The sequence below is a fragment of the Vanessa cardui genome, chromosome 4 (genome assembly GCF_905220365.1).
Source record: "Vanessa cardui chromosome 4, ilVanCard2.1, whole genome shotgun sequence".
NCBI lineage: Eukaryota > Metazoa > Arthropoda > Insecta > Lepidoptera > Nymphalidae > Vanessa > Vanessa cardui.
Genome location: NC_061126.1, coordinates 9,292,644 through 9,405,479, shown reverse-complemented (window position 1 = coordinate 9,405,479; position 112,836 = coordinate 9,292,644). Strand labels below are relative to the sequence as shown.

Sequence of the window (112,836 nt, the reverse complement as noted above, 5' to 3'; positions counted from 1 at the left end):
CACGAGCACAAAAAGAGATTTTATAGAATTTACTACCCTATCTGTACGTTTTACGTTCGAAGTGTACAATAAAGTCATTGCGTGTGTTGATCACGCTTTCGCGCACCCAAAATCAGAGTTACATGTATTACTGTTATTCAAAAAATGTTTTTTTTTTGTTGTTTTTTATGAGATGGGCGTGTTATTGGGCATTCTGATTATCATCACTACTATAGAAATATATCCACAGAAAAAATCACCATTTCCTAAATCGCCAATGCGCCACCATCCTTGGGAACTTTTTTTCTTATAAATGAAGTGCGTGACTGAAATATCTTCGTCGACGATAAAGCGATTTTTCATTATAAAAGTCACGGTTTTGTTATATTAATAAACTTATTATATGTATTAACATTTTAAAGTAATTTGTATTTAAAATAAATGTTATATATGTTTAATATGAATAGACATTTCAATGCAATATTTAGGGACCCTAGAAGAAACGCAACACGCGTTTTTTGAATATACATATACATATGTATATAGGTATTAACAATTGATATGCTAGCTGCGTACGAGCCAGGATGTACGAGTATATTATGTCACGATACTTTTACTTTACGTGTATTTTTAAAAGTAGTATAAGGTCGGATAGCGTACCAAACTATTTTTGAAATAGAGTTTAACTTGTTTTTATTCACTTTCTTAAAATGTTTAAATTCCAATGTAAGCTACGGTTGTAGTTTGAGAATTAACTAAATAATCAGCTTTGGATTGTGTTTTGACTCGATTACCTTACCTTTTATTTTTATTACCTTAAGTCAGCAAGATAAATACAATTGCTATAATTACAAATGTGTTAGTGTAGATCACAATCTCTTCAAAGGAGCTTTCAATTCGCACAGCTAAAAATGGAAGGTTAAATAAAAAAAATATATACTTTAAAAGTTAAAATATTAAATAGTGTCGTCGGAATTAAGGTAAGTATGTTGTGAATAAAGAGCAAGGTCGTTTTATTTCAGCCGTACAAAACACTATGTTATATACATTTTGTTATATTCACCACTTAAACCCATCGGACCGACCGGGAGCAGTGTTTACACAATAAATTATAGATATTACACAAACATTGGGATATATTTTATTACACTATAAAATCGAAAGACGAAGTACGAATGTGGTATCCGCATCATACCACGAAATAGTCATGAATGCTGTTATTTATTGATTGATTGAGTCGTTCGAGTTTACAGTAGATATTTGTAGAAATAAATTATAGAATGCGGTTGTTTTTTTTTTCACTTTAAATCAAATAAGAGCTGAACATAAACCGAATATCGTGATTTAAATTTCGAACACAACTGATTTGATTAATTGCGCCCAGAATGAAATGAAATCCTACCACATCTACAAAACCGCAGTTGTCAGTATCAGTGGAATAAGATCCAAACATTTTCCTTAATACTATAGGAGACATTTACAGGTCGTTACGTTACCCACATTACAAATTAAGATAAACGTAAATGATACACATATTTAAATAAAATTAATCCTACTAAACGTTACACGGCAGCCAAAACAAACATACTAAAAAACGTCTGTGAATGTGTACGAATAAGAAATATATGATTCAGCTGGTACATAAAGACTTCTTGAATGACTGGATTATCCAGAAATTAGTTCTAAAAAATTGACGCACTGATTTGATCGTTTGAAGTTTCATAACCGATTATTTTATCTGCATTAGTCTTCTTCTTCTTTTTATTTTGTGATTAAAGTATCCTCTAAAATAATTTCGATACAGGACAAACATAACCTGTACATACATTAAAGTATGTTATTGAATCCTATTCTGTGTTTAGTTCAGCCTAGTATAGTTGGTGACGCGTTTCGTTGACTTAATTACAGTCGTAACTTTTAAAGGCTCTACTTTGCCTCAGGGAACACATTAAGCCCTTGTTTCGGGCTAATATCAGTAACACCAGATAGTAATCGTTAACCCTTTTGTCCTAAAAGGTTCATGAAGGTCAAATGGCATGAATGACGTAATAGCTAATAAAACATTTTAAAGTGGACATACAGACAAGACGAATATTAGCGGATTTATATGAAAACATTCAAATAACAAAATGGGCACAATATACAATAAGATTTTGTTCTCTGTATTTTACGTACGTTCTACGATCATAAATCAGTGTATTACTATACAACAAAGCTTATTACTGTATGTCGGTATGCAGAGTAAATAAAACAGGTAATCAAAATGGAACAGTGATATGGATATATTGGATAAAGAGGTTTTGTCCACAGAGGATTTATATTATATTATTAAGAAATTCTACAGGCAAACATTAAATTGAGAACGCATTTTTAATCGAATCTGTTGAAGCCTGAGATATCATTCGATTATGACATTAGAGATATTCTAGGTATTTACTACTATTACACATAATAAATCATATAATCTATAAATGTTATTCTAATAATGTAAAGTATTCGATTCTATAAATGTAACACCGAGAAACATGTTTATATTATTAAGAATTTAGTTATGCCTGAAACTGGTTGCTGAGCAAATATTTTACAATTATAATATAATGTTATAAGCATCGCTTTGTTATGAATATAAAACATGCACCTATTAATTTACTTACGTCACTTACCATGAAGATTAATATATCATTATCATCATTAAATTCCCGGATGTGAATAAATAAAAACAAACATACAAAACGCAAATCATTTAATCAGCACATTTAGCAGTTTTAGATCACAAACATTATTGACAAATATTTAATCTTAATCACAATCAGCAATTCACAAGCACGATGTCTTTTCAAAAATTGAAACAAGGAATAGTGTTATATCTTACTCAGTATAATCAGCTAATGTAACTGATACGGTAATATCAATTATTTCGCAAAGCTAAAAATATAGCTATCTCTTTCTCGCATGAATATAACTGATTTATAAATATGGGACAGCTATGTAGCTTATATCACCTAAGCAGTAGTCTGACCTAAAAATTACGAACGCTACCCCGTCTAACTATTCGTGGATCATGCAAATGGTCGTACACCATATGAGTGTGCGTGATTCCGTAAAATAACTAACGATGTTAGTTAATTTCTAATAAATTATAAAACAATTTTGAAATTAAATCTATTTATCACTTATATTTTCTTTTTGTTAAAGCATTTTTCACAACACAATACGATTTTTTTGTGTTATTTTTGAACGAAAGTATGGTGATGGTGTAAAGTACCGATAGATAGCTTCATACATATGTATGTATAAGATGTAACTGCTTATGACAAAATAAATTACAAGACTTAGTCTGCCGCACAGATATCCTATGCAACAATTATTCTTTATTATTTGGATCCAAGCTACATTCATAATAATTACTCGAAGAATAGAATATCTAAGTTATCATTGTAGTAGTCTCATTATCTTTCGCATTTATTAATACGTATACATTATGTTCTAGGCTTTGGCTTAAAAATATATTAATGGTTTTCAGGTAACGATAACCCATACTACTAAACAATGTAATCAAATCTTTATAGTATCATCAAATAATAATATATCTATAGCATCAAAGACATCGGACAGAAATTCGATATACTCGTTAATTCTAGTTATCTGACATTTTCTGATAAAGCTCTCCTAATGTTGATTTGACACGCGGCTTGCTAAGCTCCGTTAAAGATAGGAACGTTTCGATAACGAAACCTAAGCATTAATAACGACATCTTACTTATGTCGTCCTAAATTTACAGTGGGAATTGGGTTTTCCTAAAGTAATACCTACCATAGATACCAAAATTTACAGAGTTATTATGAAAGAATACAATAGTTAAATAAATTAAATCTCTACTATAATAAGTCACAGTGACATACGGCGCGCTTAATGTCATCCCAAAATATATAACAACAAAACAAATTATTTGGAAGTATTAGTACAATGCTGTACTCAAATTGTAGCTGTCACGGTTTATGAAATTATGTTGTTATTATAAATCACAGCTACCAGCGCGTAATCTCGAAATCTTGTATCATTAAATTTGTAGCAGCTCGTCACAAGAATACTAATTATCTTAATAATACTAAATTTAAATAATTTATTTCTAGCCTGACCTAGATTTTTTATTTCTAATATTCGAATACAACATATTTAGTAAATTTCGTATTTCCGTTGAATATTTTATTTTTAAGCTATTTTACTAAGAATATATTAAATATTATTAAAATAACTGCTAGTTGAAATAGATGAACCATTTATTTTGTAAGAGTTTTGACAGCGAGTAACAAATGTTGTATTCATGTGTGTGCTTCATTGTAAAAAAGCTATCAAACATATTTGCGGCGCAGTTTCCTTTGTAAGTAGTTAATTTATAACTATTACATCAGAGACAGCGATGCATCATCGCCAAATTTGATGCGATTGAAAATTATCGATTTTTTTTTATTATTTGTAAATGAAGCTTTTTACGGTGATAAATTAAATTGTATAGAATTATTTCTATAATTTGCCTAAACATTAAACGGATGATTCGTATATTACGATTTGGACTATAGGCGGCTTCGGTTGACTGGTCACAGGGCTCGTGATGTCTCTAATTACAGCCTCGACGGCCGCTTCCCACTCCAGTTGACGTTTCTCACCGAGGACGTCACGTCCGCTAAATCTGGGCATGGTGACCTAAAACAGATTAAAAAATAAAGTATACAATTGTAACAAACCGTGCCAAGAAAAATAGGTACGGCATTGTCGTGTCAAACGTTACAATTTGTATAGTAACAACTGTTTTAAAATTTATTCCTTCAAGATAATATATAAATGAAAACTTATTTTAATAAATATTATATAAAGTAAATGTAAAATATAATTATTTAAAACCAAACAGAAGCTTAAAAGTAAGCCTGATTTCGTAATACCTTCTATGTATGCGTCGTATAACGCAAAATAGATCACGAAATACCTATGTAGTCCTCCCACATGACATACTTCGACCCTTACCTTTACTCTCGGTTTATTGTCATTTACAGCACGCATTCTAGTAATACAGCCGCATTTAATTGGTCAGTAACGCTTTAATAAAACAACAACATTAGCCTACACTAAAATGGAATCGTTTTGATTGGCTATAATATTACTTCTGCTGTGATATCTTATAATTGTAATCTCACAAAGAACATTTTTCTTTCAAGAGATGATTCTAATAACGCCACTGTCAAAAGTTTGAATTTCGATCAAACAAAAACTACTTCCGTTTTGATAGGAAAGCTGTTACTAAGCAATGTATTCTTAATATGTTACTTTAGTAACTTCAATCTATTATGAACACAAAGAAAAGAACTGGATTCAGTCATGAAAGTATTCTATTTTCTTAGTAATCATTATTTTTAACTTATACTAACTGCATACTCGTAGACTAAACACTGAAAATTAAATTTAACAAGATTTGTAATATCTGACTTTTAAATATTTTTATCATGGCTCTTACTTTATAACATCTATCAGTATTTGTTACGATACATTTTTTTTTCAGATTCTTTAATCCGACACTACGAAATTATATGCTAACATACATTTGTATTTCGAAACCTACATACGATGCAATTCAGCTCTAGATATTTATTAAAGTTATTTTAAAACGTAAAAATAAATAGCTCAAAAGGCTCAAAAGCAATATTCTTTTAACATTGACACGTAATAGAAACGGATACATCTCATCGAAGGTCACAGAAACACTGACGCACTTTTAAAACAGAATTTTATAACCACCAGACCATAACATTCATATTTTAGTTCATAATACTTTCAGAGATTTTCTCGTTGCTCGAATCGGTACGCTATTAATCGTTTTCAATCCGACATACAATCAAGTTTATTCCTTAGAATAAAAAACATTGGTCGTTTCATTTCAGCTATTATAGAACCGTTTGACGTATTTTATGATGTAGTAAAACTAAAAGGGTGGTCATTGCGACATTGAAGCACTCGCCGACCTCGATCTTTACTTATGCAAGCAACACAATACAATCAATGCTGTAAAAATAGACGAAGCTGTCTAATATAAATTCTTATCTTATAAAATGTAGAAGTAATATAAAATATTGAGTATATGGAACAGTCTTTTTGCAACTAACTACTTATAAGCGTGATATTCTATAGACTATAATCGCAGGCGTTTACTTGCAGCTGTCACGTACATACGCATCTCCGGTATTGATCTGAACTCCAATAATCAAAGATAGGAGACCGTTTAGTTGTTTACAAAGTAGACGGATGTCTGTCGGCAGTGCAGTCTGATCAATCGAGCTACGCTTTGAACTCGACAGAATAATAACAAAACACTTATTGAACACTCAATAAATCTTAAAATGTGTCAGTCCTGATGTTTATGGAAATAACAAAGTTTTAATATTAAATATAGCTAAGTAAATAGTATATACACATAATAATCTCAGAATATTATTAATAGAAAATCTTTTGACATCAATCATTTTTACGCTTTCAGTGATCAAATTTTTTATTTTTTTATTTTGTACGAAAATCTAACTCTCTAAATAAGACATAGTAATAATACTTTATGAAAAACAGTAATATATATTTTTGGCAGACATAAGCACTTTAAATTACTGTAAATTTATTGGGTCAAGGCTTAGGCACTAATTCCGTACAAAGCATAAACTGTACTTACGACAGTTAAGACCTTTCTGAGATCGTTATGGAGCGCAGACACGTCGACTCCTCGCCCGGCGTCGCCAAGTCTTCTTAATGTGTCTGCCAAGGGTCCTGAGAGAGCTCGTAGTTGTTGCCAAGACCTAGCGTATTGCCTTCTAACTAACTCGATAATTGTAGACGTAAGTGCCAAGCCTATCAAAATGTATAATGTACATAACAGCATGTACTTCGGTCTTTCTGAAATTTAGACAAAGTTAATGATTTTTACAATTATTTTCAAACTATTCAACTCAAATTTTCATCAAAAATACGTACTTGGAACTAGATCACCAAATCCAATGGTAGTCATAGTTATGAAACAAAAATAAAATCCATCATAGAATGTCCAATCATCTTCCCACATTTTAAAGAGTCCTGCTCCAGCTGATAAGTATACGAATAGGAAGCACACGGCCCAAAACGCGTACAACGATCGTTGACCCGCCGGATTTGTTTCTGATATTCGATTACACCATTCTAGATACAACAAACAATTACTGGAAATAAATATAAGAATATTTCTTTTGCATCATTATCGGAAAATTTATGTGCAGCACGCGTGGCCGCAAGCCGCACATAAATCTTTGCCTAAATAAACTTACTCGGCATTGTAGGCAAGTGTTTAGCTACAATAGACACAACTGTTGCAAATACTCTTCCGAGATCAGCGATCACTGTGAGTGTTAGTGGAATTCCAATGAGCGCGTATGCTATGCAAAACAATCTTCCCCAGAATGTTTCTGGTACTATATTACCATAGCCTGTAATAAAAGGTGAATATAAATAAAAATCGCATTTTTACATTTCTTTCTAGTACTTACTTGTACATCAATTTTAATATTATTTTTGTTTGAAGTTTTTGAATAAAACAAATATTTATCTTGGTCGATGTATTTATCGATTAATAATACATTGAATATATGAAAAATATCCTTTTGAATATAACACATTTATACTGTGTATGCTTACATGGTCGTACACACCTATTGTGGTGAGTACAGTCGATGAAAAGAAAACGGCTTGTAATATACTCCATTTTTCTTCCAGTGGAGGGAAATTTCTTTCTATTTCCAGAGCAATACCACTGCCGGATGCTTCCTCTAATACCTTTTAAAGATTTATACATGTAAAATTAAAAACATTAATATTAAATATACATAAATGAAATTTGATGAAAAATAAATCAAGTAAAGAGTTAGGTTTTTTAAAGTGATAGGTTTCTATTTGTTTTTGGTTTTATTACTACTACTACAAACTATTCATCTACTAGTTCAATTAATATATCCACATTATTTACTGCTTATATTTTAAAATTGCAATTAAATAATGCCTAAATTCATACTAAACTATACATTACAATATCTAGATCAGATTGAATATACACATGCTCAGACGCACACTGATTGAGTGGGTCAAGATCAAAGCCACATTAGATTCGCTGAAAGGGGTAACGAAAAAGCACGTGGCTTATAGACACTGCATGTGCCTTCATATTTGTATTACGTAGTCAAAACATTTATTTTCTAATACCATATATCAAAATTAAACGATGTTATCGCTGCTAGTTTATGTTTTCCGTGGTGAAAGCTACAATTACCTACGTGGCATCATGCCGTGCAATTAATTTTTATACAAACAAGTAAACCTGATTTTTGTTTTATGACTGAATGAAATTGGATATGTATTACCATCCTTTGTTAATTTGCTTCTAGGGTTTCAAAATTTGCTTGTATTTTATACCATTAGCTTGTCCTTATACTTAGGTCAGAGCAATGTGTTTTATAATACAGCAAGAATTGGCACTATTACGTTGCCGTTAGTCTACTTCTACCTTTAGAAACAGTTTTCAGACCCACCTTACTGTTATTACTCTAGTGCTGATAGTATTAGTGAATACGCAACAATTCGTTCGTTCCCCTTTTATTCGTATCGTTTATTCTACTCTTAATAAACTTGGCCGGAACGATATTACTAAGTGCTGTTACTTATGTAAATAATGTTAGTAGATTATAAGTTTTAAGATACAAAGACTGCAAAATTGTTAATAATAATATTTTCAAAGGGCGACATACAAGAGAAAAAATAATTGCTGATGAGTTTCAAGTTTTTCAACTTACTTTCTCGTACACGGCGAGTTGGTCACTTAAAACTTTCTCTAAGCTTATGACTTCAGTCCCATTCATATTGTAATCGGCTACTACTCTAATGAGATTCCATCTTTCCGTTAGGAGACGATCTCTAAGAATTTCTTGCTTCGCCAGTTCGGCTGGATATTCAAGCGCTCGAAACACCTAAATCAAAATAAATGCATGTAATTTATTTTAAATACACGCTTTGCGATGGAAAAAACCTTTCAAAATGCACAATCATCGCATCTCACATATTTACATTATACATGTTTAGAACAAAATGGACAACGTACACATTTGTATATTTATAATATTTTATGACCGCCACCTTTATTCTAAAACAAGTTTATAATAATACCAATAAAATTTGAATTGCACTTGTAACAACGACTTCTTTAATCGTTTATATAATTTATAGGTTGTATGCAGTTTAATCTTTTTTTTTAATCATTGACTTTGCTGGTTCGTTATATCTTTCTTTTTTTAAATATATCATTGAACTCGTATACGTATTTTTGAAACAGAGTGAATGACAAATAATTTATATTTGGAGACCCTCAACATTCAGTCACTTTTCAACTAATTTTATAAGTTAAAGTATGTCCACCTAATAAATTGATGACTTCTACAATAAATTCTGGAAATTAATTTATTCATATAAACAATAACAAGGTAAATAAACTTTCAGTTCCGTCTTAAGTGATCAAGTAAAAATAACCGTTTTGCATTATAAAATATTTCGTAAGTTTTCAATTTTTACACATCTTAGATTATATTTTTTTATATTTTCGTTTTTGTTTTATTATGTTTATATTTTGCGGTAAATCTTGGTACTTATACTTGAGATTTTTAATTGTAATTTAAGATTAATGAATAAGTATATTCTTAATTCAAAGAAAGAAACACGAATTATAACTTTATTTATAATAGAATCTTTTTATAACATTATTGTTATGACAAGTTAAAAGTTTTCGAAATCTTTTTCAAAGAGACATTCTGGTGATTTTTTCAATTTCATTTCTCCCACATCAGGAAAATTACTAGAATCGCCAGGATTCCTACATATAGGCACGAATGGTGGATATACTTTTTGATGTAATATCATAGACCAGTTGTATTCACTGAACCATACATGACTTTTAATATCATATACACCCGCCTTCAACGAACCGTAGCGCTTAGTTGGGTCCACATCCAACAGATGTTTAATTAAAGATTTACATGTAGGTGTCATATAATCTGGGGTCTTGTAAATTCCATTAAGGATTTTTTCATATAGTCTCATTGTATCTGAGTGGTAAAAAGGTGGATAGCCAGCTATCATCTCATAAATAAGAATCCCCAGCGACCACCAATCTACGGTATACGTGTATCCTTTGGATAAGATAATCTCCGGAGCTATATACTCAGGTGTGCCGCATATTGTCCACGTGCGACTTTTTATCGGCTTACCAAAACCGAAATCACCGAGTTTAATGTAACCGGACTCATTTATCATTATATTTTCTGGTTTAATATCCCTATGAATTATACTACAATGATGCAGATATTCTAATGCTAAAACGATTTGCGCTGTATAAAATTGTGCCAATGGTTCAGACAGATTTTTCATCCTTCGTATTAATGTAAATAGTTCACCACCGGCTTCGAATGGCAATATAAGATAAATATACGTGTTATCTTTGCAACAAAAATCTAGTGTTATCAGAAACGGAAATGTGATACTCTGTAAAATTTTCTTTTCTTGATAAAGCTGTTTGATATTTTTCTTTTTTATTACTTGAGCCTTCTCAATAGCTTTCATAGCGTGGTACTCAAAACTAGTTTTATCGCGAACGAGGAATACTGTCCCGTAGGAACCAACGCCAATAATCCTGACAAGGTCGAAATCTTCAGATGATTTTTCGTACTTTATAGTAGAAGCGTATGTTTTCAAATAATCTTGTTTCAAAACGTCTAAATGACGTTTATGGCTGATTTGTGCATCGTATGAATAATGTACAGGTTTCTCGTCTTTTCTATCAAATATCATTTTAACGATAAGATGTTCTTAATTAAAATATCTCTTCAATCCATCCATTCCCAAATAGATTTATGCATATTATGAGAAAAATTCAAAGATTCAAAGCTTTGATATCTCCTTACTATTAAAATATTGGTGACAGTTAAAAAAGTGACAAATAATTTGACAACAACATTCATCCTAACGGACGAGCATAGATATTTAATATATATTTTAAAAAATATGTCCTAATGTTCATTAGCCCTAAAACTGTAAAGGCTAAACTATATTTTATACCTATCAATATGATAATAAATAATATCAATGGTTTTTTTGTACCTATTCCTTGTATCTGAGTTAAAATTTACACAGGCTTGCGTTATTTTTTTTTCTGTAATTCGTATCAAACAAACAAACAAAACAACAAAATAATTCAAGATTAATTGCAACATTGCAATAATGCTTATTTTTGTTCGTATTTTACGAGTACCTAAACATTGACGCATCGCTTATTCGATTAGACTTAAGCTTTTTACACTTGTTTTTGGCTCTTGTTTGAAGGTTTCTGGCAACTCATCGTCAACGTATAAAGGTATGATATGTACATTTTCGAAAAAAAAAAAATGCAGCATTAATCGATGTTTTGCATTCGATACTGATAATAATGATATTCAGGTGATTGATTTAGACGACGGTTGAAATATTCAACGGACGATAGTTAATTGTGCAGGACAAGTGCACTAGTGCACACGCAAACTCAATATTATTGATGAGACGGAAAATCGGAACGGAAAGAGTTAGTCGCAGGAACGATGGGTCTGTGTACTTTATGCGACACGGGAATATATATCAACTCTTACTTTCAGAGCCCGATCTGCTATTGAATTTTTATAAACCGAAAACAAAACATGGTTCTTAGAACTTCAGGATGTGTGATATAGGAGACCAAAAAGGCAAAAATGTAATAATAATATACCATATTTTTCATTTATATTACTTTGCATTCTAAAACACATTTTATTTTAAAATATGTATAATATTTTAAAATCTGATGCAATATTTATATATTGTATATTCATTTATAAATTATATAAAACCATTTTTCTAACAAATATCTAAATATTTATAAATTAATAAACATCGAAAATAGTCACCAATTTTGTAAGTACTTTGACAAATCTGCTTAATAGAAATTGGCTAATCTTCGTCCTGACTCGATGAGATACTAGTATAAATGAATCTACTAAAAGCAGGTACTAGATTTATTATTTTAAAATTCTTCAAACTCTTTTGCGTAGTAGTACTTTGAACTTTTTTTAAGTTTAATCTGTTGTATTTCTGGAAAATTGCTTGTGTCACCTGGCGAAGAACAAATGGGTACAAATGCTGCTTGAACCCGTTGATGCAATATGGATTGCCAGCAAATATCATTAAACCACGAATGAGCTTTAATATCATAGACGCCATTTTTTAAAGATCCAATACGTTTCGTGGGATCTACTTGTAACAAACTCTTTATCAAATTTTTACAATCCGAATTTAAAGTATCTGGACATTTAAAATGACCTTCTAGAATTTTTTCATACAACTTGCTTGGGTCAGAAGCGAAGAAAGGAGGGTAACCCGAACACATTTCAAAAATTAAAACACCAAGTGCCCACCAATCCACCGCAAATGAATAACCTTTTGCCAATATGACTTCAGGTGCTAAATATTCAGGTGTACCACACAAAGTCCATGTCTTTTTCTTTAGTATTTTACAAAATCCAAAATCACATAGTTTTATATATCCACATGTATCGATCAATATATTCTCAGGTTTGATATCTCTGTGTATGATATCACAATAATGTAAATACTCTAAAGCTAACGCTACCTGACAAGCGTAGAATTTCGACATCTCCTCTGAGAAATTACCATATTTTTGTATATACGTAAACAGTTCTCCACCAGCCACATATGGCAATATAAAGTAAAGGTATAAATTATCTTTAAATGCGTCATCGAGAGAAACAACAAATGGAAACTGAACACCCTGAAGAATTTTCTTTTCTAATATTAAGTGTTTTACATGTCTGCGTTCAACGACAATTTCTTTTGCAACGACTTTCATGGCATGGTATGTAAATGTACTTTTATCTCTGACTAAGAATACTTCTCCGTAAGCTCCATTACCAATTGCCTTTATAGTGTCATAATCGCTGGAAGTTTTTTCTGACTGGGTAGGATCATCGTATCTTTTTAAAAATTCAGTTTTCAACATATCCAAGTAGCGTCGATGATCCTGATGATTCTGACGCGTGAATGGAGATCTAGCCATATGTTACTAAAATGTTATTACAGTTACATGATCCCGAAAGCAAGCTAGTAAAATCATTGGTAAATGTAAACATGACCATAAAATAAATTTTATTCTGTTTTATTATGACAACAATGTTTACTATAAATTCTGTCAATCAAATTTTTATTTCTATTAAGTAAATAATTGTTTTGTTTTAAAAAAAAATAAGACTATTTTATCACAAATTAATTAAAATAATTAATATCAAGTAATTGTAAGTTATCAGATTTACATTATTTTTTAATACAAATATATCATATGATGTAAACTTTTTTCTATATCAATGTCTCTGAAACGTCTTTTTATAACGTCAAAAGTGAGGCGAAATATTTTATTTTATAATCGTAAAAAAAATCCCTCAAACTGATTTCACAAAAAGATATCGACGCTATGGCTGATGATGCCAAAAGATATGCTAGCTCACCTTTCGTTGCGGGATATTCTGACGCAAAACAAGAACAATATAACCACTATCTCAAGAAACTACATCGAGATTTTATAGATTCTTGGAATGATAAGCCACAGGACCAAGCAAAGTTGGGTGATTTTGAACAGCAAAAAATATTAGGTACTGGTGCATTTGGTGTAGTTTATTTAACTAAACATTTGATAACTGGAAAATATTATGCTATGAAAATGCTAGAAAAGGAAAAAATTGTAAAATTAAAGCAAATCGAACACAGTTATTATGAAAAAAAGATTCTCTGCGGTCTCAATTTCACATTTTGTGTTTATATGAAATATTTTTTTAAAGATAATGTGTACCTATATTTTGTTCTCCCATACATAGCTGGAGGAGAAATGTTTACGCATCTACGTAAACTAGGAAAATTCGAGGAATCGTCTTCAAAATTTTATGGTGCACAAGTGATCCTGGCACTCGAATATTTGCATACTTGTGAACTGGTTTATCGAGACTTAAAGCCGGAAAATATTTTAATCGAACGAACTGGATACATAAAAATAACTGATTTTGGTTTTTGTAAATTGATTCGTGGTAGAACTTGGACGCTATGTGGTACTCCAGAATATTTAGCACCAGAAATTATTTTAAGTAAGGGATATGGAATGTCAGTGGATTGGTGGTCCCTTGGAATCCTTTTGTTTGAAATGAGTGCTGGTCATCCACCATTTTATGCATCAGATCCTATGAGAATTTATGAAAAAATTGTTGCTGGAAAATACAGGTGCCCTAATCATTTTTCGTTAGAATTAAAGGATTTGATAACACGTATACTTCAGACTGATATAACTAGACGTTTAGGGAACCTCAAGTGCGGGGCGTTAGATTTTAAAAATCATAAATGGTTCCGCGAAATCGATTGGGACAGTCTATTGACCAGTCGCTTTCCAGCACCTTTCATACCAAAAATTCGGTCTCCGGGTGATTCGTCTTATTTTGAAACCTACGATGAAGAGAAAATAAAGGAGAGCCCAATATGTTTATACGAAGACGAATTTTCTGACTTTTAAACGATCTGTTAACAAAATACTTTTTTTTCTTATTTTTTAATGTACCGTGAGTAAGAATATCACAATTTAGTTTAAGCTGGAACGTCGGGTTAATTTTAATTTAGGTTTCGACTTAATAGAATTGTTTCTTGTTGCTATTTAAGTAAATTAATGCATATGGCATATATTTTCTATTTTAATTTAGTTCTTAAATATTAATAAGACATTAAAAATTTTATTAAATTTATCTTTAATCAGAAAGCGTTCAGTTATTATAAAACATTTAAATTAATACTGTTCGAAAAAAAATAAGAAAAGTATAATAAATTGGAAATAAAAAAAACTTACCAATCCACCTCCAGCTGTATATAACATAAGAGCAACGAATAGCCCGATATGCGATAGAGCTGCTCTTGGGATAAAACGCTCCCAATTAGATACAGGCGTCGTAGAGCCCATCAGGGTCTCAGTTTCCCAATTCACATTATTTACTCCCTTACACATTTTGCTTTAACTCGTCTTACTCCCAGAATTGATGTTAAGTCGCTTAGTAAAGGTTTTGTTTTAAATTTTACACTTCATTATTTAATTTGAAATTCATTATTTATATCTGAAAAATAAGCCATATATTATGTCTATATTATGTGACACAAAAAAGTCATGCAATTTATTTGGCATCCGAACAAAATACTTATATTTTTCAACATACGTTGCTGAAACTAAAAGCTACTACCATTTAAAAAGCGCTGCGATATTATGTTTCACGCGAAAGTGGCATGCACTCAGAATTATTTACCTAAAATGACTGAATCTAAAGAAAATGTAAGTTTTCATTGTTTATAAAAATTATGTAACTACATATCTAGCTACATAACGCTCTGCATACACTCAATACATTTAAATGTGTATTATGATAATATTTGACTGTCTTTAATACCCATTAAAATTAAGGTAAAATTGTTCGAAATAGTTGTTTTATTTCAATGGAACTATCAGTTTTTTGTTTTATCCTACAGATCTTTTCAAATTTGTTTTATTAAAGCTACATATATTGTAAACGTGGTCTTTAAAACATTGACGTATCAGACACACGGGGCGCCTACGGAAAGTCGCCAAGCCTCATATACTTAGGGATCTATACGAGATTGCGTTCATAGGAAGTTATGATAAATAATTTTTTTAACTGAATTATTTATTATCTAGCATCAAAGTAATCTACCATACCTATATTAGAATAAATACCTAACAAATAAACTATAATATCATATTCTTTCCTAATACAAAATTTATAATATGATATATGATAATACATTTGTTAAAATAATGAGCTGAATTTGATACAGATGCCCTTGAATACGCAATATTAAGGTTTCTGAACGTTATTATTAATGGCAAGTAAAAAAAGGTTTAATACCACTTATTATAAATAATCGCCAATCCTAATAAAATTCTCATATCTGCAGGCAATTTTGTATCTTAAGTTTTAATTTTAATAGAATAAAGTCTGCAATGCGTAAAGTTACATAAGTCAAACATTTTAAACTTGAAGAGTACTTTAAGGAAAAACATTTGTATTAAGATATAATTACAGAGTATGAACACATCAATATATTCACGTTATAGCCATAAAAAAAAAGAAAAAGGACGTACCGCTCCTCTTTTAATTTATCGAAACTATTGAAGTAAATCTGTTATGCACTAAGGTGAAATTAACGCTGCAATCACAATAAATGTTGGTCACAATGATGAAACAGGGAGTATTTATAATATAGTTCACAATAACGTATTCTCAAGTCGCGAAGTTACGTTCGTAGAAATACTAAAATAAAACAAGATTCGGGAACATCCATTCCCGGCTACGCTTCGGAAACAACTGAATGTACTGAAATTACTTCGCTCTAACCAAGATTATGATAAGCTTTCTGCTGAAAATTTAACGATAAATAGTTCTCTGTTATTTGTTATTAGGGCAAAAAAAGTATGATATAACTAACAATAAATTATTTAGATTTATAAAATAAAACCTTAATAACAATACTAAAAAATAAAAATATTTATGTATATATCATTTGTACATCAGAATTAATAAAAAAACATTTATTCGATCATTTTCGTTCTACATGTTTATGGATTCTATCGTTATCATACACTTAATTGAGTCAAATGACTTGATTAATTTCCTCAACACCATCAATAAATTATTTAAAAAAGCTTTTATGAGAAAGGAGGCGTTGATTTTTTTAAAAAGATTTATAACCTTTTTATCATTTCCTATTACTAAATTGAACATCGATTATATTAAAAATTTGGCGTTTTATCGCAGTAATTTATAAAACAGGTTTGCGGGCTTGCGCCTTGCGGCAAATTCGTTCTGTACACGCGACCGACTGGTATTGAACGCTGATAATGAACGCAACTCATTAACTTCACTCTCCGTTTTGCTCAGGCGCTTTTCTGACTTTTATTATATAACCACTTTATCGATAACAATCGTATTCACGCTATTTAAAGCTTACACGTAATATTTTGTTGTGGTATTTCGGTATAAACATAAATAATTAAGGGAAAATGTAAATATTATAAATCAGAGTTACCCATTTATTTTTATAATAATAGGTATCCAACGAGAATATTTTTGTTGTTCCCATTGTTAAGATAAAGACAAAAACTAATTAGCTTTTAATCATGTTTCTTTTGATGAGTTTTTGCTCTCTTATAAGAGCTGTGTTTTATTTTGTACAAGAGACATAACAAGTTTTTATAGAGAAACTAGCGACCCATCCCGGCTTCGCACGAGGTTATTGCTGATACTAAATATGCGACAGAATTTGTAAATTACGACATCACATTAGTAACTTCTAAACTTATGAGTTTTAGGTTATTATGGTGTCAATATATTATATACAAAAACTTTCCGCTCAAATCATTCTATCTAAAAAAACCGTATCACAATCCGGTACGTAATTTTAAAGATCTAAGCATATATAGAGACGGACAGTGGTAAGCGACTTTGTTTTTTTACTATGTAATGATATATTCGAATTAAGAACTAATCATTACATAACTACAGATTTTTAAAGCGAAAAGAAACTCATATATAAAAATACTTACTCTTTTTTTACTAGTGAACTAGTAATATAATGTCCAAACATTTATTCTTCTGATCATTATTGGAATATATTTTGTAATATCTATTTATTCGCATATAAACAATGTGTTGTTAAAAAAATAGTCATTAAATTAATGGTCAAACTTTGTAATAAGTAATATAACGCTCTTAAAGCAAAACTAAACGAGTTGTTAAATTAATGATCTACAGATAAATCAAATAAAATTACGATATAGAAAAACTAGAAAATCCAGTAGCAACAATGTTAGAAAATTGCAGTGTGATAAACATGTAGTTTTATTTAAATATTTTAATGTAGCTTCTTTAATAATCCAACTAACAATATACTGAAATATAGTCACATGTTTTATATCGTCTCATGTGTTATTTATTTTTTAATCATAGTCATCGTCCCGCCAGGCAGCGCTGAGACAAAGGTGATATAGCGCTTCATTTTGGCCAAGTAATATAATATTTTATGATTGTTAAATTATGAGATGGGACGACAATGCGACACGATTGGACAGTTCAAGTTTATCACTACTTTAAGGGATTTAAAAAATAGGGTTACTTGTAACATAATAAACGTTGGCCTTATTATCACTACATAGTATGAAGCAAAGTCGCTTACCGCTGTCTGTCCATATGTATGCTTGCTTCTTTAAATAAACACTGATCATTTTAGAAGTTTCTATTGTGATGTCGTAAATAAACAAATTCTGCAATATATTTAGTATCAGAATTATTACAAAAAAGGAGTATATAATACAAAATCGGTAAAAAAAAAAACATTTTTTTAAACATTTTTTACTATATAAAGAGGTATTTTTTTAAAGCAAAGAAAAAATATTCTTATCTGCAATCAAAACAACTAAATACCTAATACTTGGTACAGTTGTTTTCCGATTTGAATGTCTAGTGAGCCAGTGCAACTACAGGCACAAGAGATATAACATCTTAATTTCCAAGGTTGGAATAATACTAGTTAACATTTCTAACAGCGCCGATGTCTATGGGTGGTAGTTACAACTTAATTTTAAGTCGCCAATTGGCCTGTCCGCCTATTTATTACATTTAAAAAAATCAGCTATCAATGCAGTCTTACTTTTACCATCAACGATTTCATATGATGATTTATTATTAAGCTAGTTCACATATGGAGTATCCCGTCAAAGACCTTAACGAGGATTTTTTACTGATTACACTTTACTGATTTACACTCCCACTCGGCTTCATCACCGTATTTCATCATTTGATTTATATATCGTGTCTCTTTAATCACATTTAAAGCAACAGAAAAAATGTTTAATTTTGACCTTGAAGCTTTTACCATCGCTTCTAAGCCTCGATTAATGAAATAAAAATATATGTGAAAAAAATACATCTATTATTTCCATGTTATTATTCATGACACAAGTTTATGCGAAGTCTCATCTTCAATATTTTTTTACTGTTACAAAGTTTTTCCTATAGATGTAATGTTTCCCAAGAACGTATCAATCGTATATTTTATCGAGCGATGTTCAATTCGTGGTAAAGATTTACTCACGGTGGCGCACCCGGCGTGCATTAGTATGAGCGATTGACTCTCGTGCTTTCAAGAATTCTTATTGTGTATGAGTAAAAAAAATGATTAGATTTAGAATGCTGCGTGTATATCGACCATGTTTGTAATCATTAACAAAGAGCTCGTATAAAAACAAGAGTTCGTAAAATTATTATTATTATTGATTTCGTATTAACCAAAAAAAAATGACAAAAATAAATTTCGATAATCAAATATCATGAGATTTAGTTGTAAATAATTTTATTAATATGATATCCTAACACTAAATACAGTGTGTACTCTTTATAACGTTATCCTTTATTACGATAAACTCTCTATAAAGTAGAAGTAAGCACGACTTGGTTGGTTTGCATTAAAACCCACATATTGATACACTCTTAATAGCGATACAGCCATTCTCTATTACGAAGAAACAACAAAACAACAAACAACAACATGTAAATTCCCACAGCTGGACTAAAGGCCTCCTCTCCCTTTGAGGAGGTTTGGAACATATTCCACCACGCTGTTCCAATGCGGGTTGGTGGAATACACATGTGGCAGAATTTCTATGAAATTTGTCACATGCAGGTTTCCTCAAGATGTTTTCCTTCACCGCTGAGCACGAGATGAATTATAAAGACAAATTAAGCACATGAATCAGCGGTGCTTGCCTGGGTTTGAACCCGCAATCATCAGTTAAGATGCACGCACCACTGGGCCATCTCGACTCATCACGAAGAAATGTGTTCATAATTTTAGACCATAACTATTTATTATCACCCAATCATATCTAATCTTCCAAGCATACATTTAGCATTTTCGCTGCTAATACAATCAGTATATTTTTAATTAAGATGAAGAAGATCAAGTGGACAAAACCGAATCACCACCAATTATTGCTAAGTTGGTAGAATTTTTTTTTGTCATTCAATCTTTCAATTCATCAATCAAGACGATTCCACCGCATATCTAGATATTAATATAATACATAAAATAATACATAAAAGTACTGGCATGGCAAAAAACGTCCAACACAGTTATCGGGATATATGTGTAAACAATAATTTAGAAGCAAATTTTTCTATTTCGATTACGATTCGATCGATTTGTTTTTTTTTTCACTCCATATAACGATAACTCTCTATAACGACAAAAAATGCTCAGTCCCTTGAGTTTCGTTATAACAAGTTTACATTGTAATTAATAATACTTAATTAATTTTAATGTCTTACGTTTATACAATATTAGCAAAGTATTTAGTTTTTCTACAAGATATTTAATAGCATTTGAAAAGAAGGTAACCGATTACAGAAACCAGTTAAATTGATTTTAATTAAAAATATGTATAATCATTTATAATACGATACGTCAACTAATTATACTTAAGTATTTATTAAACTGCTTAAGATATTCATGAATAAAAATAAATTATTGTAATGATGATACCACAAATAAAGTAACCATTTTTTATTTACGTTTTCAAAGTATAGCTGTTGATACAATGTATCCATGTTCTAATATATAAACTATACTAGCTATGCCTTCGGTTTCACCCCCTATAATATGATGGATACGCACTTGCGTCCATGTTGTCAGATCTCTTAACATTTAATGGTTAATACTCTGCTTAATAGGTTAATACATATATAGAATAACATATATTTCAAAATATTTTTAAACTTTAAATGTTATATCTGGAATAAGCCCGTTCGAGTGACGAATTATTATTATTTTTTAAAATTCGAAAAAATGCTTTTATTGTATACGATATCCTAAATCTATGCACAGAGTATAAATCACAATCTATATTATCCAAAACAGTAAACTTTTCACCTTTTCGCCTTATGGACTTTTTTTCAGTTTTTCATTGTTTATAGTTGCTTATTAAAAAAATCGAGTTTAATTTCTCGCCATAAGTGTATATCGTTTAAAATTTTAAGATAAAAAACGTGTAAAAAAACAAACTCGTACACATCCTTTGTTTGTCCTTAAATAAAAACTTCGAGTATAATAAAATGAACAAATCATAACTTTTAAAGTTACTTATTTTATTTTTATGTCAATCCAAAAATAACTATCATATACCTACGTTTAATAATGTTATTATGATTCACATTACAAAATATTTAATAAAATACCAACATTGAACCTGATCCTATATACCTATAGTATACATTCTACAGTACCTACTGTATTTTATTTTTTATTTTACTACAGATGAACAATGCTCCAAAAAAGACATCGCCATTATTTTAAATGTACAGACAAACCGGTTCGCATTTTAATATATGTTTATGTTCATTAACAGCCAATATTCACGTAAATGGGAAGAATATGTAATAGCAGAAGAGCTAATGGTCGATTTGACTGAGGTTTTATTATAATTAACCAAATAATCTGGCTGTCAATATACTTTACTTAAGAAAAAGCTGCTCGAAAAATACGTTAGTTTTTCGTTGAAATATTCTTGTCAAAGATGAGAACTCATAAATTATTTTGAAGTTATTTACTGGTTCTGAACAATATACATATATATATAATAAATATGTCAGTATTTTGTTTTATTGATGACAGGAAAATTTTAGTCTCACGAGTTTATTAAGTGGGTACCAGCTCTCGGTCAAATGACAACTTTCAAATCAAAATAATATTTATGCTACAAATTAAAAGACAATTTGTAATTAGAGAAGAACATTTGTGCCATATGTTCGCTTCAACATTATCCGACCGTCCCGTATTATGAGACTGGCCAAGGCGTCGTTACATGTAGAGCTCCACAATACAAGCTGTTCTTTTTTTTAGGAAATCAATTTTAGTCCACAGGTACTTTTCCACAATTGCGATTTATAAAGTACAATAAACGTATGATAATTGTCCCAGAAAAAGAACTTTTTATTATATCATATAAAAGAGTCAGAAACGTCTACTTTAACTCCTTGGATAAGGAGAATATATAAGTAATTCCAGTCGCAGAACTATTTAATTGTTATGCGAAAATATTCAATGTCTAAAAGATTACTAAGATCATTGAAGGGTACCGCATGCAACGAACGACTGACGCCTTAGTTGATAATAATATCTTCGTGCCGCTCGTAGTTGAGCACAGAGTTACTGCAAAAACTTTTCTGAAAAGTACTCCCCTCCTTGTACCGTTACTGGTTATTTTTGCCCAGAATAGCAAAATTGCCAGTCTAGGAAAATCATTTTCTTATAAATAAATATTTTGGAATGTTAATACTATACTATATGTGTAATGTTACTTATCTTAATTAGTTTTTTATCTTGTATTGTATTATATCAATCATTTAAACACTTAAAACAGATTTTCGGTAATTAACAATATTATCCCCTAGTTTTTCTAAAGGACTTAATAAATGTTTGAGGTAAATGAACAATGAAGAACTTTATTTACTTATATAAAAACTTTGCCCAATTTATTTTATGACGTCTTATAAAATGTACTTGTATAAATAAGGATTAACATTATAACTAAGAAGCCTATTTCTTTATTTTGTTTGAGACTATAATAAATGGGGATCATATTACTATTTATTATAAAACTAATATTTGTTGAGATTATCATTATGAAAAAATGATTTTAGGTGTTCGTTTAACGTGAGCGCGTCTAAAATAAAAATAGATTGTTCGTACCACAATAGTGTCATAGTCGCCGCTACTCGTCCAAACTTACGCATTCGCTAAAACAGCAAACTTACCTGTATGAGTCTTTATGTTACCCGCTGCGTCGTGTTACCATGGTAAGTTGTTACCACTGTGATAAATAATTTAATCATTTATTAATATCCATGGGTTAGGTTTTTTTTTATGTCATAGGTGGCAAACGAGCAGGATCACCTGATGGAAAGTGACTACCACCGCCCATGGACATCTGCAACACCAGAGGGCTTGCAGGTGCGTTGCCGGCCTTTAAGAAACGAGTACGCTCTTTTCTTGAAGGTTCCCATGTCGTATCGGTTCGGAAAAACCGCTGGCGGAAGCTGGTTAGGTACACACTTGATAACTTTAATATTTTCGACGTAGTTGGCTATCCTCTGTTGAGACAGACTACCCTTGCCCTTTTATGAAGCCAGTTTATAATAACTCCTTATTAAAATTACCGTTGAACACTCACGATAGGCATATAGGAGTTTTGTTCCTATCGTCAACTTCTACTCATTTTAATATTACAAATTAACACGCATTTTTCATTAACTGAAAAAGATTAAGTAATTTAATCAACATGTACTTATATTTGTTTTAATTGGCGGAAACGAGAAATTAAAACAGTTTTGACCTTTACTACACCTATATATATGCAGTCCGTACTAAATATAGATTATTAAAACAAGATAGTTTACCGAAACGGTGATTAAATTAAACACGTGAACATACAAATATTAAAGCACATATACAACCTGAGATGGGAATAAAATGTAATTACATTATTAAAAAATTCTGAAAACTTAAGAAACGTAAATTAATGAGTAGGAATAATATACTAAATATTATTCATACTCATTAATATAAATACTATGTAGGTACTTACATAAATATATTGACAACACTTTTTGTCAAATGTCAATGCCTCTTCGTTTCCACGAGGTTTCTTGGATGACCTGACTTTATATTCATAGTTGAATACTAAAATAAAATTCTATATTAAGGTTAAGTAGCTTTACTTTACGGTAATTTCATCATTCAAGATTATATATACAGTCCGCTGTTGATTATGAACAAACTAATTATACGAGAACAAGTTTTTTTCACTTTTCAGTATTTTAAAATACTATACGTAGATACGTAGAATAAAATACTAAAAAGTTGTACACTTTCCGAAGCTTTCGATAAATTTTAATTTGTGCAAAATATCATTATAAAGTGACATGAAAGTAAGGTAGCTGTGCCGGTAAAAGATCTTTTTATTGTATCACATGAAAGAATAAGAAACTCTGTAAATAAATAAATAAATATGATGACTTTACAATGTAACGCTAGTGGTTACACCGTGGGAAACTTCTATAATAAAAAAATAACATAATAAATGACAATGGATGAAACCGTTTTTAAATAATAAAAATAAAATTGCTTTTTAATTAAAACTGCAGCTTCATCCATGCATTGTAAATACAAATAAAAATTCACTTATCTGAGTTTATGACACTGATCTATACATAATAAAATTGGAGTGTCTGTATGTAACATTAAAATAGCCCTTTTTACTCAATGCATATGTATATATTGTATATATATTTATACACGGTACATATACCAAAATAACATTTTTTACAATTTTTGTCGGTCTGTCTGTCTGTTCCGGCTAATCTCTGGGTCGGCAGGACCGATTTTGACGGGACTTTCACTGGTAGATAACTGATATAATAGGGAGCAACTTAGGCTACAATAATATTTCTTTTTTGTTAAATTCAATTATTTCACCAACCTGCATTGGAACAACGTGGTGGAATATGTTCCAAACCTTCTCCTCAAAGGAAGAGGAGGCCTTTAGCCCAGTGGTGGGAATTTACAGGCTGTTGTTGTTAAATTCAAACGCGTACAAGGTAGTAGTAGTGGTACGTACTGCTAGTTTTTAATAAATCTCGAATCCTAAATTTATTCAGTAATGTTACATTTAATCTTATTAAGATAGTTATTATAATGATGTAGTGTAAAAAAATATGAAATACAATTTTTTTGTTTATCTAAAATTTAGGTTAAAGACTAACTGTATGAATGTAGCTAACAAAAGAATTCTTCGACAACTATACAACGTTCTCTTTGTTTAAAAAGTACACTTCATAAAATATGTTATAACGTTTAATTAATCGATTAAACGAGCCCAAATGGCCCAGTGGTTAGAACGCAGGCAACTTAACTGATTGCGGGGTTCTCACCCAGGCAAGCACCAATGAATACTCATGTGCTAATTTGTGTTTATAATTCATCTCGTGTACGGCGGCAAAGGTAAACATCGTAAGGAAACCTGCATGTGACCAACCAACCAGCATTTCCAAACCAAACCTTCTCCTCAGAGGGAAAGGAGGCCTTAGCCAAGCAGTGGAAATTTACAGACTGTTATTGTTTTGTTGTTATTGTTGTTATTTATTTAATATACATCTAGCTTATTTTGGGTAAACATACAACATTCAGTCTAAGATAATTAATTTCGGTTACATCCCGAATAAAGGGCGTCCTACATTTTACTTTACTTTTGCTTTTATGTTGAAATGAATTTAATTTGTAACGACCGACCGTTTGTTTTCTGTAAATATAAATTATACGAAAACCCGACAAACATTTTAGAAATGATATTAAAATATTGATCGCTTAAATACATACTTTGATTTACGTAATTTTTCTATCCCATAGTTGACAATGTGACGTTGACGTATAGAATACGCACCTATTAATTATTACACAAGTTTTCGGTCTTCTACAAACAACTTAGCCAATCGGTTTGCTATCAGGTACGATACTAGCATAAAAATGATATTCAACTTTTTCACGGCTCGTATATGTAATATCTTGATTCTACATAAGATTTTAAATTCTCGTGAACAAGACATTCGTACATAATGTCGAAATATCGAGCTCCACCGATTAAAATAAAAACATGGTAAATATCCCGAAATTAATAACTTTAGTAATAACTTTAGTAATCTTGATTCTATATGTAAGGGTAGAGGTAATAACTACTAAGCTTAACCAATATAATTGGTAATCGTAAAAAAAAAAACTAAAGGAAAATATATAGAATTAGCTCGTCAATCCTGTCAAGGCACACGGCTTCGAACATCAAGACAATAAATATGAAGCACAATATTCGCCTCCACGCAGTAGCTACTGAGCTCTTCTCAAAACCAGATCAGTTCTTCGCTTCCTGCACAAAAGAACATCACTACAATGAACTATTTATTAACATTAGTGTTTCTTTTTGGTATCTGCTATGTAAGAGCTGAAGATGATTTTTTACGTAAGTTTTAATTACTACTTTTAACCATATGCTTTGTCTAATATCTGTGAAGAGGTGAAAATTATATCAATATAACTTTAACCTCTGTAATTAATAAAATCAATTAATTTATAAAAATTATATTAATTTACTTGATATTAAATTAATTAATGTTTAGTTTTAATTGCTTTGTTTAAATTTTAGTTCACAAACTCTAGAAAACAGAGCAAAAAGTAACAATCGTAACATGAAACTCCAATCATGTATTTATTAAACTTGTGTTTAAGTATAAATAAATTACATGCATACATTACTCCTTTTTGAGCTGAAAAAACACAAAGTTGAATTGAAGGCTTTATAAAGGTATATAGGCGTTTATTTTTATTTATATATATATAGACAAGATCATTAAATGTTTTATTTCTAATAAAAAATCTTACAGTAAAATTAAGCACCTCAGCACGCGGTCATAATTAGTAGCCAGCCAGTAACTGATGTTGACACCGATTTCTTGATTAATATTCTGTTTATGTGTTTATTGAACGTTATACTCCACCTCGGAGGGTTGTGTGATGTTATATGGTTTATAATCTATCAAAACAAAACTGTCTAAAGTAGATAGATTTTTTCAAATATGAAATTTTGAGCAAGAGCAATTTAAACAAACAAGCATAGAAACAAACAAACTCTTCAGCTTTCTACAAAGGGATAGAACAATACTTTAAAGTAAGGCTAGCATAGTATAATTATTATTCATTAAAATCAACATCTATTTGAACACCTAAGATAACTTTTTTTTTAACATTGTTTAATAAGATATTTAAATTACGTTAATAAGTTATAAAATCTGAACTAATTATAATAATTTAATTCAAAGCAAAGAAATAATATAAACTTTACTGAATTTTCTTTTAACAAAAAACTTTACAAACTATTTATATGAAGATTTATATACATTATGTATATAAATCTTCATACTTTCCTTTCTTTGTCTCGATTACTTCAATTTTATTGTATATAGATATTTACTAATATATCGTTATAAATACATTATAAAAAATAATCATAATAACTGACGTTATACTTAAGATTATAGATAATATTTTGGTTCACAATAAATTAATACAATATTCAAAATTATAACAAACCTTTAAATTATAAAACCAACATTGACATGTTAATTATGTTCCACTTTTAAATTCATCAGTCAAGTTCAAGTGTACCAGTTCCACTGGTTTCCGTAATTAAAATCTTCCAATCTTATTGCGAGGTATGTTGACGTATTTTATTTCGAAACGTTTTAAAACCTTAACCATGTACTGGCAACAATGTGATGTTATGGCGCATATTCGATCCTGACCCCTTGGACGATGGACGAGGATGACAATAATTATCGTACGCACTACAACACAAGTTTTGTACTAAACTGAAATGGGGAATAGGAATATTAATAATCCCTCGAAAATGCCAATCTTATCGTCATACAAAACGATGTTTTGTTTATTGTTGATTTATTTAAAGTCTCAAAAAACCAGAATTTCAATTAAGATGGTATATCTACTATATACCTATATTCTAGTTAGGGTGAGATTCACCTATATACATACATTTTTCCGGGCTCTAATAACTAAATGTATTTTTCATCGCACGGCTAAGCTGAGAAAAGAGTGCTTGTACGGATCTAAATCAACAATCTTCAAAAATCAATGTAATCACAAGTAATGAGTAATATTTGTTGAAATTAAAAACAAAACAAAACATATGACAAATTTTGTAAAGTATAATTTAAAAATTAAACACAATAGTTGCTGTTTAACCTTTGTATTTTGAACCAATGTTTTCAAAAAATTATTAAAGACGCTTGAAACAATGAGATGAATAAAAGGCGATTGAACTTGATTGCCCGATTCTTTATCGATTAATATTATTTTCAATTTTAACGTAAATTTTTTACTGTGTTTATTAAAATATGTCTGTAGAGCCGTGAGGGACTTCTACATTAGTGAAGAGCTGTCTTATCTCAACTCTTGAAGTGTAATAGTAGATTTTGTTTTAAAACATTTATCGGAGGCGCTTAAACCGATCTATCAGCAAAAGCACTAAGAATGACAGGTTAAGCTTAACACACACTGTATCCTTAAAAAAATTAAAACGACATTAATTGTATATTCCCCTATAGTTTATTAACTACAGTGAATTATATCGAAAACCGTTTTTGAACCCATTTATCGATGGAAAATGTTATTCTTTAACTCGCACCAAATTTTATATTTTATATGTTACATTTACATAATTATACAATTATTTTTATCTAATTTTCCGATGATGTAACGTGTATCTATCTCATAAAATTAGAATCAATATATTATCTTAAAATATAAACTTGATACGTGTTGAGATTGGCTTGCTTATAAAATTGCACATCGCAAGGCCCTAGGTTCAGACTCTATCTTAGTTAAATATCATAAAAAAAATATTTTTATGTGTTGTTATGTAATATATGTTGTGGTAATAATATTTTTTGTATACTCTACCCTTATCCAATTTTGATGATAAATGGACGCTGATTTGTAATCTTTTTTACATATTATCAAACATGTCTGTAGATACTTTGAAGCAATTTTTTTTCTATTTTTCATGGTTACGTATTATATAATTCATAAATATATTAATTATAGAGCAATTTAACAAATTAATCATCATAAATAATATCTAAAGTTGTAGTTTGTTCAATTACAATTAATTTTCAAACGAGAAAGCAGGTTTTATTGCGTTAATTAATTATAATTTTTAAAATTTATTATTCTATCCCATCATTTATTTTATTTAGTGAGATAAAAATGGCTAATAAAAGATTATTAGCCATTTTTATCTCACTAAATAAAATCTTTTTCTATTCAATTGTGCATTCGTAAGTATTTACGTTGACGTAGTTATATGCCTTTAATAAACGACTATAAACTTTAAGACGTGTCAACTACACAGTGCATTTAAATAGACGTAATCAATTATCTAGATAAACAGTTAAATGGAAAATATCGAGCTAACCACAAAACATTTCGTGTCACGTATTTTTCTTGGAATAAATTTTCCAAGAAGTGTTGATGCAGTTAATGCACAAATGGAAAACCTACTTATTAACGATAAACAATGGTGACTCATTTTCAACTAATCATTTTGTGTATTATATCCATTGAAAATATTTTGTAAAAAATCTGTAACAATTATTCGTCATTAAGCTCTCATTGTATGGAATGATGCTATATATTTATGAAATAATTAATGCTCATGAAACTATAGACTAGAAAACTATATAATCGTTACGATTACTGAATATTGATTATAATTGTGCGAATTAATCTCTTCGAGGCTTAATCTATATTAAAAGGATTTGTCACAATAAGTTTGATGAATGAAAATTATGTTCTTTCGTTTCTTACTTCATTTAAATGGTTATGATATTTTCTTTTTAAGATTGAATTATTGTTAGCACGAACTATTTCCACTAGTATTGGTATTCTTATACTATTTATCCATATTTGTTGATAAAGATAAATTGTAGTACTGATAATTTTTTAACATTTGTTGGTGAAAAAAGACGTTTGTCTGCTTTTTCTGCTATTTTATTTGAATATAATTATGAAATATAACTTTATTGGCCAGTGGTTAAGATTTGTACAAGAAAAATATATTACCTACTCTTTAAAAATGAAAAGGTTTAATTTTTTTTTAAATTAATGTAAGAGAAAACAGATTTGTTTTATTTTAACATGGAAATATCACGTTAGGATAACGCTTATGTGCCACAATATAAGGTCACGGTAACACTACGGGGCTATCTACTTTAAGGCCTTAAATATATGTACACGAATCAAAAATAAATAGCTACTGCGTACATTACCATCGCGTAGAATCATGAAAAAAATGTTAGCAGTATTTTCCGAAGAATCGGAATTCTTACCGGAAATCGGAAGTACATACCTATAGTAGGTATTTTGACACTTTACTTTGCAATCGTGTCTATTTTATTAACTTTATTTTATACTACCTGTGCCCGCGAGCTTGTACGCGTTTAAATTTAACAAAAAAAAATATTGTAGCCTAAGTTACTCCCTGAGTTAAGTGAAAGTCCCGTCAAAATCGGCCCAGCCGTTCCAGAGATTAACAGAAACAAACAGACAGACAGACAGACCGAAAAAATTGTAAAAAAATTTTGTCATTAAGTACAAAAGGGCTATTTTAATATTACAATCAGACACTCCAACTTTATTATATGTATAGAAGAAAAATTTTATGTGTTACCGTAAGTTATTATACACTATAGTATTAAATTACGAAGATGCTTCCACTGGAGACAGTTAGACAGGAAGACCAGTACATATAAAATGAGTATTCTATGAACCAGTCCAAGTATATTTGCAATATTTATAGAATTTTTTATCAAAATAATTTTGAGAAATTCAAAAAAATTCCTTGAATAAGAAACGACCTTTCTCTAACCTATGTTAAATTTTGTATAAATGTTTGAGAAAAGTGTATATAAAAGATAAAGCCAACCATTAAAGTATTAAATTAATATTTTTACTATCCACACCTGTTGGGTGCGTAAAGTGCCAAGTGTATAAAATACTGTTCATTCATAAATCTGATTTATTGAAGTATAAAAGCTCAAATATTAAGACGTATCATATTGAAAATGACGTCACAAGAAAGGAGAACCCCAGCATACTTTTCTTAATATTACAATATATTATACTATATATACTTATCTAAATATCAACGCACAGTCCAAACCACTGGTCATATTGAGCTGAAATTTGCCATGCAGGAAAATGTTGCGACGTAGGCATCCCATAATAAAGGATTTTGATCAATTTTATCAAGAGCCCACGAAAGTTGAACCACAAATGTGGTTTACAGTGAGGTCTGAAATTAACGTAATACGTTAAATTAGCCTGTTAAATTATTTATAACCGATTTCCACGCAAGCAAAGCCGCAGTCAAAAGCTAGTTGTTTAATATAATGTAACGTAATGTATGATTACATTGACGCATTGGAGTATATGAAGGACAACTAAAATCTATATCTTTTGATAATTGCTGTAATCGCTCATGCGATTTTATAACGTACGTAATAAATTTACATATACTATGTATATATATATATACTGTACAAATGAAATGAACAAATTAGATACATATTAACAATTATTTCTGTAAAAAACGTATACGACGACGTCATAATAACAAAATCGATAGCCAATTGTTAATCTATAGGCAAATAATAAACAGTTGAATTTATTAATCATCACCAAATATTTTATCTTCATAATTAATTTGATTTAATAGACGTATTTATAAGCCTCTCTAATTTATTATGTCTGGGATCTAATCTATCTTATATTGTGTACCTACCTATTATTAAGTAAAATTCGTCAGTTATATTTTTATATTATAAATTATATTCTAAGCCAGGTTATCGACCCCGACGGTTAACATTTATGAAATGTAATTTGTACATAAAATAAATTAATTTTTGGTACGATCTTTTTTATCTGACGCCTATTTTGAATAACTAGAAGTGGTATGTTTTATTTAATTCATTTTTTAGCTTTCATACAAAACTGTATATCTTATAGCATACAGTATATTATGCATGTATACGTTTTAGAAGAAAAAGCGTTATAATTACAACGAATCCTTGTCCCCTTTTTATAATTTATACGATATACTTTATGTCATCTTAGTGGAAGTAAAAACGAATACGAATATGAATTTGTCATTATTTATCGTAATCTATTTCATGTCTGCAACAATGTATGAAAATAATTCAAGTGATATCCTATCGATAAAAATGATTGAGTATTTTATGTCCATTGCTTCGTATCGCCTTAACTTTAGTCATATGATTTTTGTGACCCAATATAAGATCATATCTCTATTGTAGGTATCATTTGCATAAATCTTCATTTAATTCTTCAAAAATGATTGTGTGCGTTGATAAATTTCCTATAAGTAGGTATTTTATCTAATTAATGTAACACGTGTACACTTTTTTTCTCTTTGAAATAAAAAAAAATGTCATAGGTATTTTGTATTATAAAAAAATGTCTATTTATACAACTAACTAAAATAAATTCCCCATAACACAAGATTTTCCTAGCATGGGGTCATTAATCTCTTATATTGTGAAATGTTTTTCTAAGTACTCTGTATGTGTCATTTATTTTCTGTACTTCTAATATTGGCAAATAAATATTATTATATGGTTTTGCAGCTGATTATATCCAACCGTGCAACTTGAAGGAAGACGATTTCGCAAAATGTGTAAAACAACAGATAGAAGAAAGTCTGCCAAACTTTTCGAAGGGAATTCCCGAACTCGGAGTCCCTTCAGTTGATCCAGTAAATTTGGACGACATACTCATCGACGGAAATGGTTTAAAATTAAAATTCGAAAAAGCGCAAATGCACGGACTTAGCCATACAAAGCTGACGAAACTGAAGTAAGTAACAATAATGTTTAAATACACAGTCACAGAAAAATTAATACTACAACCTATAAATAGCAGTGGGAACTGCTGATTGAGGCTCCCGTATTTCTCCGTAAATACAGGTGGCAGGCATGCACATGTTGCAGATTTTTGGCGTATACATTTCGATTTCCTCACGATGTTTCCCTTACAGCCGAGCGCAGGATAAATTATAAAGACAATTGAAACACATCAAAATGATATGGTAATTCTTAGAGCATGTTCATGAATCTTTGAATAGTTAAGATACTGTGTATGTATTTGTATGTGTGATAAAAAGGATTGGTATTAAGTCCTTTGTAAATATGATATGAAATGGTACATAAATTGTAAAACAATATAAAAGGTGGTGAGGTGCTTGTGTGTTTCTAATGGAGATGAAACAGCGCTTAGAAAACTCTTAATGATATATTTAACAAAAGCTATAAAAACTATAAAATTTAGTCATAATTGATATGTTCGTGAGCCAATTGATTGACGCAAATCAATGCATAAATATAACAATGAAATAATTATAATTGTTACTCAAATGAATCAAGATTTGCATTGTGAAATAAAAGAGTATTTGTATTGTATGCTAATGATGTTCAATAATTTATATTGAAATATATATTAAGGCATGATTTAAATATTAATATAACATAACAGAGTGGATATCGGGCGAGAAGAAGAAACAATTAATCTTGGAATAATAGCAAACCTAAGCTTAACAGCCAAGTACAACGCAGATGGAAAGATTTTGATACTTCCTATCAAAGGAGATGGAGACGCTGTTATAACGTGCAGTAAGCTTCAATACTATTATAACATAATATATAAAATCAGATCATATAAAATAAAAAGTTAGCTAAGTTAGTCAAAAGCTGCTTAATACAAAAATCAAAAATCACATTTAACCTACATTTAAACAATTAACATGTGAGTATCGCACATTTAGGAAAATCTATATACTAACAATCACTGAAAACTGCTATCAAGTCATAGTAAATTAAACGATTGGAATTTTGTAAAAGGCGACAGACTTATTTCAAAGGCCGAACTATAAAATCGAATCTGAAAATAATAACAGTTAATCGTTTTACATCATAACTTATAAATCAACAGTTAAATTGCCATTTACAGTTATAACATTTTCTTAATTAATATAATCATTTTATTTTTAATCTGAATCAATATATTTGATTTAATACCTAATTTAAATAATTTTCATATAATTTATATAGGTCAAGTCTTAAATATTAATTTAAATTAATATTATTTAGTATTATGTGTGAACTATTAAACCATTTTTGTAATAATTCTGAAGTAGGATCTGAACTTTTTTTTCACAGAAAACATTGAGGTCGAAATCAACAGCAAATTTAGTCACATCAAAAGTAACAAAGGAATGCACTTTAAGCTAGTGACACCGAACTATAAATATGATATTCAATCTACGACATTCGAGTTTGAGAATTTGTTCAACGGCAACAAGCAACTTGGTAAAAAACATTATTATTTATATGAGTTTTTACTAATTAATACACAGACCCAGAGATGAGTTTAAAGAAATGAAATATATAGTATTGAATGTATATGAAATATTGATTCATAAAAACTATTAACCATCGAGGTTTTTAATAGAACCTCCTTAATATGACACAGATACAAAATAATTTAAAAAGTATAAACAATGCATATAAAGGTCCAGTGATAATTTAAATTACATATTTTTTCAGCGGATGCAACTTTGCAGTTTGCAAATGAAAACTGGCGGCAACTTATGGACGATTTGGCTCCTCCAGTTGTGAAGCAGATTGTTAAGACTATTGTTAAAGCCATTAACAAATTCTTCTCTAAAGTCACCATCGATCGCATAGTCAATGGGTACAAGCAAAAATCTTAAAACTCTGATAAAAAATATTATTGTAATTTAATAAAGCATGATTGTGATCTCCTTGAGGAAGTCTGTTATTTTATTAACCGACAAAAAAAACAATTGGTTTATGAATTCCTCCATACACATTTATAGCTTGCCAGCCTCGCCGATGTTTAACTTGTTTGTAAACTCCTTTTTACGCTAAAGGCGCATAGACCAATAGGAGTGGAATATCTTAATTATTTTCCAAATAAATGCAATTATCATTAAATTGTTAATTTCATTCAAAACAATATACGTACATTATTTAATTTCAATAAATATTTTAGGAGATCTAATATAAATATACGACGAGATGTAGGTATATAAACTCTGTAATAATAGATTACTTGATTTTAAAATAATGATAGATTACTTGATTTTACTATTAAATTAGAGTTATCTACATAATAATTATTTACAAAAAAATTATTAGACCCAGTACTTTTCCTAAAGTTGTGAAGGTCTCACGCTGTTAACAGCATGATGTAAATTTATCTTGCTAGAAAAAACGCCTTACGTTCCACGTTATGCTGAGACTAAAAGCCTTCTCAGCTTCTTCGTTTGGCACAATGGAATCGCTTTCTGATGCTACCGTGACGCCGTGACGGTCTATGTCTCTAGGTCATAGGGGGTCCGAGGGCCCTGAGAACCTCCCTAGTCTCTGCGCCGCCTATTAAGGTGGGGGAGAAGGTGTGCGAACGCTTTTCTGCTCTCCAATCTTCTTCAGCGGATCGGATCTGCGGCTCCAAACTCGTAGCAGAATAACTCCTCCCGTCCCGTTAGCGGTGTGTTCCTTAATGTACTTGAACTTTACGACAAATTTTAATATTGTAGGTTAAAATCCGGATAAGCAATGTTACATTTTCATAAACTTATTTTGTTTAATCCTGAGACTTGTAATATTTGCGCATTTGTAAACGAACCGAAACTTTAAATTGCCATATATTTATTAAATATGTAGTTGCCAACCAGTTCTAAAATAAATATATTATCTAATATATTCTGATATGTTTATGCTGCAACCCAATAGTCAGCACCAACTAGCCAGGCGGCCCAAATTTATATTTACTTACAACTGTCTTATAAAGGAGGTAAGTTTTACAACCCATTTTAGTAGAAACCTGAGATATAAAGCAATCGCAATGCATGTTCCTATCGAGAGGATTAAATGTAAAAGAAACAACGTTATGTATCATCTATACTCCCTTATATAATTATCACAATGTTGTCACATCACATGTTGTGCAGCGTGAAATATCACTACCATTCATAATCATTATTGGAAATCAATCAATATTCTCGCGTATCAGTAAATTAATTTAGTATGTATTAAGCCTCCGATAAATATGCATTTTACAAAGAGAATTGCCTCTCGAATAAATTATTTACGTACTTATTTAATGCAACTTTCATTAACATCGAAGGTTAAGAATCCGTATCAAATTTATCAATGACCTTGATCTAATATTAAGGGTATACTCGGATTAGCAATAAGAATACAAAAACCCCTTATCGTATCAACGTACATTAAAGGTGATTGACTTGAAATAAAAATTACGGAATGGTATGTAATTGATGTACTCTTGATAATTTCGCGATATCATCTTTTAATATTGTAAAACAAAGCCCACCGCTGCGTCTGTCTGTCTGAATACGATAAACTCAAAAAATACTCAATAGATTTTCATATAGCTTCACCTATGGACGTGATCATTCTTGAGAATGGTTTACGTGTACAATGTTTTGTATAGATTAGCTAAAGTTAAATATGTCGAATAATAAAATACTGATAATTTTTTTCTCCTGAAAAATGTATCACCTCGAATGTCCCCATATTAAATATTATTTTTAAGTGTTTATTGATAAGTCGATAGTGTAACTTATACAATAATAAAGTAATAATAATCTCGCAAAAATCATCCCTAAGGTAATCTTTACTAGCGCGCGCCACGTTATAACTATGAACATTTTATGTCGGCTCTTTTTCTCCGTTCGAAGCTAGACTTAATAGCTAGTATCATCCTAAAGTACCAACATTTACATTACACTAATTTATATTATAATAAAACATTATTAATATAATTAAATAATTTTATTAAAATCAATGCGATAATCTAAGCAAATAAATATAATTATCATTAACAGATCAATAATTCATCTTAATTCTAACAATCCAAAGCCGCCGCTATTCAAATATTTTTTCGTTCTGGGCGTTGTTGTCCCTTATGTGTTTCACGTAAAATAGTTAAATATGTTATAATAACACATTAAACTGCTCTTTGTAGTAATCTTCTTCAAAAAATTCACGTTACTGCGTATTCTATCTGTGAGTAACTTGAATCTATACAGCATCAATATGCACATTTATTCATAAGTTTTGTAATGTAAATAATTGTTGATCGTAAAATCGATGACGTCAAGGCCTTTTTAATTTCCACTTTCCGATGATGATTTAATTTTCGACCTCTAATTAGTTAAATGGTTCGGTGCTGCTACTACTATGTGTACTGGCTGAAGTAGCACTACGTCTCTGTAGAGAATACTCATCTGGAACTGTTGACTTCCTCGTACAATAGAAATATTGTATCCAGGTTCGTTTGTACGCGATAACACCAATTAAAACTATAACAAGAACCGATAGACCCACAGACATTCCGATAATACTAGCTTGGAATTGATAATTGCGGCGTTGATCTGCAAGAATACAATTACAATACAAAAATATCTTTTAATAGATTTAAAAAAAAAATTAAATACTGGAACACACATAGTTTGCATGATTTGGTATGATCGTAAATATTTGTTTAACATATTATCTTACCATCAATAGATACCAGTATAGTATCTCTTGACTCCAAAATTTCGTTATCAACTACAGCTGCACATGTCCAAGTACCGATATCATCCTCTTCGACTGACAAAATACTTAGCGAGCAATCCCCAAAATTGAGCTCTCTCTCGGGAGTAAAGTAAAACCGATTTAGGATTGCGCTAAAATCAAAATTTCACACGATTCAAATTAATGATTACATTGATCTTAAACAATTTAAATCGAGTTTATTTTATTAATTGCTTAGATAACTTACTTTTCAGGTGTAACAGATGAATCAATGCTCATTCCGACAAATTTTGGCGACAAAAATCGGCAGTATTTTAATGGTCTCCTACCATTCGCCGTATGGCAATACAATGTTGCATTCTCTCCTATTTGTACCCGTACATTTTTCTGATTGGCAGCTAATGGTCCTGTGACTCTTACTTGAACGGTGTCCGTCAATTCTACACCTAAACTCGACCGTGGCCCCATTGAACATAACCATTGACCATCGTCTTCAATCGAAGCATGCGCAAAGGTAATACCACAATGACCTACTACGAGACTTTCACCAGTATACCTAAAATGTACATTATTAACAATTATTTTCATTTACTTTTAACTCTACATTTACATCATAACCAGATGAAAAATAAACTCTGAAAAATGACAAGATAATCACCAAAACAGTTGTTCCTCGCTAACAAGTTGCACGGGAGTATATTGAGTTCCATTAGGGTGTTGAAACCAACAATAAGACAAAGAAGTAGCAGAATTACATGTTATTGTAAATGAAGAATCTTCTTGAACAAATATAGTTCGTGGCCTTTCTTCATTTTCTTCTATTCTATTGGATGTAGCTGTGGATGATGAAAATAAGTTATTTTAATAAGCTTTTGAGGTATTAAGATAACATGTATCCAAAAATACATGTTCGTATATATAATTGTTATAATATAAGCCTTTGACTTACTAGTTAAAGTAGGTGGGACACTTATTAAAGCTTGCATAGGGGTCTGCTGCTGGATCTGAGTGCCTACAAACATTTGCACTCCGACGGAACAACGCCATGTTCCGTAATCTTCAGATGTTGGCTTCTCTATCGTCATTCCACATTGCTTCAAATCAAAACCTTTGCCGTAGTAACTAAGATTTCATTAAATAAAATTCCATGATAATTTTTACCATAATAATCGTAATAAATGTTTCTAGCAAAGATATTTTGTTTCTGTAATACTTATGTATAGAACAATTTTCATTACCTATGACTCCCATCACTGAGTCCGTCGATCACATTGTATCCATAAGAATTAGATGTCTTTTGAAAACGACAAAAAGTTATATTCTTTGTCGTATGCAATATATTACAGTAGAGATGTAATCGATTAGCCGCATCGCGAACATATCCGACATCTAAGTGTTCCGCTGTAATTAAACACAAACGATTTGATAAGAATTTGTATCTTACGAAATTAATATAGCATTTTTCGTATAATTATATATAATTAAACAAAATGCATAAAACCGTCTATAATGAAATGACTTACTTGAAAATAAAGTGCATTATAAATTTTAAACTTACTTTGTACAGTAACGTGTCTTTTTGCTTGGACTTCGGATACAGTACCGGGTAATCCTAAATAAATTTGCCAATTTCCCTGAACAGCTCTAGTTGTTCGATCCAAAGTGACGCTACATTTACCAGGTACTAGCGAACTTTCTGAAAATGGCTTCGCTACTACACAATAAGCATTGTCTAATGATGACAAATTGACTGTTGTTTGCGTTTCTCCATCTTGTAGCGATATTGGCGGTGCTGTGTACGTACTTGTTTTTTCTATAAATAAGACAATATTTGTTAATAACAGACAATGAAATATAGTTAGTAGATTTATTAATCGCGCTCACCTAGTACAGTAACTTCGGTCCAACCTGTTATTGATTTGCTGCCTTCAGATGCGGTCAGGCGCCAGCGCCCTTCGTCTTCGAATGTAATGTTTCGCACTCTGATACTGCAGTCATCGTTCCATTTTTGATACCTTTAAAATAAAACCTTATTAATTATTTATGAATTAGAAGATATTAATTTATTAACGTTTTTTTTTTTATTAAATTGAATTGAGACAAATCAAAATGGTTAAAATTCGTTGTATATTTTTTGTTTTCAAACTACTATTCCATAATTATATAAAGCATATTGCTTGCTTGCATTATTTTTTGGGTTATTTTAATTTACATACTTTTATACCGATTGATAACCTGAAAGTCATAAACACTGTTTTGTTATTTAGGAACTGTTAAATATTTGATACAAAAACTGGATATCGTGTCTTCGGATACAAACATGAAACACGGAATTTCAACGTGCCTAATCGTGTTTATAATAAATCTCAAACTCGGCTCGTCAAACACCATCTGAACTCATGGTCAATCGAATAAATTTTTGCCCCGAGAATATTAACAAAATCCTTAATAGATGTAAAACAAGCAACTTTTGCTCAGAATTAAGAATTTTATGGACTATTTCTTAGCATTTGAAAGCTTAATATTGGAGTGCCTACTCACTTACTACTAGGCGGTGAACTTATATCAAATTTCAACCCTCTCGGATCAGTTACAGTACAAGAGTTTTGATTCTCCAAAGAGAGACGCAATTTCATGAGAACTTCATTTCCTTTTGCCACTTGAATGGCTGACGGCCATCCAAGACCATTTTGAGCAACGAGTTCATTCTCCAGACTTATTGGGAAAACAAGAATCTGGCACTTCACATTCTGTAATAATCCTGTTAGGAACATTATATTAGTTTAAAAATAGTACGCATGAAAACCAATTTGAATGAGCCATACGGTAATCTTACCGAAGAAAAGATAGTATATTAAATATTTTATAGTCATTTCACTTTTTAATTGAGAGTTACTGTAATGAACTGCTCCCGGCAAAGTGACTGCAACCGCAATGATACTTTTATATTGTGATTATCTCCTTTATCGATTCGAATAAGCTTACTGATACGAGGGTTGTTCGATAAGTCGATGATTTTTCCATGAGGAAAGTTTCATAACAATAAAGATGAAACAGATTTCATGATAGATAAATGTCATTGAATTATAATTTATCTAATGCATTCCTGAGATATATATGTATAATATTTTTAATAGGGAAAAAGTTAATTTCATTTAAGCTGAAACCTAATAAATAAAATGAATAGATACATATTAGCTTCTGTAAGCGTATATATTCCGTAAAAGAAAATCACTTCACAGACTACAATAGTCAATTTACGTATGTATGATGTGGTATCTTCACTTGGTAAAGGCGAATATACCCATGGAAAACAACTAACGCACAACACGTGGACAACAAAAGTTGAGGAATAAAATAAAATTAAAAATACCATGAAAAATACATAAAATATAGACAGGTAGGTACTATGGAGTATGTTTGTTCAAAATGCGTTCACTGTTGCATACCTCAAAGACAAGCATCTTTTTGCCTGATCACTGCCGATACCGATGTAATTATGTGATACGGAACTTTAAATAGGTATCTACGCGAGTCTGGTAAAATCTGGTATAAACTTGTTATCAGCAATTGTCAGACTGATAATTACCTAATCAATTTAATTACAAAATAATAATATTATTAATAAAGCGTCCAAGACTTTTAAGTTAATTAAAAGTTTCAAAATTCTATACCCCATATTGTTGTCTTAAAATTTAATTACACATTCGGCAAGTTGATAGAATAAAGTTAAGGTCTAGGAGAGTAGTGCATATCTTTTAAAAACCCCTACTGTTGTTCTTAGTAATATAAAACTATGAACACTTTTTAGACCGGGGAAAAATAACGAGTGTCGAACTCGTTATTTTTCCGACGCGATCGATTAACGCCCACGCGAGTTGACCGCCGGTGCGAGCGCTACGACCATCATTTTCCTTTTTGTCTTTACGTGATAAAACCCCTGAAGAACCGCCATACTGGTACAAATGACCAAATATTTTGTCATTATCATCTCCCGGTCTATTTCTTTTTTACCATATCATGTGTATGACATATGACATGGAAGCATATAGTGTATCCTCAATTCAAAAAATTTGAGGGTTGATTTGTAATAAGTTTACAAGTGAATATTAAATATTTTCTCGATATAAATCCTGTCTCGATTGTAGCAAATTTTTGTATTTCATCAGATATTTCTATGGACAGAAGTCCACATCATACAAGGTAAGCTTATTTTTATAATAATCTATTCATACAGGAGCAGCTAATATAGGAAGGGTATAAAACAAAAAAAAACAACACAGTTTTCACTTAGCACTTTATACATAAAACTATATTGCTTAGACATATTATATAAGTTGAGATCATAAAAAACCACTATCAATTGTTTTCCAAGTTAACAATCAATTTTTCCATTATTTTCTCTTTAACTGGAAGAATAGGTATGACGTCATCTGCTTCTTTCATTTGAGAAGTAGGTATCTTTAAATAAAAAAATATACTTTTCTATTACATGATTTTAGGTTTTTTTATTATGAGCTGAACAATACGAGTATAATAGTAATTATAAAAATAACAATAATTTTTTTCTTTTCTCTAACAGGTATGAAAATTAAGGTATAATAAAGAATACATACATTGATATCCTGCGCTCTTGCTTCTTTAATGGTATACTCTCGTAGAACATAGTCGGAGTTAAGCATATGAAACATCCTGGTCTCGTGAGATCGCACTAACACATCATCGACTCTTAAAAAATATCTCAATAGCACATACCAGTATGATGGCATCACTCTCTGAAAACCAAAAATTTATTTGTAACTCAAATTCATTTGTTTTGTTGTTGTTGTATGCCCCATACATATGTATGTTGTTGTGTATGTAAAAACTATATGACAAGTGACTACTATACCTAACTTGGAGCCAAAAGAAACAGTTGTAAATCAGTGAATCAATATCAAGGCTTGTCTGTATGAGTAAAGACAGCTAATATGGCATTTCTCAAAATTCATGTCCTAAAAGAATGATATATTTTCAATTAAATATAGTACAATATCTAGGGTGTCATTAAAGCACTATCCAATATTAACAGTATTGTGGATAAAAGTTTGTATTATAGTTTATCATTCTTTTAGTTTTATATTTATTATATACACTACTTAAAAAATATAAAGAATATATTGTGACCATCGGCTTCTGTTTATACGACCAATTTTGCAATGTTATCCGATGGGATATATCATCGGCAACATGGCTTGTATTCTATAATTTCATCAGGAAAACACCTAAAAAAATGCATTTAAAAACAGCACTTTACTTAGACCAAATATTTTTGTCACTGAAACATGATATCAAGGTCAACTATTTTATTATATATTTTTCATAACAACATTCTTTAAATATAAGACAATTATAAAATTAAGTTTTGGGTAAAAAGTTTTTAAATAAGTAATTGTAGTAAATGTTTCTAACATTTGATTCAATGAATGTTTTCGTAGAAACATATAAAAAAATAAGTGACTTCTGCATTGTTGAAAGATATATAAATACCACTTACAATTTTCACTGATAATTTTGAAATACCATGGTCGTGAAGCTCATCTTCAAACAGCGTAAGATCATGATAAAAAAGAATTTGGTCTTTACGTTTTAACAGATCAAAATTTATTGTCTCATCCGTGGGCTCTATCGTGATGTTTTCAGATAAAGTACCTTTATAGTCTGTTGAGAAGGTCCAATCAAATGTCTTCTTTGGTTTAGCTGCATCTGGTCTTTATAAAAAAATATATTTGAGTTGAGTTTGACCATTCAATCATTTACAATACTATGTCTGATTGTTCTTTGACTTTCAAATTATTATTTAAATTTATATACTTTTTCAGTTTGTCAAGTTACATTTATTTCAATATGTTTAAATATCTACTGTATATTTATATTTTCTACTATTTATCTGCTTTATCATTGCCTCATTTGCTATTGTTATTTATATATGCATAATGAATTAGTGAATTATTAAGTGAGTAATGAATTAGTATTTGTGTTAAATATATATAATAAGTTTCAATTTATTTTTAATAATAATACAAGCATAAATACCTTGATTCCAGCCAAGCTTCAGCGCAAGCTACTTCAATAGCTTGTACTTTACTTGAAACTTTGCGTAGAGCATCTAATGGGGTGAACTGTATCTTAGTACCACTTTTATGTTCCAATTTCAAAACATTCTTAGGAAATACCATATCAGGAAAATGTGGAAGGCTTAATTCCTTTGAGTATCTGAAATATATTTAAAAAGTAATTTTAAATAAGCTAAACAGTTAGATATTTTTCTTGAATCTATTAACAATGTGTTCATGTTACACAAATTATAAATTTTTATATAAGAAAATAATTAATTAACTTTCATATAAAAAAAAACTATGGATTACAATATTGTTAAATTATAAACAAAAACTGTACTTACATACAAAATTGACAAAACTGATTATCATTTCTTTCACAAACAACTTTAGTAGAACACACGCTAGGCAGTATACAACTAATATCGTACGATATATGCCATGGACCGAATTCGATGGATTGTGAATTTGTAGTATATCGTCCAGAATCGATAGTAGCCTTAAAAAATAAATAAACAAATAATTTATTAGACCTTGAATACATTTAAAAATTGTGACAATTAATTACTTACCTCCGTTACAAACATTCTTGTAGTGTCAGTTTATTCAGAATACCGATAGATTATAACATATAATTATAGACACAAAAATTCGAAAAAGCCCTTATCGATTATATAATGTTAGAAATTAAACATTATTTTGTTCCAATTATAACAATGTATCAACAAAATTATAAAATACACATTACAATCTCATACTCGACTTAAAATCTGACTTAAATAACAGATTTTGAAGTTGACAATTGGAAATGATTGACATTAAAAGACAGATATAACGACAAAAAGTATTTAACCCGACTAAAAATTAGTAAAATTAATAATAAAAATATTTTAATATAGCCATTTATAGATACAAGCAGAAAAAGAATTATATCTATTTTTTTAATCTTGTAAATAGATAATACTCTGAAGAATGTGAGGCTATCTACGTACATATGACGTATCCACAGGAGAATGCTTATATATGTCTCTGCATCTATGTTTAAGACTCTTTTGAAGAAAACTAACTTTTATAAATAATAATGTATGGCTGATAAAAATTTAATGTATGATTGTATACAGTGTATACTTGTCTGGCTAAATTGAATGCTCCTTCCATTCAAGTTTTTAACAACAACAAGCAACAAATATAACAAAAGTAGGCTTTGGTAGACTTATTGAAAAATATAGTTTGTATTAAGTATAAGAGTTTTTGAATTACTCGTAATAAGTTAATTGTAATCGTATGAGCATACATCTGATTGGAGTTAGTAAACGATCTTACAGAATATCGTTCCGTTCTTATTGAATCGCTGTTATTAGTGCTGCCACTGCCACAAGATTTCTCGCATAATAACGCAATTTCAACCTTATAAGGGATTAACTGGAGAAAATTTTACTGTAATGCAAAGCAATGTCCGACCCCAGCCCGTTTGATGTTATTGTGAAGGGGTTGGAATACGTACTATAAATTTACCAGCATGCAGCCCGGATTTTAATCTCATTGAACATGTTTGGGACACAAGCAACGGAATAGCTTGCGCATTCTACCGTGACGCCCCGACGGTTGGCCCATGGGCATTGAAGTTAGAGGGGTTCCCGGGGTACAGAAAACCCTCCTACTCCCGGCGACGTTTACAGCGGGGTGAGAAGGTGCGCATAGCGCTGCTGTCTTCTCCCTGGTCTTCTTCGTCGAAGCGAATTTGTGGAGACACTCTCCTCTCGCGCTCCCTCTGCGACATTACACTTTTACATAAAGACGCCACCTCGTTCCAGCACTTCTCGCTGTCTGGCGGTTATTATGTTCGGCAGCGAAAGACCTCCACCAATTATCACCACCAGGGAATGACTCTGAGGCTTCCAAGCGGCACACTCCATCAGGGTGTAACACTCCGTGTCCATAGACGAACCACACGCGTGGCAGGCGGGTGTCTTTTCCCGCCTCACTATCTTGTGCAGGTACTTACCGAAACATCCATGTCCGGTAAGCACCTGAGTCAGTCTTAATGTGAGTGTGCCGTGACTCCGTTTTATCCATCGACTCAAGTGGGAGCAGATCGGCTCCACTATCGCATGGCCTGCTGTGGGGACCCCAGGTTCTCCACCCATCTGTGAATAAGGGCTCGTCGAGAGTCCGTCGAGAACCGGTACATTTCCGCTACAACTTTCTGTGATCTCCAAAGAAGCGCTCTGTTTCGAGCGGTGAGAGTATCCACCCATATTGGCGCCAGCATGGTAAGTCTGGTCCTTCCACGTTTGGTAGGATGCAGCCCAAAGCGGCAGCGGCATTGATGAGCTTCGGGCCCAGTAGTAAGTATGTATGCTTGAATCTTTAAAATTACGGAACGGATTTTGATGCGGTTTTTTTTTAATAGATAAAGTGATTCGAGAGGAGATTTTTGTTTATAATACATGGACAATACAATTAATAAACGCTGATCATTTAAGATTATGACTTGAATCAACAAATTCTGTAGTAAGTATATTTAGTACCAGTATTACAACCGTGCGAAGCTGGGGCAGGTCCCTAGTGATGTATATTCGGCAAAGTTTAACAACATAACATTTTCATTTATTATCTATTTAATATGATGTGACGTAGGGGGGGTATGTGCACCAGTCGGAAGAAAAATATCTCATGCGAGTAAAATTATCAAAAAAAAAAAATACTAGAAAATATTGTGCATGGAATACATAGTATTAGGCATCTTGTGAAGGAAAGAGACAATAGAAGATATTTCAAGTATAATTTATGATTCTATTGTGTTTTAGCTTTGTGTGCGTGTACCGTGTACGTACAAATAGTACTCACGCCCAAACAGCTTACGATGCAGAGTTCACGTACGCTCTATACGGATTGGAAAAAAGAGTGGTACTTCATGAAGGATTATTCTATCTAGCTTATTCTAAACAAAGATAACAAACCTTGCTAATTCCTTGATCTTTGTTTATTGGTCTTTTATATTGTGCAATCATTTAACTCACATACCCTTTAATTTTATTTTGCAAAGGCCATTTTTCGTGAATAATTAATATTACAGATAATTCAATCACGATCAATGACTTCAAATACTGTTAAATTGTCTTTATCCCTATTGAGGATTTTGATAGATATATAATATACTTATGAGCCGAACCGGCTTCACACGAGTGCTGAAACTAAATATACTACTACTCCTACTACTGATGCTTTTTTGTCATAGGACAATATAAACCGCCATGTCCCTACATTTTAAATCTTAAATATCTTCGAAAATATCATCTAATTATAATTACAATAAATACAATAAAATACAATAAATAGATACTGAAAAGGGCCGTTTTACTTTCAGTCATAAATATTGAACTGTTTTAATAATTGCCAACGATTTTATTCATTTTTAAAATTTTTATTAAGACAAACCTATATTTTCAATGCAAATCGTTAAATTAGAATTCATTATACATTTTTTAATTTATCAATAAGTCTGGGTGTATGTAGTGTGATTACACACATCATAATAATTAATTATGACCTCGATTAGCACGTATAATATTATAGAAAGGCTTTTTTTTTTATGGTAATAATTTCACACAACAGTCTTAATAATATTTCCTCTTCTGGCAGCACTGCACACCTATGTATAGTGAAGTGATAAATATTATCGATACTTAAGAAAATATATGTTTTTAAATTAATATGTGCCCATAATATTGATCAAGGTTTTGACTGAAAATCATAAATCACTGACATAAATTTGAATGATGTAAACAAGATTACAGAGATTGTTTCAATTATTGTAACCTCTCCTTTTTCTGAACTTAAGAGCCTTATAAAAATCAAATTCAATACCTCAATTGAATGGAAAATTAGAAAAAATAATCACTCATAGAAAAATTGCTTTGTTATAGTAAAAAGTGTGAGAAATATGTAGTAAAAGTCTGGAGTTGCAGCTATTCACTGACACTTTCGTTTCTTGTTAATTTTTGTAATGACATAGCCATAGCATAACTCAAAGCCATTAAACTATGAGTTGAATTGAATTGACATAGCCTTTTATTCTCATCTCTTTCTCTCGCACTTATCTCTTTCTATGGTATTGGTGAACACGTTAATTAGGAGGACCGTGAGGTGGAAATTGATTATCAAACTAAAACTGCTGGACAAAACTTATTAGTTCTGAAAAATATAGTAAAGTTTATCGATATTTAATAAATTAAAAAATCAGTTTTCAGTACCTCACTATCGTTCCTTTTGAATCAATATGGCCGACTTTTACCGGTCAGTTTAGTGTTTTGATAATTATTAATTTGAATGAAATAATTATTTTTACCGTAAAGTTGTGCTTTTATCTTGAGATAATTGTGAACCAAATCGTAGTGCTTAAATAATTATGGAAGCACTTATACCAGTTATTAATAAGTTACAAGACGTTTTTAACACCGTCGGAGCTGATGCCATCCAATTACCTCAAATTATTGTATTGGGAACTCAGGTTATAATATTTTTAATCAGATATATTCGCATTTCTCATAAACAAACACGTGTATCGGTTTTTTTCTTTCCATTCAGACAATGGTTATGTAAAGATGTCACTGAAATTCTTTGTCCCCATTCCGTTATATCGACTTGCCTATGAATAATTCTCGTCAACATCTCATTAGTACACATTTGAAATGCATGCATTAATTTTTATTAAAAGTAACGTTATATTTTACAGTTAGGTGCATTTTTTGTACCATGACTTAACGTATTGTAAATTATAATAATTAATCTGACTATTTTGCAGAGTTCTGGCAAGAGTTCCGTTATAGAGAGCCTTGTCGGACGTTCGTTTCTACCTCGAGGACCAGGCATCGTTACTCGTCGTCCACTTGTTCTTCAGCTGGTATACAGCCCTAAAGATAGCAAGGAACATCGCTCAGCTGAAGAAGGTACGCAGACTGATTCATATCTTAATTTGGTTTTCTTAAATTATTTATTACAATTGGCGCATTTTATCTAGCAATTGATAAAAAAATTACTCTAGATTGATAATTATGAATGACATGGCACTATACACTATCTCTTTATATAACTCACTTAACCATGTCAAAAAATAGTTTGTCCTTATTATGTTTTTATTAAATGATACTGTGCATAAAACAAATTCTAAAACAGGAAAATTATAAATATATGTAGGTAAAGCTTTATAAGTAGAATAATTTCCATAAAAACTCCTAATTGTGAAATAGGAAATGAATATTAGAAATAAATCTTTAGTTCTCCTAACAAATGTAAAACATCAATAGAACTTGATACAACAATAACTATTCAAGCATGTAAAGCTATTAAACCCAGATAACCTAGTCCTCATTTCTGAGATAAATGATTCACACTCATTAACAATGTTTACATTTTTTCATTAAATGCAAGTCTTTGTTATGTCGGATTCTCAATGATACAATTCACATAGACTCACTTGCAATAACATTAAATGAAAATCATGATGATGTTATTTGAATAATGAATATAACATGTTATTGTATGTCTTTATGTTTGTGTATATAAAATATTATTAGTCGTTTTATTTCACTATTTCTGAATATTCACAAAGTATATATGTAATATATGTATTTTTGATGATTATTATGTTATTTATTTAGCACATTTTTATAAAACTATAATAAACAGGATGAATATAATACTTTAGTATATAGACACCAGGAGACAGGAAATTTGTCATGGAATCCATTAGTACAACTGTCCCAAACAGTATTTTCAAAAGGTTTGTATTTTAAATGGACATATTTTATGTAATGTGTTATGTTTGTCCATTGATTATTGGGATAGTGTTTATTGCTATGTTAAAACATTTCATTAAACAAAAAGCATTCTCATACCTGAATTCGATTACAAAATACTTGCAGTTAAGCAAAAAAAAATTTAATCCATACCATAAATGGTGTTTATGCTTAATAGTATTTAGTAACTATTATTATTAATACATAATAATATTGACATTACTATTTTTATATTGTTACAGGTACAATAAACTTAGAAGAATGGGGCAAGTTTCTCCACACAAAAGAAAGAATACATGCAAATTTCGACGAAATAAGACAGGAGATAGAAAGAGAAACCGATCGCATGGCCGGTAGCAATAAAGGAATATGTCCAGAACCAATCAACTTAAAGATTTATTCCACCCGAGTTGTCAATTTGACACTCGTAGATTTACCTGGAGTTACCAAGGTATTACGAGCACTATTTATTTTAATTGACAAGTATGAGAGATGACTTTGTTGCAAAAGAGAAATCATTATAATTGTTTTTCTTATCCATGTATTAGGTACCTATTGGAGATCAACCTGAAGACATAGAAAGCCAAATAAGAAATCTTATTATTAAGTATATTTCCAATCCTAACTCTATAATCTTAGCAGTGACTGCTGCCAACACTGATATGGCTACAAGTGAAGCCATAAAAATGGCCAAAGAGGTAGATCCTGATGGTAGGAGAACTTTGGCGGTTGTAACAAAATTAGATCTCATGGATGCAGGTAATTTTTTTTAATATAACAGAATCTTCATGTATATTGACTTCAGTTTAGAAATGCATAATATTGTTTTCTATTCTAGGAACTGATGCCATTGATATTCTATGTGGACGTGTGATTCCCGTGAAACTGGGAATCATTGGTGTTGTTAACAGATCTCAACAAGATATAATAGATAAAAAAACTATTGAGGTATCATAAAACTATTGATTTTATTTATTTAGTTAAGATTTGTAGAGTGAGCTGTGAAAATCTTCATAAAAAATATATTTTAATTTGTATGTGAAGTTGATACTACATTTGTATGTTGTTTCACCTTGTAAAATGATATGCTTTCACAAAGGAAACTTAGATTGCTTACAATAATGAAATGAAATCAAGCTTGAACCAGTATCAATTACATACTGTGTTTCAATGTCAACAATATAAATGACAAATAAAAAAAATTAGCTTATGTATTATATATATTTTATTTTTTTGTTGAATAAATTACTAATTGCTAAAATTTCTCCTTAGGATGCACTCAAGGATGAGGCTACTTATCTTCAAAGAAAGTACCCTACAATTGCAACTCGCAATGGCACTCCCTATTTAGCCAAAACACTGAACAGGCTTTTGATGCACCATATAAGGGACTGCTTACCAGAACTGAAGGTACATTGTATGAACATTTCTTTATATTCCATTCAAAGTTAGTTGCATTAGACATGACCTTAGTGATGCATTTTCAAGGTTATTGTCTATGTTTATTTCTTAGCACAGATTTAAATCCTTATAAGCCCATTTAGATACTGTCTTGTCCACCACAAGATACCTTCTATTTCATTGTATTTAATGAAGACTGACTGCCAGTGTTATTACAGGCATAAGGATCATAAAATTTTAGATCCTATTATTGGCAGAACATTGATAATGATAGACTTATTTATATTTTTCCCAGTTCATGTCTAAGTGGTTGTATTCACTGGAATGGCTATTAAGGTTGTATTATCTGTGTTAAGTTATAAAAGAAGTTTTTTAATAAATAGTAATTGCTAAAATTATAAACATAATTAACCCTGCTTGGATTATTAGGTGCGAGTCAATGTTATGATTTCACAATTCCAATCATTACTCAACTCATATGGGGAAGATGTTTCGGATAAATCCCAAACTCTCCTGCAAATCATCACAAAGTTCGCGAGTGCCTACTGTTCCACCATAGAGGGCACTGCGAGGAACATTGAGACCACAGAGCTGTGTGGTGGCGCTCGGATATGCTATATATTCCATGAGACATTTGGACGTACTTTGGACTCTATACATCCTTTAGTAGGTGAGAATTTTAAACGATATCATTATTAAACACTCTATTACTTTGTTGGTTAATCTCAAATTTCCTATAGAAACCAAGGAAATGTATGTAAATAAAATAAAGATTTTTTTGTTTTTGAATAGCAAATTTCTTCATTTAGCATTAGCTCTTGTATAATTACTTACAGTTTTTCTTATAAAGTGTTTTAAATTATCAATATTTCAGGTTTATCACGTATGGACATATTAACTGCAATACGCAACGCAACGGGTCCCAGGCCGGCGCTATTCGTTCCAGAGGTCTCGTTCGAATTGCTGGTGAAGAGACAGATCAGAAGACTGGAGGATCCGTCTCTACGTTGTGTAGAACTGGTAATTAATTGAACCTCACATCCTCACTTAAATGGTTTTTTAGAATGACCACAGCCTGGAAAAAAATTGTGGTCCATCTTTACAATACCCTTTCTTATCGCAAAACTTTACGCAAGGTTAAATCAAATTATATGTTATGTATAACATTGTGTTATTAACATATTACATTTAACAGGAAATAATCTGTTTAAGAGACTGTACTGAAGATTGTTAATGAATAATGTACTCCACTTTCAGTGACTAATAATAGCCAAATATTCCCTTTCTGGTCATACATCGTCTGGCCCACAGATAGCTTACTAGACATAGGAACACTCATACAATAGTGCTTACCAGTAGTCCCAGTAGAGTAACTCATAACTTTAATTGAAATGCTTACCAGCAGTTATATCGCGTTACTCTTAGTAAATAAATAGTTCCCGGTGACAGCAATAAGTGGAAGGCACCACTTACTTTGCGTACCAAGTATTATGAAGTATAGTACGACACAACTTAGATGTCGCATCGGCAAAATTCGTAAAACCGATCAAATCCGAATTGAGCACGCTATACCAAATTATCAATATTTATTTCTCATGCGAAAATGATCTTTGCACAAACGTAATAACTTGTAATATAATATGACCTAATATATTCGTCAATTTTACGCGTCGATTAACATGCACTTGCTTTCTCTGACGCGTGAATCTACAGCGACCAATAGCGTTGAATAGCGCGATAGGAAGCTATTTCTATTGGTCGGGTAAATCGGCAGTAATCGGTTTTATTTTCATTCCATTGCATTTTCCGATGATACATCTAATTTGTGTCGTACTATAGTTTGCTACAGATTTTCTTCTTTACCTTTATTCCTATATTACTATATTACCTATATTACTTGGTGGTAGGGCTTTGTGCGAGCCCGTCTGGGTAGGTACCACCCACTCATCAGTTATTCTACCGCCAAATAACAGTAGTCAGTATTGTTGTGTTCCGGTTTGAAGGGTGAGTGAGCCAGTGTAACTACAGGCACAAGGGACATAACATCTTAGTTCCCAAGGTTAGTGGCGCAGTGACGATGTAAGGAATAGTTAATATTTCTCACAGCGTCATTGTCTATGGGTGATGGACTTATGGCCCATATGCTCGTCCACCAACCTATACCAAAACAAAAAAAAAAAAAAATTCATTATTATTCGACCACTCGGTCGAACGGACAATGAGAGAGTATGTAACTGTGTGGTCGTCAGGTGCTCGTCCGCCAACCTATACCAAAACAAAAAAAAAAAAAAAAATTCATTATTATTCGACCACTCGGTCGAACGGACAATGAGAGAGAGAGAGAGAGAGTAATCTGTGTGGTCGTCAGGTGCACGAGGAGATGCAGCGCATCGTTCAGCACTGCGGCACGGAGGTCCAGCAGGAGATGCAGCGCTTCCCGCGCCTGCACCAGCGCATCGTGGACGTCGTCACGCAGCTGCTGCGCACGCGCCTGCCCGCTACCAACTCCATGGTGAGGCCAGTGTAGGCTACCTTGAGATACTGAGCCATATAATACCCACCACCAACTCCATGGTGAGGCCTCACAGAGCCGCCCCAGTCGCAAGCAGTGCAATTGTTCGTCACCAGTCTGTACTGTCACCACTGTGCATAGACTTTGTCTATGGTTATATTGGCTCAGAAACACTTGGCAGTAAAACATATGATGACGAAGTTATTGCCCTTTGTTAATATTGTTCAGTGCATAAGTGTGTGGAAAAACGCAACACATTATTCTATTACATTTTTATCTCAATTCAATTCAATTCTTGGTTTAATGGCTTCTAGTTGTGCCGACAGGGCGCAGATTATTTAGCTAATGTCACGTAGGATGGAGAAGACGCCATTTTTATCTCATTAGTGTAGCAAATTCGACTCTAACAGAAAGATTCTACGACATCATATTTTTTGGGTTACTATTAAGAACTAGTCGACGAAAAAAATTATTGTCCTACTTATTGTTAATCCCGGACTCGAATCTAAGATCTTCGGGTTTTTGACTCCATGATTTAACTATTTCAACATAGCACGATAATAGAAATGATCTTATATGATCGAAACTGCCGGCTACTTTTATTTTGATAAACGGCATCTATAGTCAGCCATTGAAACAAAAGAGTATCGTATTCATTTATCACTTATTCTAAACCTATTTTTTAATGCATACAGGTCGAAAATCTAGTGGCCATCGAGCTTGCATACATCAATACCAAGCACCCCGATTTTCACCGCGAAGCTGCCCTAGTCTCTGGTCTACTCAAGAGTACAGATGGACTGGTGGAAGAGCACAGTCCGATGTACAGGCAGAAGACACCTCGGCCGACCTCTACACCGGTATCCACAATTTTCAAAGTATATACACATTTTTTTCTAGCTCATGGTGAGAAATCCACTAACTCTACTAATGAAAATGGCTGAGAAGATGTTATGGATTGGTATTCAAGCCTCATAAAACGTTATAAGTGTACATTGTCCATGCCATGAGTAGATCTGTTAACCAATGTGGTGATAGTCATTGATTTATTGGTTTAAATTATTTTTTCAGTTTTTGTCCTTGAAAATGTATGGGGTATAATTTACTGCCTATTATGGTGCCATGCCATACCTTTTTAGTTCTAACAACGTCAACTTGAAATATTGTTTTTTTTTTTGTGAGATTGGACTGATTAGTGATCTACAAAAAATAAATATGTTAGGTTTGTAAAACGTTAACCTTCGTTATATTAGATGGGGTAAGACTAGGCTTTTAGAACGGTCAAAGCCAAATTAAGCCTTTACATATATAGTAGATTATTTCCGAGGCAATGTCAGAAAAGAAAATCCGTATTTTATGTTTTGAATAAAAAAACCTTAAATTTAAATGTTTTGCTATCCCTAAATGATTGTGTATGAGAAGAGATTTTAGTTTAAAAAATTACTAACATTAAACAAATCATGGATTGCAGCAAAAATATTTATGAATAATATATACTATATTATTCATAACATATCTCAACTTATCTGTAAACATTATGACGTTATAAACACGTCGTATTGACTTAACAAATGAATAACAGAAATATTAATGCCTATTCCTTAGAAACATTACTTTTATAATTGATCCATACATCGTCATCATTATATATCATCATCATCACACCGCATCATCATTATAATCATAAAACTAAAACTCAATATTTGTTTGTTGTATAGAGGTAGATTAAAATTTATGGTACTTTATAAAACAGGTAAGGAAATGCGGACTCATTTTTAAATCATATTTCTCAATCAATAAATTGTGCAATTATTAATTAACTAACAAACAGGGAATTTTGTTTTTAGTATTCAGATTCGAATAATGATAATATTAATTAAATAATGGAATATAATAATTATCAAAAAATATGTAATGAGTTTAAGTAATTATGCGTATTTTTCGTAGCAATTTCTTCGCCAAATGGGTGAAAGAGGGTCCGTCTTGGTATTGTTGGCAAAAATGATGGATACGTACCAGGTAAATGAGTATTGACTACGAGTGCTCCATGTTAAAACTCCATAATTCATCTCAACATACTAAATTATCTTTGATTATTTTCATGGCTTTACACAAAATGGGCTCTCTTTCCAAACTCTAATTTCAATACAAATATAAAAAGAATGAAGATTTTCGTAAACTAACATCAGAATTACATTTAAATAAAACTAGTTATTACGGATTTTAATCGCGTATATTAATTATTTTGGACATCCCGACGTTTCGAACACTTTACAGCGTTCGTGGTCACGGGTAGACTAAGGTGACATTTGTCTATTTGAAGAACAAAGGAAATATTATTAACAACTACCGCCAACGATTTCTCAAACGTCGAACGAATCGTCGGGATGTCCAAAATAATTAATATACGCGATTAAAATCCGTAATAACTAGTTTTATTTAAATGTGTAATAATCGCGAAAATTTAAGACAACATTATCAGAATTACAACTGTGCAGGTAAAAGCGTTTTACTTTATTCAATTCCGAATGTTACATATTTTATATATAGTATATATTACAAAGCAATTTTGATAGCAAACAAGTCATGACATAAATACATGGTATCAATGCATGGGATATTCTTGAAAAGTGCAATCGGGTTTATTATCATGGGATTATAGTTTATCATTTAACATTTCAGCATGTCCCGGCTATCACCGACGGCCACGACAGGTCTCCGCCCAGTAACGAATCTCCTGCCACTCCACAGGTAACATACATACATACATACATCTTCATGTAACATTAGCTCAGTCGATACTTTGATTTGTATTTAATTATGGAATTATAATCAACGACCTCCATGGTCGAGTGGTGTGTACACCGGTTTTCATGGGTACACCACTCTGAGGTCCCGGGTTCGATTCCCGGCCGAGTCAATGTAGATTACCATTAGTTTTCTATGTTTTCTTGGGTCTGGGTGTTTGTGGTACCGTCGTTACTTCTGATTGTCCATATACAAGTGCTTCCGCTACTTACATTAGGTTCAGAGTAATGTATGTGATGTTGTCTCATATTTATATTTATTTATATTACTAATACGAAAGATCAATATAGAGAATTATAGTTATATACCAAATATAAGTTTGCAATTCGTATTAGCTTCATATTATTTATAACTTTAGTTTTGGTAATACAAAAGTCCAGACTTAAATTTGAAATGTTTTAAATAGGTGAATGGTAGTCCAGAAAACAAGGCGATGACTCCACAGAAACCGGTCAATTTGCTGCCTGAAGTCCCTAGTCAAACTTCCAGGAAGCTCTCTGACAGGGAGCAACATGACTGTGATGTAATTGGTAAGAATTTTTTTATATAAAATATTGTCATTAAATTTTTATTTAAAACAAACAAACCAAAAATAAACCCTTAAAAAAATGTTAAATACAGCTAATACTCAATATGAACGATGATTTTAGTAATTTTGTAATTATTCCTTAGACATTTTGGCATTATCTATTTATAATGTTACTATATCTTGTGATAATGCTGAAAAAAGACATTTTTTATAACTGTAAACAAGTAATATAATTGGTCAATGACAAATAAATCAAGTTAAAAATTAATAATTGAATAACACTGTTTTATGAGATAAATTTTAGGCAAGTGTCTCGTATTTCAACCATGAGAGGAGTACACATACATAAATTAACAACTCTGACATGTAACTGGTGCAGATTTCGTGAAAAATATTCTTTTGATGTGATAATCAAAGTGGATATAAGTTAAAGAGTGTTGTAGTATATATCAATTTGTTTATCTTCACTCCTTGGATTTGTATAGGTAGTTCAGTGATTGCTTTTTATTGAGGAGAGTGAATTCTTTCATGAAACATTTATATTATATTTTTTGTCATGATGAGACGTACTGCGTTAGTACTTTGCAGTAAATAAAAATATAATAAACACTACAAAGTATAATAAAAAAAGATTTGTTGTAGATTAAAGCCCTAATAATTTTAAGATTCTGTTTTTAAAATATGTTATGTATTATAACTTGAGTTTGTTTTGTCGATTTCGTGGATGTTATGTTACTTAACGCTTACCTGATGTGTGACGTGTACACGACATATCCTATTTCTAATTCAATGCGTTGTGTTTGTCATCGATTTAACAATTAAAACATTTGAATTCAATGGCTAATAAAATTAGCAAGGTTAAACTAGTAAGCATTGTTTCGTTCCGTTTGCTGATTATTTTATTTTCTATACATTTAAATAACATTCGATAATCATTTTACTCATTAACAGACATATATGTTAATGCCTATATAATTATGTATTCAGACATGTTACGAGTCATACGATATATACATTGATTGGTTATATTCCTGTGATGCTAGGTGGACGGAGCGACCACACGACATACCAAAAATGTAATACAAAGACTGTAGAAGGCATCAGCATGATGCATTTGAACCAAATGGGTGATTTAGTCGGTGAGGACAGATATAATAGTGGCAATGCAAATAATGCTTACTTCATATCTCCACTGATAGGGTTTCCGACCACCTTTCATCGAATTGCTGTTATGCTTGCCGCTTCCTGCTTTGTACAGATTGGACCACTTCTATTTACCCAACTGACTATACATGTACATTTACTACCACTTTGTCTGACAATTCTCTCTAATCCGTACACTCTTTAATTATATTTCAATATAACAAGTAATGTGTAAATAAAAGTGGTAATCTTTGCTATTTATGTTTACTAATCTATCCTTGTTACCCTAATTCTTTGAATCTTATTTATACTTTCATGTTTTCACACACTTCATCATCATCATAATTCACACACAAATAACTGAATGTTGCCTGTTATATGTTATAGCTGTGTATTGTTTAAGTGTTTTAAATAATAGATAATCAAATATTATAAATATAAATGTATATTTACGAATAATTGAATGTACCAATTAGTCAATATGCGTTGCGATTTTAAACTGCAACGCCTTAGAAACATTTATCAATAGAAAGAAGTTACTAGATGTCTTTTATGTTGGATTGTTTTATGTTGTCGACCTCCATGGTCGAGTGGTGTGTACGCCGGTTTTCATGGGTACGCCACTTCGAGGTCCCGGGTTCGATTCCTGGCCGAGTCGATGAAGATTACCATTAGTTTTCTATGTTGACTTGCGTCTGGTTGTTTGTGGTACCGTCGTCACTTCTGATTTTCCATAACACAATTACTTCAGCTACTTACATTGGGATCAGAGTAATGTATGTGATGTTGTCTCATATTTATTTATTTATTGTTAAAATGTGTAAATCTCGTAGTTTGTACAAATGAGAATATATGATAAGAAAACTCACAGATAAAAAGGCAATTGTTACAGAAATAATGGTCTGTATTTCAGAACGGCTGATCAAGTCATACTTCTACATAGTACGCAAATCGATCAAGGATTCCGTGCCGAAGGCGGTGATGCATTTCCTGGTCAACTTCGTGAAAGACAACCTTCAGTCTGAGCTCGTCACGCACCTGTACAAGTCCGACCAGGCTGAGAACATGCTCAACGAGTCTGAACACATCGCTCAGCGACGCAAGGAGGCTGCCGACATGCTCAAGGTCAGCCATTAATATATATATTAATATTTTTTAATAATAATAATAAATCTTTATTCATTAAAAAGAGATTGAACAGAGTGGTTTATAGTTTTATAATTGATTTGTACAATTGTATCTAATACATGAAACGTCATAACTAAAAATGGTTCACTTTTGGATTATGCATATGGGGGTTAAAATTATTGCAAATTGTCACCCCTGTCTCCTCTTAACGCATATACGTCGAGTTACCAATAACCCTGTATATATAGCCGATAAAGCAGGAGACAGTATTTTCATGCAGGATAAGTAATAATTAACTTACAAGGTTTCTTAACTCTTGAGTGAATGCTTACTTAAAAATCTATGTAGCCGACTGTTGCAATAGAGTTGCCACTGTTTCTTGTCAGTTCTTCGGAAGCTTTAAATTGAAAATGTGCTTTATGTTGCTTGGTTTGTAAATGAAAATTCATTTGCAAAAGAAAAAAATTCTGTCACATCAATGATTACTACTTACATGTAGGTTTTAATGTAGGATCATATTGTGTGCTTTTGAATGTTTGTTAAGAGACTTGTTTCTGTGTTTTTTTTTTATATATTTGTTTATGATTACAGGCATTGCAGCGCGCCAGTCAGATTATAAGCGAAATCCGCGAAACTCACATGTGGTGATGCTTGGCCGAGGATGATGACTCTAGTCTGTGAAATAGTGAATTTGAGCTCAGAGCTCTGTACATACTCCTGTAACCTAGGTGAATTGTGTAGGCACTTTACTTATTTAAATGTTCACACACGTTCGCTTTCATATTTACAATCTGCAGCTCTCTCGATACATTAATTTCATGACAATCTGGCATAGTATTATTTAGAAGCGAATTTATATAATAAAACCAAATATCAGAGCCAAAACAGATAATATGAAAGTGAATTTGTGTTAGCTGTAAAGAAATACTTGAATTGAGCTTCATGCTTAAAAACGCGGAAGTAACGAACGGTTTTTTTTTTATTAATGTTTCAATTATTAATAATTTGTATGCGAATTTTCTCATGTCACATACATTATGCAAGACAAATCTAACACTAATAAGCAATATTAAACGCTAAGCGCTCATCATCACTCGCTTGCGCATGCGCGTTTGTCGGTCGGCGGAAAGGGGAAACCAAATAATCAAGAAGTTTGGCAAGTTTTACGACTGACAACATTTCTGATGCTATCCTAGTCTGATTTTATGGTTGAGTCGCTTATGTGCTCCATTGATGATTGAACTTAGCTAAAATTTCCCTTACTGAAGCATGTCGGCGCCCTAAGGGTCGCGCTGGGTAGGCGCCTAGCTAGAACTGTCGGTAGTGTTTCACAATTGCACAAAATTGTTCTGCTTTTTTAGTTACCATTTCGTTATTAATCATGTATTTGCGATTTGAGTAGGGTAGTCTTAAATTTCATTATACTTACTTAGTAATTAATTCGCAGTGATATTAATTATAACTCCTGCAATATTCATGGCATTGAGTGTCCGTGTTTTTTTTACCTAATGTCGGTTCTGTAAAGTGTTGTGTATGTTTCGATTATGTGAATAAATTTATCATTCATACTTTTGTTAGTATACAGGGCTGGTGGTAATTTTAAACATCATAGTTATATAGTTCGCAGCGTTTTAAACGGATCCAGAGTTCCTCGTGCACTAATTGATATTGTTTATGATTTCGCATGCATTCAAGTCGTATTGTATTTATTAAAAATTTTACTATCGCCAATTTAGAGTAGTAAATATTCCAATGTTAGAAAATGTATTTATTGTTATAGTCCGAAGTGTGATGTTCTTTATGTACCGATCGTGAACAATTGAATGTTAACATGTATTTAAGTCTGTTAAAAATTATAGAATATTGTGATGTATGCTTTGTTTTATTTTCCGATACCAGTTAAGCTTACACGGGTCATTAATAAAGCTAATTGTAACAGTTGAATGAAAAAAATGTTACAACTATAATAACGAAAAGCTACTATGGCGAAAATAATACATTTTCAAGAACTTCGAATAATAATAACAAAATGTGGTATAAACACAACACAGACAAACAGCCTACATTTTTACTCCCCTCCACTCACATATAAATATTTGGCGACTACGACGACTAGAATTAACAAATAAGTAACTACCTAGTTCAGCTAGTATCTAACCAGTAACGGTATATATAGTGTTATTTCAGTAGTTCGGGATGGGCATATATTATTATACTATCTATACTGGTTAGATCTATATATAATAATATTATCTCTCTATGTCTTGTTAGAATGCCCCCTATCGTTCAATTGTTTTATAATGACAGCTCAATCATATTTAAAATGCTATGCCATATAAAATAGTATTAATTAAAGTTTTACAAATTATTGATCAATTAGTTATAAAAATAATTCTATATAATAATTCTATATAAATATGAAAAATAATTAATTGCACCTGGGTGTCTAGAAGTTAGAAGTATGGAAATTACCCCTCCCTGCGTGCCTCGGAAAGCACGCAAAACCACCTTTATCTACACTCTTTTCGGTCGGTGTCGGATGTGCCATCCTATGGGATTAAGAGTGAGGCAATAGTTTGCCCAGATGCCCGCCTGTGTTTACGCAAACTCATAGGGTTTCCTGCGAAGTTGCCTGGTTTTCTTGAAATTGACAGCCTTGTCTGCAATCGATCAGGGCGCCATAGTTATGTCTCATCTATTGCAGACGAACAGAGGTGTTTTATCCATGGGCTGTGATACTTCTAGATTGATCAGCATTTTCGACCAATCTTACTCGTGATTGGCATAACCTTTTTTAAAAGATAGAAAAAAAGAAGAAAATACATTTATGAGTTAGTTGTTTATTTGCTAAAATATTCTACGATACAAGATTTACATATGAAAGAAACATTTGTTTTATTTTATAAGAAGTTAAAAAAATGAGCTTAAAACTTGTGAAGGAATTTTAATTTTTCAAGTGACAATTATAAAAACAGATAAATAAGTTAACAATAAAAGGAATTAGTGTCGGACATTTTTGTAACGAAATTATACCAACAGTGGCGATAAAATACATTCCATACACTACAATACACTGCACAGCCAATTTCAAATTGTTTCACTATGGAAGATTTACTTTCAAACACTTCACAACACACATCACATTCACAACATTTACTTAACGTCTATAATGGCTTCATTGTATTATGGCAAGTATTCAAAAATCTAAAATATTTATTGCATAGAGAGCAAAAACTGAGATATTTCCTAATATTTGTTCCGAGATTCTAATTTATTAATTGCTATTTGATATCGACAGATAAAATCTAACGCAAGTGCAGCATATTCAATAAAATACACTCTCATAGTCAAAATTGTATGTATCTATTACGCTAATTTGATAATGAAGATATGTGTTGACAGCCTAAAATATTTTATACGTCATGCACGACAAATTTACCTATAAAAATATTTGCGGCCTTGTAAATTTTTTAAAACTTAAAAATTAGCAATGTATCTAATTGGATGTTAAAATGTATAACGCACTTCAATCGGAATTTGGCATAAAAAAATAACGCATCGAGTATTTTAAGATTAATTTGTACTTGTATCAAGAGTACGTTTTCATCACAATCACACGGATGGATCTCTGCTAATAATAATTGAGTGTTGCTATTGTGCCAATTTAAATCCGTAAATATTAATATCGTAAGTGAGATTAACAATTCTAATACTGGTAACTAATAGAGCAAGCCGTTACTTTTAATATATTCAGATTGTAGTTACAGCTTAATTTTTTTGTTTTAATAATTAGGAAATGCATTGAAATATTATTTGGATTGACACTAGTGGATATTTATAAAAAGAATATTCGAAATTCGGTTATAGTCTTAAAGTAAAATAATATGGCAAAATTAATTTTGTTACATGCAATCGCTAAAATATCTTCCAACATAAAATTTGATTGGTGTTTTTGTTATTGTTTATGTCTTGTTACAAAATCGTTACATCGTGTATACAAGTCACAAAAGTTAGACCGCGGTGACTCGCGGCGCTGACCGCTAAGACTTTTTGTCTGCTTCGAGCAATTTGTCATCAGAGCAAAACTTCTCCAATTGTTTCACGTAGTATGTATTGAAGTTTAATCTGAAAAATTAAATCATTATGAAAAACAAGACAAAATGGAACCGCTAAAGTATAATATTTGAACAAGTTGAATTTGGCCCAGACAAATTCAATAGTCTAGTACCCTAGGCTATTGAGATTTTCATTTAGTTTTTGCATCCACCAATCTGCAATAGCCCGTACATTGGAATAATCTCAAACCTGCTTCTTGGATGTGATGCAGGTACCCAGCGCAGTGGTATATGGTATGTAGCGCATTTATACTTTAACTCACTCTTCCAATGTTTTGAGTATTAATGTTTCAATATTAATGATCACACACAATTCAATATTTCTAAGATTTAGTATATTTGTTTATACATATTCAGTATAGTAATATAAATAATAACTAGCCGTGTAAACATACAAGTCAACAAAATTCAAACAACTCTAGTTACAAATTCTGCCACCCAATGGTGTCGTATGTAATAGAAAACATCTTGTAACTCTCGTAAATATTTTTTAAGTAATTTTATTTATACGATAACAGATGGCGTTGACGACGATATCGATACAAAAATAACAACGTTTTCCTAACATACCTTGCGGAAATATTGAGTAGTTTATTGGTGTTGTTGTCCCGAGCCATCCTTTCAATGTAGGCGAGCACAGAAAGCAGCGCTGCTGTGAATCTCAACCCGTAGCGAGACACTGAACGGGAAAACGAATCCGCTGAGCCGCTGGTTGTCGTGCCACAGTTCGCGCCCTGCATATTATATACATTCGTTATTAAAATACATTACAATACTGTATTCTATTCAGATTTTGTTTTAATCTGATAAAATTAAATACAATACATATCAATGAAATCACTAATAATAAACTTTACATGTTATAGCAAATACATAAATACTCGTACCTATAAAGATTAGATGTTCCTTTTATTAGTAATGATACTTATTTTATACAAAAATGAATGAGACAAAATGATATAGTGCTTTTATTTAATTAAATATGTGACGTGAGATGATTTGTACTGTTAAACACAAATATAAATATGTAATAATCTATTAGTGATATTTATATCATATAATATTTTGTTTTACTGTAAAAAATCATAATTTTATTAAATTAATTACACTATCTTCCATTGAACACTGATAACAAAATTAATTGTTTTAAATATATAGTTTGTTCATCATAAACATAAATCCCTCGACATATTCATAGAACATTGTATTGTGATGTTTTCAGGAATACTATAAATGGGAAGCATTATATGTTTCTATGTATCTATTATCCTTGTTTACTTATATACAATGTCTATGTTCGGCGAAACCGTAGCAAAAGAATAATGTTATCACGTGATGTCATTTGTTATTCACACGAAAATTGTCAAACTAAAATAGAAGGAAAAAAAAACTAGACGTTTTAATTAATATAATAGTTAATATTAGAACATTATTATTCTGTTTTATTTTCATGTCACTTAATCTATTTCAACAACTAGCCCTATTTAATTTAGATTTCGATTATAATACTCGTCATATGTAAATACATATTCAAAAAGATTTTGTACAAATAATAATTCTTTGAATTATAATTGCGGTGTAAGGCATTTTCGAAAATCAGTATAAAATTAAACAAAAAACATTTCAAAAACAAAATCCTTTCGCTTATATTTAAGAGCTAAGAAGCAAAGTCAGATAAAGTAAAATGGACTCACCGTGAAAGTCTAAAACAGAAAAGTCATGAAAAATAAGAGTAAAATCCGTCATGATTTCGTTAACACAAATACTACATGGAAGCATTGTACACGATTATATTTAGTTAATATTGCCATTACTGAGTGATAATAATTCATATGTGAACATGGCTTAATATTAATTTAATTACTACGAATATACTATATCTATCTTTATCGGTAATTAAGATTGAAATCCAAAAAAAATATATCTCCTCAATATTTTTATTCAATATAGAAACTAAGAAAAAAGGGACCTGTTCATAAATAATAATAAATAAATAATAAATATGAGACAACATCACATACATTACTCTGATCCCAATGTAAGTAGCTAAAGCAGTTGTGTTGTGGAAAATCAGAAGTAACGACGGTATTACAAACACCCAGACCCAAGATAACATAGAAAACTAATGGTAATCTACATCGACTCGGCCGGGAATCGAACCCGGGACCTCGGAGTGGCGTACCTATGAAAACCGGTGTACACATCACTCGACCACGGAGGTCGTCAAGACTGTTTATAAGACTGCAAATTTCATTTTTTTTTTAATATAGTTTTCTTTTCAATTCCTTTGTGATGTTTATTTTTCGAGACAAACATGTGTGTACAGGTTAAAATATGTCAAATTATTTGCAGCTTCATTCAAAACTTTTAGTTGACTTAAAGAAATGGATATTTAGGTCTCAAAGACCTAAATAGGTGAAGTATAAATATAAAATCTTGGTATAATTACTTTTAAATATACAAAAATATATATGTTTTCATTTTAGTCAGGCTCATGTTCACAGTAATGATGTTATAGGTACGGTTACATCAGTGATCTAAGTACATAATAAGTGCGCATGTGATGTCTAATATTTGTGGTGTACCTCACTATAGTCAATATTGTCATACGTTGATCCAAGCATACTGTTAAGCTCTGCGTCCACGAAGTACTTGTGCATCTCCTTTTGCCAATTAACGTGTTTTGTTTGCGTTAAACAATACAAAAATAAAATTAATTATTAAATCATATAAATCATATGCAAGCAAGAGATAGAATTACAAATAAAATATTACTATACATTGAAATTTATTTATTATAATTACCTGAGTAAAGGCATCAGTTACTTGTGTATATGCGTGTATATCCTTCTATATAAAAGCGTGGGTTATCTTAAATAAGCGCCGGTAAGATATCACGCTTATTTTCTAAGGTTAATAAGCAAATAGTAAGGCTTTTGATGCTAACATCAATAGTGCTAATTATGTTATACGCAATATTTCAAATATAGACCTAAAATGTTTTTATCTCTTTCTTATATGTGATATAAGAAGATGATGGTAATATTTTTTATACAAATGTTATAAATACGAAAGTAGCTCTGTCTCTGTCGCTCTTAACCGATTGACCACTTAACTGGATTTGATGAATTTTGGTACGAAGTAAACTTGAAATTTTTTTATACCTAGCACTCTTAGATCATTTCTATAAAAAATTAGAACTATCAAATATTCATCCCCTGCCTTACTTAAATAATTTAGACACAATAAAATACTACTATCTCGAACACCTATATGATGTAAATTGCATTGTTGTATACTTAACGCTTAAAACACATTTTAATTTGTTATTTATAAAAAAACTATAAAACATTATCAATTTATTTAAAATTTTGTAATGTATAAGTATTTATATTTCTAATTATACATGTACAGTCAGAGTAAGAAAACCTTCGTCAGTTTTCAAATTCATTCCTATATCGTCAACTCTTAGTACATTTTGAAACTAAAACACTAAACAGACAACTGCATTTAAAATGAAACTTACATAGTACTCTTTGCTAGACGTTTTTTATAATGTCATTGCGACGCAATATGTCATTCTTGATCGGTATGTTCACTTGGTGGTAGGGCTTTGTGCAAGCCCGTCTGGGTAGGTACCACACACTCACCAGTTATTCTACCGCCAAATAACAGTACTCAGTATTGTTGTATTCCGGATTGAAGGGTGAGTGAGCCAGTGTAACTACAGGCACAAGGGACATAACATCTTAGTTCCCAAGGCTGGTGGCACATTGACAATGTAGGGAATAGTTAATATTTCTTACAGCGTCATTGTCTATGGGTGATGGTGACCACTTGCCATCAGGTGGCCCATATGCTCGTCCGCCAACCTATACCATCAAAAAAAGCAGATTATCGTCCATATCTAGCACACAAAAATTGATCTTAAGGTAACCTTTTCTTACCCTGGCTGTACATACATAACGGTGGAATGACACAAGCATCATTTATTGAAAATGACGTACCTGCATGAAGGTACAAAACTGCACGCACACGAGGCACAGCGTGGTGACAGCTTTCAGCAGCTGCGGACTCGTCAGCATACAGTCCCCGAGACAGGACTCGAGGAAATCGTTATGCCTCTCCAGCACCTCGTCTACATTGTTCACCTATAACATAAACAAATAAATCTTAATAATGTTTATATAATTACTTTGGATTCGAGTCTCTATATTGCTCATCTGAGCAATTATCTTTGACCATAATTAAAAATAATATTTGTACTAAATTTGAGCAGTGGTGACGATCTCAAGTAACGCATTTGCCAGTCCTATAACTGCTATAAAAAAAATTTAACGTGGTAATTCTAATTAAGCCCTGTTTAATAATAAATTTCATAAGTTTATTACGAATTTATTTGCCAATTTTTAATTAATGCGAAATTTGTTTGATTGAAATGCTAATAATTGGTTTTGCGAGCATATTATGGTTTTTTTTTATAAATTTATTATAATTGAAAATGCTTTCTATTTTTAAGATATTACTTGGTTTAACCACTGTCATTGGAGCAGCGTGGTGAAATAAGTTCCAAAACTTTTTTTTATTAAGAAGGGGTGGACATAGCCGAGCCGCAGCATTTACAGACTACTGAGAATATACATACATATCATCACTATGTAACTTGTATATATCGTTACTAACGAACAAAAACATTTAGAATTTTGTACTAACATCTAGTTATCTTTGAAGAATGACTAGATAACTAATGGGCTTTTGTACGAGGCATTGCTGACTTAGATTTCGTTCGAAATTTAACCACCCAAATTAAAATATTATTTTGATAAAGAAAACATCCAACCCCTAATAGTTATATCTGTGTAACAATCGGCATTATCTACACAATAACTATGAGTAATGTAACCTTGTGACGTACAATGAGATGAAAAGAAACGCCTACATCGGTCTACAAGGCGCTCCGCCCACTGCAAAAACTTAAGGTGATGGAAAGGTTGAAAAAACTTCCATTGGGACATATAAATAATTATCACAGTTTCAATTACAAAAAAAAAAAACTTTTGTTAGAAAAAGGTTTTAAAAAAAAGTATTTATATTTCACAATGGGTACACTAAACTACAGCTACAGTCATTTTTAAACTTAACAAATGAATAAAACCATTAATCTTCCATAACGAGGCATGGTCAATGGTTAGGTGATTCAATCGGTTTCGAATGCAGTACGATATGGTAGAGCAATATGAGCGGTAATTGAGTTTGCCAGTAGCGCAGGATCAGCAAGTCTCGCCTCCCACTCGGCTGCGCGCGCGCACCGCCTCATTCTAACATCGAGCTCGAGTTGCACGGTTGCGCAGAAGCTATGTAAACCAATAGCAGACAAAGCCAGTGAATAAGTGCCTGTGACTGTGTACATAATTCAGTGATATCATTAATACTTTCCTAATTCAGGTTGGTTTAACATTCTTTACCTAATTCGTTTCGTTAAACGCCATATATCCCATCCCATAAGGGATGTTTGTTATTTATGTTTTGATTCAAGTTAATCGCAATTGCAATCGTGGACATGTGTTTTTTTTTGTAATCAAAATCAAAAGTTCGATTTGATTATAGTTTGATTTTAAATAACACGCAATCGCTTACATCAAAATTGTTCTATTTTTTTTAATATCTCAATTTTTAAATGAATACATATGTGTATACACAAAAGCGTGCAAATCATTACAACTAAACCATCGTTCTAAAATAAGTATCATTTGTCAAAAAAAAAATTTTTACTTATCTTTAATTTTATATCTGTACATTGTATGGACCCTAAATTAACGCGTTTGCATATTGCTGCGTCGAGCGAATATAAGCATAAAAGTTTCACGATTTCGCAAGAAATATAAGGTTTAAAAACAAAGTTTACCAAATTGGGCAATATAACAAACATATGTGGGTGTAAACATTGAACTGGGATATTAACATACGATGACTGAAGCCCTCAAACAAGGTCGACGAGACGAGAGTGACGTCATCATATTTATGATGATGCAGGACATACGGGTCGACGAATAGATCTCGCGGGAAGTGTTATGGTAATTGATAAAGTGGGCTAACTTGTGCACACGATATACTATAATAAACGTTCAACGACATATCCGGCGCTAGTGAAACAAAAAAACGACGCCAAGTTGATATTTACGGATCTTATGTCCGAGAAGCTCAGTTATTAAACTGGTTAGCCTCAGCCTAGGTATGTTAGCTGATTGACTTACAACGAAGGAATGTTGGGTTAGGTTCATTTAATACCTATAGTATTATATAATACTGCTTGTGGCTTTGTGGTGAAAAAAAAAACAATATTTTTTTAAAGAAAATTGTTAAAATAAGTCTTAAGTTTTAATGTAATTGGTATTTCAGACACAACTGTACTTAAATCGTATCGGTAGTATTTTTATTTATTTCTAAAAACGTGACACAGCGGTTAAATTGATAGAGATTAACGTTGATTAGATATTAATAAGATTGTAGAAGCACTACTGAAGGAAACTATTCTTTAACTAGAACATAGTTAATCGTTTATTGTGTCTATATATTGAACCTTTTTGGTTTGGTCTCTTCCCGAAAGAAAATAATATAAAATTGTTTACATACATCGTTACGAGATTGTGAAAAATATCTTAATCTAATTGTTAGTTTCGATTGTAACAATTGTAAAGAATGGCAGACGTTGAACATTTATTATTTTCGTGACAATAATCATACTGACATGAATCATATCAACAATCTTAAATATCATATTGGACAGGTCATATTGCAAAAGCATTTTCAATTAATTTGTGTGTTAAAATAAATGACCTTTAAGCCCTAAAGGTACTGGCGAGATAACGATTCTGACAGGAGCGATTCGATTGATTTTGAAAGTCATCAATCGATTCGAGCGATCATATTCGGACATACGATTTATGAAATAGGTTACTTGTTTCCCACGGCTTTCTTACGCGATCATCAAACCAGCATGTTTGTGCAGTTTCATTTGTAAATTATGTGTGTAACGCGATTAAGTATTCAGTGTGACGAATGAATGGTTTTACTTGTAGCTATTGATTTACAAACGCAACTTTAGCTTCCGTGGTTTTATATCGTTTTATAAACAGTAACAAACATTCGCATTTGTATGAATGTCAAGTTGCTCAAGTTGAAAATGCTCTGCGGTATACAAGACACTAGACAGTGTGAAAGGAACTCGTTTGATTGCAAACCCTTGAGATTTTACTGCAACCCTTTATAATGTAATATTAGTAGTAATTCAAAAACTTACAAAAAAACTAATAATAATAATTTGAATGCTGATTTATTTTTATGAGAAACAACTCAAAATTCAATTAAATTTCTTTCATCAAGATGAAAAATAATTAGTTTTCAAAAGTCGTGGTTTATGTTCGGTACAAATTTAAAGTTTCCATATCTCATATATTATTGTTCATATGTTTTAAGTCTATGAATAAACATTATTAGACATTTTTGCCTTACCGCAAGGTACCTGTGGCATTAATAACATCGATGGAACGATGACAACATTTCGCCCACATCGGCCAACAGACCAAATATGTAGCAGAGTATAATGCATAATACGCTCTCATTTGCTACTTGAATACAATATTAACTTCCGTAACAGAAACCAATAAACTGTTACCCGTGCAACCGAATTTGGCGTCAGAGCTGTTATCACCTCACAGGTCACCAATTCCAATCGAAGGTTATTTCAAATGGCACGGCTTTATTTGGTTGTGTCAACTCCGAACATATTATCATTTGATCAAAAGCTTCAAAAAAGTATGCGTATAAAGATAATAATTTCAAAGAAATATGAGTAATAACTTCTATTTCGGACAGAATAAAAAGTAAAAAAAAATACTCATTATTGCTGGTCCGTAAAGCGATATTTCGAGCAAGTACAGAAACAATATAAAACTAAAACATACGAAGCGAGCAAATTCGTCGGGGGACCCGTCGTGCGTAACGACAGATGGAAAGTGTTTAGAGGCGCTGGTATAAATGAACCAGTGATCTCTGTAAAAACTGTTAATCAGAAAACGGGTGAATCCGCGTCTGTGCCGGTCCAGCGACTCAAAATAGAAACTCAGAACAGCGCAGTTTCAATCGCACTTCAGGATATCGTTAAAGAGCCGTCGTTTAATCGATTTTTATGACCTATTAGGCACTTTTTTATACGGGCATCTGATCGATCCAATGTACTGGTAACGTAATTACTGACATGAAATTGAAAAGTTAATATTCATTACATTAACGTGCTACGCGAATTAAATCGTTGTCGTAAATATTGACAATTCCTAAACAAAAAGGTATTTTATAAGAATATATACTCATTTGGACAAGATTAAAAAAATAGCTTTGATTTAGTAAGTAGGGTAACAAGTATAGCGGAACACATTATTTCGTACTTAAGCTAAATTTCCTACGAAAGTGTTAAAAACTCGATTATATATTTAGGGTCTACGAAATTAAGTACAATGTTGACTAAAAATGTCCGACTCACTCGTCGGAACGCGGGTCTAAATTGAAATATCGTGTGCGGAACGGAAGGCTTTTACTGTTTAGTTGGTCAAGTGCCGGATATGTGGCAACCATAACTAATTCTCTAGAGATTTTTAAGTATATTTATATATATGGTGAAGTATAGACCAGTTTTAAATCATACCATAACATACTGCACGAGACGTTCTTTTTACGAATATTCAAAAAACGTGACTAGAATAACGATACACATTTTTCATTTCAGCAAACAATAGTATACATGGCTCTCGTAATCTTATTGGAGTAAATAAATCGTAGCCCGCATACTGCTCGGTTTAAACAGGCTATCGGTGGTATCGGTCGACTGTTGTACAAAGACTTTTAGTAACTACCTGAATCGTACTTAACCAGCTTAAAATAATGCTATTAATTTACGTTACACATACAAAATTATAGGTCCTGTCTGCAAGCTTTGTTGATACTAGAATTTACATGTTTACTTACTATGTAGGTACAGTCGGGGTAAGAAAAGGGTCGCCACCTTAAAATCTATTTTCGTGTGCTGCGTATGAGCGATAATCTGTTTTACCGATCGAGAATGACATATTGCGTCGCAATGATTTGATGTTTAGATTCAAAAGGTACTAAGACTTTAAGACTTGACAAAAGAATAAATTTGAAAACTGGCGAAGGTTTTCTTACTCTGACTGTACATAAAACTATATTATTTTGATAGGATATTTCATCAATAATTGGTCGATTGGTCTTTATGGCAGCAACCAATAAAAAATCTACTAGTAGACGTATTAAATGAACTTGAAGTGAAAATCTCATTTTCCCTGATTATATTTTATTATTAACTACAACTTAGGTAAGACTTGTTTATCACTTGTCGATTAGGAATAGTGGATTATGTCGATGTCAGATAAATATAGACATTACATTATATTTTGCACATAGTAATTGGATTAATTCCATTAGTATTCAATGGAAGAGCAGTCGGGAAGCAACATTATTCTGCTCATAGTGTACAGCACAGTTATAATGATATTTCACCTAATTTACCTAAAAACCGGTACGGTTTGCATTAATTACAAACCCGTTCTGTTTTTTATGATGTAAATATAATTTATTTTATGATGTAATCATAATTTGATTTTTTTAAAATGTGGTATCTCTATCCTAGACATAAATAATGAAATGCCATCAAAATAACATATAAAAACATCAATAACCAAATATTATACGTGACATTCCAAGCACACTCAGTATATTTGGTACGGTATATTTATATATTATAACTAGATTCTCTTCCCGGCTTCACGCAGATAAAATTAGGATCTATTTACTACTTTTGGATGGAAGTACAAACATAAAAAGAAAAATTCTCGTTTATTTATCGGCTACGTAAGTGTTTTCTCTGTTATATTATGTATAAATCACTTTCACTTTATTGATGAAAACCGCACTAAAATCTACATCTTAAATCGTACAGACGGCGGGAACTTTGTTTTATACTATGTAGATATACTATAGTTTATTATTTTGTAATTACAAATTAGGCATAGAACATACAATATAAAGCTACATTTTAATACCTAATGTACATATTTCGTTAAGTGAGATTATGTATTCAAGGCGTCATGTAGTTGAGATAAAATGAGATCACGTTTTAAATTTGATTGCGTTAAATAAGATTCGTAATGATTTTTAATATTTGACTCTCTCTGCGTTCATCTAAAAATAAAACGAAATAACTTTAATATAATAATATGCACGTTTCTTAGTAAAAGTTAAAAATAAAATAGGAAGCATTAAATAATTTACATTACATAATTAAAATTTTCGGTATTATAGTAAAAAGATTTTAGTAATTATCATATGCGGGTCGCAAAAGAAGCGCGTAGACAGAACAAAATAAAACTTAATAATGTGTAACAGCAACGGAAGTCGGTAATGATAATGTCCGGTCGATTATTATCAACAAACAAATCAGTAAAAGTATTCTACAGACTTATATAATAACAGTAATGTTTTCCCGGCATATATCGGTTATCGCGGCCAATCGCAAATACACGTTACGACATTATCTAATTTATAAGCTGTCTCAATCTTACAATCCAACAATGCCAGGGAAGAGTAGAAAAAAGGGAATACGTGTCTTTTGAGTATATACTCGTACTTATATTATTAAGTTTTAAATATATACTTCAAACTGATTTCCAAAATTACTTCTTAATTTTGAAATTCGAACTGATAGTGAAAATTTCTCAGGTAAATTAGTTAAGACTTAATATGGGTTTAGGTGTCTAGTCCAGAATATTAGTAACCTCAAGCTATACAAAGATATTAAATACGTTATTTCATTACAAATTACGAAAATATCATAACGGATATTACATTCATCATTAAAACATTAAAAATAACGAAATAGCATTTAAGAATTCATAAAATGCAAAATGTATAGCGAGCTAACATAGCAACTTAGGAAAATACAATACGTGAGTCGTCATAACTATATTGAAAATAAACAATAGATACTTCAAAAGCAAAATAGATAACCACCACTAATACAGGAATCCGTGTTCCCATGAATCAAACATGTTTATATTTTAAATAAACAAGCCGCAAACAAAGGCGATAGGATTCGCTGACAGATTAACGGTAAACCTGTAAGTGTTCATGATATTATGAAATCAACTATTCGACTATGAAAACTCAGATACAAAATCGATAAAAACTTGATTGGATCGAACAAAACTTATTACTAATTATTAAAACACATACATTTACGTTTAGAAATCTTAATAAAGATTTAAATTTGTAATGTTAAATGTTTACAATTTTAAAACGAAAATAAGCGGTTCAAAATACTCATACACATCACACATATTATAAAGTAAATTGCTAGCACTTAAATTGAGCATTGACGATATCAGTAATATGTTCAATAGTTCATACATTAGTAATTTATGGCAGGAATTAATATTTATGAATGTACCATATTTTATCCACGGGCGGCATGACTTTTAAAGAGAGAAAGATAAGACATCAATACGCAGCTTCCTTGGATATGAGACCTTGACATGAATAAAGGTTCATATGAAAATAAGCCCTTTGTCTGTGGAGCCTGAATATTTATTGTGTAAAATTACCATGGACTTTTAGCCTTTGAAGAAGATACTATTTAAATACAGAATGAATTGGATGAAATATAAAACCTCCTTTATGCCGATCTATTTAAATTATTTAAACAAAAAGGCTTGAGTAACTTGTCTAAGTATTTTTTGTCATGTGAACAAATTTAAGATTGAATAAAAGTCGTAAGACACGCCTCCGGACATCTTGAAATAGTCATTATTGTTATTGGTCGAAATGTCAAGGGGTCGCTAATTCGTAGGGTAATTGTACTTATGTTGTAATTTTAAATTATGGTTCACGAAAAACATTCTAGTTAATTCTTTGAACTCATTATCCACGTTATATTACTTTTTAATTTTAAAATTGTAATTGTGAAAGAACTCATGTAATATTTGTGTCAAAATATATGTGCGTGTGTTTATGTACGCTGTTCATAGAAACTCTATCTTCTTTCTTTGTTGTCGCATATTTTGAGTACTTATTATACTACTGGTACTATCTTGATACTTATTTACTCACTATTATTAAAAATAATAGTGAGTTTTTAGTAGTATTAATGTTACAAAAATGCTGGGTTTTGTCTTCGAAATCGTTGAAATTAATAATCAGACGAGGTATTTGTGTAATTTTATTCAGACGGGAGATATTGTGTATACTTTATAATTTTGATCATTTTACGCTTGGCATATTTCAGGTGAATTTAAAAAAAACCTTTTTAAAAAGGTTTTACTCAGACAAAAATAAACATTACTAGTCATCCTATTTAATAAAGTAGAATTAAGAATGTAAAATAAAGAAAATATTTCAAAAAAATGTTAATGTAACTAATGTATGTACGATTCGAAACAGTGTCGGACAATGGGATCATCGGACATCTGAATGCGGACACAAGTACATTGTTGTTCTCGTAAACATGTGCTGTATCTCATGCTTCACCGTTCCATTGACCGATCAGCGAATTTACGTAATTCGTAATAATAACTTGCCACAGATAGATTGCTTTCTTTTAAGCAGATCTATATGGGCTTTAATCAATATTCATAAGCTTACATATACATTCAAAATTAGAATAGTGAAGATATTATTAACACTATTCCAATTAAAAAAATAATTAAAAATGATTAACCCTTGGATTATATATCATTTGAATTGTCAATAGCCCTGGACTACAGTTTATCAAATCTTAACTACCTAATATGTACTCGCCACTTACTTTTACTTCTAAAATACATTAATTACTTTAAATATTTGATTAAAATTGGCTTAAAGTTAATTAAATTATTAATTTAGTATTATCGACTTAAAGTCTTAGTTAATCACTGCATTGAGAGTATTTTATAGCGCTTGCTTTATGCTGTCTTATACTTCAAGAAAATAGCATAAAACTTCAGGGATCTTAGCAGGTTCGGGTCGCATTATCGACTTCTCGAACTATGAGAGTTAAGGTATAAAATGTGCACTACAATACCCCCTGCGGAACCAAATTCAGTCGACGATGAATATATGATTTACTTGTTCATCGTTATTTTCTAAGATGACAATTAATATTTATATTCTAACCAACACGCACCTAATATGTTTGTTATTGACTTTAGTTTTTAAAAAGAGGAATCTGTTATTCTTTACAAAAACTAAAACACTTGGACTTAATTACGTGTTAAAATATTTTACATAATTATGCCATAGTAACAGAATTCAAGGCGAGGTTTAGTCATGGTGTATTAACGAAAGAGCATACGACAAATATTTCACCTACTAAGCCCACACTTAGCAAATAAAACTACCTCATACTAATACACCACTAGGCGATGTAACTTTAAGCTAAAACAATTCAAATATGTTCTGCGTGTTATTCTATAATAAAGTATTGCAAATATTATTATGATAATATTTTTTATGATTACATTTCATGTATCAGATAACTTTCAATAATAAAAATAATAATCGACAAAATCGTCTAACAGCTCACAATTACCTCACTAAAACTTTGGGTTCATATTTCCAGAAATTAGTAAATTACTTAAATTGACTGTTATTTAGTATTATATTTAAATAAACATATATGTTTATCTCCAGCGATCATGATAAGAGTCTATATTAGAATAAAGATAAAAAAACTTTAGATTTACGTATTTCATGAGATTAAAAAATACATCAGCTAAAACAGTTCTAGATTAATATTTATGAAACAACACTATTCCACTTTACCATTTATATTCACTTTTATTTTATTTCCAAAGTTCCGATAACAGCGTCGTCAACTTTCAAACGCTATTTTTACGAAAATCCATAATGAATATCATAGATTGTTTAAGCTCCGCCAGTATCGCGCCAAATCAATGTCAAATGTTGTTTATTTTACTTTTTTCCTCTTGTGGTTGGAATAGACTATTGCCAGTAAAGCTCGCAATCGGCATAATTTTTGAACACCATCAACGAGGTCTTTGTACAATATATGCAAGCATGTAGTGATTAAAAAAACGCGATTCGTGATATTTAACAAAACGTAATTTCCTTAACCAATTGAATTATATTAAATTAAAAAAAAAATAAGTTAACGTTACAATTTAATTAAATATGAAGTCTATTTGTGATAGGCTTGAAAATAGAAAAGGGTTTATGTTCGTATCTAAGTCACAAGTAAGATAATGAGAGCAAATGGGAGCAATTACTTGATACTAGTAAGCGGCGCGTGCTGTACGAGAATAGCATTAATTTTATGGCATTGGGAGAAATTTTGAATAATTGCACCTTCATTATACTCGTCGGCCCATATCATAGGAGCTCATTAAAGAACATGATGAAATTGACCTTATTCGTATTTTTTAGCAATTAACGGCTTACTATGCCGTCTTTTTTGTTTAAGTTTTTTCGCCATTAAAAGGTATGAGTGAATAAGAAAGTATCAAAAAAATAATAAACTTATCAAGGCAATAGTAAAAACCCAAATAATTAAAGACATTAATAAGAATACAGTCTACATCTTTCTTTAGTGAGCAAACTTTGAGCTTAAACCGGTATCTTGTTATTTCAAAGATTAACACGTAGCTAAGGGCTCATTTACACTGATCATTTTACATTCACACGAATGTTTAAGCTGCCATTTAACATTTTTAATCAAATTGACAACTCCAACATACGGTTAATGCTGGAAATTTTAGTTACTAAAAAAACTATTTACAAGGAGTAAATCATCATGATTGTGACCAATTGTTGATTGTATCTAATTGTTCAATTGCAGTAATTAGTGGCCTCAATTTAATAATAATAGTACCTAAATGTTTACTTTTATAAGAAAATTGGTTGACCTAAATAAGGGACGAAATATTCTCACTTTACAGATGCCAGTGTGTTATAAGACATGACACGGGACAGCTACGAGATGAACGCCAACCGCCTGTCGCGAGGTGGCTCACTCTTTGGAAGTGATCCTCAAGTGCAACTTAGGACAGCGCTTCGAAACAATGACTTCGCAACGTTTAAGAAGCTGGTTAGCTATGGAGCAGTCGATCTTGAACATGTTTATCAATATCCTGACTACAAAAGCTGTCTTGAATTGGCCATATCAGAGCCTAATAGAGTTGAATTTGTGAAATTGTTGTTACAACATGAAGTTCAAGTTAACAAAATAAATGAGACACACGGAGAAGCTCCAATACATTTTGCTGTAGAAAATGGTAACGTTGAAGCACTATCGGTACTTTTAGAAGATGATAGAATAGATGTGAACATCAAATCTAAGGGAAATACTGCATTGCTTATGGCAATTAAAAAAATACAAGATTTAGACGATGACCGTGAACGTGAGTTAGATTTGTACGAAGAAATGATTGAAAAGTTACTTAAAGCTGGTTGCAATGCTAATGCTCCCGATTTAAGAGGCGTTACACCCGTTTATTCGGCCGCAAAACAGGGACTTGAGAGAGTTGTTACATATATTTTGGATTATTCTAAAGATACAATTGACTTGGATACATATAAAGATATTAGAGGTCGAACAGCCAGGTTTTATTTGCAAGAAGCTTTTCCTCATCTTCTACCAAAATTTGATTCTATGTCCGAAAGTGAAGATGTAATCGATGTCGATAAATTGTTCTATTATTTAAATAGACACGAAGAGGATAACTTTATCAGAGATTTCTCAAAAATCGTTAAAAAGAATGAACATCGATCTATGTTAGCTGCTAATAACGGTTCGAATACAATGTTACAATTAGCAGTCGATAAAGGCTTTGAAAAGGTTGTGTTATTATTACTTAATTCTGGAGCAGATCCAAATACGACGTGCGCAAGCAATACAAATCGACCGGTAGCTTTAGCTTGTCGCAATGGATACTCTAAAATACTCAAAATGTTTATCGACAATGAGTCTACTTTGTTTGATTCTGTTAATAGCGAATCTCTTATACAAATAACAGTAAAAGGTATGCGATCAGCTGTAAATAGTCCAAAAGTTGACTTTAACGCCTGTCTTCATTTATTATTGACCCATCCTAAAATCAACATAAATGTCAATCACCAAGATATGAAAGATAATACAGCTTTACATTATGCTGCGAGGAATGGGGACAGCGATACTGTGTTGGAGTTACTTAGAAAGGGAGCTTGTGTAGGATTACATAATAAGTTCAATGAGCCACCTTTGGCTGATATAAATGCTAAAACTCTTGAGACATACTTAGACGAATGCATTACGACAAACAGTCAACGACCCAGCGATGATGATTACGAGATTCATATTAAATACAGTTTCCTAGTATATCCCAATAACTCTTTGGAGAACGAGTTATGTAAGGTACCTTTGATGGATAACTCGAACAATAACAATAGTACACCGAAAGAATATGACGCTATATTAGCTCCTGAAACAGAAGCCCTATTGTACATGACTAGAAATGAGGATTTACGTCCACTTCTTAAGCATCCAGTAATTACTAGTTTTCTATATTTAAAATGGCAACGAATTAGCAGTCTGTTTTATGCAAACATAACATTTTACTCACTCTTGTGGTTATGTTTAGTTTTATACATTATATTAGGATACCGAACCGAAAAGCAACAGGTTAATTCATTTGAAGCTTTAAACGTCGTGACTCATATCGGAGCTATTATTGGCTTAATTCTTTTGATTATAAGAGAATTATTTCAATTTTTAGTTTCTCCTACAAGATATTTACAGAGCATTGAAAATTGGATGGAAATTGCTTTAATTTTCGTAACAGCTTGGATTGTTTGTTACGATTCAGCGCAAGAATCCACAAAACAACAGTTGTCTGCAGTTGCCATTCTATTATCGTCAGCCGAGCTCGTTTTACTCATTGGCCAATTCCCAACACTATCAACAAATATTGTCATGTTACGGACTGTTTCGTGGAATTTCTTCAAGTTTCTACTTTGGTATTGCATTCTGATTATAGCATTCGCTCTGAGTTTCTATACATTGTTTCGGAAAGATCAAGAAGATGAAGAACAAATACCACCGAATCCCAACAAAAATGGCGAAGAAGAAGAAGAGGAAGACTTTTTTGAAGATCCAGGACGCTCGCTATTCAAAACTATTGTTATGTTGACAGGAGAATTCGACGCTGGATCTATTAAGTTCAGTACATTCCCAGTGACAAGTCACGTCATTTTTATTGTATTCGTTTTTATGATACCCATAGTGCTATTCAATTTGCTAAATGGTTTAGCCGTTAGTGATACTCAAGAGATAAGGGCGAACGCTGAGTTGGTAGGTCATGTATCTCGAGTCAGACTCATATCTTATTTCGAAAGTGTTCTTATTGGTAAAATATACACAAAACCTTTAAAATGCTGGTCATGGCTACCATCATATTTACAAGATCTGAATATCATTAAGCCACAAATGCTTTGTATAAAACCTTTTGCGAGAAGAATAAGTTTATTTCCCTTCTTTTTGCCAAAATATCGAATAATTGTAAAACCTAATCAAGATAATAGAATAGAAATTCCCCATGCGGAACCACTTGGTAAATATGGAGATGATTATGAAGATATTGAAAGCGGAAAATGTTGTTTTGAACGATGCCAAGCTTATAAATTGGACAGGAAAATTGTTAAAAATGCAAAGGTTGTTATAAACAAGAAGACCTATGTATCTGATTTCGACGACATAAAGAACAGACTTACTCAATATGAAACAAAAATTGTAAGCCTTGAAAATACATTAAAAAAGGTTTTACTGAAGTTAGAATAAACTTCATTTATTCCATTATTTTATTTTAAATGTAACTAGTTTAAGTTTGTTCTTTTCTGGAAGATTTTTATTTATGTAATTCTTAGTTATTTTCATTTTTGCTTTATATTTAAGACGCTGCCTATGATTTTATATCTATCATGTTTTAAGTTTTATAATATATTTTTAACGATACTCAAAATAAACTATTTGAAAAATAATTGTATTTTCTTTTGTGTCTTTTTGTTTGTGTATATATAGTCCGCAGGACATTAAGCTACAAAAATAATAACTAGCCTTTTTTAATTTTGATATCTAACTTTAGCATCTTTTATTCGATATTTTTAGAAAGGTAGGACAGCAGAGCTAGTGTTGAGTAGAGGAGATACACGAAGTGTAAGATCTGGATGGCATTCAAACCCCAAGGTGATTGTCTTGTTCGACGTCTGAACTAGAGTTTCGAGCGTCTACAGTTTTAGCCACTAAAATAAAGAAGCAAAGCCAAAGCCAAAGATTTCACCACATTTATAATGATTAAAACATTCCATACATACAAATATTACATGCAAAATGTAAGGATATTTCTTAAGAGCTAAAGTTCTGAAAAACAAAAACAATGTGCAACATTAGTATCACGGAATAAAACAACAAATAACAGTACTCAGTATTGTCGTTCCGGTCTGAAGGGTGAGTGAGCCAGTGTAACTACAGGCACAAGGGACATAACATCTTAGTTCCCAAGGTTGGTGGCACATTGACGATGTAAGGAATAGTTAATATTTCTTACAGCGTCATTGTGTATGGGCGATGGTGACCACTTCCCATGGCCCATATGCTCGTCCGCCAACCTATACCATAAAAAAAAAAACACGACTGACCTTGTCGAGGCTCTGTATGAGCTGGCACCAGGAGGGTTCGATGACCTCGACGCACATGTAGTACTGCAGGTGTTGCACGCAGCTCAGCATGCGCTGGCGCAGCGCGAAGGCGTCCGCGTACAGACGCGCCTCCGAGAATCGCTTCACAACCTTGTTGTACAGCCACACCCTGGGCGCCAACTCACGCATTACTCACTGACTCACTTATAGCATTTACTCGCCTTTGCACTTGGCATAGTGTATAATTACCGACCGAATGAATAAATTTTTGACAGCTTTTACAATCCACGATATTTCTAATAACTTGTTTTCCCACCATAATAAAATTGTGGAGTTTGCATGCTTGATGACATTAATGGACTTTCTAGGGTCGTTTTTATTTTGACGGTACTATATAACACAGAATAAATCTGAGTACCAAATAAGATAATACCAATAGTAATATAGTTTTAATTAATAAACCGGAACCGGAAACATGTTTTAATTAATGGTTATAAGCTAGACGCTAAGATTGGACAAGTTAAAGAAGATTTATAGTGTTCATTAATTTATTTATTGATGGCGTGAAAACCAATTACAACAAGTACCAAGTTTGCACAATCAAATCACTAGTAGGAAAAACCAAGAATATAAATTTATTTCTTGTACCAAAAAAGATTCTATAAATTCATGATCACTTTATTAAAATCCATTATCCATTTTGGAGACTTAAACGACATCATTATTATTCTAAGCTAACTATAAGATTCAGCAGCTATTTACGTATGGCAAATGATACAACCACATACGGAAACAGAATAAGTTCTGTTACATTAATCGCTTTTAAATAATCATAGTAAGAAAAATGCTGCCAAAACAACCTCGTTCGAAAGCAATGTGAGTACGAAAACATTCACAATTTAAACAACCAGACCAACAAACAACACATATAGCTAATATAATCATTTTTTACGATTAGAAACTATACCTATGCCAGCACATAAGAACAACTAAAAGATAGGAGTAACAACTGTTTATATGACCGCAGTACTTGTGCTGTAGACTTAGTATGATAACATTCTATTATGTGAACTGACCTGCAAAGTAATCTTTCCACGTGTTTGCAATAGAAGAGGTGCCTGAATATCATCTGATAGCACGCAATGGCCTTATGGTTCAATATGAGTGACACCGGCCACTTCACCTCCATTCCAAATGAAAATGTTTCAATTCCAGTCAGTGGTAGACAGTCCTTATTTTGTTTGTACTCTGGAAAAATACAAACATACAATTACACAAGTAATTATTTTTTAAATTTATTTCATAGACTATATGTTGAATAAAATTAAACTTTTTTTATAAAGACAGTCATCTGAAGACATGACTTAATTCTCATTGATACATGATAATAACATAAGAAATACTAATAGTTCAAGTAATCATTATTACACATCACAAGTTTGACAAACAATTTAAATTATAATTTTTAATGGAATAAACCAAACATTTCCAAATTATTTAATATTTTTTTTTATTAATTATAAACAACTTACCTTTCTCCTCTTCGGTTTCAATTGACAATATTTTAAACATTTGGAACTGTAAGTCATAAGGAAGCAGTTCCACCCTCATATCTTCATTATAAGGATCATGACTTGCCGCAGACAGCCTGGAAGAAATTGAGTAAAAAGGTTACACATTTAATAAGACTATTTTAGAGATATAAATTGATAACAGATGATTTAAAATGTTGTGTTAAAAGGGTAAGTTTATTGTAGAAAAAGAAAAAAATACTATGATTGATTTAAGCAATAAATGAGGATTGACTAAATAATAGAATACATTTATATAATATATAACATATTGGCTTTTAAAGAAGCTGGCTCTGGAAACAAAACGATACCTACTCTTTGATCTTTGAAAATAATTGGTTAAAAATAAATTACTAAGTATCTATTTATCGTAATAAAACATGGAAACAATTATTGTTAAAGTAAAACAAAAATTAGATACATATATCTGTTCCAAATATTAAAATAAAAGTTTACCTTAAACATAATCCTAATAGTGACTCCAGTTTCGATGGTATGATATCATCAATTTTCTTCGATAGCTCTTGTTCTGTAGCATCCAAGAATTGTACGATAAAATCGCCTTGACTCATTAAGAAATAATTCTTAACAGATTTCAATCTACCCATCAAATCGTATTCCTTCAATAACAATTCCAATAAGGACTTGCTCGCAAATGCATATGCTTTTTGAATTATTGCACCATAGTTTTGCTCTCTCAGGGAATATTTTATTTCTTCTGTATTTGATTTTGTTATTGATTTACCTGGGAGATCAAAATAAAGTGAAAATGTAAGAGGTTGTTATTATTTACAAACCACATGCAATAGGCTATTTGACAATGCGAAAAATAAATGGTGAATTATTGTAATCAGTGTATATTATGAGTTTCAAAATGGTTATTTACTAACAAAAAATGAAAATAATACTTAATTCATTCAAAAACCCATAAATAAAAATGCATTTTTCAAACATTTGTCATGTGACACATTACATTCCTCATTGGACGGGCTTATGATGAAGTCACTTTCTTGTAAACCTTGCTTTTCTTCTATATGTAACACAGATTAAAATACAGGAAAGTGACGTCACCGACCCCGTTGCAGCGCCATATTGTCCAAGTAGCGTTTTTGCGCGCTATTTAAATATGGAATTTTTAATATGATATTTTTCAGCAAATATGTACTAGAAATAAAAAAACACAACTTTTACTGGGTTCCTTAGCTTCTACTAAATAATATAAAATCGATTTTAAAAAAGAGTCAAATAGCCTATTTGTTTGTTGTAATTAAATAAAATTTTAATAAATAAGTAAAAAAAACTGTACCACATTGACTAATAACATTTAAGTATTTCCCAGTACGAAGTATTATGTCTGCAAATTTGTCAAGGAATTTTGGTACTCTGTCTCTTTGAACACTGTAGCGTTTCTCCCAGTAATCAGCAGAATAATCAACAGGTAACTCTTCTTTGTTTATCAATTCATTGTCCTCTATCATAAACTCCTAGAAAACAATATATATTAGTAGTAATTTCACATTGACGATATAAGGAATAATTAATATTTCTTACAGCGTCATTGTCTATGGCTGATGGTGACCACTTTCCATCAGGTGGCCCATATGCTCAGACGCCAATCTATACCATAAAAAAAAAAAAAATAGTAATTACTACCTGCTCAATTACAATGTTGGTGCATTTAAATCATTCTTATACATTTTTACAAAAATGAAGAACTTTAATAGATAACATATTTGTAATACCATGATTTTATTGGTTATCATACCTGGAAAGGATCGACAATAGTACCCTTGTGAATCCATTGATCTAAGATACTAAGATAAGGCCGACAGGAGCGCTCAGTAAGGAATAAAGATATCTCTTGCGCTCGAGCATCTCCCATCAAGGTATTTGTTTTTTCATGAAGCACAGTTAACACTGCACCCCCTCTTAGTTCACTCTGAAATTTCTTACTATGTACACATATAACCTTTTTAGCATAACTTGTTAATTCTTAATATTGAAGATTAGGGAAATAAGAAAATTCTGGTCTAATTGTTAATTAAAATATTATTTAAACTTATATGATGAAGGTATTCTAGACATTTTAAATATTTATTTTAGATATCAGCCAATTTAAAGTATATTTAAAACTAAGCTTTTTATCAATGTTGCTGCAGGTCAGTCAGAAGTTTTCTTAAGTCCACACTATAAATTATGAAATATTGTCATACTAAATTGCTTGAGTCAACAACAACAACAGCCAGTAAATTCCCATTTAATACTTACTTTTAACATTTAATGCTTACTTTTAATTAAAATGTCTTAAGGTTTAACTTTAGTCAACATACATAATTATTAAAAACATTTTAAGGGTTTTTTATTCAAAATTTTTATTTATAAAAACAAGTTAACAGTATTGATAAAAAAATAATTGATTACCTTTCCAATGCTGGTAACAATAGCAGCCAAAACCTGCATAGTGTGCATAGTAGGCAGTACAAAATACCAAAGTTTCTGCAATGTCAAGTTTGTAGACAAATGTTCTGTCTCCAGTTGTGCTATCATTGTCTGAAACATTAATTTAGCAATTTTAGTTTTAATACTAGGTCATAGTATATAAAAATTTATTGGCCGACATAATTGTTTGTGACAACCTCAACAATCATCATCCTAATTCAGCCATTTTACACAAAATCGGCTTTAATGAGGTAGGCTTGGGTATTAAACACCCAAGCCTACCTCATTAAATTCATTAATGTAAAGTTTATCAATTTGCTTAGTATGTAGTATACAAAAATATTATTTGGAAAGTGCTACATCTTCAGTTGTATAAATTTCATGTTTAATACTTTAGTAGTTTATTGTTATTATTTATCCAAAAAAAAAACAATAATATAGAATATCACAACTTACATAATAATCCTTTAACAAAACTTCGATAGCAGCCACTAAAGCATGTAAAACTTGCCCAGACCACATATTACAGTGTTCTATAAATCTCCGAACTATGGAGTAGTTTGAGGCTAGTGGTAACATCTGCTGCACAATTTGTTTGAGAGCATCATCTAAGTCATCTGATATTAAGAATGTACGGGGATCATATGTATCTTTTGCTGGTTTCGCAACAATAAAATTACCAGAGATTCCAGAGAAGACATATAAAAGCTCGTCTATAATTATATTCTCTTGAGATGTGACAGGAATCCCGGCTACAATAATAATCAACAATTAATCTTAATAATCAAACATTCAACCATTTTTTAAATATAAATCTGACAACTTTCTTACATTAAGAAAAGTAAATATTAATTTTTTGGCTTTAATTACAGTTTAATAATTTTGTGTTTAAAAAAAGGCACACATACAACTTTCAATGAGTAGTAACTTTTTTAAAAGTTTCTCCTAAAATTTTTGCTGTCTAAGAGATTGTTGTCCATGATATGGGCATAATTACTAAGTATGTAAATAAGTAGAATAAAGTCTTTATCAATTTATCACATTTTTAACAAAATAAAAATAAAATTTTCCATACACAGTTTAAGAAAGTTTTATATGATATTTTGTTTGTAATTAATTTCATAGAAAACATTATTGTAAAATGTATTACTTATATATTTGTACTTACTTAAAGACAATGTTATTGGTAGTGATTCTTTGGGAAAGTCCCAAGACATAGCAGGATGATCTTTTTGCCAATTTGGCAAATCAAGACTATTATACCAGTTTGGACGCAGCTTTGACTCCTTCTCTTCAAATGACTTCATGACTAATTTTTTACTTTCATCAACAGCTTTAAGTAATTTATCCTTTATCTATAACATAAAATATTTGTAAGTCTTATTTTTAACATTTTAATTATTTTAAAAGTACATTTACTTAAATGTTTAATAAGGAAAATGTGTGCTAAGTTGTACAATTATACTGTAAATATGAAATGAAAATTTCTATAAGAAAATATTTATTGATAAAATTTTAATTTCAACTAGATCTCACTATCTTGCTTTAGTTTAATTTAATCAAATATTGGCTTAACAGATCTAATTTCAATATTTTTAAACATCTCACCTGTGGCACATCTTCTTTGGTGATCTGATGTTTGTTATCACCTAATACAGGTTTTGGAGCCACTTTTGGCTTTGATATTCGAGATTTCTTTTCATCACAAACCAATTTATAAAATAGTAATACAAGATCCGACAAGTTATCAGTGCTGAGAAAAACATTAAGAATTATGATAGTTTCATACAACAAAAAGTTAAGAAATATATTTTATACATTTCAATAAAATAATAGAACATACTTGCGATTTTTTAATTCCTCATACTTTTTTAAAAATACTTTTGCGTTACATGCCTTCAGCGCTAATCTTTGTGCGTATTCATTCACTTGTTTTGAAGAGAGATTACTGTTCCCATAATTGGGGTCGTTTTGAATATAGTCTAATACCGTATCTGCTTCTAAATTACATCTGGAATTGAATTAATTGAGCGTGATAAACAAGCGTAATTGCACTAAAGTATCTCCAATTATGGTTTTTAAAAATTACCCTAAAGCGTCAAGAAGCTCCTTTATGGTGCTGTGCATCTTATCTTTAGGTATTATACAATTTTGAAACATTTATTATAAAAGCTGAACACAAATATCTATACGCTTCATTTATATTTTTTTTGACAGTTCAGATGGCATTATTGACAGTTATCATAACAATTTCAAAGATATGCGGTCCAATATACGCATTTTTAGTAATGAAAAAATGTCCTTCACTTTATGTTATTTTACTAAATCCTTTGATATGATATGTACTTCATTAAAATATTTCAAAATATGATACAATATTTTCTCAGATTATTCCGTTAATGGTTGATCATATAAAATAATCTTCATACCTATGTATGAGATAGTGGCGTTAGATGGCACTAGATGGCGTTAAACTGTTCAACTAGAAACCTATAATTCTACCCGTTAAAATTTAAATTGAAATATTATCAAAAATAATTTTAATGGACTACTATATAACCATTAAATTCAAACAAATATAATTATCATGTATGAAAAAATTGATAATTTAAAATTAAAAAATAATATTATAACTATAAGTTTTGTATTTATGTATAACCATGTAGAACTGATATGATAATATCTAAATTAAGTTTGTAACTGTACACACAATTTTATCCTGAAAAAGATCATGCAAAACTTTTTGTAAGAGCCTTGTTACTTGCATATTCGTCGTTTTTATAGAGGTGTACACAAATTTTTTTGGAGATCAGCGACCGCTCCCTCCTTCCTAGTGAATTTCATGTGTTTGTATAATACATGAAGCAATATTTAAATTCAGAGTTTCAATCTACGTTTATGAATACTTACTACATATAACACTAGTTCAATTAATTTGTTTATAGAATAAAAGTGAATTATTGCACAATTAATGAAACAAAAACAGTAAACTTTGTTATCTCTATTAGTAAATACCTTACATTAAGAGAAGTAAATATTATTTTTAATACTTGTGTTTAGTTTTACTTATTATAAAGAAATTATTTTTATAGGGAACTGAAATAAGGTACTCATACAACTTTGAATGAGTAATTATTATTTTTCATGTTATTGTAAATGTACTAATATTAAAATGTGGCATTTGTCGAGTCCCAGATGAGGGTACCTCAAACATAAGTAGGTTTTCCAATAAGAAATAAAATTATCTCAAAGTCAAAATATTCTTGAAAATACATAGAACATTTAAGAAGAAGGGAAATTATCTGCACAAGACATACATATCACAGGGTACAAGAGTGTGCGCTAACAAGAGTGCACTATAGAAAATTCGACACAACTGGAAAGAATTTTGGCAAATACTTTAACTTGTTATTGTTTAAAAAATGAACGAAATTTTCCTAAATTTTTATGTTTATGATTTCTAACATAAACCAGTAAAAATAATTGTGACAACCAATAAATGATATACAAACATTCATGACATTCATTGTATAAAAAAATATTTTATAAAGTAAAAAAAAATTAAAAATGTAAGTATAAGTAAAATTCAACTTTCTTTGAAATTGATCTTTTACAACATTTATTATACTTATTAATCTTAGAAACTTTCAAACTTAACAAAATTTATTATATTCTTAAAATAATGTTACATTCGAAAATATTTTAGGAATTTTATATTTCTCACCACAAGTTATTGAATTAAGAACTCGTAAATTAAAATGAAATGTGATGAAATGAAATGAACAAACAAAAATACACTTTAATTACAATAAATTCCTCAGCCGTGTACATATTTTTTCGAACTAAAAGTTCGTTATTTAATGATAAAACACTCAAAAAATATATTATTCTATCGTTGAAGTGTATAATATACTATAGCCTACGAATATTCAAGATACTTTATAATAAAGGTTTTAGAGGTTATTTATTATACGTATAATACTTAGAAAAGGTTTTACAACATAATATTACTTACTATAATTTAAGTAATGTTTCATCCGATTCAAATTTAGAAACGTGAATTTCATGTTTTTGTAACAGATAATTCGAATGACATGTGATTCTTTTCAATGAATTATAAATAAAGTACACAGACTTTTTTACTTGGTGGTAGGGCTTTGTGCAAGCCCGTCTGGGTAGATACCACCCGCTCATCAGTTATTCTACCGCCAAATAATAGTACTCAGTATTGTTGTGTTCCGGTCATGTTAGTTCCCAAGGTTGGTGGAACATTGACAATGTAAGGAATAGTTTATGTTTCTTGCAGCGTCATTGTCTATGGGTGATGGTGACCACTTAGCGTCAGGTGGCCCATGTGCTCGTCCGCCAACCTATACCATAAAAAAAGACTTATGTAGTAAGTGAGCAGAAAATAAGCACTTACGCCCAACATAATATTAAGCAGGCACCCATTATTATTTTTTGATATAATTTTATCGAAAAGAACGTGAGATTTTATTCAATAACAAAAGTGACATACAAAAGTATATAAAATAGAATAAAAGGCGGTTTCTCTCAATAAATGTTGTGTCAACTTATAACAATCGCCGCGTCCCGTTTTTTTATCTTTGGCGGCAAGCGCGGCGGCTCTTTGTCAAAACTTCGACAGACATTTGCAATGGAACTCAAAGGTTCTGTTTTGATTGTTTGATATGAAAACTAAAGAAATGGCACTTGTAAGAAATTGCCGATTTATTGTGTAGTACTTGAGAACAACGCTTTAATATGATATGTTGACAAACAATGAGAGCCGTGAACTTAAGCTTTGGCTGTGAGTTGGTACTTTTTTCGATTTTTTAGAGTTCCAATTACACATCCTTTATTTTGATTTACAACAATATTATACCTTTTTTGTGCTTTACAAAAACAACAAAGTGAATTATATACCATTTCTTTGTATACCTATATTAAAGTCGCAACAAGTTTTAAAACAACAATTAAAAATATTGTGTTATCTAGCTAATATCGTAATTTAAATATTTCTAAGGTTATCAAAGACAGTCTAAGTTTTAACTTTTTTTTAATTTGTTAAATAAAAATACTAGCATTATAATTTAATAATAACTACAATTATTTTACACTTTGAAGAACTACAAGCAAAATAATATCGAAATATATCTAAGAAATAAAAATATTTCATGTCTACAAAACAGTTTTAAAAATGACAAACGTCTTTAAACACCTGACTTTAAAGACCCAATGAAAAACAACGTGGCTTTGAAATCAGTTTCTGTGATGTTGGATTCGGTTCACGGGATCAGACCATTCTTTAGTTCGAGATTTATGTGAATTATATGGCAGGTCTATAAATGCCGCACTTTTATTGGCCGCGAGACATTTACTGATTATTAAAGTGGATGGTGATGCGGAAGAAGCTAACGATACGGCTTCCTAGAATGCCACTAGTAGTTCATTATTATTTTTAATGGCATATCTAAAGCCATTTATAAATTCTACTATTTTATAAAGGTTTTACGGAAAGTTTATAGTTTTATATGATACTTCAAAGTGCGTTAAACCCTTAGTCCCGACCGAGGCATCCGCATAGCCGCATGCCGACTCGTGCGTTTCGACATCCAATCTGAATTACAATGTACGGAATTTACAGACTTCAACCGGTCCCTCTGTGTCCGTATCCGAGCGGAATAAGAAGCAGCCTTACTGTTAACTCTATTGTTCGGGAACATACACTAAACAATGTATTTTTGCCCAATATGGAAGCGCGATTATGTCAACGGGTGTGTTCTGTTTTTAAATAATGACAAATACTGTGTATCGAGAATCTTAGAGGGCATCGGTGTGTTTTCTGCATTTTAAGTGGTTTATATGTTATGTAGATAGTTTTTGTTAAGTATCGGAGTGGGCGCCTCTTATGTTTTATTTACTAAATGGACATTCGGTACATAACATTTATGTACCTAAAACCATGTTATGGGTAAACATTGAATCTAATTTATACATTATCAATTTTAAGAGGACGACACGACGTTTTTTATTACAAATCATATTAGAATTATGAACTCAATGGAGCTTTACGAAACTTGTTCAGAGCGATGACGCAATAGTCTAATTATTTCCGCATCGGTACGGCTGACACTATTTAATACGACGTCTGTAGGACCAGCTGGGGATTGCGTCAGCGGAAAGGTTGCGGCACTTGTGGTTACATCAAGTGTTGCTTACGCCTCCTTCAGTTACCCAATACGGATGGAGATAAGCTTGCGGCAATCCTAAGTTCCCGTACTCTGATTCAGGAAGTCGTGGAAGCGCCTTATGCTTCCGTCATTACAATGTTTGTGACCTCATTATTTAAAGCATTTATTCAACAATGTCTAATGTTTCCTTATTTGAGAAATGTTTTGAAAATTACAGAAAGTAAAAAGTAAATTCATTAGACATCCAACTAATAGGACCTTTTAAAGTTTATAAAATCCTTTTAACTCACAAAGCATGCTAACAACAGCTTAATATAGAATGCTCTTTGGACTATTTTTATGTGAAACCAATAATGCCTTGAATAAAATACTGATAAGCGAATCCTAGAAAAAGTGCTTTCGAGAATATATATTATACTCTATTAAATTATTCATAACATCAAACTTCATGCGCACATACTTAATTAATTGAAAAAAAAAAGATTGAATATCAGTTTAATAGTATTTCCATGGGCGCTACGATTTCCGGTGCTTTCGTGGAAATGGTCATTTTCGCGGTAAATATTATGCTGTGACCGGTATAGAGGTGCACGTGTCAGCGGGAGGAGGGGTTCGAGTCGGTGACCGCGCGTGTTGACTTGCATAAGGACCCAGGAGCCGCTGTCAGCCAGCCTTTGTATTCTAGTAAGGTCGCGGTCGCCCAACTAGCGAGAATGGCACAGAATTATTGACGTTGACACTCTTCGGGTACCTGTTGTTAACATTTGTCATTTTAATCAATTGTTGTTGTCATTGGATATGAATGCGGCCACTCAATGCATACGTGTTACGTGTGGCTTGCGTGTAATATTTATTAATAAATAGAATATATTATAATAATATGCAAATTAGTATAATTGTGCATTCGTTAATAATTTATTTTAAATACAGTAAGAATCCGCCCTACTAAAGAGACATGGTACGAGTGTTCATAACATTTGACATTCAAACTTAGTTCACTGTGCTGACCTGCTGCGTACAGATATTTCAATATTTATTTGAAACCATATGCATTTTCTAGTAATTTTATAATATTTGTTCGAGATCAATGTAGGTACTATATTTATAAACACCTTAAATACGGCATAATTTGATAATATTAATGGTCATTTGTATCCTACACAAAAAATAATCAACTTGAGTCATCTTGACGCCCCGATTTTTATTATAATTGCTAAAATAATTTACAAAAAAATTTAGTTTCGGTTGTATCATAAAAAAATTAGGGAAGTTATTAGAAACCTCCTGAACAATTTAAACCTAAGTTAATATTAGTTTTTGACACTAAAACTTACTCATTATAAGATTACTATTTTCATTATTTAAAATGAAAATAGTAATCTAATAACGAAATTTATGCCGTAATAATAACGGCATAAAAACATCAGGAATGTAATTTAGTTTAGATTAGTATTGTAGTTGTAGTATTTGAAATAAGTCGAGTGTTTTTTTTTTAAGTACCTAGGTCGCGAGAGAGTGATAGAACCTACACAGAAAACCGCAAATAAAGCACAAATCCAAATCTTATGTGTTACATATATTGACTTGTACATCTTCGCAGCTTGCTGATTTGAAAAATAAAGCATTGCTCCCATGTGAATATACAAATTAACAGAACTATTAAAGTCTTTATAATTGTACTGTGGACCTCTAAATCATAATAAAAGATTAGTGAATGTTGTAGGGCAACACTAACTAGAATATAATGTGAAATAAAATACACTAAATATTGTAATAAGATAGTTATCAAATGAAATGTTACTCAAATTGTTGAGTCATTTGAAAAACCGAAACAATTGACTTTCTGAAGAATTGCAAACAGTCGCACGGTTTTAACATTTAATTTTAGTAAATACATGTCTCTAAATTATTTTTCATTGATTTGAGTTATATATTATAATTATTAATATTAGATGAGACATGGATTATTGTGATAGTTTATATGAATTATACTATATATTATACAGTTGGGATACAGCCTGCTCTTTCTTCTCTGTCAAACTTTTCAACGCTGGTCTCCTTCGCGAAAATAAGCGAAACACGAGTGACTAATTCATCACGAGAACTCCGAAACTGTCTGAAAAGTCAGATTGACTTAAAATTTAGCTCAGCTATTCCTATCATGACGTAGCCGCTCACTAAGAAACGATTACAACACTTGAGAGAGGTACTTAATAGTAAATACTACTTAATAAAGCTTGTTGTAAACTTTGTACGAATTTTTATCCTTTTGAAGTCGGAAAAGACGACTAAAAAATTAAAATCGCACATTCAGCATACGAAAATTCATTTATTTGAGAGAAAATGAGTGCTTCGGTAGATTTAATATTTTACTATATTATTGTACTGTTATGCAACCACTTACCTTTCCGCTTAAATAACAAAACGGATTCAATTTCCAGTTATTTACGAAACAAGGCGTAACAATAGTTATCTTTCACAACAGTAGTATTCTGATAAAAATATAATAGATTATGAAGAGAAATTAGAGTCGAGATGGCCAAGTGAACGCGTGCATCTTAACTAATGATTGCGGGTTCAAACCCAGCTAAGCACCGCTGATTCATGTGCTTAATTTGTCTTTATAATTCATCTCGTGCTCAGCGGTGAAGGAAAACATCGTGAGGAAACCTGCATGTGACAAATTTCATAGAAATTCTACCACATGTGTATTCCACCAACCCGCATTGGAACTGCGTGGTGGAATATGTTCCAAACCTTCTCCTCAAAGAGGGAGAGGAGGCCTTTAGCCCAGCAGTGGGAATTTACAGGCTGTGGTTGTTGTTTGAATGAATGAATGAATGAAATGAATGAAATATACTTTATTGTACACCAAGCAAAGTACATAAAATTTTAAAACAGAAAAAAAAAAAACAATGTTATAGAGTATACAATCGGCGGCCTTATCGCTAGAAGAGCGATCTCTTCCAGGCAACCGGTTGGCATAGGACATTATAATAAATAAATAAATTTAGGGTGGAGGTGTACTATAATACAAACATAATAAAGTAGTAAAAATAATACATACCTATATAATGAGAAAATACACACATAACTATTAAGAAAAACATACACACAATTTTAAAATAAATGAGGATTGGAGGAGGAGAAAGGTAAGGGATGAAAATACGATTTCAAGTATCAATATAATATTCGAAAATGCGACGTTTAAATATTTCTAGAGATTTAGCTCGACGTACCGCTAAGGGCAAGGAGTTCCATAAGCGTGCTGCGTTAATTGTAAAAGATTTTGAGTAACAAGTTGAAGAGTGAGAAGGGATACTCAAATTTAAATTGTCCTCGGAGCGCAGAGAGCGACAATGAGAAGCGCCAAGGAACTTAAATCTCTCTTTTAAATAAAGAGGAACTTTTGGATTGAATAGGATACAGTAAAGAAATGATAGAATACGAGTATTCCTGCGAAGGCGGACTGGAAGCCACTTGAGCTTTTTGCGAAATTCAGAAACATGGTCATATTTGCGAAGCCCAAATATGAACCGTATACAGAGATTTTGAATGCGCTCAAGTTTATTTAGTTGCTCCTCGTTTAAATCGAGATAACATACGTCGGCATAATCTAAGATTGGTAATAGGAGAGTTTGTGCTAACGTAATTTTGGTAGGTATGGGCAAAAAGTTTTGTAACCTACGCAGAGAACCAATCGCCGAAAACATCTTTCTACTCACTTCGGTAACCTGCGGAATGTTTGTTGGTTGTATGAAGAGAAATGGTAATTCATGCAAACGCTAACAGCGGTCTTTACGACAAATATCTTGAGAAAAGCGATGTTTGCAATTATTACAGCTATAAAGTTGCAGAATCTGAATGTGATCGAGGTATGCTTCCTGCTGGCCGCGTTCCCGTCCGTTATGGTAATTTAATTGTATAATTTGTCTAGACGTTGCCAACTGCTATCAGACACAAATCAGAATAAAACCAGGAAAAACCGTATGAACAGTCCAATTACTCCTATCTTCGTTTAGGTCAGAGGTCCTCGCCCGAGTCAGTGACAACCATTACAGAATTTCTGTTATACATATATACATATATTATGACCGTGCTTATATGCTGAAGCTATCGGTATCGTTATGAAGGCATTATTATATATTACAAAAATAAATTTAAAAATATGTGCAATGATTTCGCGAGTTATACCTATACAATAAAATATATTAAAGCTGTATGTAGATCACATAACTATTTGGAGATAATATTTGTAGTTCAGATTAGCTAGGCTCTGTCAATTGAGTTACCTTGGGGCCTTATGCTTAACAAACCTATTTTAAGCGCTCTTTGCTCTATTTATTGAAATATTTTAAGTTCCTTAACTAATTTAACTTGATAAATGAGTAATATTTTGTAACAATTAAACTATTAATATTAATTATTGTAAACCAGAAATACCATACTACGCTAACTTACTTAACTCCAAATATCTCTTTAAATAAATATATATTAAAAAAGCTTATTTTTTGTACGCTTATATTAGTTAATCACAGTACTTTCGTTCAGTATCCATATTTTTATTTACTTCTATAAAACAATTATTTGACGATTCTGTATTTTTGAAAGAAATAATAGTTTTCCTATACGATTATTGCAGCTCTATGTCATTCTGTATAGTTATTTAGCATAAAACACTATCGGAACTCCTTTTAAAAAACTGTTTATACGTTATCTTAGTAAATACAGAAAATAGGGGAAGCTATATGAATATATGAATTCACTTGAAAAAAAAAAAACCTTTCAATTAACCTTGAGGGGGAATATGTATAAGTATGTATTTTTAGACTAAGTTAATATTTTAAATATAAATACATAACGTACATATATGGGCTAACTATTTATGAAAGATACGACACAATCATAAATTAGATTCCTCATATTTTGTTTTTTCTTTTTAATTTAAAATTGCCAAACAGCCTTTCGTATATTTATACAAAAGTAGTCAACTAACAAGTCATTATTTTTTTGAAATTGACTAAACCAGCGTTTCCCATTTGCCGGGTCGCGACCCGGTACCGGGCCATCAAAATAAAATACCGGGTCGCAATATTCCTTGTTTAAAAAATAATACCTACTATCTTGCCGTCAAGAATACACAAAATTAACTCATCAAGCAATAACTTTTTAATGCCTTTTGTCACAACTTACAAATGTGAAGGTGGGATTTCAACACTAGTATACCTTAAAAATAAATACAGAAACCGACTTGAAGTGGAAACAGACTTTAGAATAAAACTGTCATCATTTTCCGCGAACTTCGATATTTTTACTATTAATAAATGTGTCTTATTTAATCTTAACGGAACCAGCTTGGGTTTAAAAGTATTCAGTGGGTCACGAAAGGGCTGTGGGAAAATTACCGGGCCATGGTAGAACAAACTTTGGGAAACACTGGACTAAACATATTACTTAGGTAGAACAAATAACTAGCGGACATTTTGTACTCAAATTTTAAAGTTTGTTTTTTATTATCTTATGTCGACAAAATAAAACCATCGTTCGATACTAGTATACATATTAAATATAAAGTATTTTTTTCTATAAATATAATTTTCACTTGCCGCTTGATGCTATAGTAGGTCGTAGAGTAATGAAGTTCAAAGTTCAAGTAGCAGACTTCAAATGGAATTCTGTATCATTGACTCGGATGTCTGCTTCATTGTACTCTTCTTTTTAATTAAATCTAAACCTCAGTTGACGAACACCCAGATCAGCCAGATATAACTTACATAAGTAATATAGTTTGATAAACTAGTAGCTCACACGTGTAAAGTTGCGTTTAACAGATTTTTACAAAATTGCAAACCTATGAAAGGTCTTGTTTTAATTTAATGTTTTTTATAAACTGATGACGTTTGTTCGCACGATTTACATTTGTTTTTTTTTATACGATACACTTTCTAAGTGGCCAGTAACATTTTGCGTCTCTCTTTAATTCATTTTATTAGTTAAATCATAACAATATAATAAATTGCAATCAAGAAACTTCTTCATTTTTCTGCATATTCTTCTTCATTCTTCAAAATAAGACCATAACCATATTTTTATATGCAGCTATCGTCCCATAACCAATAAGTATATTGGCAACAAATGTAGCCTCCAGTTCTCCAAATTAAGCGACATTCAGATTAAATAATACTATTTATTTTACTCATTCAAAATCTCGTAATTTTTGTTTAATTTTATGCTGAGGCTAGTGACTACGTTTACACTGTAATGGTACATTTCTGTGGTAAACATAATGACGTGGAAAACGGCGGCGTGACGCTGTTAAACTGACGGCATTGACCACGTGCTAGCAACAGGCTAACGTACATAGTTTATCATTTTTTACTTAAAGTTCCAGATACAAAAATTCTGAAATAAACAATGACGGCATCTAAGCAATTGCTTTTCTCCTCTTTAACTTTGAATAATATAAACATCTTGCATGAGTTGTGCCAGACAAAAAACAACAGCATTTTAAAAACTGTAAACTTCTCTTTTAAACGAATTCCTACAGCGTTTTGCGCATAAAATATCAAAAATATTAAGATTATTATTGAATTTAGCTTATTTCGTTTCATTGATAAGGGGGATCAAATAGAAATGATTGTAGTAAAAATGCCCAATTTCTGACAAAACTCTTATCGCCAGGGTAAAGGAAATATATAATAATATTGATATTATGCCGATATTAAAACTAGTCTTCTCCTCTAATTATCTTATGAACATTTTGAACATTGAACTGCTGCGGAGGCCAACATATTGAAAAAAAATAAAAAAATTTTAGCAAATTATCATGCCTAGATACTACTACAAACTCAAACTCAATACTTATGTAGTAGATCTGTGACATTTTTCATTATACTTTAATCTAGAACTCATTATTCGATTTATAGCTCAGAAACTTTACCTGGTCTTTGTTTAAGGTAACACAAATAATGAAGGTAAATTTAGATTTCACAGGTAAGCAAAATTTGAAATACTCTCCTGCAAATGGTTTTGCTTGCCTTACCTTAAATATACGTCTTGCATATATGTACTTGGATTTGCATTAATTGCAAAAGGAAACCTTAGATAAATTTTTACTAGCACCTACAATACAGAAAAAAGGGTAATTACAGAATCAATAAATGTAATAGATTCTGAATGTTCCGTGAAATAAAATCTGCATTGACGGTTGTATCGCGTCAGTATTCTTATGTGCAACTGGGTTTCCCCAGCTATTATGTGAGCCCTACGGTTTAGGGGCGATGACACTGTGTGATGTGCCAAATGTGAATAATAACTATGTACAGGACGACCCACACGTGGCACTATCAAGTGCGTACAGATCCTTGTTTGTCTAGGGAATGTAAATGATGATTACGGATTTATCAAGAATTGAACATAGGAAATATTTACATATTAAAGTGACGGATGTTATTGTTTTACTTTAACGATAATCTAACGGTAATTGTTAAGCGTCTGATATAAGTCCTTAAAAGTCATACAATTTCTTCGAAAAATATATTTAATTTAATTATTCTAGTTTATGATTTCACACATAATTTCGATGTAGGTATTATTTATTACCAAATTGTATGGTCAACATACATAATAGAGCTGCTAGTTGTCAATGTTTAAAGCCGTACGTGCTTAGAATTATTTTATCAATAAAAATAGCGTAAGTTCAGTAACCTTTATATATGTATTTATTTTAAATCCTTTTATGACGTATTACGGATCTAATTCTCTATTTAAATTGACTCATTGTTTAAGCGTTCTATGATTAATAAAAAATAATCAGTACTTATTAAGTGTAATATTCTAATAGTAAAACAATAGGCCATAAAAGTTCGAGGACCTTTGTCCTAATTGCGTTGTAAATACATTCTAGGATAATATTTAACATACTTTAAAATATATGACGTTATAAAAACCTTCGTGACAATTTATAGTTAGTACTGAAACTTGAAAAGAATTGGCTTAATTCATTACTAAATAATAAATACTGATTGAAAATGTATCATTGAGTGAACTAATGATCTGTAGAGTAGGTGCATTCCTTTTATTTAGCATCTTATAATAAAAATCTATCGTTCCTTAAACTTATATAATTTAATTTTTAACTAGCGACTCTTTTTGTTTTTAATTTGTTTTTTTTATGACATCACCTTACAAACTTCTAAAATTATCAGTGTTTCTTTACTATATTATCCATATACAAAAACCTTCTTTTGCAATCACTCTATCTATTAAAAAACCGCATCAAAATCCGTTGCGTAGGGTAAAATTTAAGCATACATGGGGAGGGACAGAGGTAGCGACTTTGTTTGATACTATGTAGTGATTATTTAATTGTTTGAACACAAATTAAATTCCTGATGTGTTATAATGAAGATTAATAATCTTTTGGAGTTGATAAGAAAAAGAGTGAAGTTTTTAAATTTTTGTAACCCTCGTTTCTATGCATTTGCTATTGTAATATTTATAGGCCTATTTACTGACTTCCATTTTGCATTAAACATTTGTATTTTTTTTCTCTATGTTTCATTGCGATCAATATGGATTTATAGTACTTGAGTTGTCTGCTCGTTCATTAATTTATATAAACCTTTTAGTTTGATTTCTTTTTTATATTTTATATGGAATCTATATTCCGAACAAGTAGGTATACCTTTATGTTTAATAGAATCCTATAAATTTTCAATGTGATAGTTCGGGGAGTACAGAACCTACCTACATTTTATTTTTGATTGTCGTCTAATTACTTATACTTACTGACTTCCTTATCGGTATATTTATGTCTGGTTATCTCATAAGATACGGTTCAAGAATTAACCAATCTGGGGCTTAAACCTACGATAGGTTTAAGCCCCAGATTGGTTAATTTCAAAGTAGTTTGGTTTTTGTATGAGTCGAGATGGCCCAGTGGTTTGAACGCGTGCATCTTAACCGATGATTGCAGGTTCAAAAACAGGAAAGCAACGCTGATTCATGTGCTTAATTTGTCTTTATAATTCATCTTGTACTCAGCGGTGAAGGAAAACATCGTAAGGAAACCTGCATGTGGCAAATTTTATAGAAATTATGCCACATGTGTATTAAACCAACCCGCCTTGGAACAGTGTGGTGAAATATTTTCCAAACCTTCTCCTAAAAGGGAGAGGAGGCCTTTAGCCCAGCCGTGGGAATTTACAAGATGTTGTTGTTGTTGTTGGTTTTTCTGTTGCCTGTGCACTAAGCTGTTCTTGCGCTCGAAATGTTTCCAGACGTATCGTATTTGTCATCCCATCAGATTAAGAGAGTAAATAATGGGAACATTGTGTTTACCAACTTACTTACTCATTATTTTATGTTTCGCTTTTTTATCTAATCTCTTTGAAATGGCCATCGTCGCTAAAAGAGGGAATACTTCATATAAGGAAATATTATTATGCTGTAAAGTTCGTGTGACTATATCGACACATTTCGGTACATGACATTTGTTTAAAAATAAACATCTAAAAGACTCAAAAGCAAATGTAAGTAGCAACTTACAATGCGGACTTGTTGCGCATCAATGTACGTTGAATACAAATTATTGTATTTGGCGGTCAAAGCAGCCGGAGTACTGAAGTTAATTTATTACCTAAGTATACGGTGACGTTATACGAAGTATCACGTATGTAGTATGAGAAAATCGGTTTATGGGAATTTATACTTGGAATGCTATCATAATTGCTTCCGGTCACATAGTTTCAAGGAAAAACTATGGCATCAAAGTTTTTTAACTTTGTTTATTGATTCTACCTTGGAGGCACACTAGTAGTTTTTCTTGAAAATCATAACAGTATTAGTATTATTTGAGGTTGTATACTATTCAATAGTAAAGTAAAAATAAAATTGCGTAAAAATTTAATAGTCATTATTCCACTGCCGGGAAAAGGCCTGTTCTCCTATTTAGAAGGATTTTGAAGTTTAAGAACAATAAGGAAAATATAAATTTACCTAATCTCCATGTAGGTAACATTTTATAAAATTTATGATATATACATTTCCTTATCAAAATACCTATGTACTTCTAATACATCATTAATCATCACTCAGATTTAAGAATATAATCGAGTGACATCTACACGTGAATAACTTGTATAATTATATCCTATTCAACACAAGATGGCGTTAGTAGTATGATATTAAACTAATATATTTGAAAACAAAACCGTGATGGTTATACTTTCAATTATAATTCAATGACGTTGCAATTCAATTATAAGTAATCGATAAACATATATTTTATAATAAATTGTTTTAAAAGTCAATACATAAATATAACTATAAACTTAGAAAAGATTATAATTATAAGATTAAGAATAAAGTAAAACTTTGTAACGAAAATAACAAAATCTCGAAGGTTATTTTGTGTCTTCTTCCTAAATTTAAGTAATTTCAACATTAGGAAGCCGGATCTCGGTCAGTTTTTTATTGCCGTGTTCGTGTGCCAGAGCCGAGTAATAAAGGTCTTAAAAGGGGTTTTGTCATCTCTTCATCACATATCCGTTCCGATTCAAGTAGCTGTGGTCTGCGGGCATATTGTATGCGTAAATGCACTCATCTGTACGTATGCCGTATTGACTTTTTATTTTGTTATTGAGACGTCATTGGACGTATGAAATTACCCTTCCTTACGATACCGCGATCGCTTGCTCTTATATAAAGCTTGGTTTTTAGCTAATTCTATATTAAAAGTTTATGTAATATATATGACAGGTGTACATAGATACTTGTACATGTGCAATATAGCCTTATATTACCTAATGATTGTATAAGGGAACATTAAACCCAGATCTTAAGGTTAGGTATAATATAGTAGGTACGTACTATCTGCACTACCTTTACTTTTATAAAATGTATAATACTTAGTGGTGGTTGTTCGTAGCTTGTTGTCAGTTGGTCACAAAGGATGGAAGGCTGGTAGGAGTAAAGGAGCTGCCTCCCACTTCCTCGTATCAGCTATGTCTGCGTTGCGTGGCGGGAAATGTCAAGGCCTCGTCCGCTCACTTCCTTTGCCTCCTACTGCCAACGATTGTGATTACCGTCTCATAGATAATAAATATAAGCAATAAATTCAACTGTTGCGGAAAAATTTAATGGAATTTACCATTGACAATGTTAGTTTACCTGTGCATCCATATCTATGCTTATAAAATTATCTTCTAATAACGGTATTTAGATATAAGCCTCTTGAACAGCTAACTTCTCACTGAAATAATTTACATGCATTAAATATTTTTTTAAATATATTATATTGAATATATTATTTAGTTATTTTTTTTAAGAATGTTTAATTATATAATTATTTTAATGTTTTATTATAAAACCGCGAAGGAAATGTAAGTTTTTGCAGATTGCTGTTATTCGTACAAAATTTCTAGTATAAGTACGTAGTTATTGAGTAATTTCCTGAGTATTTTCCTGAGCGATAAGAGATTGTCAAGGTTGATGATTAATTACCTCAGTGCCGCGTTAATCTTGAGCTGTGCGGAAATCACTTTTATAAGTTTTTTAAAATACTCATTTCGTTTGACTGAAAGTCATGTTATGTAACTTATTTTTTTATTTTTAAATGACTCTGGCATGAACGAATATAATTCTAACATTTTATTACTTTATACGAATCACTTGAATAAACTTGATATGAAAATTGTGCCTACAATAAAGTATTACATAAACATAAAGATTTATTTATTTATATAAGTAACGAGTATTTGTTCCATAATAGTATCATGTATTTTTAGAAACTCAATGTAAGTAGGTACCAATGTTTTTGGTTGAGGTACAGCATTAATTTAAGAATAGTTGAATAAGAACAGTTTTCATAAAAACGGAAATACAAAACCAAGTATTAAAAAAATTAACAATGTACTTATTTCTGTCATTAACCTAATCATACTTTTATTTGCTCATTACACTTTAATATTATCAAAAGCTGTTAGAAAAATGACAAGATCTATTAATGATTACTAGCTGTAATTATTAGGTAATCATTTTGATAGTGCCTAAAACAGTTTGCGATTAATGCTAGTGAAAGGTAATATAATATTTTGATAGGATAACTAGTTATGCGGCATATGTATGACTATTGCATACAATGTGCCGCAACATTATTGTGGGATGAAAATCATTTATGAGAATTTTTGTCACTAATGTGATGCGGTGTTAAAACACGAATGGTATTTTCATTTTAATTTTTCCTATTTTAATGTATGTATTTACCAATGTACATTTGAAATATAATAACTAGCCTTGAACTCTTTTTCAGTAATTATTATAAAACTGTAATCTATATAAAATGATAAAAAGAATCAAGGAATTAAAGGTTAAAACTACAAGTTTGAGTAGGTATATTGTTTACAAACGTCAGATGGTGTTCTGGTTGTGTAGAAGGGATGCCGTAACTGCAACCAATGGAGCGTGGATCCTGAGCCTTTCTTCGATAAACACTGATTTAAGGATAAGGAAAACTGTAGAGAATTTATGTATAAATATTACGAAAAAATTATTTATATATGATGACAGTGAATTCGTATCTAACCTACCCATTAGAAAAATCTTACGCTGCCAAATAAGAATCTCTTTTTTCATTCATTCATTCATCAGTCACCAGTGTGACTGAGAGATATAATAATAATATAACGAGGTGATATTTTTACACTGCACATAATTTCTTGTCAATTACGATTATTTGTATGACTACAGAATTGTAGAATTCAAATTCGAACATTAACTTCTTTTTATTGGATATTTTAATGCTGAGTTCGAAACAACTTATTAATAAGTTTAACAACCTGTTATCTAATGCTATATAATAATTGCTAAGGTAAAACTCACTCTCCTTTTTAAAAATGGTTTAGAATTTAGTCTACCACGCTCTTCCAATGCTAGTTGGATGTGATGGACATTTGAATATGTCCATAATCAAAACCAGTTAGACAAAAACATATAATTAACGACTTATTGTACTAAACTACGTCTTCTTAAACATAAATTGCAATTTCATAAAAAGGGTATTGTTCAGCGTTATTATATGGCGTTTATTATAATTATTTATTATATAGCCCAACAGCTTCACACAGATAGTTTATTAATAAAGAAAACAATATAAAATAAATATGATTTATACCTGCACTCTATTAATGAAAGTCTATAATAGTATAAAAAATATTTAAGTGTTAGATCATTAGTTCCTGACCGTCATACGACAATCAAACAAACCTCTTTATGATGAAACTAGTCTAGTTTGACACGATTTTCTTTTTATAAAATAATTTTTATGTAAAAATATGCGTCTCAAGGTATTTTTAAGCCTCAGGAGCGCAGTTTTCGTGGTCGCTGAAGCGTCAAGTGCGCCCAAACGCCTACACGTTCCCACCGAGAGGGCGACCCGTACTCTGTCACCCGAAGCCTTACAACGATCCTACCTTAATTAGCTAATAAAAAGTAAATCAAAGTGCGTATAATAAATAAAGTTATTAAGGTTTCATAAAAAAACATTATTGTTATCGTATTTCAAATGACTATTGTAATTAAAAAAAAAATGTACTTACATTAAATTAATACAAAACTCATTAATAATTTAATTGAATACTTTAGGGTTATCTACGTTCTATTTTTAAATAACAAGAATATAACGGTAGATATAAGTTATCACACTGTAGCAGAAGTTTATTTTCTATTTATAACGCATACAATGGCATCTGTTTCATTTTATATCGATTGCGTGTAAATAGCTTATGATCATAGCAGGTTACGCAGCGAGAGTGCATTCTCAGCTATCTAATAACAATGAGCGCATCCCCGCTTTCCAAGTTCAATGACAACGAAAGTGTTGTATGCGTGAAAACGCGCGTTACAAGAACACAATTACACAGCGAGATCTATTAAATCATTGCTCTTAGGTATTTCTACTGCGTCGACATGAGGGGTAATATTTAATCTGAATGAAAATAAAAGTATGGTAACGCATCTTCCCTCGAGGTAAAATTCCTCTACACGTTGGTTCAATTGGTTGTACATACACTTGATATATTAGAGTTTTATCCAATTAAATAAATAACTGAATTACAAGCCCAGATTTAAACACTCGGTTTGAGATCCACCTACCATTTGCCATCAGCCATTTGACTAAATTATTTTTTTTATCTTTACATATTTTGATTTAGTGTACGTATTCTTTAAAATATATAATGCATTCAGCATTAATTAACGTTAAAAATATACGTAACTTAGGTAAACGGGATGTAAGTTTTTACAAATATACCAGCTAAACCTAATACTTATAACTTTTGGAGGAAATTTACTGTTTCCTTTACCTTTTCTCAGTTGTTAGTTTGTGATTCCAAGTTTACCAAATTGAAATTAACCTTCAATGACGTTTTAACATTTAGTGTATCGAATACTAAGCTTGCTGCGCGGGCGCACTCTTTGCGCGACGGCACGACGCGCCCGGCTGAGCACGCTTCACTGCCAAGGCCGTGCTTTCTCCACGATACAATGTTACGTGCTACTTATAAAACCATTATAGATCTGATGTAACTAAGATAACAATTCGTCAATTGAAATGCGAGTTTTTAGGTTTTTTTTTCGATAAAACACCGCGCAGAAACCTGACATATAAATTAAGATAAGTACGTAATCAACATTAAACCTTTGCCTATACAATATTCAATAAAAAATGTGGTCTAAAAACTTCACTTCTTAAAATACTTAGAAACATACTTATTTACCTAATATTACTACTGAATGTTAATATTATGTGTTTGTGTTTTTTACCCCTTTTATTCGATGGCAATAAAAACTCATATTAGATTTTAAATTAAATATATTAAATTCGTTATACTTAGCAATAATATAAAGAATGTTTCATATATTAATTAAAAGAATGCTTGAAATAGTTTTTTTTATATTTAATAATGAGAATATAAGAATGAGAAAAAGTTAATCAGAAACTTAAATATTTTAACTAAAAGACGAAAAAACACGAAATACATATTACTTAATAAAAACAATACAGATTTATGAATCAATTACTGCAATCGTGTCCCAAAAAGGTGTACCGTGCAGCTTCCAAGTTATATTATTACATAAATAAGAGCTGATACATTTACCTTTGTCTCATTTGTAAACCTTACAATTTTTGTTATAAAATAAACTGTAACTATTAACATGGGTGTGTAAATTAAGCTATTTTTAGTAATTTATGGAATACAAGGGTAATAGTGTGAAGGATGTTCGGTGGTTGTTCTTGACCTAAACTTTGAATAGTTACTTTGATGTCACCTGCGCGCTTCCGTATCTCTCGTTACTAAAACTAAATTCAAATATATAAATCAAACTGTATTTAAAAGTTTCTATTACAATAATAAAAAATATAAAATTAGCAAAGTAAATTAAGTCAGTATTATAGTTTATTTAATGATAAACTCTTTATAGTGTTATGACGAAGTCCACTTTTATTTAAAATATCTTTTATGATTAGCTTTTCAATTTAGTGCGGCAAAGGTTTATATTTTTATGTATATTTTTTTCTTATTTACAAACAAAGACCATGTCATATAAATCTATGACATATATGTGATACATATCTTTAAATTTGTGTACATTATTGGGAATGCACACAAATTTAAATAAATCTATTGATAATTCAATATTAAAACGTACTTTAATTAATTTCTTTGATATTAATAATTAGTTTTTAAATTAGTTGATTGTTAGTTTTATTATAAAATTAATACAGACAAAAAATAATGTAGTACGTGTAGAATAATAGTTTATATTTCCTAGCATAACTTGCGAGATAGGATTTCCTAAGACCAGTATTTCCCTATCGTGACCCTGATACTGAAGTAATGACTCACTCAACATAACTGTTACATACTTACTTACATTGATAAACGTAATTATTTATATAATTTCATTACATTTATGAAATTCATGTATATTACAACTTAACTTAAAACTGATAGATACGATCAATAGATTTTCGCAATAACCATATAACGCATTACTCAAGAATATATATCAATAATTTCTGTCACAGAAAACTAAAAATTTTTTTTATATGAGGTTCAAATCTTAGTTTAATAGAAAAGTTGCAAACGTCTTTATAAAACTAAAAACAAAACAATTTGTATGCGTACACACACATTTAGTTAAGTACTTAAATACACTAACTTCCTATTACATACTACACATACATACATTAGTACTATTTAATTATTAAAGAGTTTATATGTGACGTAAGCAACGGCGGTCATATATATAAGAAGGTATGTATAGAATAATATTTAACTTCCTTATCGCTGTTGTGATAGATCTCACGGCACGTTACTTGTGCAAGCTACCGATATATCGTGGTGAACAAAACTAACATAGATTTTTTTGCTTTTAATTCTTCGCAATTTTACCATAAAATAACTCTTCTAAGTAATCTTTACAACTGTTACTTTTAAATGCGTGGTTTTACATTGACATCGCTAACACGCGTCTTTATTATCAATAGCGAAAACATGCCCCGGGCTCGGTGTGCTGTGCTGTCTTTCATTGACAAAACAAGCATTATAATGCATCGATGAATTTAAGAAGCGCACGCATCGTGAAAGTATAAAAAATGCTGCATAATACGTAAGCAAGCCGGACACCCACGTTGCCAATTCTTGGCCATTATCATTCCATCCCACGGGCTCATGTATCGAACAGGAGCTAGCACTGGGCGGTGCCTCTGCGCAGGGATTTCGGTTTTTGTTTAGCAAATTTTTTCTCAGCTGATCACATGAATTGATTTTTCCATAAAAGTTTCGCAAAATTATGTAAGCAACGTTATATGGCTTCACAAGTGCATCATCGCAACAAAAAATTTAATTGCGGTTTACATTTTAATGGCGCCTTTAAATTTTCACATACGGCACGACATCTATCATATCCATATCTGTAAAAATACAATAAGAAGTACAAAACGAATTCATGTTATGTACTTAGATGTAGATTATTGCTTAAACATTTAACGGTTAAGCCACAAATATCACTTTGTGATTCAAAACTAAACAATGGTTAGAATGCAGAAGATAAAATAATGCGTTGTTATTGTTTACGGACCACCGGGCGTGCGATAGGTGTAATACGTATTATCCCCCGCAAAGACGTACTCCAATGTCTGTTCGGCACCTTCATTTTATTAAATATTATTTTTAAACTCCATAAACAGAAGAGAACCACATGTGCTGCCACCTGACCTCACTGAGCTTTCCCACGCTGAGAATATATTCTGAGCCCTTGAAACAAAAACGTGAACGTTTATTTTCGCTTCCTTAACGACAAACAGTAAAAGTTTAGCTAGAACACGTTACTTTAACTTTTTTTTTATCGACAACGCGATGCTTTCGGGAGCAAATGTCTCGGTGGCATCGAGGCTTCAACTTTTTTTTTATGTTTACTTAAATGATCTGGTGATTGTTTTTTAATTTATTTCATCGTTCGGCGACGTCATATGGTTCCAATCAGGGCTCGACGAGGCTTTTAACTTTTTCAATCAATATTTACTAATTTAGTAGCTGATTATTTTTAAAATACGTGACTGGCTTAAAAGGAATAGATATATATATATTTTTTTTGTTTAATTTATGGTATTTGAATGCGTGTATAAGTTTCAATTAGATTCTTGCTTATCGATATGTATACATAATACAGATAGGGCAAACACCCATAAGTTTCATTCAACTTTACCAAGCCATACCTTGAATGAAGTGGCTTTTTATTTGTTTCGGACCCTCGAGGGGTACAAATAATAATGCAGTGTGAATGTACGTCAATTGCGGAGTCAATGAGGCGTCATAACCGTGGACATCCCGCAGCGCCCTATTGTTCCTACATCTGTCGTGTTTAGCTACATATACTATTTTCTGATCTAAAATAGGGCTGCAAAATATTTTAGTTTGTCCCAGAGTACGTAACAAAAAAACTCTTTATGAATTATATCAATTATTTGCCATTCTATATACATGTTCCCCGTAAACATGTGTCATTATCGGTGGTTTAATCGAGACGACGTAACCACCGTTAGTTGCTCTTTTGTATTTAGAGTATTGATATATAGCTTTAATAAAATAATTATATTCTGAATCGGATAATATTTAAATATAAAGCTAGTAGGATAAGGAAGTGGCGAGCAGAAGGTGACGTCACGCTGCGAATAAACTCAGTTCAGAGAAATAAACGAAAACGTTGTGTTAGTGCACTTGTTCTAACAGATTGCGAACGTTGCCACATGAAGTTACCGACTTTGTATACGTTTGACATCTAACTGGCTAATCCCGCAGCTTCGCCCGCTTTGTAGTTTGTGATCAAAATCCGCTATCTTAACTATCTTAATTAACTAACTAACTTATATATAATGCTTACTTATTACTATACTTAATACTTACATATAATAACTATATTATTATTTTATAATAGTCTATGTTTAAATGATGATGCGAGTAGCTGCAGAAAGACCACAGTGGCGTGCATTTGAAGAAATCTATGTCCAGCAGTGGACAAACATGAGCTGGTGATGAATAATCCATGTTTAAATTATAGACATAAAATATTAGGAAATAGCAATACTTGTTTGTAGAGCGATAATTGTTGGACTACAAAGCAAAACTTCGACGGCAAGGCACGCACATTTGACTTTTCGAAGTTTTGTCGCATTGATGAGTTATTTACTTCTGCTTTGAAATTTATATTTGAATTAAAATCCGTAATTTGTTCTTATTTTTAGGTTCCGTGGAATTCATTTCAGATTCACTAAAGACTATGTTCTTATTAATAACTAGTAGGTATTTAATTATAACGGTCCATTTAGTCAGACAAATTGTTTGATCTTTTAAAAGTAATAAAATAAACTTAAGACAATAAATAGAAAAATGTACTGCACTTGGTGCAACTTTATTATTGGCTGAAACTGAAGTTTAGCTTTAAGAAAAATAATAGAAGCTTACCTTTGAATGCAGTTAGAGACATTGGTACGGAGTCTGTACACTTAAAGTGTTATGTGTTTGCGCGCATATTTGTGCACTTTAATAAGTCCTGTGTAATTGGCTAGTTTGGCTTGACCGACTAGCCACTCTTTTGGTTCGTTTGTTTTTTATATGACTATATCTTGTATTATAAATTATAGCTCTATGAGGACAATCATTCATACAAGATGCAGGAGTCGCAGGCTTAATCTTGTTCTTGCTCAAATCTTGCACGATCAGTCTTGGTCTTAGTCTTGCTATTGATTAGGCGGTATTGGTCTTGATCTTGCAGTAACACAAGAACAATTATGATTATTATAATTAGAAATATCTAGTATATAATAAATGGAACGATCATATTTATGTTTGCAATTATACAAGATTATATAAGATATATAGATTGAATGATCTTCATACTCTAAATTAAGGGGGCGAAAAAAAAATTATTTAGACGTAATTAATGCCCATTAAAATGTATTTTATGACCCTTTTACTAACAAATAAGCTTAATCTTTAATTATATTTATAATTTTATCTAAACCATCAAATGTCTGCTAGAAGATGAGATACACTTCGCTTCAATCGAACTATAATAAAGTAATAATATTAATAACACAAGCTCTCCCGCGGTCTCGTTAAAACTGAAGGAGTATGTTTCCAAAATGATTTATGGACTGTAACTACATTAAACACGATGGTCAGTAACCTGTAACAAACAAAGACAAAGACTGTATCCTACAAAAATCTAATGTACTTAAATTATTTTCTTGAGCCGCATATTAGTATACCGAGTAACTATATTTTGTAATCTGGCTACTATGCCTATGAATACGGCATCATAAATGGTTTCTGAAAACATAAATATGATGAGCGTCTAACTCTATTTAATTATAGACTAAATTGTATTAATAAAGCGGCGTCTATATAACCTTTGCGCCAATAAACTAATTACCCTTTACCTTTACCGTCCTCGTTGATATAATATCAATAATCTACAACTAATATAATCTACAACTATTAATTTATGGACTCTGTTATGCGGTAGGAACAAATTATGTTGTACTTTGTTTCACCATATTATAATAATTATAGAGGTAAGTTTCCGGTTTGAGGCGGAAGGTTAAGATGGTTGATCACCCCGTCTTCTACTTATAACACCTTAAACATAACATAATATCTTACGATCTAATAATAGAATCAGCTTTAAGATGTTACATATTTGAGGATGACAATGAAAGGAAAGGATGAAATCATAAGATCTGCAAGGCAGTCAAATTACGTTATTTACAAGAACGATATCCACATTATTTTGTTTTATAGTTGAATAATTATTGTATAACGATAATTGTATATCATTTAGATAATTTCAAAGTAAAATATAGTGTAATTGCTTATGTAATTACTGCGATTATGATGGATACTTTACCGAATATTTCTGGGTGTAATATGTCAAGAAAGCACATTTGACAAAATGCGTGCTTATCTTAACCCGAGCAACAACTACTGGTGCATTATTGTATTTCATTTTTTTATAATTAATTTTAGATGATTGCACAAATCTTCCACAAACTTGTATGCATCTGAAGTTATCAGTCACACGTACGACCAACAAATAGCAGAGCAACTGAATTTCAGTGATGAAAGGAAATTTGGATTGATTTCCACTACTTTTACGTAAAATAGATCAAAATCTTACAAAAGTCAGTCACATTCAATTACACTCGATCTTTTAGACGAACTTTAACATGTTTGAAAATTTGGCAACACGTACAAAATTATGAATCATATTTGCAGTGTCTGTCTA

General features: G+C 31.2%; 11 protein-coding genes across 20 annotated transcripts; 4 read left to right on the top strand and 7 right to left on the bottom strand.

Annotated features, from left to right (window-relative positions):
• Positions 1–3,851: 3,851 nt before the first annotated feature.
• Positions 3,852–16,526, bottom strand: LOC124544490 (TWiK family of potassium channels protein 7). Its single transcript, XM_047123074.1, has 8 exons — positions 16,287–16,526; positions 14,985–15,246; positions 8,830–9,003; positions 7,696–7,819; positions 7,315–7,473; positions 6,989–7,189; positions 6,690–6,910; positions 3,852–4,684 (listed from the first exon to the last, which is right to left on the bottom strand). Exons 2-8 carry the CDS (start codon positions 15,138–15,140, stop codon positions 4,523–4,525), a joined length of 1,197 nt encoding a protein of 398 aa, XP_046979030.1. The 5' UTR covers positions 15,141–15,246; positions 16,287–16,526; the 3' UTR covers positions 3,852–4,522.
• On the bottom strand, positions 9,803–10,920 carry LOC124544492 (cAMP-dependent protein kinase catalytic subunit alpha-like). The gene has a single exon (XM_047123076.1). The coding sequence runs from the start codon at positions 10,871–10,873 to the stop codon at positions 9,803–9,805; it is 1,071 nt and encodes a 356-aa protein (XP_046979032.1). The 5' UTR covers positions 10,874–10,920.
• Positions 11,988–13,183, bottom strand: LOC124544493 (cAMP-dependent protein kinase catalytic subunit alpha-like). The gene has a single exon (XM_047123077.1). The coding sequence runs from the start codon at positions 13,161–13,163 to the stop codon at positions 12,114–12,116; it is 1,050 nt and encodes a 349-aa protein (XP_046979033.1). The 5' UTR covers positions 13,164–13,183; the 3' UTR covers positions 11,988–12,113.
• LOC124544491 (cAMP-dependent protein kinase catalytic subunit alpha-like) lies at positions 13,520–14,773 on the top strand. Its single transcript, XM_047123075.1, has one exon. The coding sequence runs from the start codon at positions 13,575–13,577 to the stop codon at positions 14,655–14,657; it is 1,083 nt and encodes a 360-aa protein (XP_046979031.1). The 5' UTR covers positions 13,520–13,574; the 3' UTR covers positions 14,658–14,773.
• A 9,529-nt stretch (positions 16,527–26,055) lies between the features above and the next one.
• On the top strand, positions 26,056–34,717 carry LOC124544480 (circadian clock-controlled protein daywake-like). Its single transcript, XM_047123060.1, has 5 exons — positions 26,056–26,264; positions 32,521–32,749; positions 33,425–33,561; positions 34,108–34,257; positions 34,495–34,717. The coding sequence occupies exons 1-5, from the start codon at positions 26,195–26,197 to the stop codon at positions 34,659–34,661; spliced, it is 753 nt and encodes a 250-aa protein (XP_046979016.1). The 5' UTR covers positions 26,056–26,194; the 3' UTR covers positions 34,662–34,717.
• Positions 34,718–36,776: 2,059 nt separating this feature from the next.
• Positions 36,777–41,332, bottom strand: LOC124544494. The gene is made up of 10 exons (XM_047123078.1): positions 40,352–41,332; positions 40,057–40,276; positions 39,400–39,530; positions 39,074–39,328; positions 38,754–38,916; positions 38,465–38,637; positions 38,174–38,351; positions 37,763–38,071; positions 37,498–37,667; positions 36,777–37,370 (listed from the first exon to the last, which is right to left on the bottom strand). The coding sequence occupies exons 1-10, from the start codon at positions 40,386–40,388 to the stop codon at positions 37,147–37,149; spliced, it is 1,860 nt and encodes a 619-aa protein (XP_046979034.1). The 5' UTR covers positions 40,389–41,332; the 3' UTR covers positions 36,777–37,146.
• A 466-nt stretch (positions 41,333–41,798) lies between these two features.
• On the bottom strand, positions 41,799–44,424 carry LOC124544122 (TIP41-like protein). The gene is made up of 6 exons (XM_047122571.1): positions 44,186–44,424; positions 43,958–44,112; positions 43,591–43,770; positions 43,052–43,265; positions 42,132–42,290; positions 41,799–41,976 (listed from the first exon to the last, which is right to left on the bottom strand). The coding sequence occupies exons 1-6, from the start codon at positions 44,198–44,200 to the stop codon at positions 41,875–41,877; spliced, it is 825 nt and encodes a 274-aa protein (XP_046978527.1). The 5' UTR covers positions 44,201–44,424; the 3' UTR covers positions 41,799–41,874.
• A 3,453-nt stretch (positions 44,425–47,877) lies between these two features.
• LOC124544057 (dynamin-1-like protein) lies at positions 47,878–60,808 on the top strand. Of its 9 annotated transcripts, none has more exons than XM_047122461.1 (17): positions 47,878–48,126; positions 48,421–48,565; positions 49,324–49,398; positions 49,657–49,865; positions 49,963–50,173; positions 50,253–50,362; positions 50,687–50,824; positions 51,245–51,485; positions 51,690–51,835; positions 53,184–53,327; positions 54,023–54,187; positions 55,275–55,346; positions 56,010–56,078; positions 56,542–56,665; positions 57,708–57,803; positions 58,721–58,932; positions 59,527–60,808. In XM_047122461.1, exons 1-17 carry the CDS (start codon positions 48,025–48,027, stop codon positions 59,581–59,583), a joined length of 2,316 nt encoding a protein of 771 aa, XP_046978417.1. In that variant the 5' UTR covers positions 47,878–48,024; the 3' UTR covers positions 59,584–60,808. The 9 variants fall into 9 exon arrangements, with proteins under 9 accessions (XP_046978417.1, XP_046978416.1, XP_046978419.1 ...); XM_047122460.1 differs by having other exon boundaries at positions 54,023–54,205; XM_047122463.1 differs by lacking the exon at positions 49,324–49,398 and having other exon boundaries at positions 54,023–54,205.
• A 962-nt stretch (positions 60,809–61,770) lies between these two features.
• On the bottom strand, positions 61,771–67,220 carry LOC124544011 (gamma-tubulin complex component 2 homolog). Of its 2 annotated transcripts, XM_047122360.1 has the most exons (5): positions 67,058–67,220; positions 65,636–65,713; positions 64,745–64,753; positions 63,621–63,784; positions 61,771–63,060 (listed from the first exon to the last, which is right to left on the bottom strand). In XM_047122360.1, exons 1-5 carry the CDS (start codon positions 67,133–67,135, stop codon positions 62,976–62,978), a joined length of 414 nt encoding a protein of 137 aa, XP_046978316.1. In that variant the 5' UTR covers positions 67,136–67,220; the 3' UTR covers positions 61,771–62,975. The 2 variants fall into 2 exon arrangements, with proteins under 2 accessions (XP_046978316.1, XP_046978318.1); XM_047122362.1 differs by lacking the exon at positions 64,745–64,753 and having other exon boundaries at positions 67,058–67,219.
• Positions 67,221–68,250: 1,030 nt separating this feature from the next.
• On the top strand, positions 68,251–81,097 carry LOC124544010 (transient receptor potential cation channel protein painless). The gene is made up of 2 exons (XM_047122359.1): positions 68,251–68,495; positions 78,050–81,097. The coding sequence occupies exon 2, from the start codon at positions 78,070–78,072 to the stop codon at positions 80,923–80,925; it is 2,856 nt and encodes a 951-aa protein (XP_046978315.1). The 5' UTR covers positions 68,251–68,495; positions 78,050–78,069; the 3' UTR covers positions 80,926–81,097.
• Positions 81,098–81,489: 392 nt separating this feature from the next.
• Positions 81,490–88,013, bottom strand: LOC124544232 (gamma-tubulin complex component 2-like). The gene is made up of 13 exons (XM_047122703.1): positions 87,882–88,013; positions 87,636–87,803; positions 87,401–87,545; positions 86,961–87,147; positions 86,249–86,544; positions 85,775–85,903; positions 85,119–85,292; positions 84,660–84,837; positions 83,810–84,098; positions 83,315–83,430; positions 82,859–83,030; positions 81,783–81,951; positions 81,490–81,504 (listed from the first exon to the last, which is right to left on the bottom strand). The coding sequence occupies exons 1-13, from the start codon at positions 87,950–87,952 to the stop codon at positions 81,490–81,492; spliced, it is 2,109 nt and encodes a 702-aa protein (XP_046978659.1). The 5' UTR covers positions 87,953–88,013.
• Positions 88,014–112,836: the final 24,823 nt, after the last annotated feature.

Excerpts from the sequence above, each read along its gene's own strand:
- LOC124544492 (XM_047123076.1), bottom strand. The coding sequence starts at position 10,873 with ATGATATTTGATAGAAAAGACGAGAAACCTGTACATTATTCATACGAT.
- LOC124544493 (XM_047123077.1), bottom strand. The coding sequence starts at position 13,163 with ATGGCTAGATCTCCATTCACGCGTCAGAATCATCAGGATCATCGACGC.
- LOC124544491 (XM_047123075.1), top strand. The coding sequence starts at position 13,575 with ATGGCTGATGATGCCAAAAGATATGCTAGCTCACCTTTCGTTGCGGGA.
- LOC124544490 (XM_047123074.1), bottom strand. The coding sequence starts at position 15,140 with ATGTGTAAGGGAGTAAATAATGTGAATTGGGAAACTGAGACCCTGATG. Across the intron at positions 7,190-7,314 it reads ACACTTGCCTACAATGCCGA|AATGGTGTAATCGAATATCA; the intron begins GTAAGTTTATTT and ends TGTTGTATCTAG. Across the intron at positions 6,911-6,988 it reads ATTTGGTGATCTAGTTCCAA|AAAGACCGAAGTACATGCTG; the intron begins GTACGTATTTTT and ends TCTAAATTTCAG.
- LOC124544480 (XM_047123060.1), top strand. The coding sequence starts at position 26,195 with ATGAACTATTTATTAACATTAGTGTTTCTTTTTGGTATCTGCTATGTA. Across the intron at positions 32,750-33,424 it reads ACAAAGCTGACGAAACTGAA|AGTGGATATCGGGCGAGAAG; the intron begins GTAAGTAACAAT and ends ATAACATAACAG. Across the intron at positions 34,258-34,494 it reads CAACGGCAACAAGCAACTTG|CGGATGCAACTTTGCAGTTT; the intron begins GTAAAAAACATT and ends ATATTTTTTCAG.
- LOC124544494 (XM_047123078.1), bottom strand. The coding sequence starts at position 40,388 with ATGACTATAAAATATTTAATATACTATCTTTTCTTCG. Across the intron at positions 40,277-40,351 it reads AATATACTATCTTTTCTTCG|GATTATTACAGAATGTGAAG; the intron begins GTAAGATTACCG and ends TGTTCCTAACAG. Across the intron at positions 38,352-38,464 it reads TGTCCCACCTACTTTAACTA|CTACATCCAATAGAATAGAA; the intron begins GTAAGTCAAAGG and ends CATCATCCACAG.
- LOC124544122 (XM_047122571.1), bottom strand. Across the intron at positions 43,266-43,590 it reads GAAGCTTGGCTGGAATCAAG|ACCAGATGCAGCTAAACCAA; the intron begins GTATTTATGCTT and ends TTTTTTATAAAG. Across the intron at positions 42,291-43,051 it reads CAAAATTATCAGTGAAAATT|AGAGTGATGCCATCATACTG; the intron begins GTAAGTGGTATT and ends TTTGGTTTTCAG.
- LOC124544057 (XM_047122460.1), top strand. The coding sequence starts at position 48,025 with ATGGAAGCACTTATACCAGTTATTAATAAGTTACAAGACGTTTTTAAC. Across the intron at positions 48,566-49,323 it reads ACATCGCTCAGCTGAAGAAG|TATATAGACACCAGGAGACA; the intron begins GTACGCAGACTG and ends ATAATACTTTAG. Across the intron at positions 50,174-50,252 it reads ATTAGATCTCATGGATGCAG|GAACTGATGCCATTGATATT; the intron begins GTAATTTTTTTT and ends TTTCTATTCTAG.
- LOC124544011 (XM_047122360.1), bottom strand. The coding sequence starts at position 67,135 with ATGCTGACGAGTCCGCAGCTGCTGAAAGCTGTCACCACGCTGTGCCTC. Across the intron at positions 65,714-67,057 it reads AGTTTTGTACCTTCATGCAG|GAGATGCACAAGTACTTCGT; the intron begins GTACGTCATTTT and ends AATTGGCAAAAG. Across the intron at positions 63,061-63,620 it reads CTACTCAATATTTCCGCAAG|ATTAAACTTCAATACATACT; the intron begins GTATGTTAGGAA and ends TTAATTTTTCAG.
- LOC124544010 (XM_047122359.1), top strand. The coding sequence starts at position 78,070 with ATGACACGGGACAGCTACGAGATGAACGCCAACCGCCTGTCGCGAGGT.
- LOC124544232 (XM_047122703.1), bottom strand. The coding sequence starts at position 87,952 with ATGTTTCAAAATTGTATAATACCTAAAGATAAGATGCACAGCACCATA. Across the intron at positions 87,546-87,635 it reads GAGGAATTAAAAAATCGCAA|CACTGATAACTTGTCGGATC; the intron begins GTATGTTCTATT and ends TGTTTTTCTCAG. Across the intron at positions 81,952-82,858 it reads GTGGAAAGATTACTTTGCAG|GGTGTGGCTGTACAACAAGG; the intron begins GTCAGTTCACAT and ends GTTGGCGCCCAG.